Source organism: Talpa europaea (genome assembly GCF_964194135.1).
Source record: "Talpa europaea genome assembly, chromosome: 15".
NCBI classification, from domain to species: Eukaryota; Metazoa; Chordata; class Mammalia; order Eulipotyphla; family Talpidae; genus Talpa; species Talpa europaea.
The window spans coordinates 75,508,842-75,650,764 of record NC_140083.1 but is presented as its reverse complement, the minus strand read 5'-3'; the positions used below and the strand labels follow the sequence as shown (position 1 = coordinate 75,650,764).

At 50.2% G+C, this 141,923-nt stretch overlaps 4 protein-coding genes across 4 annotated transcripts; 3 read left to right on the top strand and 1 right to left on the bottom strand.

The window, feature by feature from the left end:
• Positions 1-28,756: 28,756 nt before the first annotated feature.
• Positions 28,757-53,108, top strand: ADA2 (adenosine deaminase 2). The gene is made up of 9 exons (XM_084255731.1): positions 28,757-29,264; positions 30,125-30,350; positions 30,894-31,104; positions 43,397-43,524; positions 45,253-45,343; positions 46,983-47,091; positions 49,994-50,151; positions 51,022-51,224; positions 52,964-53,108. The coding sequence occupies exons 1-9, from the start codon at positions 28,943-28,945 to the stop codon at positions 53,094-53,096; spliced, it is 1,581 nt and encodes a 526-aa protein (XP_084111857.1). The 5' UTR covers positions 28,757-28,942; the 3' UTR covers positions 53,097-53,108.
• Positions 53,109-67,568: 14,460 nt separating this feature from the next.
• Positions 67,569-82,842, top strand: HDHD5 (haloacid dehalogenase like hydrolase domain containing 5; the record flags this gene model as incomplete). The annotated part of the gene is made up of 8 exons (XM_084255045.1): positions 67,569-67,694; positions 75,253-75,456; positions 76,471-76,583; positions 77,459-77,552; positions 78,799-78,832; positions 80,113-80,287; positions 82,157-82,345; positions 82,524-82,842. 8 exons carry the CDS (start codon positions 67,569-67,571, stop codon positions 82,840-82,842), a joined length of 1,254 nt encoding a protein of 417 aa, XP_084111171.1.
• Positions 82,843-98,447: 15,605 nt separating this feature from the next.
• Positions 98,448-100,193, top strand: TMEM121B (transmembrane protein 121B; the record flags this gene model as incomplete). The annotated part of the gene is made up of 1 exon (XM_084255952.1): positions 98,448-100,193. The coding sequence occupies one exon, from the start codon at positions 98,448-98,450 to the stop codon at positions 100,191-100,193; it is 1,746 nt and encodes a 581-aa protein (XP_084112078.1).
• Positions 100,194-110,948: 10,755 nt separating this feature from the next.
• IL17RA (interleukin 17 receptor A) lies at positions 110,949-129,495 on the bottom strand (the record flags this gene model as incomplete). Its single annotated transcript, XM_084256113.1, is given in 12 exon segments — positions 110,949-112,451; positions 112,454-112,479; positions 115,766-115,867; positions 116,782-116,866; positions 117,209-117,292; positions 117,915-118,078; positions 118,198-118,245; positions 119,926-120,052; positions 121,354-121,469; positions 122,275-122,421; positions 123,135-123,159; positions 129,358-129,495. Coding segments are annotated over 12 exon segments (2,565 nt in total).
• Positions 129,496-141,923: the final 12,428 nt, after the last annotated feature.

The following is a 141,923-nucleotide window of genomic DNA, read 5'->3' as shown; positions in this document are numbered from 1 at the left end:
GTATAAACAAAACAAACAAACAAACAAACAAACAAACAAACAAACAAATAAAAAACCATGCCTCTATTAAAATGAATGAATGAATGAATGAATGAATGAATGAATGAATGAATGAATATTTTGCCCCTCTCTGGTGGAGCAAGGGGATGAAGAATTCAATCCCCAGCCAGGGAGCTACCCACATGATGTAGTACACCTCTCCTGTCTCACCTGCTGCTCTCCTCAGCAGTGTGTTTCAGTGGATCTGCCTGTTCTGCTCCCCACTCTGTCTCTGGTGAATCCTCTCACCACCTGTAACTCTGGCCTACACCCCAGTTGTTGTATGCATTTAAAAAAAAAAAACTTTAAAATAAATAAATAAATGGACCCATTTTAAAATATTTTAATTAAGGTGCATATATAGATTTTTGTTTTAGATATAATGTTACCATAGACTGCAGAAGAGTGTCAACATGACTTTTTTTTTTAAAGATTTATTTATTTATTTATGCATACAAGAGCTGGGGTACAGGCCCGAGGTGTGGGGGGGTGAGAGGATTCACCAGAGACAGAGCAGGGAACAGAACAGGCAGACTGACTGAAATATACTGCCGAGGGGAGCAGTGGGCGAGACGGGAGAGGTCTGCTTAGCTTGTGGGTTTCTCTCTGGCCAGCCAGGGATTGAACTGATACTGCAGAGGCTGCGTATTGCTTCATAGTGCGGTGCTTAACCCTTTGCGCCACCAGGGAGGCCCATCAACATGACTTTTATATGAACTGGGAAACCAAAATATTTGTGCAGCTCTCTTTATTGCATTATTTACTTTTGTGGTGATCTGAAACTGAACCCACAATATATCTGAGGAATGCCTGTATCAACTATCTAGATCCAACAGTGGTTATTTTACCCTGTTTGCTCACTCTGTCATCTCCTCTGTGGCTAGCTATCATTTGTAGATCTCTAAATTGTTTTTAAGTAAATTACATAATGACTTTTCTCCTTCACATGCATCTCCAGAAAGTAAGGATATTATCTCGTAAAAGCAAATCACCCTTGTCACACTGAACAAAATGAAAATAATTATCTAATATAATCAATTATCAAAGCTACATTTCTCTATTTGCCTCAAATATCTTTTGAAACTGCTTTCTTTAAACTGGGACCCATCAGAGAATCATGCATTGCATTTTGTTAATTCTTTCACATCTATTTTATTTTTTTTAAAGATTTATTTATTTATGCATACAAGGACTGGGATACAGGCCCGAGGTGTGGGGGGTGAGAGGATTCACCAGAGGCAGAGTGGGGAACAGAACAGGCAGATCCATTGACATACACTGCTGAGGGGAGCAGCGGGCGAGACAGGAGAGGTCTGTTGTGCCATGTGAGTTTCTCCCTGGCCGGCTGGGAATCGAACTCGTGTTGCAGAGGCTGTCAGGAGCTTCATAGGTTGCGTCTCTACCCCTTGCGCCACCAGGAAGGACCTCACATCTGTTTTAATCCAGAACAATCCCTTTTCTTTTGGTAATGACTTTGACATTTAAAGAAATAGATCAGGGCCTCCGTGGTGGCAGAGGGGTTAAAATCTCTGCAATCCCAAACTATTGCCAGCCACTGCAGCATGAGTTTGATTCCCTGCCAGGGAGCTGACCCACACGGTGCAGCAGACCTCTCCTGTTATGCCTGCTGCCCTCCTCAGCAATGTGTTTCAGTAGATCCACATTTTCTGCTCCCCACTCTGTCTCTGGTGAATCCTCTCACCAGCCCCCCCACACCTCTGGCCTGTATCCAGTTTTTGTATGCATAAATAAGTAAAAGTAAATCTTAAAAAAAGGAAATATATCAGTTATATCATATAATATTCCCTATTGTCAATTTGTCTAATTATTTCCCTATCATGTTATTTAAGTTGATCCTTTATTTACATAGTTTTTATAAATTAACTATTCTTCTACAAGATCTGATTAGATGCTCATTAAAACTCTGAACAGGGGGCCTCCCCGGTGGCTTAGCTGTTGAGTGCTGGCTTGCGAAGCTGCCCGCAGCCTCTGCAGCACTGGTTTAATCCCCGACCGCTGGGTGAGGGTCCCACACAGCGCGCAGACCTCTCCTGCCACCCGCTGCTCCCCACAGCAGTGTACTTTGTCACTCTGCCTGTTCTACTCTCTGCTCTGACTCCGGTGAATTCTCTCACCCTCTCGTGCCTCTGACTGTACCCAGTGCTTGTATAAATAAATAAATAAATCTTTAAAAAAAAAACAAAAACTCTTAACAGGGACCTCCCTGGTGGCACAAGGTGTTAAGACGCAACCTATGAAGCAATACCAGCCACTGCAGCAAGAGTTCGATCCCCCTCCAGGGAGCAATCCACATGGCGCAGCAGACCTCTCCTGTCTCGCCCCCTGCTCCCCTCAGCAGTGTGTTTCAGTCAGTCTGCCTGTTCTGTTCCGCTCTGTCTCTTGTGAATCCTCTCACCCCTCGCTCCTCTGACCTGTACCCCCGTTCTTGTATGCATAAAAAAATAAATCTTTAAATAAAATAAAATAAAACTCTGAACAGCACACATCCTGGGTGCCTCTGGTTCTGTCTTGATAATGGAGGCTGTTTTCAGGAGGTTGGTTCCAGGGTGGAGGAAGGCAGGAAGAAGACAGAATGTGTAAGGGGAGGAACCCAGCCATCCCTCGGCAGATCATTGACAGATCTTGGACTGCGTTCCAAGGCAGAAGTTCTCCCTTCACCAGCTGGGGGTCTCATGAGGGCGTGGGGCACTCGGGCTTAGCATTCTGGTACAAGAGCCCCACTGCAGAAAGCAGTTGTCCAGAGAGTGGTGAATTGAAACTTTCCCCAGCTTTATTCAGAAATAACTGACAAGACATCACTAAGTTTAAGGCTACAGCAGGACTCACGATTAGAATGTGAGACTCTAGGCTGGATGCTTTTGGTTTCATGTAACAGAAAGCATAAATAGAAGTGATCTAAACAATGTGAGCATGACTTTTCTCACATAACAAAGCTCAGAAGGTGATATCGGGATGAGTTGGCAGCTCCACAACATCAGGCTCTGTTTCATTTCCCCCATGACCCTCTTGGCTTTGCCCTCATGCTCACAAGATGGCCACTGTAGCACCAAGTATTATGTCGTGTTGTGTCAATGAACAGATAACAAAAGGGGAAATCTGCTCCAGAGATTTCTTTTTCTTTTTTTTTTTTTAAGATTTATTTTATTTATTTATTTATACAAGCACTGGGTACAGTCAGAAGCGTGGGAGGGTGAGAGAATTCACCAGAGCCAGAGCGGGGAGCAGAACAGGCAGAGTGACGAAGTACACTGCTGAGGGGAGCAGCGGGCGGCAGGAGAGGTCTGCGCGCCATGTTGCACCCTCGCCCGGCAGCCGGGGATCGAACTGGCGCTGCAGAGGCTGCGGGCAGCTTCGCAACCCAGCACTCAACTGCTGTACCACCGGGGAGGCCCTGCTCCAGAGATTTCTTTGCCCCTCTTGCCCCCTAGCCCTAACCGTCAATGTGTGTGTCATCGGATGTCTGACTAAAGCAGGTCATATGAGTGCTCCTAAACCAATCGCTGTCAAAGAGGCCTGGGGTCCCCAGTGTATTAAGATCAATCACAGTTTACTCCTTAGAGTTGACTCTACCTTCCCTGAAAATATTGTCACTCTGAACAAAAGAGGACCAAAGGAGGAATTTACTGAACAGCCGGCAATGTCTACCTTAGTAACAAAAGAGTCATCCTCTCATCAGTGCGGACAAGCCCTTCCTGAGAAACACGTCTGCCTTGAGCCCAGCAAAAGCAAACCAAACAGCAAGATCAGAGCAACACCATCTTTGTGTGCAGGGAGAGGTGGATTCTAAAGAGACAGCTCAGAAAGAAAGAAACCCTGAGCTTTCCTTTGCCACATCAGGTATGAACACTAATTACAAAGCTTCAAAACCAGACCTGTGGCTTTGTTTTCAGAGAAGGTTGCACAAGTCAAAAGAGCAGCCCCTTTTTGGTTAGGACCAAAAATTAACGCTGTAACAACAAAGCAGTCACAACTGCTCTGCCATCTGCCCAGAGCCCAGGAACCAGGTGTCTGGGGCTGTAGGGCAAACATTTGGGGCTGTGGTTCTGGGGCCCCCTCGTTGATTTCATGAGGAACTGGAGAGCACATGTTTGTCTGAAAGGGACAGCTACTAATTTTGCCTAATTGGACCCTGAAGCAGAGTTCAATTTTGCCCAATCTTCTGATTTTTCAAGAGGAGTTAACATTTTCATGGGAGATGGTCTCATTTTATAGCTAGCAAATAAAAAATATATTTTAAATAGGGTGGACCCAACACAATATCTGTGGGTCATATTTTGACCTGGGGTGACAGGGCATGAGGGATGTTATTGGGGTAATGAAAATGTTCCAAAAGGTACTCATGCTAATGGCTGTCTGACTTAACTTGGCATTGAGCTGTACACTTGAAATGGATGGAGTTACTTCTATGTGTCTCCATGATAAAGTATAAGACAATGTGGCCTCCTGCAGCCAGTGGACTAGAATATTATCCTTAAGGTCTTTCCACTCTGGTTTTGGTTCTGTAAAGGCACCACCTTTGCTGATAGTTGAGAATTGACAAAAATCAGTTTATGGGGGAGTGAAACCCAATGGTGATATGTGGGCCAGTGAGTCACAGGCCCCAATTACCAGCCTTGTGACCTCAAGCAGGTTGACTCATTAGCCTCTTAGGCTCAGTTTCCTCATCTCTCCAGTCATGATAAGAATATGATAAAAAGGGCCTCCCTGGTGGTGCAAGGTGTTAAGACGCAACCTATGAAGCTGTCCGCAGCCTCTGCAGCATGAGTTCGATCCCCCGACTGGCCAGAGAGCAACCCACATGGCGCAGCAGACCTCTCCTGATTCGCCAGCTGCTCCCCTCAGCGGTGTACTTCAGTCCTTCTGCCTGTTCTGTTCCCCACTCTGTCTCTGGTGAATCCTCTCACCCGCCCCCCCCCCCACAACTCTGGCCTGCACCCCAGTTCTTATATGCATAAATAAATAAAATAAATCTTTTAGAAAAAAGACTATTTGTCAATGAAAGTGAATTCTAATTTACTTGGTTCAGACAGGTCTTTTTTTTTTTTTAAGATTTATTTATTTATACAAGAACCGGGGTACAGGCCAGATGCGCGGGAGGGTGAGAGGATTCACCAGAGACAGAGTGGGGAACAGAACAGGTAGACTGACGAAATATACTGCTGAGGGGAGCAGCAGGCGAGACAGGAGAGGTCTGCTGCTCCATGTGGGACCCTCGCTGGCCGGTTGGGATCGAACCCACACTGCAGAGGCTGCAGACAGCTTCACGGCGCTGTGCTCAACCACCTGCGCCACCAGGGAGGCCCCAGACAGTTCTTAAAGACATCCCCAGCACAGCACCTGGAATGGAGGCACTTGGGCCATCCCTGGGCCTGGCTCGCTGCTCTTTGGGCTCATCTGCATGGGTGGGAGTGAGACCCCATTCAGGGAGCCCCCAGCACTCCTGAGAAACCTAGGATGAAGCCCCAAGTCATACAGGCAGCAACACAGAACTGGGGGTGAAAACCTGGCGCCTTTCAGAGAAGTGTGGGGGTGAGAAGTAGGAGAGCCTGCCAGCACGCCCAGGCTCACCCCTTCACCTCAGTTCTCTGTCCTCTCTTGTCTTTCTCCTCTTTCTCCTTTCTTCCCTCCCTGCCTGCATCCTGTCAACTGATGCCCTGTGCAGCTAATAAGTGGTCAGTGCCTCCTGAACAACAGGGTGCCTGTAGAGGGCAGAGAGAGGTCCCAGTGTGGTGGGGATGGGGTGTAGGTGCCAACTCCTTTGCCCTGCCCTGTTGAAATTGCCGTCAGGTGTGTGTGCTGAGGTGGGGGGAGGGAGGCCCCCTCTCATCCGCCCTCAGGGCAGAACGACAGCAGAGAGAGCTTTCAGTTCACCTCTGATGTTAGGTGGTGGGTGGGTCCCCGGGAGCAGAGCAAGACGGGAGTGTCTCGTGATTTTGGAAACTTGAAATGAAACTCCGGAGCTCTTGAGTTGTCCGTGTGATGGAGACTTTCTGCCCAGCGATGACTGTTTTGAACAGAAAAATCCGTAGCGTGAACACGCCGGGGCTAATGAATGCTTCAGTCTGGGTGATTTAGCTGTTGTGGACCCACCGCCTCATCGATCTTCCTCACTCTGAATTCCCAGAGCAATTGAAGTCTGTAGCGTACAATTTAGCACTTGGCTATATATCGCCTGGTGCTGTTCCCGCTGTTCTTGGAGTCTGTCTTGCCTCCCCAGCAAGAATTACAAGCTTCCTCAGGACTGGAATCGAGCAGGGGTGACACTTCTGTGGCCCCTGCCACTCAATAACTGCTCTCGATCCGATCTGACGGGGCCTGCCGTGCCTACGCCCGGCTTAGCTTTTCTGGCTTCACCTTCACAGGGCTTGGTGCTCGATAATGAGACACTCAATACGTGGTTTCTACATGAAAGAGGGATTTTTTTTCTTCTATTAACAAAGGCCAAGACAGACCTTTCTGAGAATGTGCTGGGGGGATTGGAGGGCTTCACTTTCAACTTCATCTGTGGGTTCTAATAAATCCCTGCCTGCTCCTCCAGTCACCTCCCCAGCGAGTGGCATGGATTGTGTCTATGTCCTTTCTGAGGCAGTGTTAGGGGCTGGGGTGAACTGGGGTGCACCCCCCAGTGCATGTAGTGAGGCTCTTACCTCCAGGACCAGAATGTGACTGTGTTTGGAGATGGGGCCTTTAAAGAAGTGGTCGAATTCAAATGAGGCTGCTTGGGAGGACCCCGTCCAATCTGACTGATGTCCCTGTAAGAAGAGAAAATTTGGGCAAGGGCACCAGGAGTGCACTTGCAGAGGAGAGGCCGCGTGAGGACATGAGGTGGCCATGGCTGAGCCTTGAGAAAGGCTTCAGAAGGGACCATGGCTTGGGCCTCCCTGGTGGTGCAAGGGGTTAAGACGCAGCACTATAAAGCCATCTGCAGCCACTGCAGCATGAGTTCGAACCCCAGCTGGCCAGGGAGCAACCCACATGGCGCAGCAGACCTCTCCTGTCTTGCCCGCTGCTCCCCTCAGCAGTGTATTTCAGTCAGTCTGCCTGTTCTGCTCCCCACTCTCTCTGGTGAATCCTCTCTCCCCCCACGCCTCTGGCCTGTACCCCAGTTCTTATATGCATAAATAAGTAAATCTTAAAAAAAAAAATAAAAGAAACCACTGCTTGACATTTTGGTCCCAGCCTCTTAGCTTCCAGAACACTGAGAAATGAAATGTCTGTTGTTTAAACCATCCATCCGGTCTGAGGTATTTGTTGTGTCAGCCCGAGCAGACTAAAACAGATAGAGAAGTTGAGACCCCCTGAGAGGGGAAGTATCTTTATCCAGATTGAGTGCTGGAGCTTTCTGGAAATCCCCCAGTGTCATGCATCCGCGCTTGTGGGAATTCCCAAAAGAGCTCTTGTCCAGCTCTGTCTTGGGTGTGCTCCTTCTGGTGCTCCCCACAAGCAAGCACAAGAGTCTCTGTCTTCATCCAGAACCTTCCCCCATCCAGTGCCTCCAGGTCCTTTCCCACACTCACACACTGCCCCCACTTTGGCGCACACACCAGGTGAAATGTGTCGCCTTGCTCTGCATTGTGGTTAAGGTGACTCCTAAGAATGTGCTCCTGGGGTCGGTTCCCTTTGCACAGGCAGACTGCAGGTACCAGGCAATCTTGGCTGTTTATACATTGGGTAGGTCAGGGCAGGAGGAGAGGCAGACAGAGGCCAAGGTCCCAGGCATCAGCCAAGAAGTTGCATCTGGGGTTGGGCATATGGGGACGCAAGTCTAAACGATTCATAGGGAAAGAGAGACAAGAGGTATGTGGGCAGAAGACCAAAAGGCAACTCATGGGAGGAGGCCTGGTCGGGCCATTTGGACAATTGCCTGTTTGTTTAAGAGATTCACAGAGAGGCCTGGGCCTCAGGGCCAGGGGGTGGCTGACTGCCCCCAGCAATTTAACCCCCAGAGATCTTTCTTGTCTGTGAGACTCTGTTCTTTGCTTCTCTCCTACAGGCCCCTAGAAAACCTCTCTTCTCCCCTGGGTTCCTGTCCCCCAAGGTCATCTGTGTCTCCTGCTCTGCCCAGCCACACAGCATCTGAACTGAGCATGCGAACTCCTTTCAGGTTTAAAAAAACATTTTGCAGGAGATCTCCTCCTAAGACCTCCCGCCTGTGTCTGTGCAGGCGTCCCTCAATAAACCTGCCCTTTCTAAACCCAGCTCTTGGTCTGCCTGTGTCTGTGCAGCCATCTCTTTTCCAAATAAACCTTCCCTTTTAAAATGCAAAAACAAACACGCAAACATTTTGCAGCTAATAATTGCAGATACTTCTTGCCTTATTTGTAACCTGGGATGGTGATTTCTGGATAGACCTTTCACTGACATACAACAGTGCCTTAGAGGATAGTATGGACTGCACACCAAACAGTGCCCACACTCTTGTGTGCCCCGCGGAGAGATGGGGCCTGTGTCTGTAGTGTTCACCCACTGTGAAAGGGCAGCGTGCCACTTCCCTTTAGCACCTGCCAGGTGCACCTAATCTTAGCAGCGCACGCCCCAGCTGCCGTGCTTCTCCCACACTGCAAATTCACCTAGAGACCTTGAGACATAGTGGCCACTTGAAGATCTGTTGGGACAAAGCTAGGGCCTCCTCATCATCTGAAATATCTCTGCTCACCCTGTCACTCATCCTAGACTTTTATTTTTTTTAAGATTTATTTATTTATGCATACAAGAACTGGGGTGCAGGCGAGAGGTACAGGGAAGGTACAGGTACAGTCCTCTCTAGTGAGAGGACTCACCAGGGACAGAGTAGGAAACAGAACAGGTGGATCTACTGAAATACACTGCTGAGGGGAGCAGTGGGGCGAGACAGGAGAGGTCTGCTGCGTCATGTGGGTCAGCTCCCTGGCTGGGGATCAAACTCATGCTGCTGTGGCTGCCATTGCTTCATGGTGCTGCGTCTTAACCCCTTGCACCACCAGGGGGTAAGGAAGACAGTGCTGTGAGGCCTGAGACAGGTACTGGCCGCCAATTCGAGTGGGCATCAGAGCCAACTGGAACTTGATAAAACACAACTGCTGGGCACCACCCCGAGTTCTAGTCTGCTCCTATAGTCACTCACATAGTTGGCTGGAGTCAGTTCCTTGAGGGTGTGGGACTGAGGTCCCTGTTTCCTCCTCACTGACCATCATCTGGGGGATGGTCTTTGCTATCAGGGTTCCCTTCTTTCCTGCAAATGTGGCCCCTCCAGTCACAGCAGCTCGAGTCCCTCGCACACTCCAAATCTCTCTGCCTCCTGCTGACTCTCTCTGACTCTAGCTAGAGAAAGCTCTCTGCTCGGAAGGGCTCTTGTGATCAGGTTGGACCCACCCAGATAATCCAGGAGAGTCCCCCATTTTAAGGTCTGTGACCTTGATGACATCTGCAAAATTCCCTCTGCTGTATAACACAGCACAGTCATGTGGGTCACAGACCAGGGCATGGGCATCTATTTGGAGACGTTCTCCCTGCCACAAATAAATAATACGGTTGTAAAAAAATCAGAATAGCATAAAAATATTTATAGCAAAAGTCTGACTCCCTCTCCTTGTCCTTTCCACCTCCCAGCTTTTCACTTTAATTCGCTTCTTGTGTATTCCCTCAGGGTTGCTTTTTGCAGACATAGTCGTGAATGTGTCTTCTCCTTTCTGCTCCCTACTTACGCTGAAGGTGCTGTTATGTACCTTGTTGCTGTTTTTTGTTAAAGATTTATTTGTTTATGCACACAGGAACTGGGGTATAGGCCAGAGGTGCGGATGGGGAGAAAATTCACCAGAGACAGAGTGGGGAGCAGAACAGGCAGACTGACTGAAATACACTGCTGAGGGGAGCAGCAGGCGAGACAGGAGAGGTCTGCCGCGCCATGTGGGTAGCTCCCTGGCTGGCTGGGGATCTAACTTGTGCTGCAGAGGCTGCGCCACAGAGGATAGCTTCACAGTGCTGTGCTTAACCCCTTGTGCCACCAGGGAGGCCCCTCGATTTGTTTTTTTTAACTTAAAGGTAGTTTGGAGATATTTTTTCATATAGTGTATAAAAGACATTCTTCATCTATTTTGGGGAAGCATAGTACCCCATAAGTGAATACACTAATTTGCTTAACCGCCCTTTCCAACATTCTGCCTCTCTATTGGCGACCAACTTCACACAAACATCGTTTCTTGGGCCTCCCCAGTGGCGCAGCGGTTGAGCGCTGGGTTGCGAAGCTGCCCGCAGCCTCTGCAGCGCCGGTTCGATCCCCGGCTGCTCCCCGGCCACCGGAGGAGGGTCCCACATGGTGCGCAGACCTCTCCTGCCGCCCGCTGCTCCCCTCAGCAGTGGACTTCGGTCCTTCTGCCTGCTCTGCTCCCCGCTCTGGCTCTGGTGAATTCTCTCACCCTCCCGCGCTTCTGACTGTACCCAGTGCTTGTATAAATAAATAAATAGATAGATAGATAGATAGATAGATAGATAGATAGATAGATAGATAGATAAAAATCTTAAAAAAAACACAAACAAAAAAACCCGAAAAACATCGTTTCTTGCCTGGGACTACTGATTTTTGTTCAATTCTAATGCTGCTAAGCTTCGCCACAAATTGGTGTGGTGACATTCTCTTCCAGGGAGCTGATCTGCGGGCAGTTTCCTGGGAGCCCAGGAAGTGGGGGCTTTGACTTGACTTTGTAAACCTGAATCTCTGCTGGACCTGGAGAGTCTCAGCTCCTCAGCATCTCTGCAGGGGCTCCCAGCACCCCATCCTTCCACTGGGTCACCAGACTGCACACCTCTAGGGGGTGCCATTTAACCTCAAGTTGATGTCAATGACACCCCAGAAATGGTGAACCCTTACCCTGTTCCCAACCCACTCTGCCCTGTCCTGATAGCCTGATTAGAAAGAATTCCCACTTCGGGTCCTCAATTATTATTTCTTTCTGACCTTGGATTTGGTATTTATGTTCTCCCCCAAAGAGGTCCCCTCCTTTGACCTTTGACACTTCTGGAGGTTCCTGGGAGGCTGGGCAGTCCCTCTTGTCATATTTCCTCTGAGTTTCTTCAGGTGTCTGGAGAAGACATAAGCTGATTCTTCTTCACCTAAGTTGCAAACTTTGGGCATTCAAGGCACACTCCACTGGCCTCTTATCTTCAACCAATTTCCTGTCTACCCCTCCCCCCACGCTCCTGAGCAGAAATCTCTGCCCCTTCTGATTTGGTTCTGCAGGGGCCTCAACTTTCAGCTTCATTATGAGACAGAAATGACTAGAGTCACCCAAATAGTCCCTCAGGTGACCTGCCCTGTTGTTTTCTTCAGAATGTCTGGTGACTCTCCCCTCCTACCCTGAAACTATCACCACTGCAGGTGTTTCCCAGGTGGAAGTGACCCACCCTCAGTGTCAGCAAGTATCGGTGCCAGTGCTGGAGGAGGGAGGAAGGTAGCTCCCCAAGCCAGGATCAGGTGATGGGGTAGGGGTGGGGGTAGGGGTATAGTGGCTGAGAACCAAAGATGGGATCTGGTTCTCTGGGACGATCAGAAAATGACAAGTAGTGAGAAGACTGCATATTGGTTTAAAATCCATTGACATAAACCTCCTTGTATTCTCTCAGTGTACCCCATGGGGCAGGGCTTCCAGATGCTTCCACATGCACTGTAACCTCTCAACATCCAATAACATTCTTTACTCACTTTCCTCTGCTGCCACCTCCACTCCATCTTTTTTTTTTTTTTTTTTTGCTTCCTTAAGATTTTGCATGTTTGCGCGTGTCTAGAATGTTTTTCTCCCTCTGGTTAACATCCACCCATTCTTCAGATCTCACATTAAATGAATTTCCTGGGAAACATCCTGTATCCTGCTTTGGGTGGGGTCTCCCTTTAGGCTGTCCCTATCCCTCTGTTTCCTGAATATAATTATTTTCATCTATAGAATTCATCCATCATTTATTAACGTGGTTTCTCATTGTAGATTGCAAAGTTCATGAGAACAGGGACCACTCCCATGGCATTATCAGGCAGGTAGCAGTTCTCAGTAAATATTAGTGAATGAATGAATGAGTACCAGGGAAACAGAGGCAAAGCATCACACGTTCCGTCAGCAGTGAGCAGTTAATAAATGCCAAAACTGGGAGTATCAAATTCAGCTCAACAGTCCCTGCAATCAGGAACTCCACAGTCGGGCCACTCTCGGGAAGGAATGCTGATGTGAGAGCGCGCGCGGGCAGAGAGGATGCCCAGGACCCCAAGACAGAGCACTCCCCACTCGTGTTGAGTTTCTGCCTTTGGTTTCTGAGCGAGTATGTCCCTGTGCTAGTTTTGTCCCGGATGGCCTGTTGCTCTTCTGGTGGTCTTCCTTGTGACCCTTAATTACTACACCCAGGAACCCAGTCCTTCCTCCTCCAAGTTGACTGGTCCCTAGAACTTTTGATCAACTCTCCCTGGATGTGACTCCCTTTTAGTTTTTTTCTCCTCTGCCCTGGTGAGTTTTATCATGCATGGAGCCCACCCAGGCAGCCTCCTTCCTTCTAGCTAGAGTCAGCTCATTCTCCCCCTCCCCGACAATTACTGCATTTAAAGATTCATTATTTTCATTTGCATATAAAAAGTAATCCTTGTGGTCCTGAGGCAACCTGTTTCTTGTATTACAACTTTAAAAATATTTACGACCCCAGCATTTACATTTAAACTCAGACCCCACCAGGTTCCTAGTTTGGAGGTGGAGTCACCCCAAATCTTGTCTTTTGTGTTGGGGATAAAGAAATGTTGTCTCCAAGGCTGCTCTGGCATATCTGAAGAATCAGCCAGGGTCAAACTGTTGTTCTTGGTTAGTTGGGGTGGTGAGAGGCGGGATACCTAAGTATGCACACCCCCAAGCCCTGACCTGGAGCCCCCAGGGACACATCTGATTAAGGTATTTTGGAAATGTTAGGGAGTCTTTGGGGTTGGTCTTAAAAAGCAAGTCATCCTTGCGCAGGTATACCCTAAACCCTTTGGGGACTGCTTTGCAGACAGAGAGGCCCATCTCCACCACTTAAACTGGTCTCTGGGGTGACTGAGTCTTAGCGGAACTGACCACAGATTGTTTTCCTTCTGTGCACCTCAGTTTCTCTCTAGAAAATGGAGCTGGAATATATTAAATGGAGCACATTTTCACTAGCATTTGGAGAGGGAAGCGGGAAAGAGGGGCTGAAGACAGATACCCACAGCACATTAGGGCAGTCCCTGGCCTCTCCTTAGGGGGAGCTGCGGTCCCTGGTGCTGTCCCTTCCACTTCTGTGCCCTGGGGCACAGGATCCAGACTGTGTCTCCTAAAGTGCAGCTCCAGGGGCCTCCCTGGTTGTGCAAGGGGTTGTCTCAGCACTATGACGCTATCAGCAGCCACTGCAGCATGTTCGATCCCTGGCCAGGGAGATACCCACATGGTGCAGCAGACCTCCCCTGTCTGGCCCATTGCTCCACTCAGCAGTGTATTTCAGTAGATCTGCCTCTTCTGTTCCTCACTCTGTCTCTGGTGAATCCTCTCACCCCCTCCCATCTGGCCTACACCCTACCTGGTTCTTGTATGCATAAATAAAAAATAAATAAATCTTTTAAATAAATAAAGTGCAGTCCCACATGGAGGTATGGTGTGGAGAGAAACATGGTGTGGCGGTTAGAGCTCAGGGATTCTTGGAGATGGCAGAGAAAATTTGATTCTATTTGAGGGAAGAGGATGGTGCCATGGGAGACAGGAGAGGGAGGCGTCTCTCTTTTCTCCAGTACATCACCCATCAGTTTCCTTTTAAATATGCCTCAAAATAAACATTAACACTTGGAACTCTACCAGGCTTGCTCTGCTGACCTCTGTCGCAGTCAGCTATCACTGGGGAAGAGAGGTGTCCGGGTTCAGTGTGGCTGGCTGTGGAGGAGCCAGGCCAGGCCTCAGGCCATCAAGTCGCAGACACAGGGACTCTGACTTACCCAGTCTGGAGTGAGGCCTGGATTTCAGTGGTTTGTAGTTGTCCAGGTGACTAGTGCGCAGGCTGAGGACATGAGGGCCAGGGGCTACACTCAGAGGGCTTTGGTGCATGAAGCCTTGACCAAAGTGTCCTTGGAAAACATGTGGCCTGAGGAATGTAGTGGCGAATGGGAAATCATGGGGGAGGGCAGCCAGACGTGTCCAGTAAGATAGCAGAGCACGTAGATGCATGCGTGTGCGCACATGCATGGGGGGGTGAAAGGGGTGGTCAGCTTGTTTGTTTTGTTTTATAGTCTTTTTTTTTTTTTTTAATAGAGGCATGTTTTATTTTATTTATTTGTTTGTTTGTTTGTTTGTTTTGTTTATACATGCACTGGGTACAGTCAGAAGCGCGGGAGGGTGAGAGAATTCACCAGAGCCAGAGCGGGGAGTAGAGCAGGCAGAAGGACCGAAGGACACTGCTGAGGGGAGCAGCGGGCGGCAGGAGAGGTCTGCGCGCCATGTGGGACCCTCCTCTGGTGGTCGGGGAGCAGCCGGGGATCGAACCGGCGCCGCAGAGGCTGCGGGCAGCTTCGCAACCCAGCGCTCAACCGCTGCGCCACCTGGGAGGCCCCAGCTTGTTTGTTTTGGAGAACAACAATGGAAGTACTTCTGGAGGAGACACACACACACACACACACACACACACACCGTGGCCTCTCTGCTCTCCTCAGTGAAGGGGGTTGATCTCCTGTGTAGCTCTTGCTGCAGAACTCCTGCTCTTTACAAACGGTCCTTTCTGAGCTGATTTATTTTGCACACACCTGTTTTCTCTCCCCTCGGAAGCTTTACAAAGAAGGACAGGTGTAGTGTGGCCTGGCTCGGCCACTTACTGTGAGCCCTGGATGGAGTTGATCACTTCTCAGAGCATCAGTTCCCCCATCTGTCGGGTGGGGATGAACCGCTGGCAGCCCCCCAGCGTGACTGCGCGAGATGTCCGCGAGTGTGGGGCAGTCTGTGTGGGGCTGTCTGTAAGACCCAACTGGCGGCAGTTCTCGCTGCTGTTTTTACCTCATCCCACCTCTTGGTAGCTGCAGAACTGACTGGTTATTGAACCCCTGGGGTCCTCAGATTCCACAACCTACTCAGCAGGAACAGTAAGGGCCCTTCACAGAATGGGAAGGTGGGGAAAGGCCAGAAACAATAGAGGCTCCCCCTTCCGGTCTCAGATGCCTTTCTATAGTCCCCCCCCATCTGCCTGTCGGCCCCCCAAGACGTCTATCCCCCTGCGCAGACTCCTCCCCTGATCCTTCTGAGTAGTCATAGATTGGAGGCTCTGGATGGAGCTCTTGGCGTGGGAGAGGAGGCAGGGAGAACAGGGAGAAGAACATTCCCTTCAGGGACAAAGCAGCTGCCTAAGTCAGGGAACAAAGACCTGTCCCCGGGCAGTTCTGGGTCCACAGCTCCCGGTGTTCCTGCCACTGAGGGAGCCTGAGAGGTCAGGAAAACTAAGCGGCTTCTTTCTCTCTCTCATTCACACACTGGAGGTGGTTAGAAAGTGCCAGACATGGTGCCTGGCGAGTAAGGTCCTCTCTCCCACTGAAGAAGACGTACCCTCAAGGCAGAAACATGCCCCTGGACCATTCAATATGGTGTGTTATGGGTTAAAGTCCGTGACTGAGCAAGAGAGGGTCCCTGGCCAGCACTTTACCTGGCGTTCGTCCTGGGGACGGGGAGGGTCAATGAAGCCAAGCAGTTAGGAGTCAGCCAGGTTCAAGGGGGGACGGAAATACCTCCAGGCTCAGCGAATCCATGACCTGTACAGAGGCCCACAGACTAACCTGGTTTATTTGTGTAACAGTGAAGAGTTTGATCTAACTGGGGATTGTGGGGGACCATGGGGGAACGTTGGGAGTGTTTTTTATTTTTTTAAAAGATTTATTTATTTATACATACAAGAACTGGGGTGTAAGCCAGAGGTGCAGGGGCTAAGAGGATTCACCAGAGACAGAGCGGGGAGCAGAACAGGGAGACTGACTAAAGTACACTGCTGAGGGGAGCAGCGGGCAAGACAGGAGAGGTCTGCTGCGCCATGTGGGTCACCTCCCTGGCTGGGGATCAAACTTGTGCTGCAGTGGCTGCCAATAGCTTCATAGTGCTGAGACTTAACCCCTTGAGCCATGGGAGGCCCTTTGGAAGTGTTTTTTACAAGTAACGATATGATTTTCTTTACTAAATTCTCTTCTCCAGAGAGGAGGAACTCTTAGAAGAACTTGTGCTTTCCAGGTTAGACAAAATTAATTCCTTGGCATATATGGTACCCAGTCGCAGATGTTTAGGTTTCAAAGACAGCTGACCTTTTTCCTCCCCAGCTGCCAGAGGAGGCTCTTCTCAAGAATAACACAGCAACCACCAGCTCAGGAAGTGCAGACAATCTTACTGTTTGCCCCACCAACAGATGGTAATGCAAGTCCTTCACCCCAGCCAGGCTAGAGTCTCCATGTCTGCAAGGGAGAAAATGCTGACCAAAATGTGCCCAGGAGAGTCATTTTCTGTCCTTCGATTCAGAACTCACTTTGGTTTGTTTGTTTTTTTTAAGATTTATTCATATACGCATGCAAGAATGGGGGTACAGGCCAGAGGTGTGGGGGTTGAGAGGATTCACCAGAGACAGAGTGGGGAGCAGAACAGGCAGATTGACTGAAATACACTGCTGAGGGGAGCAGAGGGCAAGTCAGGAGAGGTCTGCTGCGCCATGTGGGTACCTCCCTGGCCGGGTATTGAACTTGTGCTGCAGAGCCTGCAGTTAGCTTCATAGGTTGCATCTTAACCCCTTGTACCACCAGGGAGGCCTCCAGAACTCACTTTGAAGGTGGCAAGATGTGGGTGTTGTTAGCATAGCTGAAAAACTAAATATAACTAACAAGAAACCCAGACTTATGGATACGCCATTAGCATTTATCATTGCTCCCCAGGCAGCCATGTGCGATGGTGCAAGTTGAACACTGCACGATTCCAGGGAACTTCATCACACGCAAGGAGGCCATACACGTTTATGGCTAGACTGCCTGCTCTCATTTACTCTTCCCCATTTTACCAGGTTGAGAAGACCCAACTGTCTACTACCTGCACCAGGTACTCAGAATTTTCTATCTTCCACACTTTTATTCATTCATTCACGCATCCAACCACACCTGATGCAGACCGTCTTTTGAGCGTCTACACTGAGACAGGTAAACTAGGATCCAGAAAGCACTTAAGCAGCTTTCACTCTAATATGAAGATATACGGGGAAACAAACAGTCCTGGAAATAGATAAATACAGAAGAACAAATTGTGGTAGTGTTGTGGTAGAAAAAGAGATTATGAAGATCTTAACAGAGGGGCTAAATTTACACTGAAAGGTGTTCATTGAAAGCTTCCCTGAGGAGAAACATTCAGCTGGGAGCCTGGAGGGGTTGGCTTGCAAAGGAGGTGAAGCCCATCCAGGAAAAGGGAATAACGCTGCTGCAGGCTGTTAGAAGCAGATGGTTCAACCCCTGCGAGATACTAAAAGGGTGGACTGAAGGGAGCAGTGGGGAGCGAGGCGGAAAGATGATTGGAGGCCGGATAAGACACCACCCAAGAGACCAAAAACAACTTGACATTCTGGGTAGATTTTGAAACGTTTTCAGCAGGAAGGGACATGAGAGATGCTGGAATTTGTGCTTTTAGATCTGAAAAATAAATCAAAATGGGACAAAAGTGGAACCTATGAATAGAGCAGTTGTGAGATGCTGGGGCCTGTAGTGGGGTCGTGATGGTAGACCTGGAAGACACGGATGCTGGGGGCCGGTAGAGGGGACAGCAGGGACAGGGCAGGTTTGGTATGAGACATGGGACAGCAGCCTCCCAGCCCCTCATATTCTGCATAAGCAGCAGGTCTCTGGCTGAAGAATTGGGGGGTGAAGGTGCCACTTAAGAAGGGGATATTGAAAGAGGATCAGGTTTTGCAGGGAGGGCAGCTGGCGATGAGATCAGGGTTTGTGCAGCTAATGTCAAAAAATCCAGAGAGACATGAACTGAATGGCTTAAGGGCTTCTCTCTCTCACTAGGTGTCCCAACTGGCATCCCAACAAAAAGGATAAGGAAAACAAATATTTACTGAGCACTTACTAAGTGCCAGCACTGTGCAAGGTACTAGGAACTCAGCAGGTTATGAGATAACATGGAAGGAAGATGACTAAGTCCTGGGGATGTAATGTAGAGCAATATGACTATAGCTGACAATATTGCAGTGTTTACCTGAAAGCTGCTAAGAGAGTAATTAACTCTTAGGTGTTCTCGGGACTCCCTGGTGGCAAAAGGGATAAAGCACAGCAGTGTGAAGCTATCCGCAGCCTCTGCAACACCAGTTCGATCCCACCGGCCTTGGAGCAACCCACATGGCGAGCAGAGCTCTCCTGCTTCTCCCGCTGCTTCCCTCAGCAGTGTATTTCGTCAGTCTGCCTGTTCTGTTCCCGGCTCTGTCTCGGGTGAGTCCTCTCACCCTCCAGCGCATCTGGCCTGAGCCCAAACTTGTATAAATAAACTTTAAAAAAAAAAAATGTTAAAAAAAAAAAAAAAAAGAAGAGCTACTGCTTGCAACCAGAGACTGGGAAATTTGAGACACCCTTACCCCTCCCTTGGTTAAAACTGAGGTCACAACACTTGTTTCATTTAGCACCTGTTAATAACAGGCATAAACTCCTCAGGATAAGACTCTGTGTTGGGGGCCTCCCTCCCCGGTGGCGCATCGGTTGGGCACTGGGTTGCGAAGCTGCCCGCAGCCTCTGCAGCACTGGTTCGATCCCCGGCTGCTCCCCGGCCACCGGAGGAGGGTCCCACATGGCGCGCAGACCTCTCCTGCCGCCCGCTGCTCCCCTCAGCAGTGTACTTCGGTCCTTCTGCCTGCTCTGCTCCCCGCTCTGGCTCTGGTGAATTCTCTCGCCCTCCCGCGCTTCTGACTGTACCCAGTGCTTGTATAAATAATAAATAAATAAATCTTAAAAAAAAAAGACTCTGTGTTGGAAAAGAAACTCCCAGTTTTTATCCCAGTCTCAACTACAATCTATGCCAGCACTGCATCTAGTCCTCAAGCATAACCCAGAGGTAGAAGCTGACACAGATAATATGAGACACGTAGACCCAGGAGCTGACCCAGACGAGGGGATCAAAAAACAATGGGTGATATAAAACAGAAACAGAATAAAGACTTGAAAATATGAAGTACTTACAATCAGAACTAATGGATCTAAAGTATACCATAACTGAGTTAAAAAACACAATAGAGGGGAGCCTCCCCGGTGGCGCAGCGGTTGAGTGCTGGGTTGCGAAGCCACCTGCAGCCTCTGCAGCGCCGGTTCCATCCCCGGCTGCTCCCCGGCCACCGGAGGAGGGTCCCACATGGCGTGCAGACCTCTCCTGCCGCCCGCTGCTCCCCTCAGCAGTGTGCTTCGGTCCTTCTGCCTGCTCTGCTCCCCGCTCTGGCTCTGGTGAATTCTCTCGCCCTCCCGCGCTTCTGACTGTACCCAGTGCTTGTATAAATAAATTTAAAAAAAAAAACAAAAAAAAACCCAAAAACACAATAGAGGGCCTCCCCGGTGGCGGTGGCACAGCGGTTGAGGGCTGTGCTGTGGAGCGCTGGGCTGTGAAGCGCCGGTTTGGTGCGATCCCCGGCCCCTGGCTAGGGTCCCACATGACGGCACAGACCTCTCCAGCTGTGTCCGCTGCTCCCCTCAGCAGTGTACTTCGTCAGCCTGCCTGTTCTGTTCCCCACTCTGTCTCTGGTGAATTCTCTCACCCTTCCGCACTTCTGACTGTACCCAGTGCTTGTATAAATAAATAAATAGATAGATAGATAAATAAATAAATCTTTAAAAAAAACACACAATAGAAAGGACTCAATAGCAGACAAACACAAGCAATGGAGATAATGAGTGAAAGTAGAGCACTGGAGAACACACACATAGAGAATAAAGAATTAAAAAAAATGAAAACTGTGCAGAAGGAGAAGTGAAAGAGAAAGGCAGAGAAAAGGTATTTAAAGAATCACATGCTGAGAGCCGTCTCAACCCGGGAAACCAACCAGACATCACGATCCAAGAGGCCCAAACAACTCCAAACAAAATTATAGCAGACAGATGTACAGCAAGACACATTAACATAAAAGTGTCGAAAGCCAAAGACAAGAACCGAATATAAAAACTTAAAGAGGAAAAGGGCTGACCTATGAGGGAAAACCAGGCGGACTTTTCAGTAGAAACGCTGCAAGGGCATGGCAGGAGATAGTTAAAAATATTTCCAGCCTAGAATCCTTTACCTGCAAAATCAACATTCAAGACAGAAGGAAGGTTAAGAGTTTTACCGAAAAGCAAAAACTAAAAAAAAAAAAAAATTTATTGGGGGCCTCCCTGGTGGTGCAAGGGGTTAAAATGCAGCATTATGAAGCGATCTGCAGCCGCTGCAGCATGAGTTCAATCCCTGGCCAGGGAGCAAACCACATGGTACAGCAGACCTCTCCTGACTCGCCCGCTGCTCCCCTCAGCAGTGTGTTTCATTCAATCTACCTGTTCCGCTTCCCACTCTGTCTCTGGTGAGTCCTCTCACCCCCCCCACACCTCTGGCCTGTACCCCAGTTTTTGTATGCATAAATAATATAAATCTTTAAAATATATATATATATTGGTACCAAACTGCACAAGAAAGAAATGTAAAGGGGTTATTATAAAGCAACACAACAACAAAGACAGTGGTGAAAAAGAACTCTCTTCGCTGTCATTTTAGCAGGATTGGGGACGGGAAGTAAGGTTAATTTTAACTTTTTTTTTTTAAGTTTATTAAGGTTAATTCTGTATCTGAAAATCAGTCCATGTCCTTATGAATGTGCCCTGACTCATCACAAAATTGAAGAAGCTCTCGCTTAGAACTCACATTCCTTGCAAGTTTGGTTTTCTGGTTCCTCAGTCCAAGGACAAGAAGTAACACATTAGAAGGAAAAATTGCTAAACATAAGATCCACCAGAAGTCGCAAGTTAAATGCATGGGAAGGGACCGAAAAATCATATTTTTAAAATCATATTTAAAAGCAAAACCATTCAGAATAGGGTCAAACAGTGCTACACACGTCAGCAGCACTACTAAATGCAGTGATAATGCAGTAGCAATACAAAGCATGATATTAATGGGTCAATTATGTTCAGCACATGAACTCAACTATGTTCTCAACTATGAAGTGAGAAAAGAAAGGTTCCAGAGAAAAATCTGTGCAAGGAATATCACTCACACTGTATAGTTACTTTATAGTTCAACAATACTTTCACTTCATGCACACACACTAACCCAGTTGGTGAAAAATAAAAGCAAATTTAGTAAACTGGTGAGGGGCTGAAACCCAGCTCAGGTGCGGATTAGAGCCCCAGCTTCCAGGCACTTGTGTTCTCTGTGGAAATTTATTTATGCATACAAGAACTGGGGTGTAGGCCAGAGGTGTGTGTGGGGGGGGTGAGAGGATTCAGCAGAGACGGAGTGGGCAACAGAACAGGCGGATTGACTGAAATACACTGCTGAGGGGAGCAGCAGGTGAGACAGGAGAGGTCTGCTGCGCCATATGTGGGTCAGCTCCCTGGTGGGGGATCAAACTCATGCTGCAGTGGCTGCTGATAGCTTGATAGTGCTGAGACTTTAATCCCTGAGCTACCAGGGAGGTCCTCATTGTGTGATATTGATCCACTGGGACATATTTGGTGAAAGTTTTCCTAAACCAATGCAGAAGCCATCACTTCTGCACTGCACCATCACCTGTACCTGCACATGGTCCTCAAACCTGAACTCCAAGAACTTTTTTTTTTATAAAGATTTATTTATTTATGCATACAAGAGGCCAGAGGTGTGGAGGGTGAGAGGATTCACCAGAGACAGAGCAGGTAACAGAACAGGCAGACTGAATGAAGTACACTGCTAAGGGGAGCAGTGGGGGACTCAGGAGAGGTCTGCTGCGCCATGTGGGTAGCTCCCTGACCGGGGATCGAACTCGTGCTGCAGCGGAGCTTCATAGATTGTGTCTTAACCCCTTGTGCCACCAGTGAGGCCCCCAAGGACTTTTAGTGACTCGACTATGACCAGGATTTCCTGCTCAGTGCTCAGAAACCATCTCATCAAGCCATCTGAGAGATCCAGCAGGATTGGCAGATCTCCTTCTGGCTTAACACCCTTCAGTCACTCCTCACTGAGTGGTCCAGCTCTTCAGACCAGTGGTCCTGGTCTGACCCTGCCTGCTCCACACCCACCTGGCTTCCCCTCCCGTTGTCTGAGGCCCCAGCCTCACTCCCACCTCTGTCCTTGGAAATCCTGAGCGCCTGCCCCTTCCACGGCCTGCACCTCTGCTCCTCTTCTATTTTTTGGGAGGAAATGGGCTTCATCTGGGGACCATGCTGCCAGCATGCTTGCAGGCAACTTCGTGCATCTGCTAATATCAGGACACATCATCAGGCCACATCATCGAGGTAGGAATAGAACATTTTTACACATTTGTCATTTGAAAAATTTTGAAATTATGCAAATTTACAAATAGTCAAAACGAACCTCATACATGCACCATCTAACTTCAATCCTTATCAACAGAATTTTTTAATTCTTTTTAAATCTCCCACTTATCCTACTCTCTTGCTGCATATAATTTAAACAAATCCCAAACATCCTATCACTTCACTGGGATATTCTTTAATATATAATAAAATATCAGTGTCCCAAAACTCTTGCACAATAAAGCAATGGATTCAAAATACTGTCCAACAAAGCCCTATCAAGTTATCACCAGCCACTGCAACATGAGTTCGATCCCTGGCCAGGGAGCTGACCCACATGGCACAGCAGACCTCTCCTGTCTCGCCCGCTGCTCTCCTCAGCAGTGTATTTCAGTCAGTCTGCCTGTTCTGCTCCCCACTCTGTCTCTGGTGAGTCCTCTCACCCCCCATGCCTCTGGCCTGTACTCCAGTTCTTGTATGCATGGATGAATAAATCTTTAAAAAACAAAAAGCACAGCTCCCGGTATTTGGAAACCTTGCCCTGTACCTGCAAATGTTTATTCCTGTATCCTCTTGGCTACCTGTGCTCTCCTCCAGGGCTCTGTCCTCCTGTCTCTCAAGAGCTGCTCCAGGCAGGGACTCCTGCTGCTCTCAAGACCTTTGTCCTTGCCAGCAGGGAGGGTGGTAGGTGGAAGCTACCAGGGGCAAGTCCATACTCTACTGGTTACCAGCTGTGTGACCAGCAAGTCACCAACCCCCAGGTGCTTTATATGCTTACCTGTTAAGGAGGATAGCAATAATCCCTACCTTTTAAGATTACTGCAAGGGTTATTAAAAAGAGCAAATGCATATAATTTTCAAGCTCTTGCTATTATTATTTCCATTTTTTAAAACGCCAATGGTGAGCATTTTCTAAAAAAATGGACTATGCAGTCCTTTAAACTTTCAACCATAGTTGAAACCATAGTTGACTGTCCTTGAGGTCATGGATATTTATAAATTCACGGTATTAGTGGGGGAAATGATGTTTTAATGAAAGTAACTCTCAATATTTGCACAATCAGAGACCACCTTTATTTTTTATTTTATTTTATTTTTTTCAGAGACCACCTTTAATCCTCACACATTTTCTGTTTCCAATTTGGGGCCCAAATCTTGCCGGTCCTTTCTGACTTCTTTTCATTTATGTTCAGTTGTGTCGTCAGTAAAAGGTGCTTTGGCTCTTTCTTTGTCCTATAGATGTTCAGATTCTGAACACAAGCCCAGCTCTGCTCTGACACTCATCTTCAATAAAGCATGAACAGCAGAGCCTGGTTCTACATTCTATTGTCTCTGCATCTGGCAGAATGTTCTTCCAGAAAGGCCTCACCATTATACACTGTTGCTTGCTGTCCTCAGATGTCACACTTTTTCTGTTAGTCAATGACTACAGTCACACCCCAGGCTGATGGGTCCTTAGAAGTGACTTCAGGGGCTCCCTGTTGGTGCAAGGGGTTAAGCATAGCACTATGAAGCTATCTGCAGCCTCTGTAGCACAAGTTCGATCCCCGGCCAGGGAGCTACCCACATGACACAGCAGACCTCTCCTGTCTTGCCCGCTGCTCCCCTCAGCAGTGTATTTCAGTGGATCCGCCTGTTCTGCTCCCCACTCTGTCTCTGGTGAATCCTTTCACCCTCCCCTCTGCACCTCTGGCCTACACCCCGGCTCTTGTGTGCATAAATAAATAAATCTTTTAAAAAAATAGTGACTTCAGCCACAAAAGGGCAAGAAGTTGGCTCTGGACTAACAGCCCTGCCCAGGAGCTTTGCAAAGCCTGCTGTCAAACTCCTTGGTCATTGCTTCTGATCCTGTGCCAAAGGGTGGGTACCCAGCCATGCCTCTCTAGTCTCTGCCTCAGGGACTGGGTCTTCACTCCCCTCACCCAAGTGGATTCTGCCTAAAGCGGCTGCTCCTGTCACAAAACCCACAGACCTCAGCTGGCTTCACTGCACTCCCTGGCCAAGGCATGAGCTGGAGTGGCTGAGCCAACTTTTTTTTTTTTTAAATATTGATTCATTTGTGTATATAACAGTTGGGGTGCAGGCCAGAGGTGCGGTGTGTGTGTGTGTGTGTGTGTGTGTGTGATAGGATTCACCAGAGACAGAGTGGGGAGCAGAACAGGCAGATTGACTGAAATACACTGCTGAGGGGAGCAGCGGGTGAGTCAGGAGAGGTCTGCTGTGCCATGTGGGTAGCTCCCTGGCTGGGCATGGAACTCCTGCTGCAGTGGCTGAGGATTGCCTCACAGTGCTGAGACTCAATCCCTTGCGCCACCAGGGAAGCCCCTGAGCCAACTTTTTGAGATGTGAAAATCAGCGCCTACTTTTAACCAAAGCTTTGGGAAAGCAGAACTTCACTTCTGATCTGGCAGTTAAAAAAAAAAACCAAACCCTTCAAATAGTTCACATTAAAATCACAGGCGTGCCCTTCCTACCCTTCCCTATTAATTTCGTTTCTTTACTACTTGCTCGTTCCTTCTGATTCCTCTGACTTTCAAAACATTATCCTTGAGCTTCTGAAGAAGAAATTCCTAATTCCTTTGCATTGTCACTTTTGGATTCTGTGTTCAGTGCTCGGCTGACCAGGGGCCCAGAGGTTTCGGCCCCTGGGGAGCTGCAGAAGTGGAAGCAGGGTGGGCTGGTGGGTGTGTTTGAGGGCGGAAGGCCCTTCGAGTGAGACTGGGAAGAAGGGGTTCCCGGCCAGCCTGTAACCCGTGTGCACCACAGAAGCCACCGGCGCAGCCGTCAACGACAGCTTGCTGGGCCTGGGCCCTGCGTCTCACCAGTTCCTTCTGGTCATTGTAGTGGCCAATGCTTACTGCAGATGGACTTCGCAGCAGCCACCTGGAACACATTCTCCACTTAATTCCCACAGTGGACCCTATGCAGTAAGTGCTTTTCTATCTTTACTTTCAGATCAGGAAACTGAAGCACAGAGTTAAAGTAACATGATCAAGGCCAAATGGCTGTGATTGCTGAGTGGGGTGGGAAGCTCAGCTGGATTCCAGCATCCCGGCATCGAATCTGGCCCAGTCCACTCTCCCTCCGGGGGCCAGGCCTGCTGCCTGGCCTGACAGGCTTGCTGTCCCGCTGCCAGGCCTCCCATACCAGCCACACCTCACTCCTGCCTACCGCTCCACTGTTCTACACCGATCCCTGATGCCCCCTTCAAACACTCACCTTTTGTCATGTCACCCTTGTTAGTGAATATCCAGTAAGTTGCCCCCCAGCTCATAATCCCATTTTGAGGAGGGTATTCTTTCTAAGATTTTAGAGCATCTCTTTGTGGTACCTGTTGTCCAAACTATGCCCTGAACCCTATAAAGACACGCTGCACACAAACACACAGGTCCCCGCCCCCAATAAGCTTAACCCCCGCCCCCCGCCACACACAGACGCACACAAGCACCCAAACACACACAATTGTGGATAAATTCCCCCCAAAAAACATGAACATTCAAACATTCACAATACCTGCCCCCCACATAAACCCATAGAAACGTACAGGTAAGCCCCCAAACACACAAATGCACATACACAGCGCCCATGCACCCACGCAGTCCAGCCTCCTTGCTGCCTGGGCTGCAGGCCCATGTCCCTGCCTGTCTTCAGAGCCTGTGCAACACGAGGCTGGGAGGAAGTGAAACCTGCCCCAGTAGGAAGTGAGACAGGATGGGGAGCTTTTCTGGTTTTTCTGACACATCTGTAGGGGCCTAAGCAAGCAGTCTGCAGTTTCTGGAGCTGCCTGAGGTAAGTGGGATCCCCTGGGGTGGGGGTCTGGGTGGAGCGCTGGGCTGCGAAGTTGCAGCACGCACTTGCCATGTTGGGCGCTTTCCCCATTTACCTGGAGGCACCCCCAGTGCCACCGCCCCAGGGTCCTTGGGGAGGAAGAACGAAGCTTTTCTGCGGGACAGGCTTTTGAAATGGTGTGTGTCCAAGGAGATTTACTCAGAATTGCAGGTGCATGGTCTATTCCTTTGTTCTTGGTCTGGAAACATTTTTATAGAGTTTTCATATACCCCTTTTTTAAAGTAAAAGAAACATTTTGTGGGGAGAGGAAAGACGAGGTAGTCCCTCCAACAGCACATGTTGACAGGCTATTTTTCCCCTGATGCTGGACCAGATGGGTCCTGACCAGCACCAGATTCCTTTTGGTAGGACAGGCTGGCACAAGCCCCAGGGACTGGGCCACGGGCACAATCTTGAAGTCTTTGGGGTGGACAGAACTGGAGATTTTGGACCTTGGTAGGCTGTGTTATGAGTCACTGAGGAGAGAGGGGCGAGGACTGGGGCTGTTGTGTGGAGGATGCGGGGTGGAGTGGAGGGAACAGTGACACAGATGCCACGGCCCTCTTGCCCTAGAGTGAAGGACCTCCCTGCTGGCGCCAGGGGTTAAGACGTAACCTATGTAGCTGCCCGCGGCCACTGCAGCACAAGTTCAATCCCCAGCCGGCCAGGGGGCTACCCACAAGGCGCGGCAGACCTCTCCTGACTCGCCCGCTGCTCCCCTCAGCAGTGTATTTCAGTTAGTCCGCCTGTTCTGCTCCCCACTCTGTCTCTGATGAGTCCTCTCAACCCCCCACACCTCAGGCCTGTACCCCAGCTCTTGTATGCCTAAATAAATAAACCTTAAATAAACCTTAAAATTTGTCAGTAGAGCCCCTGCCGTATATGTGACACTAGTTCATCTAGTTCCTTCGTCAAATTTTCTCTTGTGGGCCTCCCTGGTGGCACAAGGGGTTAAGACTCAGCACTATGAGGCTATTGGCAGCCACTGCAGCACAAGTTTGATCCCTGGTCAGGGAGATAACCCACATGGCGCCAGCAGACCTCTCCTGTCTCTCCCGCTGCTCCCCACAGCAGTGTTTCAGTAGATCTGCCTGTTCTGCTCCCCACTCTGTCTCTGGTGAATCCTCTCACCCCCGCAGTTCTGGTTTACAACCCAGTACTTGTGTGCATGAATAAAACAAAAATAAATCTATTAAAAATACTTTGCTTAATATATTTCCTTAACATTCTATTTCTTTTCTGTCTGGTATAACACATGATATGTACAAGTATGCAGAAACAACCTTTAAATTCAAATAGACAACCCAGGGAAAAGACTAAACATAGTGTCTGGCATGAGGATACTCTTAATAAATACAAGTTTCTTTCCCATTTTCCTTAAACCTCTGCTCACTGTCAACCGCACCAACTGCTTTCTGGAAGCTTTTAGAATTTTTAAAAATGTTCATATCCTGAAATATCAAGGTGATGTATCTTGGTGTGATTATTGAGTAATTGTGCTGTACTGAGTACTTGGTGTGTCTTATCAATCTGGACACAGGTATTTGACTCTGGAGCCATTTCTTGTACTATTTTTTTGTAAGATATTTTTATTTATGCATGCAAGAACTGGGGTACAGACCAGAGGTGTGGAGGGTGAGAGGATTCACCAGAGACAGAGCAGGGAACAGAACAGGCAGACTGATGAAGTACACTGCTGAGGGGAGCAGCGGGTGAGTCAGGAGAGGTCTGCTGAGCCATGTGGGTAGCTCCCTGGCTGGGGTTCGAACTCATGCTGCAGAGGCTAGTGATAGCTTCATAGTGCTGAGACTTTAATCCCTGCACCACCAGGGAGGCCCAATTTCTTGTACTATTTATGCTTTTTCTCCACTCCGCCCATTTCTTCCTTTTCCTTTTGAAATGTCTGCTATTTGGATGTTGAATTTCCTGAACCCATAATCATCTCATGTTTTTCTTTGTCCTAATTTCTAAAATATTTCCTCTAATTCCATCTTTAAATATCGTTAGTACATTTTTTTGAATTTCATATTTTATATTTTTCATTTCTAAAAGTTCTTTTCATTCTGTTTTTTATAACCCCTATTCCTGTTTTCAATATCTTTTCTTATCTTTCTGAGAATATTAACTAAATTTCTTTTGAATTTTTCTTGTATTACCCACATTGCCTCTGTTTCCCTTTAATTCCTTCTAAATGTCTTTTTGCTTGCTTCTTTCTTTGTCACATTGGAAACTTTCTTTTTCTGCCTTGTGATCCTTTGCTGTCTGGGTATATTTAAAAGTGAAACACGACAAATCCGATTGCAGTGTCTTCCTCTGTGTGAACAGGGCTGGCTGACCCAGAAGCTCCCCAATAAAGAGGCCTCACGGGAACCCCTCCTTTGGCAAACCCCTTCTTGTCTGTACCTGGGGGTCTTTGGGGTCTGAGAGGAAATGAAGCAAAATATATTGCTTTCTGGTAATCTGCAAACAGTGCTGGAGAAGGAAAATCAGAGCCCAGTGTTTACATCTGTAGACACCTCTTTTTCTCCCTCCCCACCTCCTTAATGCCACTGGGTCTCATCCAAGCCTTTTCCTCTTGCAGGCATCCCAATGCTGGTGGGTGTCCCTCCCGGGCGGCCGGCCCTGCTATCCCTGCTGTGGGCAGTGGCGATGTCGTCTTCCTGCTTGGGCATACCTATAGATGAGGAGCGGAACCAGCTGCTAATGAGAGAGAAGATGATGCAGCTGGGGGGGCAGCTGGTGCTGAAGAAAGAAGAAGAGCTGGCCAATACGAAGCTAATGACCCTCAAAAAGGCAGAGCTGACGCAGGCCATGAAGACCCAGAATTTCCCACCCAGCATGCACTTTTTCCAGGCCAAGAGTCTCATTGAGAAAAGTGAGGTGTTTAATATCCTGAAGAAGATGCCAAAAGGTAGAGGTTTGGAGAGGTCGGTGTTGGGGTCCTGAAAAGATGCAGGGAAACCACACTTGGAGCTGTTAGTGTTCTAAAGGGGCCCCAGAGACTCCACACAGCGACTCTGAGCCTGTGAGTTTGGTAAAATAGTATCCCCAGTTGATGGAAAGCAGGGGGCCTAGAGGGTGACCCCAAGGTTCACACAGCCAAGACATAGGCTGATGTGGGGCCAGGGTCAAGTTTGGATGCTAAGATGAAGCAGGAGGAGTAGGGACAGAGTATGCTGTATTTTGAGGAGGCCAGTTTCAATATTTGTGTTAGATCCGAAGGACAAGCCCAGGGCCTCAAACCATAAAATCTGCAGAACAGAAGCTGCACAGACACAGGCAGGCGGCAGCATGGAATGAAGAGCCTGGGGTGGGGTGATGGTGAGCAGGATGAGCAGGTCAAGGTCAAGTATTCACATATGAGCAGGAGGGACTGTGCTGAGGCATATTCTCATTGCATCTCTGTGCAGTGTGGGTGGCAAGGCCTCACTGAAAGGCTTGCGTTCCCGATGGAGAGAACTAGAAGCTGATGGAAACTCAACTTAAACCTCAGCCTGCAGCTCCCAGCCTGTAGCTCCCCCATCCTACTATGCTGCCCTTCCTAATAAGACTACCCCGCTTTGACTAGTGAGGGAGGCAGCAGGGAAGCCCCATTCTTAAGCCAGACCCAAGAAGGCAGTGGTGACAGGGGGACTGACAATGACCTTCAATTCCATGGAACTTGACCAGATAGAATTCCTGGCCCATCCCATCTTTTCTGGGCCAATCTTCTCTGTCCTCAGAGATCCCTGCAATCTGGACTTCACCTCTGGCCCCTCCTTGCCTCTCCAGGGGCTGCCTTACACCTCCATGACTTCGGCATCCTGAGTATGGACTGGCTGGTGAAAAATGCCACATACAGGCCGCACTGCCACTTCTGTTTCACTCCACGCGGGGCCATGCAGTTCAAATTTGCTTACCCGACTCCTCCCACCCCTGCGCCAACAGAGTGTTCAGAGTGGATTCTGCTAGAGAAATATCGGAAGATGCTGCAAAATGTCACTGAATTTGATAACAGGTGTTGTTCACAGGACATGGGTCAATAGCCCGTCCCGGGTGGTGGGTGGGCTGCCCTTGTACAGACCTATGGACAAGAATCTGGCCTTAAAAATTATCCAGAGGTGGGGCCCCCTGATGTGTAGGAGTTAAATCTCAGCGCTATCTTGGACAGCCTGTGTTCCATCCCAAACAGCCTGTGTTCCTGAACTCTATCCCCAGCCAGGGAGCTGACCCACATGGCACAGCAGACCTCTCCTGTGTTGCCTGCTGCTCCCCTCAGCAGTGCATTTCAGCATATCTGCCTGTTCTGCTCCCTACTATGTCTCTGGTGAATCTTCTCACCCCCCAGCACCCCTGGCCTACACCCCAGTGCTGCAGTGGCTGCAGATAGCTTGAGAGTGCTGAGGCTTAACCCCTTGCGCCACCAGGAAGGCCCCCTCCCTTCATTGCTTTTATAGCCTGGTTTGCTTCTGAGTGAAGGAAACCAACAAGCGGAAGAAATCCTGCAGGTGCCCTGGCCTCACACAGGCCTCCTCAGCCTGTCCCTTTGTGTCCTGCACAGCCTGCTGAGAAATTTTACTATGATGACGGAAAACCCTGATGTAGCTTATGCAAACCAAAATGTGGTCTGGTCTAAGTTTGAAGCCATCTTTTTCACCATCGCGGGCCTCGTCCACTATGCACCGGTGTTCAGAGACTACATCTTCCAGGGCCTGCAGGAGTTCTATGAGGACAACGTGCTGTACCTGGAGCTCAGAGCCATGTTGTTCCCGGTGAGCCCATCCCGCCCCTTCTCTGCTTGGGCTTGACTTTCACATCATACACTGTCTGTCGTCACCGTTCCTACCCTGGTCCTCCCTACCCTCCTGATTTCAGCCCCGGTAAAATGTGAAACTTTTCAGGGGCCACCATGAGCAAGGAGACCTGAAATGCACTGGACTGGGGGTAGCAAAAGCGGTGAATCTCTTGTGGAGCATCCTGCCTTGTGCAGCCTGCTCCACGACGCCTGTGTCTTTGTCAGCCACTTGTTGCGTCAGGCAACAATCTCTTACCCCCTTCCACATGTCCACAGCCCAAGGGACACCCAGGGTTCCTGGTCTCTCACACTGAGCAGTGCCTCTTGCCTGGACCTTTTGCCCCCCCCCCTTTTCTTTTTTTAAAGAATTATTCCTTTATTGTAAGATTTTTATTTATTTTGCGTAGAAGAACTGGGGTGTAGATGAGAGATGCAGTGGGAGGATTCAACAGAAACAGAGTGGGGAGCAGAACAGGCGGATCCACCGAAATACACTGCTGAGGGGAGCAGTGGGCGAGACAGGAGAGGTCTGCTGCACCATGTGGGTAGCTCCCTGCCTGGGTCTTGAACTCAGTTTGTCTCAGTGGAACTTCAAGGTGGTAGGCCACCAGGGAGGCCCCATCTTTTTGTTATTGCAGTTGACTGACTGAGATAAAGTGAAAGAAGCAGTAAAAGTGCTAAGGAAAAATAGGGGATAAAACAAAGCAATTAAAGAATGAATGCATTATTTTCAATTTTGTTTATATAATTCTACCTATATGCAATGTTACTCTTTTTATGTTATTTTAGTCCCGGTGGTTTTCTTTTTTTTAAAGTGGAACACTCAAGGAACTATTTTTTTTTAAACAGAGGCACACGAATATTTGTTCCAAGTATTCTTTTATCAGATTGTTTAAAAGAGGCTTCCCTGGTGGCCCAGGCAGTTGAGTGCAATATGCTGTGAAGCTGTCCGCAGCCTCTGCAGCGCGGGTTCAATTCTGGCCGGCCGCGGAGATACCCACATGGTGCAGCAGACCTCTCCTGACTCACCTGGTACTCTCCTCAGCAGTGTATTTCAGTCAGTCTGCCTGTTTTGTTTCCTGCTCTGCCTCTGGTGAGTCCTCTCATCCTCCCGCACCTCTGGCCTGTACCCTGGTTCTTGTATGCATGAATAAAATAAGTTTTTTAAAAAAAAAATAAAAAGAATGTTTAAGAGACTTCCATAGGTAAAACTGAGTCCTGAAAATGTTATCCTATATCCTATCAACCTGCAAATAGGACTAGAGATTTTTACCATTACTTTTATTTTACTTTAACACCCTCCTCATCCTTTGTGTCCCCTTGTTCTGTTCTCTACACCCTCCCTCTTAACCTCAGAGGCCTCAGGATGTTTGCTAATGTGTCCAATAGTTTTGAAGTGTTTTACATTATCAAATTGTCTGCTATATATATGTTCAGTATTTATCTTTATTGTTCTGATGTTGCTGCACATAATTCTCTCAAATTCCCTTCATTTTTGTTGAAAATAACTGCATTGTATCCTTTCTTATGGCTGTATAATACTCAGTGGTATGTGCTGCTATGAACTGTTCTTTTTTTTAAGGATTTATTTATTTATGCATACAAGAACTGAGGTACAAGCCAGAGGTGTGGGGGATGAGAGGACTCACCAGAGACAGAATGGGAAGCAGAACAGGCAGATCCACTGAAATACACTGTTGAGGAGAGCAGCGGGAGACTCAGGAGAGGTCTGCTATGCCATGTGGGTAGCTCCTTGGCCAGGGATCGAACTTGTGCTGCAGATACTGCAGACAGCTTCATAGTGCTGTGCTTATCCCCTTGTGCCACACCAGGGAGGCCCTGAACTTTGTGGAACATATGAATTTTTTTGTTCATGGTTTCATATTCTGTGGATATATGCCTAACAGTAGATTGCTGGGTCATATAGTTTTCCATTTACTTCCATTCTTATTTTTATTATTTCTTTCATTCTACTAAATTTGGGTCTTGTTTGTTCCTCTTTTTCAAGTTGCTTTAAGTATGATTGTTTACTTGGGATTTTTCTGGCTTTTTTTTTTTTAAGAAAGATTTATTTATTTATGCATACAAGAGCTGGGGTACAGGCCAGAAGTGTGGGAGGGTGAGAGGATTCACCAGAGACAGAGTGGGGAACAGAACAGGCAGGTCGACGGAAATACACTGCTGAGGGGAGCAGCAGTGAGTCAGGAGAGATCTGCTGTGCCATGTGGTTTGCTCCCTGGCCAGGCCTTGAACTTGTGCTGCACTGGCTGCAGATAGCTTCATAGGTTGCATCTTAACCACTTGCGCCCCCAGGGAGGCCCTTTCTTGCTTTTTGATGTGAGCCTAATTATCTTTCCCCTAAGACTACTTTGGCTGTGTCCCATAGATTCTGGTAATTTGTATCATCAGTTTTGTTTGTCTTAGGTATTTAGGTATTTTAAATTTCTGCCTTGATTTCCTTTTAATTAATTGACAATTGACGATGTCCCAAAATATTGTCTGTTCTTGATAATGTTCTGTGTGCACTTGAAGAAAGTGCCATTGGGGGACCTCCCAGGTGGCGCCAGCCAAATTATAGCCAGAAAAGTGTTGGTGAAACAGAACTCTAATATGCCTCATCACTGAGCTCTGAGTTTCTGAGGGAGTCTCTTTCCCCAGGGGGGAAAAAGTCCTAGAATAATCTGACTATTGAAGAAGTGTTTTCATATGAATCCATATACATCTATAAAACATTTCTGGAAAAAAGTAAACACACAGTATGAAATTAATATTCAGAACCCTATTTGAATGGGGCAGGAAGACTAGAAAGAAGACCCACACTTGTCTAGTTGCAGTGGAAATTGAGGGCCTGGTCCTCCAGAGTTTATACAAGGGGTTGTGAGTCTGGGAGTCAAGGAAGTGGATAGCTTTCGCTGAGAATGTGTACTATCTGCCTACTCTTATACTGTTTTGTCCAAGTAAACACTGTACATGGTCTAAATAACTAACTGCTTACATTTGACATCTACAACATCTGCTCTGATATTTCTGCACACTAAAGAAAATTTTAAATTCTGATTAGGATTCCTAAACTGACTTTCAACCCCAGTTTGATTTAAAGGGTTCAAGAACCCTTTAAGAAAGGTTACACCTGCACCAAGAACCAGTAATTCAGGTTTGTGGGTCAGGACTTCCTTCCCCTTCTTCTGACACAAAGCTTCCTCCAGTCTCTTCTCCCTTCTCTTACCCCCCCCCCCAACCAATCACCCTTTTTTCTTAGATGTGTTAATGCCCTTTCTAGGTTAGCTCCCAGTTTAGCCCTGAAGAGGTGAATATCTCCACCTGCATTGGGTGTTTCATAGTTTAATTCTGAGAACAAATTTGTATTTGTATTTCTGACTTCTTGGGAAGTGGGGGGGGGGCTGTTATCTTTATAGAGCTTTCATCAGTTTTGTGAGCTGAGTCCATGAAACAAGGGCACAAATAATCCTCTTCAAAGAAAAGAGTGGGTCAGTTTACTTTCTATTAAGTCACCCAAAAAGATGAACTGGCACTGGGCCCGGACTATGTAGGTTGGAAATGTATTCCTGTGCATTGGCTTGGAAAATCCTCCTCCAAGCACAGGCTCTGCCCACTGCATCCCACCCAACCCACTCTCCTCTTGGTCTGACTTTTGCCCCATTTCCATGGTATGTCCATCAACCCCTCACCCCAGTGTCCAGGGACAATGATATATCTCTCTTGTCTTCCTGTAATGTTTACTTCCAAACTTGGGTGGACCTCTGGATACTTTGGCAGTGCTGTTTAAGATTCATGTTTTGACCCTGATCTCCTAATATTCCAGTTTTTGGGTAGGGCCAGGAAGCTGCAGAGTTAACTGTCACAGTGATGCTGGTGCAACTGGTCTGACCCAGCCAGCACTTGGCAATAGGGCCCTCTTCATCTTGACCTTGACACAGCATGCCGCCTGCCTTGCCTTCTATGAGCCTCACAATGACCCTGCATTGCAGATATGGAAACAGAGGCTCCATCGAAAAGCTTGACCAGGGTCATGTGGGTAGTAAAGAGTAACTGGGCAGAGGCCACATGTGGGCTTTCTGGGCGTTGTGGCCACCACACTTGTCTGAAAGGAGTCCCCTGAGAGGGTGTTCCAGCTCTTCTGCAGGGGGATGAGAGGCCCTGGCCTGGCCAAGCTGATGCTTTACCCAGAATGACGGACCCCTCCCAGGGGATGGCTTCCGGGTGGGCAAAATCTGGGAACTTCCTCAGTGTGGGGACTGGGGAAAGTGCCTAGGATGCCTTAGGGGAGGGGGAGAGGAAGAGGGAGGAAGGGAGAAAATCACAGAGATGCAGTTTGGCTCTCGGTTCTTTTGAAAGCTGTGACTTTCCTCTTGAGCTCCAGGTGCTAGTATTTGGGGGAAGCTGCTGAGAAATTAGTTCAGAGGATAAGAGGGAAAAGTTGGAGCAGTGGCTTCCTATTCCATCCCTCCCCCTTCTCTGCAGTTGGTATTTTCTCCTCACCAGAGCTGAACTCCAGAAGCATTTAACTTGGGGACTCCTCGCCCACTCTGCTCACCCCCTCTCTCCCCTAAGCAGCCTTTCTAGAAAGTGGAGGGCTGCTGGGATTTGGGATTCTGTGGAGGCTGAGGGGGATGGGATTTGACCATTTGTTCTGGTCTGACCCTGGAACAAAGGCCCCTTGCAATAGAGACTCGATGCCTTAATGCCCCCCATTAGCCAGAGTAGGGGGAGCCATCAACACATTAACAACTAAAAACCGTCTGCCCTGGAATTCTTTTGCTGAGCCGCACTACCTCCCCCTTCTTGCTAGTGGGGCTAATTCAGGGCCTGGGATGATGTTGATGGACTATCCTGGCCGCTCAGCCTCCTATTGTGTTACTAATGCTCAATAACAAAGGCTACTTGCCTTTAGCAACAGTTGCTAGGCGGGTCTAATCTCCAGGGCTCCGGTCCCTTCCCCCACGGCCAGAATCTGAGGCCCAGACTGGGTCCTGGCCAGTCTCTAGAGTGGAGATCTTAGAAGACCCAAGAGGATTATCTACTGGAGGTTGCCCTGCTGACACTGACGGGAACTCTTGCCGAGAGACAGGTTGGTGGTTCCCAGGATTTTCCTGGGTGCCATTGCTAGTGCAACAAGCGCTTCCTGCCTTCCTGCCCCCCACTCTGCAAGGCTGGTCCTGGATTCTTAGCACCTAGTTAGTTGCTGTAGTTGCTGATGTGACCACCAGTTCATATGCTTGATGCTGCTCTGCAAGAAGACAGCCTCTGCTTGGCGTCTACTATGTTCCAGGCACACGCCGAGTGATTTATATCATCATCTCATTTATTCCTCAAAATCGCAATAGTAAATAGATCACATTTACAGATGAGGATTTGAAAGTTAAGAAGTTCAGAATCTCAGTGGAAGTTAGGAGGCCCCCTGGATTGCCCCCCTTATTCTCTTATGCAGTGATTGTGTTGCTTACTTGTCCATCAATTTGACAAAAATAGTAGATCTTAATTCTAGTTGTATATTATGCAATAGAATCATCTGGGTAGGCTGAAAAAAAAGCGGGTTCTACCCTAGAAATTTTGATTGATAAGTCCAGGCTGGGATCCAGGCATTTTTTCCTTCTGGGAGATAATAATGTGCAGCTGGAGCTGAGACATTGAGACCCCCAACTGTCACTGAGTTTCAAGGTGAGGACAGGGGCTGCTCTGATGATAAGACAGGCAGCATTAGCAAGATTCTGTAACCTGGCAGAACCCCACCTTTCCCCCCACCCCCCAACAGTGGAGTACTACTGGGTTTGAACCTTTTTAACTTTCAAAATTCTCATCTGTAAATGAGACCTACTTAATAATGTAGTTTTGAGGATTAAATGAGATGATGATATAAATCACTCGGCATGTGCCTGGCACACAGTAGAAGCTCAACGAATGTGTGTAGAGTGAATGGTGCTCTAGTAGGAAAACCAAATTGCATTGGGAATCAGAAATCCTTGTTATAGGACAGGGAGAGGGGCAGCCCAAACCCCGCAAACCTGCCTATTCTAAATGGGTTCTGCCATCTGCCGCATCAACACAAAACATATGACACTTTAATGGGAAGGAACTTTAATAAAAACTAGGAAACAATACAGGTAAGGCAAAGAGTCTAGTTTCTAAATGAAGCACCCAAAGTTACCCGTCCCCTCGTGGGTAAACTCCATCCATATGGGATCGTCCCAGAGCAAGGCCCCAAAGCCTGCCACAAGTCTAAAGCATCTTCCAGTGGGGACCCACAGAAAAGAGTCAGAAACAACCAGACAAGCCCGGAAGGAAAAGAGCAAAATCAACATCAAGATAAAAGCTGCCATTGTCAGCTCCCCATGGGTCTCACCCACATCTGTGTCACCCCGTCCACGACCAAAAGACAAGCGCAGCTTCTTCATGTGTCTCTAGGTTCCATGTGCCTCCTCCAGGTCTCCTGGCTCCATCCTGCTTCCTTCCTCAGTCTCTTCTTCTGCTTCTCCTCTTCCTGCTCAGCTCCACCCTCCCTTGGGTGGGGCAGGGAACCTCCCCCTTTCCCGGGGACCACCCTGTTACATCCTGAGTCCTAGTGTCTGGTCTGATTCAAATCAGCTGTGTAACTTTGAACAACTCCTTGTACCTACTTTCCCTTTGGTTTCTTTAAGATCAAAATTCTATAATTCCGTGATATCATAGACCGTAAAACTTTGTACAATTGACCCTAGAACAGCATGGGTTTGGATTGTGTGGGTCCACTTCTTATCCAAGGTTTCCTCATTCACTGATTCGACTAACCAACTGTGTCTGTTGGTTGACCCCGCAGATAGGAGGATAGAGAAGAGGGCTGACTATGAATGACTATAAATTAAGTGAGGTGGAGAGGATTTTCCACCACTGGAGTTGGGAGGTTAAGTCCCTAACCTCCCCTTCCCATTGTTCAGGGTTAATGTAGTTTTATATTGGTTTATGTAAATAGCATGCATTTTTAATAACTTCCCCTTAAAAATTGACACACTCTAAATTGATTCCAGGGCCTCCCCGGTGGCGCAGCGGTTGAGCGCTGGGCTGCGAAGCTGCCCGCATCCTCTGTAGCACCGGTTCGATCCCCGGCCGCCGGGGAGTGTCCCACATGGCGCGCAGACCTCTCCTGCCGCCCGCTGCTCCCCTCAGCAGTGTACTTCGGTCCTTCTGCCTGCTCTGCTCCCCGCTCTGCCTCTGGTGAATTCTCTCACCCTCCTGCGCTTCTGACTGTACCCAGTGCTTGTATAAATAAATAAATAAATCTTAAAAAAAAAACAAAAAACAGTGGAAACATAAAATATTAAAAAAATAATAAATTGATTCCAGTAGTTTTTTTTTTAAAAAGATTTATTTTTATTATGCATAAAAGAACTGGGGTGTAGGCCAGACATATGGGGGTGGGGGGGTGAGAGGACTCACCAGAGACAGAGGTGGATCTAGTGAAATACACTGCTGAGGGGAGCAGTGGGCAAGAGAGGAGAGGTGTGCTGCACCATGTGGGTCAGCAACCTGGCCAGCGATCAAACTTGTGCTATAGTGGCTGCTGATAGCTTGATAGCACTGACTTGAACCCCTGCGCCACCAGGGAGGCCCAGAATCCAGTGTGTTTTTAATTGAATATAGCAGCTTTTAGATCAGTCATAGATGCATGAACAGCATTATCTATTTGTATTTGCAGATTGTTAAATTCTTAGATATCAACTCATCTTCTTCGGACAACTATAAATTTTGAGTTGTTTTTCTGTATCTGTTGATAGAGTGATAACAATATTATTATGAATAGTTGTTATTTCTAAGTGTTTTATAGCTATTGACAAATCTGAACCTTGCACCTTGAGGTATGATTGATATGGGACAGATTGTATCTGCACTGGAAGTCTGAATGCAGGTAGTGACCAGAAATCTCCCAACAACTGAGGCCTTTCCTCCAATGCCTGGCATCATAGCAATATTCTAACCATACTTATCGGAAGGCTGAGGAGTTGCAGGTCTCTCCCCCCCAAAAGGTCTCCTATTCTTTGAAGCGGAAACTACCCTTGAGCATTCAGATCCTGTCCAAGGAGCTTCTATCCAGCCTACAGTTTCTTTGCCTGAGGCCACAGCTGCAGGCACACTGGGCATGGGCTGCCTGGGTAGTGATTTACTGGGGCACCAGGAGACCAGGAAATTCTCTGAATGCCTCTTCAGCATCTGCGGCCCCAGGCGTCAGATTCCATCTTTATGGCTCTCTATGCTATGGGAACCAGCAGTGGGATTGGAACCCTGGGAGGCAGGGGTCCCAGCTTCTTCCTTGATAAGTACTGGAATGATAGAATTGATGACTTGGAACCACTGCCATATGCAAGCCCCCATCAGGCTTTTGGTTGTATCATTTGCATATCTGCATAATTAATTTGCCTGGGATCTTTTAGGCAGAATTATAATTTGTTGATTTTTTTTAAAAAGATTCTTTCTTTTGTCTCCCTTCTGTTCTGCTAATATTGCTCCATCAGCTACCCCTCCAACATTCATCTATTCACTCATTCCCCCAGACAAGCTGCCTGGGGCTTAGTACTTTTTAAACTCCAAGTAGACAGCACTCTTTTTAAATTAATACTATGGAACTCCTACTCTGGTGACATAGGAAGGGAGGGGAGGAAATAGAACTATGTGTGTCCTAGCCCCAGGGATTTAGAACCACTTGGTGTGTCTGGCACACAGACAGTCACACAGAGCAGGCTAAGGGCAGAATTCCCTTCCTCTCGGCTGCAGACCAGCTGGGTGGTGCAGTGTGACTTTAAGTAACAATTTCTGGATGAGTTTTTGTTTATGTAGAATGTACCTATTATATTCTATATAATATATACTGTATCAGAAATTAAAATAGAAGATTTTAAAACACAAGACTGAACAAGCACACAATTGATGATCTCAGAGTGAAATTTCACACGTGAGGCAGCTTCTGGAAATTTCTGTACATGTTCATGAGAGAATGAGAAGTGAAAAAGACAAAGAAGTTCTTAAAATTTTTATGAGGAAAATTTTGACTCTGCAGAATGCCTAAAAAAATCTCGGGGCCCCAAAGGTTCCTAGACCACACATTGAGAATTGCTGGGGAATAGCATATTGGCCTCCTCAGCATGAAAGATGTGAAGATTCTAAGAGTACCTAGAGGTTTGCTGAAGCTTTGATGGTTGGCAGGAAGGGCCTCTTTTAAAAAGACCCTTGGGGGGGGCCTTCCTGGTGGCGCAAGGGGTTAAATCTCAGCACTATGAAGCAATATGCAGCTCCTCTAGCATGAGTTCGATTCCCGGCCAGGGAGTTACCCACATGGTGCAGCAGACCTCTCCTGTCTCCCCTGCCGCTCCCCTCAGCAGTGTATTTCAGTAGATCCACCAGTTCTGCTCCCCACTCTGTCTCTGGTGAATCCTCTCACCCCCACACCTCTGGCCTATACCCCAGCTCTTGTATGCATAAATAAATAACATAAATCATTAAAGAAAAAAAGACCCTTGGTAATGTAGGAGAGGAAAAAAGTAACCTTTTTTTATCTTTTAAGGTCCTGTTCTTGGGGCCCTTGTATTAAATTGAAAAAAATCATATTAGCGGGAAAAAAAATGCATACAAATTTTGTTTGATGTTAAAAGTTTAATTTTGATGTGTTTGGAGGCCTTTATAGAAAAGAACAGACAACCCCAAAGTGGGTAGACCAGGTACTCTTATACCATTTTAACCAGTGGTAATAAATTGCAGGGGAGTGACAAGACAATGGAAAAGGAATTTGGGCTTCAAGGAGTGGTGATTAGAGGATGGTAAATATATGGGGAGACTCAGAGAAGATAAGGGTTCTGTTTAGTTAGTGCTGACTTTCTGTCTGCAGTGATAGAGTTGTCCTTCTGGAACAGGATTTGGAAGGGAGAACACTGTCACGAACGGAAAGGTATCTGCTATTTTTAGGAGGTAGGAGGAACACAAACAGCCCTGTTTGTCTTTGCTCTTTCTTAATTGCCTTCAGCCCAAAATAATCCCAGGGCAAAATGGTGTATTCTGATCCCCTTCATTAGATAATAGCAATAATGTTAGCGGGCAGAATGAGGGGCACCCCAAGACCCCCCAAACCTGCCTGCTCTAAATGGATTCTGCCATCAGCTGCACGGAGACAAAACATACTCTTAATGCATAAGATCTTCAATAGAAAAGAACTTTAACACAATCAGTGTGCAATAGTGAGGAGAGAAAAAATATAGTGAAAATAATTTGTAATTACATTTACCCATCCCCTCATGGGTAACTGCCCAACCAAACAGGGTTGGCCCAAAGCAGGGCTCCTGAGGCCTGAAATCTTGCCACAAATCTAAGGCACCTTCTGGCAGAAGGGACCAGGCAAGTCTGGAAGGAAAAGAGGAAAATCTAAATACAAGTCAAGATGCCATTGTCAGCCCCCACAACGGGTCTTTCAAGTGTCTCCTTCTGTGTCCCCCACATCCCTGGTTCAAGTCCAAGGCAGAGAAGCAAGCGCGGCTTCTTCGTGTCTCTCTGCTCCTTGTGCCTCCTCCAAGTCTTCTTCGCCTCCCTTCAGCCGTCTCTCCCAAGTACTTTTTAGCTACCCCAAGCTGCTTAGCTCCACTCTCCCTTCCGAGGGGCCGGGAAACTGGTACCTCCCCTTCCTGTGGGGATTGCACTTTACATTTATAATAATAACAATAAACGTAAAGTCCTGGAAGCATAAACACTCAGTAAACCTGAATGCCCACTCCCCCAGCAAGGAATCAGGGAAATTCTACCTGCACAGAGTGAGCCTGGGGGGCTGGCGTGAGCTTGACGGGCGTGCTGTGAACTGCCAGCCTTCATGGGACAGCAGCAGAGGAAATCACAGTGCAAAGGCCTATGCGCCAAGAGAAGGAGCAGGTAACAGCAGCTGCTCACCCCACACCCCCACCCAGGCAGCAGAGTGAGACCCACAGAGATTGAAGAGCAGAGTCTGTTCAACTGACCTGGGGGAGGAGTCCTGTGGGAGGCTGCAGAGGGCAGTGGTGTAGCCTGTGGGGGGTTGGGGAGGTGCCCTGGGCTGTGAAGAGTGAAGTGAGGTTGAGTCACCAGAGGGAAAGGAGAAGAGGCCCCGTGAGACCACATCACACGTCACAGCCCCTGTGATGCCAGGAAGACAAGAGCAGCCCCTCTTTATGCTAATGAGTGAGCTCTGGGCTCTGTTTGTCTCTGGCCCTGGCCACCGGCCTCTGGCCCAACGGCTTGGGCTTCTATTCTCTAGGCCAGGAGGAACAATCCTTCAGTCACAAGGAACCCCCGCGGGATGTTTGCAGAGCAGCCCCCCATTTCCTGCTTAGCACATGCTACTCACCTCTCAAGGCCCAGTTTCAGGAACATTCCCCCTCTGGAGCCTTCTCTGATCCCACCCAGTGAAAACAAGCTCCTTCTTCCTCAGAGGTCCTAGATGGCACCTCCATTTAGTACTTAATTCTTCCCACCTTATAATTAAAAAAACACGGGGAGGGCCTGTCTCTCCACTAAATAATAAATATCTTGAGGGCAGGCAGCTCATTCTAAGGACCCCCATTCTTTACACTGTCCGTGTGTCTGTGGTGATGAGCTCACGTCCATGGCAATCAGCTGGGCCCTGCTGATGATTTCTTCCCACCCCCACACCCCCACGCTGCCATCTGTAGACCCCCACATCTCGCCTGACCCTGAACTGCAACGCATACTACCACCCTGTGCAGGGGTGTGAGCTGGCCCATGGCGGGTCAACAGAGTGGGGGGGGGGGAGGGCAGGGGACCTGCCAGGCCCTACTCCCGTGTACTCAGCTCCTAGGGGACCTTTTCACACCCCTTCCCCATGATGCAGCTCTTCCCCACGGCCTCTTCCCTCTGTCTTACCTGTTGTCTACTCCTGGCTCTTCTCACTCATCATGCCGCTCGTGGGGTCCCTAGTGGCTGTGGCCACTTCAGGGAGCACTCTGCCTGGGGATGGCAGAGTGGGGGATGGAGCCCTTGGGTCATTCTTTCTGGTTGTGCCCAGTTCCTTGGTTCTTCCCTCAGTACACAAGTACCTTGCAGCACCTCCTATGCCAGGCTCTGTTCAAGGGACAGGAACCCAGACATGCCAGCCTGGATCCCGGACAGGCCAGGAGTTCTGAGTCGCGTCAGAGACACGTGTTGAACCATGAGACTGGTCCACGGTCTTCAGAGGTGACTGGTGGCTGGGGGTGGAGTTGCTGGCTGCCTCCCCTCTGATGTGGTTGGACTGTGCTTGCTCCCAGGTGTACGAATTGAACGGGACGTACCATGACCGAGAGTGGTCGGTGAGGACCTACAAGGAGGTGGCTTCCATGTTTATGAAAAAGCATCCTGAGTTTATTGGAATCAAAATCATTTATTCAGAGCACAGGTGAGAACAGGGCTAAAAGTCAAGTCTGAGTGAATGGGCTGAGGCAGCGCCACGGCTGGGAATGAGGGAGAGAGGCTTGAGAAGGGGAGCCAAGGGTCAAGACCCCTCGACGCCAAAGAATCATGGGCTTGGCACATACGTGTGTGCAAATATCTACCTGTGAAATCATTTCTAGTTCAAATCTTTACGACCTGATTAAAATGAAGAACTGTGGCAATTTTCCAGAAAATTCTAGGCTATGGCCCCACATTGGCCCAGGTGACCCCATGATGAGGGTATGTTTTTGCCCAGATGTTCAGATAATTGACCTATTTCTTTGTTTCAATTTGCACTGGGGTTCTGCCTAATAGTGTCACCGCATGCAGTGTGACTGTGCGCGAAGACTTGATTGGTGACAGGGCCCTGGGTGAGCCAGGGAGCATCTGTGTGGGGAGACCCCACCGCAGCACGTGTGACCTGGGGTTGTGGAGGTTCCAGTCTCCCCAAGCAAGTCCAGAAAGTTTTACTTTCCTGCTGATTTTACCAAAGTGCTCTCTGCTCCTGGGTCACAGCCTGAGGCTGATCAGGAGACACAGGCTCAGCACCCAGATGGGAGTGACACCAGCCAGGGAGCCCACCTTGGGGCTGAGCTCTGGGAGGCTGTCAGGCTTCCCATGAATCCCCTCCCCTTCTGAGGCCTGCACCCAAGTGCTAGCCAGACAGACAGAGATTCAGGCTGCCTCCTCCCTGAATCCTAATCCAGAGGCCCCCTGGGGGCCAGTGGCAGCAGCAGGGAGTGGGCTGAGCTGCCTGCTAGGAGAGAGCCCTGCAAGAGAGGATGTGGGCAGGTGTGGGGAGTGGGCAGGACTAATGTGGGCCCTGGGGATTGAGGACTGGGGCAGGTGAGCCACCTGTGGGTGGGGACCTTGGTCCTACTATGGAGCGAGCCTGGCTTTTTCTTCTGGTGGCTCCCTGCTTGCCTCGCTGCTGTCCTGGAGATAAGACTGAGAGGGTTCAGAGAAGGGGAGGGCCTCCCCGGTGGCGCAGCGGTTGAGCGCTGGGTTGGGAAGCTACCCGCGGCCTCTGCGGAGCCGGTTCAATCCCCGGCTGCTCCCCGGCCACCAGAGGAGGGTCCCACATAGCGCTGCAGACCTCTCCTGCCGCCCGCTGCTCCCCTCAGCAGTGTACTTTGGTCCTTCTGCCTGCTCTGCTCCCCACTCTGGCTCTGGTGAATTCTCTCACCCTCCCGCGCTTCAGAGAAGGGGAACATCTTAGGGAGATGGTTCTGGAGGGCCAGGCCCTGGCTGATTTTATCAGGGAAGAAGAGTCCCGTTGCAAGTCTGCCCTACAGGATCACAGCCGGAGACTGACCAGGAGTCTCTGAACTCAAGACTGCACCCACTTCTGGGAGCCGCCCTCTTAGGGAGGCAGGACAAGTTTTTACACAAGGCCACTCACTCCATCCAAGTGCAGACAGATAAGACTTGCCCTCACCCAGAGATGGTGGACCCCTCTGAGCCTGCCAGAGTCCTTAACAGAGAGGAATTTGGGTGAAATCCCTCTAGAGGCAGCCACTGAAAGGTCTTTCAATAGCATGGTAGGGCCTAGGCACTGAGGGCTTGGGAAGGGTTGTCTGGAACTCTGGACTAGGCCAGCCACAGGCCCCGAGGCAGGTGCTTGGGCTGCTCGGGCATACGGCGGCACCGCCTGACAGGCTGTCTCCCACGCTTCTCTCTGTCTCTCTTGCAGATTCAAAAACGTGTCCTTCATCATGGAATCCGTGCGAGCAGCCTTGGAGCTTCGAACTATGTTCCCCAGGACAGTGGCAGGGTTTGACCTGGTAATGGGCTCTGCAGAGCACAGCTATTCAGAGGGGGGCGCAGCGGGCAGATCTCCGGAAGGGCTGGGCAGCCCCAACTGAACCCCCCTGCAGGGGCTCAGGCTGCTGAGCACAGGCCCGGCAGAGTTCCGTACTGGCCCTTTCTCGGGAACTGTGGGGGATGACAGTCAGGAGAGAAGAGAGAGCCGCAAAGACCAGGTGGCTAAAGAGGGAAGTTCCAGAACAAGGCAGGGATTCGGGAGGCTGGACAACGGCGACGGGCTAGTTCCCTCTCCTGGCTGTTGTCCTGTTTCCAGCCCATGTTGTTCCCTTCATGGTGGTCAGGTCTGGAAGCAGAGATGGGCCTGGCACACTGTCAGAGATGGGAGTGGCCCCTTCCTCGCCACCCCATCTGCTTCTGCAGCCACACCCACAGGTGGTATCACTTACCCCCTGCCAAAGAGCCCTGGCCGGTCCTGACAGCAGGCCACACATCCCAGGTGACAAGGTGATCATGTCATGAAGGACGCTGAGTCCGTCTGGCCTGGCTGGTTAGGAGGCACCTGGCTTCCTGTCACAGAGGCTGCAGCTGCGCGCAGGCCTGTGCTTCAGCGTGTTCTTCAGACCAGCCCAAGCCCACAGAAGCGGGTCCCCAAGAATTGTTTTGACCAGACCCCTGGGATCCTTGGGGGCTGCTCTTCAGAAAAGGAGCAGAGGCCCCTCCCCTCCCCTTTTCCTGCTGTGTGCAGCTCTGGCAAAGGGCCTGAGGAGGAGAGCTTCTAGCACAGGTTTCGAAACAGTCCATGCAAGGACACTAAGAACAAGGCCTGTGGGAAGCCGGAGTCGGAGGAGGGATAGGTAGTCGTTCATAGGCGTCCACTCGCAAGCCTCGTTTCTTCAAGCCCACTTTCCCTCCCACTCCCTTGAAAGTCCCTGATTTTTTGTTATAAAAATGTGTCATTGTAAGTGGCTGCCCTCCCCCCTCCCCAGACCCCAAGTGAAAATTGCTCTTCTGAAAGAGACTCCTTGACTCCTGGCCCTACCTCCAAAGCCCTGAGGGTGCGTGTGGCTCAGTTTGAAAAGCGTGATTTTGGTGCAGCTGTTGTCTGAGCCGCTCTTCTGAGGAACCGCGTCAGAGGGAGCCACAGGCGCTGAGAGGCCAGGCTGCAGCTCCAGTCTCCTCCCGCGTGCTGGTCCAGGGCTCGGCCTCAGGCGCTCTCTTTTCCTTTTTGTCTCTTTCCCTCTGTCCCGGTCTCTCTGTCTGACCCTCTGCCTTTCTCAGTCTCCCTTGTGTCCATCTCAATCCCTGTTCTCTCTGTCTCTCTGAGTCTCTCTTGCCCCCTCTCAGCCTCTGGATCTCTCTGTCTCTTGCCTCCTCTCATCTTCTCTCCCCCTTGAGAAATTCAGGGCCAAAGTTAGGGGCTTGGGAAGTGACGTGAGAAGACAAAGGGCCTGGAAGAATACAGGGTATACCCCTGAATAAGGGGGGAGTATTTCTGGCATTAACTCACTCCCACTTGTGCCACTGGTTGTTCTTAAGAGACTGTGTCTCCAGTAGTCGAGGCAGGGCACAAAGAAGGGGTGCCCAGGCTGCAGGTGCCCATCAGCTGGGGAGGCGTGGACAGACAGACGCCGCCATGACCCGCCCTCTGCCCTGCAGGTGGGACGCGAGGACACTGGCTACTCCCTCTACGCCTACAAGGAGGCTTTGTTGATTCCGGTTTCCCGTGGCGTGAAACTGCCTTACTTTTTCCATGCTGGAGAGACAGGTGAGCCATGGGGAGACTGGCAGGGACAGTGGCGGTGCGGATGGCACGCTGGGGCAGCATGATGCTTGTGGATGGATAAGCTGGATGGCATTTTTCCGTTTAGTACATGGTATCTCAATTCATCCTGAAGCCGCCCTCTGGACAAGGAATGATAATAACAGTATCAGCACTTTACATGTGTTATTTCTAATTCTCACCCCAGTCCTGCCAGGAAGGTGTTTTTATACCTGTTATTTAGATGGAGACTCCAAGGCTCAACAGTGCAATGGAGTCAGATTGTGGGCCCTTTCTGATGGTCTCTATTTTATTTTTTAAAAATATTTATTTATGCATACAAGAACTGGAGTACAGGCCAGAGGTGCAGGGGGTGAGAGGATTCACCAGAGACAGAGTGGGGAGCAGAACAGGTGGATCTACTGAAATGCCCTGCTGAGGGGAGCAGCGGATGAGATCTTCTGTACCATGTGGGTCAGCTCCCTGACTGGGGATCAAACTCCTGCTACAGAGACTGCAGATACCTTCATAGTGCTGTGACTTAACCCCTTGTGCCACCAGGGAGGCCCCTGATGTCTATTTTTTGAGTGAACTGTGATTGCGAGGTGACCTCACCTATTCAACGTCTCACACCACACAAGGCAGTGGCGAAAGAGGGCCTCGAGTCAGACCTGGCCTGGAGAGGCTCTGTCCACACTCACCAGTGCTGAAGAGGAGATCCTGCCCTGCCCCACGAGCCTGGCTGCCATTATTTCTGGAGTGCCATCAGCCCAGCTATGTCTCTTTCCCAAAGCTCAATCCCTGGGCTCATTGGTCATCTCTCAGCCCCTCCCGCATTCTGGTCCTCAAAATGTGTAAATCCTAAGCAAAAGGAGACCAATTTTGGATCAAAATGAAGATCTGGGAGCTTAGACCTGAAGGAAAGCCATTGTTGCCTCCCACCTGGCATGCTCAGAAGACCAAAGAGATAAGGATAGACGGGTGGGCAGCTGGAACTGCACATCCAGGCTTAAACCGTGGTTTATGGCACCATCTCTCAGAGGAAGGATCTTGTGCATTAATCTCTTTCTCCTGACATTTCCAGTCAATTTAGATCCAATTTAGATCAAAGCTGTTCCAGGAGATTTAAAGAACTGTTTGTGGGGGAGGACTCGGAGGTGGTAACCTTGAAAAGCTTGTGGTGTAGTTGGGAAAGTCATACTTCTTGTGAAAAATCATTCAACAGGGGCTTCCCTGGTGGCACAAGGGGTTAAGCACCGCACTATGAAGCAATCTGCAGCCTCTGCAACATGAGTTCGATCCCCGGCCGACCAGGGAGAAACCCACATGGCGCAGCAGACCTCTCCTGTCTCGCCCACTGCTCCCCTCAGCAGTGTATTTCAGCAGATCCGCCTGTTCTGCTCCCCACTCTGTCTCTGGTGGATCCTCTCACCCCCCGCACCTCTGGCCTGTACCCTGGCTCTTGTATGCATAAATAAATACATCTTTTTTAAAAAAATCATTCAACAGTATGAAACCCAGAACCTAGGATCGCACCAAATTGCAAGATGTGTGATCCCAGGAGAGGATTTTGCCAGGACTTGAGTATTTAATACCAGCATCCTTATTTTTAAAAGTAAATTATTGAAAAGAAATAATACAGGGGAAATCAGTGAAAATCCACCTAAAACACATGCCCTCATTAGTCATGGGAATTCTTGAGTTTTGTTCCTAACAGGAAAGTGAAATTGAAATACTTTACGTGTACTTTTGTTATGAGGCTCTTGGCTGCTAAGAATGGGGTACGCACTTCCACTGAGCTTTACAATAAGGTCACAGATGAGCTCACATGATAAGCAACCTCCGCTGTCCTCATTGCATCCAGAATCTCATCCTGTTTGGTCATCGGACAGTGAAGCCACATTCAGATGTGACTACATCCCGTGAAGCAAGAGAGAACTTTCCTCCAGGGCATCTCCTTAATTAGGAAGGAAGCCCTGGCACCACCCCCACCCCCACCCCCAGGCCCTCACAGGCCAGCAAGAGGACTCTCCTAGTCGCAAGGAAAGTGGGGAGTCAGGCCCTGTCCTTTTCACCCTCCATGCAAGGAGATGTCTTGGGGTGGCTGGGGAGTCGGCAGCCACAGCTCTGCACCCCTTTGTCCGTTCATGCTGGCCATTGTGATCTTGTGACTAAATTGTCCCAAGAGTACTGTAAAGATGTAAATAAATGTAAGAACATATGAATAATTCTATCAATAGAGTCTGCAACCACTGTTGTAAAGATCATGAACAGAAAATAGTTCCGGAAACAAACCAAAAAAAAAAAAGGTGGGGGGCCTCCCTAGTGGTGCAAGGGGTTAAGTCTAAGCACTATGAAGCTGTCTACAATCACTGCAGCACAAGTTCAATCCCCAGCCAGGGAACTACCCACATGGTGCAGGCAGACCTCTCCTGTCTCGCCCACTGCTCCCCTCAGCAGTGTATTTCAGCAGATCCGCCTGTTCTGCTCCCCACTCTGTCTCTGGTGAATCCTCTCACCCCCTGCACCTCTGGCCTGTACCCCAGTTCTTGTATGCATAAATAAATAAATAAATCTTTTTTTAAAAAGGGGGGTGGAAAGAAAGTGGGCTATGAAGTCAGATTTGCAAGTTTGAAGCCAAGTTTTGTTACTACCTGGCTGAGTATCCACTTTCAGTGTATAAATCCTATGTAGGTGTCCATTTCCTCAGCACTTACATATGCAAATACATACATACACACACAAAATAAAAGCATGCCATACCTCTTTTAGTACCATTAAAAGGAAAATGTGTGTGTATTTGTGTTAATGCTCTTTTCTCTTTTTCTTGGTCATTCTGGGGCCTTTATCTGAGGCTGGTCTGTGAATCAGATTCAGTCTATTGAAGACCACTACCCTTTATCCCCAGACTGGCAGGGCACTTCCATAGACAGAAACCTTCTGGATGCCCTCATACTGAACTCTACCAGGATTGGGCATGGATTTGCTTTGAGTAAACACCCAGCAGTCTGGGCTGAAACCTGGAAGAAGGACATTCCCATAGAAGTCTGTCCTATCTCCAACCAGGTAAGCATGACTCGTGGGGCTAATCCAATATTATCTTCTCCCCAAACTCAATCTCTGCTCTGATTACCCACCTTCCTGCCTAGATTCTGTCCCCTTAACTCATTTATTTTCTATACTCCTCCACTCTGTAACTCTCATTGGTTAAGTTATTTATTTATTTTATAAATTTGCCTTTTTTTTTAAGATTTATTTATTTAATTTATACAAGCACTGGGTACAGTCAGAAGCGCAGGAGGGTGAGAGAATTCACCAGAGGCAGAGCGGGGAGCAGAGCAGGCAGACTGACCAAGAAATACACTGCTGAGGGGAGCAGCGGGCGGCAGGAGAGGTCTGTGCGCCATGTGGGACCCTCGCCGGTGGCCGGGGATTGAACCTGCGCTGCAGAGGCTGCGGGCAGCTTCGCAAGCCAGTGCTCAACCGCTGCGCCACCAGAGAAGGCCCGTTTGGTTAAGTTATTTAGAACAGCCTCTTGCTAAGCATAATAATGAGGCAGCAGTGAGGGTCCTCAAGAGGCAGATTTTGGGCAAAACCGTGGACAGAGCTGAAAGGACAAGGGTGTGTTCAGGGAGGTGCTGCTGCGTGGAGTCTGCTGCATGGAGTCCTCCGTGCACTTGCCTGTCTTGCTGTGTCAGGAAAGCTGCTTTGAGCAGGAACCAGGAGAGAAGCAGAGAGAACATCTGGAGTGATCCGGAAAGCTGGAGAAAATTAGGAAGAATATGAGGATGATGGACTCTTGTTGGGTCAAGATTTTGCCCAGAAGTCATCCCAGTATTCAGAATGGCGGTGGGTAGAAGGAAGGAGCTGGAAATGCTCACAGTCTTTGCTCTTTCATGACAAGTCTGTCTTTTTCCTTTGCCTTCTTTTGGGCAGGTTCTAAAATTGGTGTCAGACTTGAGAAACCACCCTGCAGCTGTTCTGATGGCCACTGGCTACCCCATGGTGGTCAGCTCTGATGACCCTGCTGTCTTTGGTGCCAAAGGCTTGTCCTATGACTTCTATGAAGCCTTCATGGGCATTGGGGGGATGACAGCCGATCTGAGGACACTCAAGCAACTGGCCATGAACTCTATCAAGTGAGTGTCCTCTGTCTTTCCCAAACCCCCTGCTCCCTCACCCACCCCACACCTTGTATTTTCCTCTCCTAGAGGTTTGAGGCAGAAGCCTGGAAGGCGTCTGTGGGTTTTCCCAACATTGACTATTTCATCACACTTAGACTGGGGGTGGGTATGCGTTTTTCAAGCATCTGGGACCCCCTCATACTCCCTGTTCGCTCCCCCTTCCCTGAGGCTGACCTGAGTTCCTCTTCTGCAGGTACAGTGCCCTGCTGCAGGGTGAAAAGAAAGCTGCCATGGAAACCTGGGAGGAGAGATGGGATAAGTTTGTAGCTGACGTGGCCAGGAGTCCACAGTGAGAAGACAGCCTTATCTTACCCAGTTCCTCTGCTTCCTGCTACAAGCTGTCTCCACCTACTCTCAGTCCTTCCTGAATCCACTCCAGTAGAGTCTTCCCTCCATTTCTTTATCAAAACTGACCTTGTGAATGTCGTCAGTGGCTTCCATATTGTTTGACCAAGCATCTCCTTTTGAACTATTATCTCTCAACCTCAGTGACATCAAGTCTCCTATCTCTGAGCATTGCTTCCTCGGTGTTTTTTCCAGATACTGATGAATTCTGCACTGGATTTCCTTTGTGCTCAATCCTATGCTCTGTTTTTTGTTCTTTTCTCCTCTTCTCTTTGCTTCTTACCTTATGCTCTCGTTTCTTATGGATTGTTATCTACTTCTTTGCTTTTAAATATCACTGTTTGCAGTTGACACCCAAGTATTTATTCACATGGATGACTCACAGGAATTTCAGAAACCTACTATGTGCAATTCTGAACTCTCAGACTCATCCCTCTCAAGCTTCTCTTAGTCCCTCCCATCTTGGTAAATAGCACCTTTATCTGGTCTACCCAGTTGCTCAGAGCAGACATTTTCAGCAATTTCCTTGATACCATCCTCTTTCCTGGCCCCTGTATCAAAAGCACCTTGAACCCACTTACGTCTCTGCCTCAGCTGCTGCTCGCTGACTCCAAGGTCTTGTCTGAGATATAATAACAGCCTCCTAACTGACCTCTCCTCTTTGTCTTCTCCAATTCATTCCTGACAGGGCAAATTGACTTTTAAAAATTAAATAAAATCAGGTTCCTCCATTGTTTACAACTCAATCACTTGGAATAAAGTCCAAGTTTCTCAACAGGACAGATAGCACCTGTTTCACCTGGATTCCTTCCAGCATCTTCTTACCCCCAAGCACTTACCTAGTGCACACTGGCCACACTGGTCCTCTGTCCTTAGATACCCCTAGCCCTATCCTGCATCAGGGCTTTTTCTCATTCTTTCTTTCTGGAATGTTCTTTTTGTTTCCTGGAATGTTTTTTCTTTCCACTGTTGTTTAACCAGCTTCTGTTCACCCTTCATGTTGCAGTTTTCGTTTTTTATTTTTGTCACTGACTTAGAAACCTGTTATGTCACCTTGCTCTTTTCCTTCATGATGCTTATTATCATATGCAATTATGTATTTATGTTTGTTTACAGTCTCCCCGCCAGACTGTAAGCTCCATGTGGGCAGCACTAATAATTGTTTCACGTACACCACAAACCCAGAGCCTAACTCCAAGCCTCAAACCTACTTAGAATTCACTAGAAGATGATTTCACATAACCTGCATCTTTGGAACTGTTTGCTGAGGAAGGAGGAATGTAGAAGTTTCGCCCTCAGCTAGAGACCATGTGTGATTAGATTCTGCCTCTTACCCTGGTCTTTGGGAGAAGGCAGGCTCGAAACCAGCCTTCTCTTCACTTGACTAAAGGGTGTGAAGGAGAATCAAGTAATTCCTGTGGGGCTGCAGGTGAATGCAAGTGTCTTCTCACCCACCGTCCCTCACTGTGTCTGAGTCCTTAGACAACAGCGCATCATCTCTCTCCATTTGTATTTTATCAGTGTTTGGTTCATGGTGCTGGTTAAAACCTCACCCACTAGGGATGCTCAGCCATAGGCTGGTAACCAGGCGTAACAAGATGACCCTCTAAGATCCTGCCTAATTCTGAGGGCCTGGGATTCATTGCCTTTACCCACCCCAGTGGATGCCGCTAGAGTCCCAACTCAGCTGAGTTACATTCAGTGGATGATGAAAATGGAACTTAGCCGGATGGGCTGCTGGAGCCAGTTGCCATGGCTACAGGAGTCTCCCGGGAGTGTAAGGTCTCTGGCCTGGATTCAGTGTGGTTTCTGATTTGGCAAAATAAACCAGCCGTAGTCTCGCCTTCACGCCTGGTTCAACAGGCTCAGTCCGAGCAGAGAATGAGGAAAGCAGCAAAACTATACTCAAGTTTGGAAGACCTGGGACACAGGTTGTAACCCCCTCGGACCTGAGTCATATTTCTGCCAGGGGTAGAAGATATAAAACAGAGTTCACGCCTTCCTCTTGTGGGACTTCCCACAGGGTGACTGGCATATACATCTCATGGAGAAATGTGTGTGTTGACTGAATTTCTGTAAATGAAATCACGTTGCACCAGGGTTGACTATTGAAATCTGCAGCAAAGTCTGTTAACAGAACATCCTTTTGTCATTTGGTAATCCAAATTACATTAAATGTATGCGTGTATTTATTTACTTCTTAGAGTGAGGGCAAATCTTTTCCTTCTTGGTCAGATGAATTTTCTGGGCTAGAAAAACTTAAAGCCCTGGAACACTGAGCGTCCCTGAGCCACCAGACTCACTGTTCATCCAGTCTCCACCTTCTGCCTGAGTTGGGAGCCCTCACCCCCCACCGTCTTCCTGGGGTCAGAGCCTTTGTGTACCTGTGTATAGCTTCCAGGGAAGGGCAGGGAGACTTCTGGAAATTCCAACCGAGGGAATATTGTTGGAGGTGCAGACCATCCAACCTCAGGGAAAGCCATGCAACATTTATCTTATTATTTTGAAATAAATTGAAACCTTTAGAAAAGTTGCAAGAATACAAAACACTCCAGGCTCCCCAATTATTAACATTGTACATTTGATGTATTGTTCTCTATTTATATCTTTTGCAACGTCTCTACTAGCCTACTTTTTTTTTTTGTTTGTTTGTTTTTTCTTAAAAGATTTATTTCTTTTTTTTTTTTAATAAATTTTATTGCCTACTTTTTTTCTAACCAACTGAGACTAAGTTGGAGGCCTGCCCTGTCACTCCTACACACTCCAGTGTGCATGTCCTAAAGACAGTGCCTTCTCTGTACCCACTGCCCAACTGTCCACATCAGATCAGCGCTGATAAGACACGCCCCCTCGCCCTGACCCTTCTGAACCCAGGAGGATCTCAGATTCTATTTGCTTAGATCTCTCTTGTCTCTTTCAGTCCCAAACAGTTCCCAAGTCTTCTTTTGTCTTTTGTGACCTTGACATTGTGAAAAGTACAGGCTAGTTATTTTGTAGGCTGCCCCTCATTTCCACTTTGTCTGTAGTTCCCTTATGAAGAGGTGCCGGGCATACATTTTTGGGAGGACACCTCAGATGTGATCACACCAGGGGCACATGGAAGAGAGCAGCTGGAGGTGGTCTGTGCCACTGGCAACAGTCAACGGGCAACATTTCAGCTGTTGCTTAAGCCATGGGAAGTCTGAACCTGGCTGCTGGGGGTTTTTAAACCACAGGAATGGCAAATGTTCCAAATCAGTGTCCCCTCCCCTCCAGCATACCAATGCCTATGTCAACTTTGATCATTTTGCTAAGGGGATGTCTGCCAGGATTCTCCATTTTAAAGTTTTCTCCTTTCTGATTAATAAATATTTAGTAGGGGATACTTTAATTCTATGTAAAAATTTTACTCCTCATCGAAACTTTAGTTTTTGCATCCATGGAAGACTGTTGTTTGAATCTGCTGTCGCAAAGATGGCTGTTGTTCTGTTACAGACATCTCCATGCAAGGAGGCGGGGGGACCATGTTCCCCACCCCCACTGAATGATGGGCAGAGCTGAGCAGCCTGGTGAAGCTACATGACATGGAAGGCAGGTGGGCTCTGGGGAAGAAGAAGGAGAAAAGAGAGGAAGGTTCCTGCTTCTGTGGCCCAACTTGCACCCTGGTACTGCTGGGAAGGAGACATGCAGAAGAGAGACACAGAGAGGCACTTGAAAGAGACACTTGGGGGGGCCTTCCTGGTGGCACAGGGGTCAAATCTCAGTGCTATCGCGCTATGACCACTGCAGCTTGATTTGGATCCCTGGCCAGGGAGGTGACCCACATGGCGCAGCAGACCTCTCCTGACTCGCCCGCTGCTTCCCTCAGCGGTGGATTTCAGTAGATCTGCCTGTTCTGCTCCCCACTCTGTCCATGAATTCTCTCATCGGGAGATTAGCGCTGATAAGACATTACCTCCCCAGTTCTTCTATGCATAAATAAATAAATAAAGCTTAAAAAAAAAAAAAGACATATGGAGAGGATGACATTGACAGCCACTTCCTTGACTGGTACTTTGATTTTGCTCCTTATCTCCCAGCTTTCTGGGACCTGCTTCAGAACCCCTTTGCTGTGGTTCCCTGCCAGAAGGTGCCTTAGAGTTGTGGCAAGCTTTGCAGGTTTCAGTGGCCTCACTTCAGGCTGACTCTGTTTGACTGGACGCTTACCCACAGGGGAGGGGTAATTTGGGTTTTTTTATTGGGACACTGATATCCTGTCTTCTCTCCCCTCTCTATGCATGTTAATTCTATTAAAGTTCTTTCACACTAAGAGTCTGCTTTGTCTTTGTGCACTCAGGTGGCTGGAACCCTTTAGAGCTTGCTAGTTTGGGTTTTCAACGGCCTCCTTGGTCCCTGTTAACAGTTCTAGTTATGTATTGCTGGGGAACAGATTATCCCAAAATGCAGTAGCTTAAAAAGCAATAAAAATGTATGATCTCGGGCCTCCCTGGTGGCACAAGGGGTTAAGCACGGCACTGTGAAGCTCTCCATAGCCTCTGCAGCATGAGTCTGATCCCCAGCCGGGGAGCCACCCACATGGCACAGCAGACCTCTCCTGTCTCACCCGCTGCTCCCCTCAGCAGTGCATTTCAGTAGATCTACCTGTTCTGCTCCCCACTCTGTCTCTGGTGAATCCTCTCACCGCCCCCCCCCCCCACCTCTGGCCTGTAGCCCAGCTCTTGTATGCATAAATAAATCAATCTAGAAGAACAAATGTATGATCTCTCACAGTTTCTGGGGATCAGGAATTTGGTGAGAGCCTGGGGGCAGTTCTAATCTGAGTCTCTTGAGGTTGCAGCCCCCCGGGCGGTGGGGCTGGAGCAGCTACTGCATCTCAGGACTCAGCAGGGGTGTGGGGGGGTGTTCCACCCAGGCTCCTGGGAACTTCCTCATGGCAGGCTGCCCCAGGCTCCAATATAAGTGTTCCAGGCGAGAAAGCAGAACGCTGTTGTGATTAAACCTAAAAGCCACATAGAGTCACTTCTATATACTATTGGCTATGTCTACACCCCCATCCCACTGGGGTGGGGAAGGACAGCAGGGACAGACTGTTGAGATTAAAGAATGTCAGAGGTGGGAGGGGCCTGACGTTCATTTTATCTAACCTCTTTGTGTTACAAAGGACTAAAGAAGGCCCAGAGAGGGTAACTGACTCTTCAGGGTCACACAGCAGGTGGCAGCGGTGCTCAGTGCTCTTCCTACATCACCGAGGGTTTCTCTCCTTGTCTGAAGCGCCTCTCCGGGGCCTCCTATCCCAGTGACAGGTTCCACAGACTCTCAGGTGGGCCCAGGTCCGTTGTGGGGCTCAGACGGTGGTCTGGGCCTCCTGGGTCTCAACTACCCTGGAACAATCACCTCCACCTTCCCCTTTGATGAGCCAGAAAGCCTTGGCCCTCCTGGGAGCCGCATCTCCCTCCAGGTATGGGCTGACGCCCTTCTGACCTCTGGCTCTCCTTTGGTCAGGTTCCTGTCCCAGAAATGGCCTCAATTTCCTGTCTCTCGCCTCCTCCCCACCCTTCCCAGTGGATTCTTGGAGTCCAGGATCTCAGCCCAGGAGCCTGCCTTTGTCCAGGGTCCTTGGGCAGCCACAGGGCCCGTCCCAGGAATTTCCTCCTGCCCCTCACCCCATCGCACAGCACCCCCAGCTTGCAAACAGCGGCAGGCCTCCAAGACCCCACTGTCTGCCATTTAGTGGGAAGTGGCCCGAGACAGAAGCATGTGGAAAGCAAATGGCGATTAGTGTGAGATGAGGCTGGTGGAAGGCCCGTCCCCGGCGGGGCCTCCTCGGGATCACCTGTGGATGGCGCCGCGCGGGCTGCGGGCCGCTACTGACCCCTGGCGGCCACTCGCGGTACCACAGGGATGCCGCCCGCACCCCGGCTTCGCGTCCTCTGCTGTCACCTCCTGTCCCTGTCGAGAGTAACACTTCAGTAATTTCGCATTGTCAACATGTCTGTGGTCGTAAATTTGAAAGCTTCAAAAAGTATGGATGAGGTGGGAGGGGGCCCCATGCACTGTGGTGAAGAATTGTGGGTGTTTTGGTGGTGGGGGTGGTAGTGTAACCTGCCTCTGAAGAAAATGAATCCCCCTCCTCAAGCATATGCCATGTTGGAAACCACTATCACCTCAATAAAAGCGAGACAATAAAAAGCAAGCGTAGGGGCCTCCCTGGTGGCCCAAGGGAGCACTTCTGCAGCATGAGTTCGATCCCCGGTTGGTCAGGGAGCAACCCACATGGCGCAGCAGACCTCTCCTGACTCACCCGCTGCTCCCCTCAGCAGTGTATTTCGTCAGTCTGCCTGTTCTGTTCCCCACTCTGTCTCTGGTGAATCCTCTCACCCCCAGCACCTCTGGCCTGTACCCCAGCTCTTGTTTGCATAAATAAATAAATTAAAAAAAAAAAAAGCAAGTGTAGATGAAACCAAAAAACACCCATAGTCCTACTGCTGTTCATATTTTGGTCCCTTTCCTTCCCACTGTAATTTGACCCTCGCTTCAACCTTGTCACCCCTAGAACTAACCTCACAGGCTTTGCTCCCGCTAAGTTGCTTCTCCCAGATAGAAAAACCTGCTCTTTTCTTAGGGCCTTCCTGTACTTTACACAAGTTTAGACTAGATAGTACAAGTTCAAATTTTGATTGTATTTAAAATTTGATTCTGGGGCCTACCTGGTGGTGCAAGGGGTTAAGCACAGCACTGTGAAGCAATCTACAGCCTCTGCAGTATGAGTTAGATCCCGGGCCAGGGAGCAATCCACATGGTACAACAGACCTTTCCTGACTCGCCAGCTGCTCCCCTCAGCAGTGTGTTTCATTCAATCTACCTGTTCCGCTTCCCACTCTGTCTCTGGTGAGTCCTCTCACCCCCCCACACCTCTGGCCTGTACCCCAGTTCCTGTATGCATAAATAAATAAATCTTTTGGGCCTCCCCTGGTGGCGCAGGTGGTTGAGCACAGTGCTATGAAGCTGTCCACAGCCTCGGCAGTGCCGGTTCAATCCCGGCCGGCCAGTGAGGGTCCCACATGGCGCGGCAGACCTTTCTTGTCTCACCTGCTGCTCCCCTCAGCAGGGTATTTCGTCATTCTACCTGTTCTGCTCCCCGCTCGGTCTCTGGTGAATCCTCTCACCCTCCTGCACATCTGGCCTGTACCCCTGTTTTTGTGTAAATAAATAAATAAATCTTTAAAAATAAATAAATAAACCTTTTTAAAAAATAAGATTTTACTCTGAATGGGTATACAAAAGTAACAAAAAATATGAAAGGGATATGTAGGAACATCTCAGGCCCATCTTTATTTGCCTCTGTCTTCCCCCTCCCCCTTTTTTCTGCAACGCTTTTATTAGTTTCTTGTATTTCTTTATGCAAAACAAACTAATACAAATATAAATATTGTTTCCTCCTTCTGATATGAAGGGCAACCTATTAACCCCTGTTTCCAACTTAGCTCTTTTTACATAACAATCTGCCCTGCAGATCTTTCCATTTTACTGCTTACAGAGTACTTCCTTTTTCTAACTCATGGTGTTTCACTGTGGGAACTGCCCACAGTTTGATAATGTCCCCGTAGGTTGGCAGCTAGATTGTTATCAAATATCTGTTGTTATAAATATTGTTTCAATATAAGAAGCATGTAGTGTATATTAAATGAATGAGTAAGAGGCCAGGTGACGAGGGCCCTGTGGGCCCTTCCCTGGGCTTACAGGCTTCTCTCTCTTGCCAGATTCCTCCCTGACGTCAGCTCTGGCAGGCCTGGAGAAGACGCCACATACTCACCTGTCAATTGGCTGACAGACAACAGGCCGAAGACCTGTTCCAGGCAAGTGAGAAGTAGAAATGGAAAAAAAGAAAAAGATAAGAGCAACATTTAGAAGGAAAAAGCAAGGAGCAGACACAGTTTTCTGCAGTGGACAAGGGCTCTGGCAGCACCGTCTGTTGTGAAAGGGTCTGTTGGGCCAGGAGGGCAGCCGTTTGTCTGAACTCTAGCCATGGCTGCTCCTGGACTTCCTCCGTCTTCACCTGCTGCAATCAGCCCCTGATGCTCGGAGCTGCATCTAGGACCCCAGTTCTCTTTCAGAAATCCCTGCCCTTCTTCACTTCTGACGAGCACGTCAAGATATGCTAGAACACTAAACAGACCAGAATGAAGGAAAGCAGTACTTGGGGCAATTTCCTAGGGTTCTTTCTGGCTTTGCCATTTTTTTTTTTTAAAGATTTATTTATTTATACAAGCACTGGGTACAGTCAGGAGCGCGGGAGGGTGAGAGAATTCACCAGAGCCAGAGCGGGGAACAGTACAGGCAGACTGGCGAAATACACTGCTGAGGGGAGCAGCGGGCGAGGCAGGAGAGGTCTGTCGCGCCATGTGGGACCCTCCCCAGCAGCCGGGGATCGAACCGGCACTGTGGAGGCTGCGGGCAGCTGGGCAGCTTCGCAGCCCAGCGCTCAATCACTGCGCCACCAGGGGAGGCCCTGGCTTTGCCATTTCTATGCCTTTTGTGTGTGTGTGTGCATTCAAGAACTGGGGTACAGGCCAGAGGTACATGGAGTGAGAGGATTCACCAGAGACAGAGTGGGGAGCAAAATAGGTGGATCTACTGAAACACACTGCTGAGAGGAGCAGCGGGCGAGACAGGAGAGGTCTGCTGCGCCATGTGGGTAGCTCCCTGGTTGGGGACTGAACTCATACTGCAGAGGCTGCAGATTGCTTCATAGTGCTGATGCTTAACTCCATGAGCCACCAGGGAGGCCCCTCATTTCTATGCTCTTAAGGAAGAGCTAATGCTACAGGGAGAAACCATGGTGTATGGGAAGGCAGTAGGAACAGTGGATGGAGGGTAGGGCGATGTCATCCTTTTGAATAAACATCAAACCTTAAGTTAATCTTAGAGGAGAAATCTCCTGTTGTGGACAAGTGGGCGGCCACGCCTGGTGGTCTGAGATGAGAGGTCCTGCTCCTTGTCTTATGCTCTGCTTCAGGAGAAATGTGGCAGAACCTGCTATTGTTATCTATATTTGTTACCCCCTTAACTTTAGAACTAGCACACTAATTCTTAGTTGGGCACATGGCCGCCTGGAATGAGGCTGTAATTCTCAGTGTCCTTTGTAGGTATGTGTGTTCATATGACTAGCTGTGATTAATGGTGAGTGAGTGGGAGTGTGTGTATAATTTCTGGGAAATGTCTTTAAAGAAACCAACTCTCTTCTACCCCCTCTGCCTAGGTGGAGGGTGGACATGATGGCTGGAGCTCAGGCAGCCATCCTAAGCCATGAAGTTGAAGCTCTATGTTGACGGTGTGTGTGGAGAAATCAGATTAAAGGAGACTGGATTGTGACACTGTCTCACCATTCCTGCCAGACTTTAGTCACACACGAGAGATATAAACTCTTATTTTGTTGAAGATTTTGTTCCTTTGGATTTTATGTTTCCACAACTGCACCCAATCTTAGCTGAAATGGAACATAGTATATGGATCATCTGGAAGTAGAGTATGGCTTGTGTAATAAGCTAAAATATGAGAATTTAGCTTTGTGGAAGCAGGCGGGGAGCAGGGCAATCAGGTATCATAGGCTGGAAAGCTACACTTTTTTCTTTTTAACCAAAATTTTCCAATTTGTTCACTTTTTTCAGTAAATATTCAATACTGTGTGATTTATCCTGGAAGGCAGAGTGGCACCATTCAGGGCTGCAACATTTTATGCAAAGGCAGGAGAAATCCAGAATATTGCTGTTTACTAGCTTCTTTTGGCAAGGTCAGTGGCCTTGGGGAGGCAGACAGCAAGCAGAGAAGAGCGGCAAGCAGGAGGCAGCTTTGCTGAGGAAGACGCTTTCCTCAGGACACCAGCCTTAGTTTAACTAGGTCAGATCGAAGATGCCAAGCTTCCGTATCTCACACTGGTCCCAGCTTTAGCAGGAGATAAAACCAGTGCCTGCTCCTTCAGAGGCAGAGGCTCCAGCAGACACAGATAGAGAGGGCTGTGGTTGGGTGTGGCCTTCCTGCCCAAGCCCTGCTTTTCCTCTGGCCTCAGCTCCCTGTGTGGGCAGCCTTTAACTTGCTGTAGAAGGGACTGGCAGAGCATAAAGGCCAGCAGGTAACTGCACAGAGTTGTGAAGATTAAAAAGGATAACTAGGCATGATCTTTGGCTTGGTGTTACTCTCAATGGAACGAACTAGATGCGTATTCATTTTTCGTGTTAATTATATTTTCCAAAGAAACCATAGCCATAGATGTTTGGGAACAAAATTATATGTATAATATATTTGTGTGCCCCCCACTCCTTACACAAAGGGTAGGAATACACATGTACATTGTATAGGATCTTGACTTTTTTTTTTTAAAGATTTATTTATTTATGCATACAAGAACTGGGGTACAGGCCAGAGGTGTGGGGGGTGAGAGGATTCACCAGAGATAGAGTGGGGAGCAGAACAGGCAGATTGACTGAAATACACTGGTAAGGGAGCAGCAGGCAAGTCAGGAGAGGTCTGCTGCTGCGCCATGTGGGTTGCTCACGGGCCGGCTGGGGGATTGAACTCGCTGCGGTGGCTGTGGACAGCTTCATAGGTTGTGTCCTAACCCCCTGCGCCACCAGGGAGACCCCAAAATAGAAAAACTTTATTTATTTATTTTTTTTTTAATAGAGGCATGTTTTATTTATTTATTTATTTGTTTGTTTGTTTGTCTACACATGCACTGGGCACAGCCAGAAGCGCGGGAGGGTGAGAGAATTCACCAGAGGCAGAGCGGGGAGCAGAGCAGGCAGAAGGACCGAAGTACACTGCTGAGGGGAGCAGCGGGCGGCAGGAGAGGTCTGCGCGCCATGCGGGACCCTCCCCCGGTGGCCAGGAAGCAGCCGGGGATCGAACCTGTGTCGCAGAGGCCGCGGGCAGCTTCGCAACCCAGCGCTCAACCGCTGCGCCACCGGGGAGGCCCAGAAAAACTTTAATAAAAATAGTGTGCAATAGAGAGAAGAGAAAGAATCTAGTTTCCAAATCAAACATCCAAAGTTACCCATCTTTCATGGGTAAATGCCCGGCCAAACAGGGTTGGCCCAAAGCAGGGCCACTGAGTCCTAAGAGCTGCCACAAGTCTAAGGCACCTTCTGGTGGGGACTCATAGGAAAGGGGCAGAAGGGGCCAGGCAAGTCTGGAAGGAAAAGAGCAAAATCAAAATCCAAGTCAAGAGAAAGGCTGCCATTAGCAGCTTCCCCACAGGTCTCTCACCCAGGAGCCTCTCCCAGGCGTCTCCTTCGATGTCCCCCAAGTCCCAGGCACTCTCTGCTCCAAGTGCCTCCTCCAGGTCTTCTCCCAAGTCTCTCCCCCAAGTCCTTGTTAACGTCCCCAAGTTGCTTTGCTCTGCCCTTCCTAAGGCGGATGGGGAACCCACACCCTCCCCTTTCTAGGGGGATAACACGTTACAATTCTACAATGAAAAACCTCCTGAATAAGTGAATTTGTATTTCTGCCAGTGTATCTTTGGGACAGAATCTCAGAATGGGATTGATGGGTCAAGGAGAATATACAGACGGGATTTTGTTAGATACTGACAAATTTTCCTCTGTAGGCCTTGTAGAGTCCAACAGTAGACAGGAGGGCCTGCTCCAGCCAGCGCTGCCCATGGAGTGTCATCAAGCTTCTTAATTTCTGACAAACTGATAACTGAGAAAAGGGATCTGAGTACATTATTGTGCTTCTCAGGAATCAAACGAACCATTTCTCAAATATTTAAAGGTCATTTAAAGGAACAGAAAGGAAGTATCCCTGCTCCTCTGGCTTCTCTCATGGTGCTTGAGTCACCAAATTAACATTGGAGGATTAGGAGGAGAAAAGAACTAATACATTTGTATGGAGAATCTACATGGAGCAATTCTAAAGGAATTGGGGCACAATGAGGAATATATCCTTCACTAAGGGGTGGGATGGGCCTGGGCTGCCAGGAGGGAGGAGCAGGACTCACCTGAGGAGGACCAGATGCTCTGTCGTGACATGTTGGCCCTGCCTTGGAGAGAGGATTCTCTGATGAGAGGTTATTTTTGGTAAATGTTCTAATTCTTTTTTTTTTTTTTTTTTTTTTTTTTAAGATTTATCTATGCATACAAGAGCTGGGGTACAAGCCAGAGGTGTGGGGTGGGAGGGGGGTGAGAGGATTCACCAGAGACAGAGTGGGGAACAGAACAGGCAGATTGACTGAAATACACTGCTGAGGGGAGCAGCAGGCGAGTCAGGAGAGGTCTGCTGCGCCATGTGGGTCACCTCCCTGGCCGGGGCTCGAACTTGTGCTGCAGTGGCTGCAGACAGCTTCATAGTGCTGTGTCATAACCCCTTGTACCACCAGGGAGGCCCAAGTTACCCTTTTGAATCTCAGAGCCCAGCCCAGGGGCTCTAGGGCATCTCCAGTTGCCAAGAGGCTTAGCACTCAGCTTCTCTTCACTCATCTCTTTGTTACATTTTCAAAACTTCCTTCATCAATCTTGTCTTATCGCTTTCCCCACTTTTTCCCTCACCATCTTCCCTTTTCTTTCTCAGAAATGAACCTGTGTTTATCATGGATGCACTAACTGGAGCAGCCGGCCTGGCAGGGAGAACCAGGCTGGGCATGCCAGGCCATGCTGCCAGCTCATTTCCTGAGTCTCTGAGGTCCTGCTGCCGGGCTTGGAGCACAAGCCAGCTCGGCCCTCGTCAGTGACTGTCCCGACTGCCCCGGCCACTCTTAGGCAGCAGTCCCCGAGCAGGTGGTAAGGGGGCAGAGAGAGCACCGGCACAGGAAGGGACCAGGGGACATGGCACAGGCAGGAAAACCGGCAGGTGTGGGGAGGCAAGAGCGCGGCTGTGGGGAGAGCTCATCAGTTCAGACAGGTGGCTCCCGAGTTCTTTGGGTCAAGATGGTCAAGATGTCTGAAACTACCCTTCTCTCCCCTCCACTGCTGGGGGTTGGGGGTGCAGAGGTCTGGGGGATGGGTTCCAAGACAAGCCTTTAGCCTGGAGGTTTACAGTTTCTCTAAAAATACTCCCGGGCCTCCCTGGTGGCGCAGCGGGTGGAACGCAGCCTGCGAATCTTTCTGCAGCCTCTGCAGTGCCTGTTCGGTTCCCGGCCGGCCAGGGAGATGCCCACATGGCACTGCAGACCTCTCCTGTCTTGCCTGTTCTGCTCCCCGCTCTGTCTCTGGTGGATTCTCTCACCCCCCCCCCATGCCTCTGGCCTGTACCCCAGTGCTTGTATAAATAAATAAATCTTAAAAAAAAATAAAAATAAAAATAGGGCCTCCCTGGTGGCGCAGCGGTTGAGCGCTGGGTTGCGAAGCTGCCCGCAGCCTCTGTGGCGCCGGTTCGATCCCCGGCTGCTCCCCGGCCACCGGAGGAGGGTCCCACATGGCGCGCAGACCTCTCCTGCCGCCCGCTGCTCCCCTCAGCAGTGTACTTCGGTCCTTCTGCCTGCTCTGCTCCCCACTCTGGCTCTGGTGAATTCTCTCACCCTCCCGTGCTTCTGACTGTACCCAGTGCTTGTATAAATAAATAAAATAAATCTAAAAAAAATTTTAAAAAATAAATAAAAATACCCCCGGCTACAAATCAGGGTCACATGACCCACCTGAGCTGGGTGAAAACCCTAGCTCACTGGCCACAGCTCTCGCTGGACCTGGACAGACCTCACGCCTCTAATCTACGGTCTCCAGACAGTTCCGGACTGCAGGGAAGTCTGGACCTCAGCCCTGGGTTAACGTGCACACGTGGACTCCTGGCTTTCCAAGAAGGGGGACAGATGAGTTCGAGCACATGCAGGGGTGAACTTGTGCAGGAAGCCCCATGGAGGACCCTCAGCTCCCCCAATGTGCCTCAGCTATGCCCTGTCATTGGTGCCACTAGCTCTCCCCCACTGCACACTTGCTTTCAGGATGGAAGTGCACATCAGTTATTCACTCCTTTTTTCTTTTTTAAAAAGATTTATTTATTTATGCATACAAGAACTGGGGTACAGACCAGAGGTGTGTGGGTGGAGGTGAGAAGATTCACCAGAGACAGTAGGGAACAGAACAGGTGGATCCACTGAAATACGCTGCTGAGGGGAGCAGCGGGTGAGACAGGAGAGGTCTGCTGTGCCATGTAGTTGCTCCCTGGCCGGGGATAGAACTCATGCTGCAGAGGCTGCAGATAGCTTCTTCGTAGGTTGCATCTTAACCCCTTGTGCCACCAGGGAGGCCCCTCACTTCTTGAGGGAATTACTTCAACTTCCTCTGTCCCTTTTCTCCCTGGCTTCAGTCCAAGTTCTAATCTTGCTTGACAGATGTGTCTCCCTGCCTCCAGAGAGGCTGGCAGGGTGTGGGAGCTGAGCTGGGCCCCTGGAATCTCACTACCACACAGCCGGGCAATCATTTCACTCATGGGCAGGGGTTAGGAAGCTCACTAGTCTGGGGCCAGAGTAGAAGGAGGAAGCTGTTGGGGTTTTAAGGGTAAGTCAATAAATCACACCCTTGCTTTCCTGCTTAAAGATTTTTTTTTATTTGGGCGTGCCTCATGGCGCAAGGGGTTAAGCACAGCACTATGACGCTATCTGCAGCCTCTGCAGCAAGAGTTCGATCCCCAGCCAGGGAGCAACCCACATGGCACAACAGACCTCTCCTGTCTCGCCCGCTGCTCCCCTCAGCAGAGTATTTCAGTAGATCCTGTTCTGCTGCCCGCTCTGTCTCTGGTGAATCCTCTCACCCCCTGCACCTCTGGCCTACACCCCATTCTTGTATGTATGCATAAATAAATAAATCTTTTTTTTTAAAAAAGCGTGAGTTTGGGGGTATTATTTATGTAGGTATTCTTTCTAGGCATTAGCGGAGAGCTCCCTGGGGGAAGGGGAGACTAGAATGAACATTATTGAAAGAAAACAAGGATGAATAATTGGCACCGGAAGAGCATTCCTTGATGACTGGGTGGGACTCAGGACACTTGAACTTTAAAAGAAAGGGTTGCTCTCCCAAGCCCTTCTGCTGCGTGGGGCAACACCACACTGATAAAGACTTGGGAGTCATGGAGCAGGCTGCACAGAGCAGGATGCTGCAAGATCCCGGCAGTTTTTTATTGCTAGAATAACCATAGACCATCAGCTACGTGTGTTAGGAGGACAAGGAGAAAAGGATGGTGAAACTCAGGAATGTTATCTAGGGCTTGGGGGGACACGAGTCAGCTTGACGACCAAGTGTTGTCATGGAAATTAGACCCCAGACCCCCCCCCCCCCCCCCCGCCACGGTCCTAGTCTTATCAACAAGGCATTCCACTGATCAGCTTCTGGGGTCCCTTGTCATACATCGGTCCTCGGCCCCCCGGGCGTTCCCGGTCATACCTCATGATGCATGAGCCTGGAGTAAGTTTATGCATCCATCCTCAGCACCCCTGGCTGTTCCCGGCCATACCTCTCGATGCACACCCTTCCCAGAGTGATCAAGCTTTCTGCTCTTGATTGACATGAAAGGCACCTTGTACGGTTTGGCTCCTATGCCTGTGACTGGACAGTTCTGACCTTTGCATAGGAATGCAGACCTGCAGGTGACCACAGCGGTGGCTGAACAGGCTGCTTAAGCCCAGCAGACGCACACCCCACTTTCAGTCACGTTCCTAGATGCCTCCACATCCTTTCTCTTCTCCCTGAAAGTCGCCGGGGGTTGAGAGAGCCGGGACTTGGGCCTGAAACGCAGGTCGCAGGAAGTACGCAGCAGCACCGGCGAGCAGTCACCGCCCGCCCCAAATCGGGGTGTGCCCAGCGGCTAGACTTTGCGCCTCCCGGCCCCTCCCGGCCCCGCCCGCTGCCCGGCCCGGCCGCGCGCGGGGACTACAACTCCCGACATGCCCCGCGCCCCGCCCTGCCCTGCCGGGCGCCGGGCGGCCACTGGCCGGGGTGGGGGGGGACAGGCGGCGGGGCCAGTCTGCACGTGCGCACGGCGGGCGGCCGGATGGCTGCGATCCGCTGCATCGCCGCCCTTCGCGGGGCGCCGGGCCTCTGGCGGCGGGCGCCGGGGGCCGCCGGGGGGCTCCAGGGCCCGCGCCCCGGGAGGGGCTACGCTGCGAGCCCCGCACAGGTGAGCGCGCCCGGCCCGTCGAGCAGGTGCCCGGGCAGGTGCGGGGCGGCGGGCGGGGGCGGCCGGCGGGCCGGGGTGGCCCGAACTGGGCAGCTGACCTCGAGGGCACCTCGCTCCCGCCTCGGGCGCGCAGGCCTCCCCCAGACTCGGGCCTGGAAGCTAGAGGTCACTGAGCGGAGAGAGTGAGCAAAACAAGCCCGCAGCGCGCACCCCGATTGTTTGTGGGGCTCTCCCTGCCTTTCGACCTCAAGAGACAGGGCAGTTTCCGTCCGGGTCCCAGTTTTTCCGGTCAGGGTATGACTCCTGCGCATCCTTTGATTTGCACCGTAGGGGATTTTGGTTTTTGACTAGTTTAGAGAGACATTTGGGGACTGGCGATGGAGTCGCCTCTAGGAGCCGCGCTGAAAGTTGGACAGCCCGGGAAAGAATGTGGATTTTCTGCGGGCTGTGTGCCTTGATCCCATTCACTTGCGGATGCCGGACTGGTAATGAGCAGCTGCTGCATGCAGAGTAATGGGGGAAAGATGTAGGGAGAATTAGCATAAGATCGCCAATTTGTGGCAGGCTCTTCTTTGGTCATCTAATACTGTCAGCAACTTTGGCGGTAGGTATGACCCTGGTGGTGTGTTAGCGGGCAGGGACCGCCCCCCCCTTTTTAAAAAGATTTATTTTATTTATGCATGCAAGAGCTGGGGTGCAGGCCAGAGGTGGTGGGGATAGGGGTGGTGGGGGGTGAGAGGATTCCCCAGAGGCAGAGTGGGGAGCAGAACAGGTGGATCTACTGAAATACACTGCTGAGGGGAGCAGCAGGTGATTCAGGAGAGGTCTGCTGCGCCATGTGGGTAGCTCCCTGGCCGGGCATGGAATTTGTGCTGCAGTGGCTGCGGACAGCTTCATAGTGCTGAGACTTGACCCCTTGGGCCACCAGGGAGGCCCGGGAACCTCACCTTTCTATGGGTCATTTGTCTTTTCTTTAAAGAAAGACAAAAATTTGTCTTCCAAATCCATCATTTCACAACTTTGTCTTCTAAATTCACATTTCTAAATGATAATGGTATTATTTTATATCTGTATAATCCTGTCACAGAAACCCTTTGATGTAATTTTACTTAAACCACTTAGATTTACTTTGTCTTAGGCACTATTTTAAGAAATTCCAATTATTAAGTCATATAACCTTCATCACAACTTTGTGAAGTATGAGGTATTATTCCTGTTTCACAGCTGGAGGGATGAGGCACAGAGAGGTTAAGTAGCATGAACAAGCACACAGCTGCTTAGTGGCAGAATCTGAAACACAGGGCAGTCTGGGCTGTCTGGTGCCAGAGTCCTCGTTTGTTTTTTTTTTTTAATATTTATTTGTGCATACAAGAACTGGGGTACAGGCCAGAGGTGTAGGGGGTGAGAGGACTCACCAGAGACAGTGGGGAGCAGAACAGGCAGATCCACTGAAATACACTGCTGAGGGGAGCAGCAGGCAAGTCAGGAGAGGTCTGCTGTGCCATGTAGGTGACCTCCCTGGTCAGGGATCAAATTTGTGCTGCAGTGGCTGCGAACAGCTTCATAGGTTGCGTCTTAATCCCTTGAGCCACCAGAGAGGCCTGGAGTCCTAGTTGTTAACCACTGTGATACCTACCTTTGCTATCATTTTGCATATAAACAGCTAAGAGTCCAAGAAGTTAAGTGATGTGACCAGTGTCACAGAGCAAGATGTGACCACACCGGAAGTATGGAATGAGAATGTGTTGATAAAAGGACTTTGTAAAAAGTGATCCAATAAATATAGCTCTGCAATCGTGTATAACTACTGTATTGAGTCTAGTGTCTTTGCAGGTCTTGAGATGTCTGAATGACTTTTCTGACAGAGAGAGCAAAAGGGAAGAACAGGATGAGGCATAGTACAGAATTTGAAAGTAGTAGTTTCAGAATTAAACACTGCCCATACAGTTTACTTACTGACTGCTGACTTAAGGCATATGACTTAGCTTTCTAAGCTCCAGTTTCTCCATCTGTGTGACAAGTATATGAGCCATGCACTGTCCATGCACTCTTTGTGAGAATGTAGGTAGGATACTTTGCATAGTGACCCATGGTTCTCCCAAATGTGGAACTGGTTGGAGTAGATAGTGGAGTGATGAAAGCTGTCATGCTGTTGTTGAAAACATGGAGCAATTCCAGGTAAGAAACAAAAACACAAAGGAACATCATAGGGGTCCCTTCATTTCAAACTAGTCTTAAAAATCACGTATCTTGTCACTGCTACGAGCATGGACTTTAATTAGAGGATCTGGTGTAATACCCTGTACTAGTTAAAAAAATAAATCAAATGAAGAAAAAACAGAATAGAGAAGAAAATAAAAAGAAAATCAAATGAAATTAAAAAGAATGACAAGAAAAAGTTGATCCCTCCCTGCTTTTCTCTGGGTACCTTCATTTTACAAAAAAAAAAAAAAACAATTAATGGACTTTATTTATTTATTTTAAGATTTATTTATTTATGCATACAGGCCAGAGATGTGGGGGCGGGGGTGAGAGGATTTACCAGAGACAGTGGGGAGCAGAACAGGCAGACTGACTGAAATACACTGCTGAGGGGAGCAGTGGGTGAGACAGGAGAGATCTGCTTTGTCATATGGTTTCTCCCTGGCTGGCCGGGGATCGAACTCATGCTGCAGAGGCTGGGGATTGCTTCATAGTGTGAAGCACTATGCACCACCAGGGAGGCCTGGACTTTATTTTTTAGGGCAAGTTTAGATTTAAAGAAAAATCGACCAGGGAGTATAGAGAAGACCTATATACACACCCCTCCCTCCACATCCCCCAGTTATTAACATTTTGCATTAGTGCGACTTATCATTTGGTGTTCTGTGTTGCTGGTACCTGGTTCTCTGTACCTTCACCTGAAGATTTGAGGTGTGTGATCATTCACTATATAGTTATAGATGAAGGAACCTTAAGGTTATTGCTGAATAGTCCTAAAAACCTTCCTGTTTTGAGTGCAGGGACTGTGGATTCTTATGTCTTAAGAGAGCCAATCTTGTGAGGAGCATATAGTCACTAAGACCATGAAGACTGTATTGTTAGATTTTGGAGCCTTCAGCACGAATTAGCTATTTTGTTTTTTTAAATATGTAAGTTTTCAAATATCTGAAAACAGAACACTAATATGAAGCCCATATTCTCATCTCCTATTCAATAATTATTAACATTTTGCCACAATTGCTTTGCTCTTATCTCCCTACTGTGTCTTTTTTTTTTTACAAGTGCAAGATTTTCAAAATGAAACTGTGACCTTGACACCTCAATGCACATCTCTTCAGTGTGTACCTCTAAGAAAACAAGGGCATTTTGCACATAACCACATGTCATTAAACTTTACAATATTAGTAGTTGTTAATATCACTTAAAATCCAATCTTTGTTACTGTTTCCCCGATTGTCCAAAACGATGGGCAAGAGAGTTTTACATGTAAGTTTTCACAACACGGTGTGCGTGTCCGTCCAGTGCAAGAAGCTGCAGACCGTGCTGGGCGGACACTGTCCTCACTTCCAGGGACTTGCTTTCCAGGAGTCACTGACTTCCTTGGGTAGGAGGTGCCCCCCTAAACTTTGCATCATTCAACACCTGCGAGTGTGTAAGCACCTGTGAGTGTCTGAGCACCGGGCCAGGTTTGGGGGGGTAAGTTTAAGGGCAGCTCATACTCCTCTTTGCTTCAGACCTGTGCAGTCAGTCTCTGAGAAGAAATGATGAAATCTGGGCGAGCCATGACTCCTTTCCCCAAGGAAAAAGCACACAGTTTGAAGGGAGTTTATGGCCACCCAAGATCTACCCAGCGCCCCGTGGGTAGGGGTCAGGATCCCCTTCTAGTGAGATTTGTGGAAGAAGAGGGAGGCACCGTGGCCAGTGGGAACAGGAGCAGGGTGAGGACAAAGGAGAAGTGAACTTTGCGGGGTGCTGGCTGCAGGTGAGAGAAGCAGTGTTCTCACATAGTCAGCCCTCCCAACCCCTTCCTCGCCTCTGGGTGCTGCCTGAGAGGCTGCCTGGAGAGCTTGGGCTTCGTGTGCACGCAGTTTGAGGCTGAACTCTGATTCTGACACTTGTAAACTGGGTCACCTTTGCCTTGTTATTCTCTCTGAATCTGGTTTCTTATCCACCCAGTCAGATTAGCCATTAAATCCGTGTTGAGTGCCATGTTCTACCAGACGCCTTTTGCTGGGCGATGTTGACTGGAGGTGATAACCCCAACCCCCACCCCCACCCCAGGGTGCTGGTTAAGGATTACATAAAAATACCTTTGTTATCAGCTAGCCCAGTGCCAGCACAATGCGCGTCTGGGGCTGCAATAGGATCTGCCCCTGGAGCCGAGAGTTAGCGACTGTTTGCTGGGTGTTTCCGCGCAGTGCTCAGTGCGCTGGTGTCAGAGTGATGTCTTCTTGGTTTAAGTTGCTTTTCTTCTGTTTTCTCAGTCTTCTCACCTCCCTGCTGGCGCTGAAGCTGCTGTTGTCTGAGGCCAGGGGCTCTGTGCACAAGCGGAAGGAGCAGGAAGAGGCCTCCCTGGGCAGCTTCTTCAGTGGAGGGGAGGTGGGATCATTACTACGTAGTCTTTCCTTGGCCTTTTTTTTTTTTAAATAAGTAATTTATTTATTTAATAGAGGCATGTTTTGTTTATTTGTTTGTTTGTTTGCTTGTTTTGTTTATACATGCACTGGGTACAGTCAGAAGCGCGGGAGGGTGAGAGAATTCACCAGAGCCACAGCGGGGAGCAGAGCAGGCAGAAGGACCAAAATCCACTGCTGAGGGGAGCAGCGGGCAGCAGGAGAGGTCTGCGCACCATGCGGGACCCTCCTCCGGTGGCCGGGGAGCAGCCGGGGATCGAACCGGTGCCGCAGAGGCCGTGGGCATCTTTGCAACCCAGCGCTCAACTGCTGCGCCACCGGGGAGGCCCTTTCCTTGGCCTCTTTCACTTGTACCAGAAACCCACTCCTTGCTTCCTGCTGTCCTGGCCCCACGGCCATGCCTCGCTCCTTTACTGCTGACTCTGTGCCTCCTTCCTGGTGAGCCTCACGCCTGCTCTCACGCCTGTTTCATCTCTCTTCAGAACAGACACCTTCCGGATTTTCATTTCCAGGACCTTCTGTGCACTGTGGATGTCTGTGCTTGCCTGTCCTCCACATCTGAAAGCACGACCTGTGTGGGCCACTGAAGGAGCTCAGTGTAGGACTGTCACCTGCCCCTCCCCACCCCCTGTCTGCTGCTACCAGTGCATGAGACCAGCATCCATCCTTCTGGTTCCCAAGCCTGAAAAGAAAAAGCCTGGGGGTCCCTGAGGCCCCGTCTGTCAGTCCCTGCATCTAATGGGTCCCAGGTCCTGGCTCTTTTGCCCTCACGTCCACCATCTCTGTCTCGGACTGCAGTTGGCCTCCACGGGTCTCCAGCCTACCTCTTGAACCCATCCAAGATTTTTCTGCAGCACTGGTCTGCTGCTGCCACTTTCCTGTGACATTAGGCTCCTTCGGTGACCTAGGACCCTGTGATGGCCAATCCTCTCCACGTGCTAGAGGTTAGGGACCCCTGATGCAGACTCTCAGAGCCCCTTACTCCCTGTCATGGCTTCATGTGGCACTCAGTGTAGATGGTCCTGTGGTTGCTTATTCAGTTGTCGTCTTTTATTTTTATTTTATTATTTTTTAAAGAGTTATTTATTTATGCACACAAGAACTGGGGTACAGGCCAGCGATGCAGGAGGTGAGAGGATGCACCAGAGACAGAGTGGGGAACAGAACAGGCAGACTGAAATACACTGCTGAGGGGGAGCAGCGGGCGAGACAGGAGAGGTCTTCTGCGCCATGTGGGTTGCTCCCTGGTCAGCCGGGGATCGAACTCGTGCTGCAGAGGTTGTGGACTGCTTCATAGTGCGGTGCTTAACCCCTTGTGCCACCAGGGAGGTCCTCAGTTGTCATCTTGATTGAACTGTGTAGACAGAAGTCACTTCTGCCAGGTTGTCGAGGTGCTTGTCTGGTGCCAATCGGACTATCAATAGATCCTTGTTAAATCAATGTATGGATTTAATTCTTTCATTGGCTGGCTGAAATTCCCTTCTAAGAAACTACCTCTATTTAATTTTTGTTTATTTACTCAGAACTTAAATCCTCAGAATTGATTTGCACTTGGGGAAATGCTGTCATTTTAGTGGACTTGAGTGTTTCCCAGACTGGTTGCTTGTTCTTCACTCTGGCTAAGGAATAAGGGGCTGGAAGGTGGTTTGCCTGCTCTTTGTCTGTATCTTGGGTTATTCCTCACAGCCAAAGAGGTTTGTGCAGTAAAAATGGCCTGAACTTAATCAACAAAAGGAGAGTAACACACGGGTTCTGTTGAACAACTTTGACACTTGAAAAACATGTCAGCAGACAGTTCATAAAATAATAAATGGAATGGACTTTTTTAAAAAAGAACAGTGTTCAACATTTAAAATCTAAGTGCTGCTTGAGATGTGATACTTTTTTTTTAATTGACAGGACATTTGATAATTAAAGTCTTTGATACATGTGAAAATCAGTGTTGGTGAAGGTGAACTGCATTACCAGTGGCCATGTAAATTGAGACATGTTGAAAAAAAATTTGTCAGTGGATGTTACATCATTAAAATGTTTGTATGTTTTTGAATTATTACTCCTAGTTTTAAGAATACAGCCGAAGAAAAACCCTATCATGTGAAAAAACCAATAAGTAAAAAGAGTTTCCTGTGTCCTTATGATTGCAAAACTGTGGAAAAACCTACATGAGCAAAATAGAGGAAACATATTAGTGACTTGTTCGCTCAGAGTGTTACATAGCCAGAAATGAGTTTCAGAGGTAGAGCTGTATGGAAAGGTAGCTGAGAGATAGTAGCTGAAAACAGGTAAGCTGGAAATGAAAGGATAACATAACACCAATTTTGTGTTAGGAGAGAAGAAATTGATATAGTATATACCTTTAAAAAGTTTCTGGAAAATAAGCAAGATGGAGAATAGCATTGGGTAGAAGGAGGTAAGAAACTTTAAAAACATTTTTATATCATTTGTTGGAAATTAAGGTCTTACTTTTAACTCATGTGTGTTATAAAACAAAAATTTAAAAAGCGGTTATGAAGGCTCTTGAAACAGATAAAAATGCTTTTAGGTCAGGCAGAAAGAACAGATTGCGTAGTCGTAGCTAGATGGCAAACAAAAGGGTAGAAAAGTAAAGATGAAAGGAAGTATTGATGGGTCATGTTAAAGTGCAGGGATTATGGTTTTTAAATTTCCCCGTTCACCAATTAAAAATTCACTTAACGTTAATTATGCAAAAATAATCTAAACCTGATAGTGTATACTTACAAATAACATGAAAAAAAGACTAAGTCTTTGTGATCAATGGAATTGCAGGAGATCCTCTGACCCTGTTTTTGTTCTTTCTGATGTTGTTTTTTTAAGGACCCTGGGCAACCTGGATAATGATGTCAAGCCCTTCTATGTAATGTCTATTCCTCCCTCCTCTTGGCTCCTTGACTCAGTGAAGGTTTTCTTCCCCCTCTGTGCAGAGCTCACCCACCTTTGGGTTCTTACTGGACATTGATGGAGTGTTGGTGCGGGGCCACAAAGTGATCCCTTCGGCTCTGGAAGCCTTCCGCAGGCTGGTGAACTCCCAGGGCCAGCTGCAGGTGCCTGTGGTCTTTGTCACGAATGCTGGCAACATCTTACAAGATGGCAAAGCCCAGGAGCTCACAGCCCTGCTGGGGGTCAAGGTAAGGAGACAGCCAAAGGCATGGAAGCCCCAGGACCTGGTTCCCATGGAATCTCCACTCTAGCGCTCACTAAGCCTCCTTTGAACACTGCTGGAAAATAAGTTCAGGTTCGAGCCCAGCCTCATGAGTAGCAGCTCACCAGCAGGGTCATTTATATACATGTGTATGTTGAACACGGAAGTTCTGCCCACATGTTTGTCAACTGCACACTCCTGTCTTTGCAGCTGTTTCTTCTGGGCATCAGGATTGTGTCTTTTGGATTGTCACCCCCTGGAGAGCAGGGTCTCATTTGCTTAAACTTCATATACTAGTTGGACTCTAAAATAATATCCCTCTTTCTCTGTCAATATGACGTGCCCAACTGGAGGAACCTGTCCCCCAAAAGCACCCACGTGCAATTTCATGTTGTGCCCCCAGACTGACACATTCTTCTTTGTTAAGGGCGGCTTTAGTTTTGGGAAACAGTTCTTTGGAACCAAGACAGTAAATTAAATGGCTGTTTGAGTGGGTGACCCTGCTTGAGGTGAATGCAGAGAGTAGAGGAATAAATCTGCTTCCCTCCGTGGCTTCCAGAGAGGATTCCAAATTATTTTGTTGGAATTAATACAAATGCTAAGTCAACAGTTAAGTCTTTAAGTAGAACTGAAAACAAAGTCAGAGGCAGAGTTCCATGGCCGTGACAAAGAACATGCATGCAAACCCTGAGGTTCCAAAGGGGGCTTGAAATCCAGGGGGTGAACTGAGCACAGCAGGCCGGGTGTGCATTCAGAACCCACACCCACAGTGCTTCCTGCTTGCTTGCTTTGTTGTACTCAGAGCCAAAGGAGATGGGTTTCCTCACACCTGTTCAGGTAGTTCTAGCAGTGTTGGGTGTCAGAGAGGACTCCCCCCGCCCTGCTTTTTCTGGGAGGTTTCTTTTTCTTCCTGGGTGAAAGAAACTGGCACCTATTTCACATTATTCTCCCTCAACTCTTGCATCTCCCTTTGCCCTCCTGTCTCTGGCTGTCCCCGCAGGTGGATCCAGACCAAGTCATTCTCTCTCACAGCCCCTTGAAGCTCTTCTCCAAGTACCACGGGAAGCGAATGCTAGTGTCTGGGCAGGGGCCTGTGGTGGAAAATGCCCGGTTGTATCCTTTTGATGCTTCTTGCTCTGACTGAGGAGGGGGCCAGGCCTAAACTTGGCAACCATGGGTGTTGAGGGGAAGGGACACCCCTGGGTCAGGAGTTCCTGTGGCTTAGTGGCTTGGCTGTGCCACAGGAGATGCTTGAGGTTCCCCATGTAGGGGATGAAGCTGAAGAGGCAGCAAAGATAGGGATGGGGCAGGGCCCCTGGAGCAGGAGGTTGGGTTAGGCTAAGGTGGGGCTGGAGAGCAACGCGGGTGAGGCTCACCTTACCAACAAGTGAACTTGTATGAGGGCAGTGCGGAATCAGTGCAGTTTGGGGAGTTTATTATTTGAGAATAATCTGAAACTGTGGCCCCTTACAATTGCAAGTGGGAATTGAGGATAGGCAAGTGGAGGCAGGTTTTCGAGAGAGCAGGCTGGAGCTGGCCTCCCTCCCCATGGCCTCCCTTCCTGGCGGAATCCAGTTCATCTTTCAGATTCAGTTCAGTTCTAACTTCTCAAGATCTTTGCCCAGCTCAGCAGGAGTCTCCTCGTGTGAACTCCTCAGCCCTCCGTGGCACCCGGTTCAGAGCGCAGGTGTGGATGGGCTCTGGCAGGTACTCTGCCTGAGGACAGAGCTTCTTGTATGCCCGGGTACCCCTCTTAACGCCTAAGTGGGGCCCGGCAGCAGGAGTCGCCCGATAACTGTGGATGCACCCCCTTCTTCCTGTGCAGTCCCGGCCTGCTGCCAGCACCTTCAGGATCAGCACTGGCCTGGCTGGTGCTGTGCGGCTCTCACTGGTTTCAAGGCTTGGTTGGTCCTCAGTCGTGACTTGATGCATAAGAGTGACACCGTTGCCCAGAACTGTCCAGCTTTGCTTCCCTGACCTCACTCTAGACTGGGCTTTGAGAATGTGATCACTGTGGACAAGCTGCGGATGGCCTTTCCTGTGCTTGACATGGTGGATCTGGAGCGGCGGCCGAAGAGCACGGTAATCAGGAGCACACCCCAGGGTCTCCGTGTCCAGTGCTGGCCGCCTGCTTCCTGTGCTGCCCGCCCCCCTCACCTTGCCACCCTTCTGCTCACGGCTGCATCTTGTCCATGAATCCCATAGCTGCCTCCTTGGAGAAGCGTTTTGTTCCACAGATCTGGCCAGGGGTTTTGTTCCACAGATCTGCACCGATGAGGCAGTCGGCTCCTAAGGCCTTTCTTTCCTGCAGTTTGAAATTAACTGAGAACCCCTCTCCCTACCCCAGCATGTCCTCCAATTTGTAGTTATAATTTTACCGGCCGGCTTTCCCAGTGTTGCTTGGGAGAACCATTAACCTTTGCTAAATTTGCCACTGCTACCACTTGGCCCTGAAGCGCACCAGAGAGTGGGCCTGCTTGCCATGTGCTTGGCGACTCTGTGACTGCGCAGCCTCTTAGATTTGGCTCCTATTTGACACGCCGATTTGATCTCTCCTCTCTTCTGCGCCGCAGCCACAGAGCCTCCGTGGGCCCTCTCGAGCGTGGCCGCCCGTCTCCGTGGGGCCCTCTTCTTCCTCGCGGGACCTTTGTATATGTCACAAAGCCTGTATTTTAAGTCAGACCATTGTCAGATTGGACTGAAAGCAGCTAAAAGCAGACGACCCAGAGCTCCCCGACGAGCCCCAGTGCTTGCCCCTGTGCCGAGCTCCTGCTGCCGCGCCCTGTGTGGAGACGGTGCCAGAGCTGGAGCTGATCTCAGGACAGCTCGGAGACCGGCTCCACGTGGGGCGCGCCCTCCCCGGGGTTCCGTGGCCGGTTGGTGGCAGAGCCCACACTGCAGTAGCCTGGGGAGGGGTGGGCCCCAAAATGCTGGTACAGTGACAGCTTCTGCTTCCTAATCTGACATCAAAAGCTGTGGTCCCTCAGGCCCTGATGGCCGCCTTTTCCTCCCTAGGCTCACCGCGTCCTCAGCTGCGTGATTCTAGACGCTTGCCCCGCCTAGCCTCGTTGGGCCTGCCGGCCAGCCCCTCCTCCCAGCTGACCTTCCTCCGTGGTCTCCTTCAGCCTGTTCCGTGACTAACCCGATCCCTCTCGCTGACCCTCCCTCCCCCGTTCTGTCTGGCTTTTCCTTGGCTTTGGCGGGGCTGCGGGGTCGTCGAAACCTCCCCGGCTTGTCTTTCCTTCCACCCACTCTGGAAACCGGCGTGTGATTCCCTGCCAGTGGGAAGGGACTGTGGCATTCATGGGTCTGTTCTTGTCTCCCGCAGCCCCTTCCCAGGACAGACTTCCCTGCCATTGAAGGTAACCGAGGCCTCTTTGGGGTGTGTCTGCCTTGTCCTCTCTGCTCTCAGGTCCTGGAGGCTGTTTGAGGGTGATTGTTTCCTTGTGGATGGATGACATGGCGGGAGTGTTGGACAGAGGTCATCTGGGCTCTGGTCTTGGCTCTGCCATTCGTACCTCAAATATTCATTGTCAGGCTTTCCTTCCCCATATCACATGCCTTATTATTTTAATGAAGTAGAAATTGCCATGAAAGTTAGAGCTACAAGTGCAGACCGATGTGCATTTAGATAAAGGTGTGTTTTATTGGTTCATTGGTGGATAAATTTTATTTATTCAGAAATTAGGAACAGCGTTGTCACTAGTGAAGTGAGTTTCCAAAATATGAAACAACTCTTAGTAAAGTTTTGAAACTACAAAGTACTCATATCACTTGACTTATGTGATAGTTGCATTTTAAAAAAAATCAGTGTTCATTAAGACTATACCAAAACTATTTTGTGTTTACGCATAGAAAGGAATTAGAGTCTAGGCTCAAGTAATTATAAACAGGTTTTCTCCCTTTGTGAGAATCAGCTGGGGCACTTGAATGTTAATAGGATCTGGGGTGGGTTTTGATTGGGAGCCTCTGCCCTGAGCATGTGGCATCCTGCCGCCCTTCCAGGCTTCGCCCTCTGTCAGTCACTGTGACCATGAAAATACGTCCTCTGGTTTCTAGAAGATCTCTTTGAGTCCACTAGTCCTATAACCTGAGACCTGCAGCTTCCACCTGCTGAGTGCTGTGTGTTCAGCAGAGCTAAGTGCTTTATTAGGTCTATTTAATCTTCATAACAATAGTAGGTGTTGTTAAGGAAGCAGAGGCCTGGAGAAGGTAAACAACCTGTCCACATTCATGGAGGCCAGTGGGCAGAGTTGTTGAAATTCAGGTTCTGTCACTCTGGGTCGCCCTCCCCAAGCCCTGTGGTTGACTAGCCCCGGGGTTCAGAGAGAATTGGCTGAGGAATTGATCCTTTTGCCCAGAACCTGCAGGGCGAGAGGTGGGGAGCACATCAGCCTGCAGAAGGAAGCAGGTCGCTGAGCTTCTCTGAAGTCCCTGTGGACACAAGTGAGATGGCAGCCTTGAGGAAGCTCCTTCCTGGGCCCTGGTGTGGTCAGCTTGGAGGGGGGTGTTGAGTGGCTCCTTCAGGGCTGGCCCAGGCAGCTGCACCCTGGCGGGGTGATGGCACAGCCTAGCCTCCCGCCGGCCACAAAAGGCAGGGCCAGTGCCCTGCAGCCCTCACCCATGTCTTTGTTCTCTAAAGGAGTGCTCCTCCTGGGGGAGCCAGTCCGCTGGGAAACAAGCCTGCAGCTGATCATGGATGTGCTTCTCAGCAACGGGAATCCTGGGACTGGACTGGCGACGGCTCCTTATCCCCACCTCCCTGTCTTGGCCAGCAACATGGATCTCCTTTGGATGGCTGAAGCCAAGATGCCCAGGTGAGGACAGTGTCCGGCCTACTTCCAGCTGCTGCCCGGGCAGTGCTACTGCAGTTTCCCACTGTCATTCTGCTCCCCCGGGGAGGTCAGAGCCCTTCCTGGGTAGACCTGTGGTTGCCATGGTAACGTGGCCTTCTGGGAGGGGTTTCAAGAATTACTTCACATACTGATGATTAAACCAAAACTACAGTTTACTGCATACAGAAGATACAGAGAGTGGATCTTAACAGAACATGCTTTTTTTGACTAGCAGAACCCAAATGATGCACAGCTTCTGGCGTGTGTCCAAGCAAATTATTCAACTCTTCCTTTCTACACTTCACCCCATAGCACTGGTTCGATCACTTGTTTCCTTTTCCCTTTAAGACATGGGGCCAGGGGAGAGCGAGAATTGTTCAGAGCAAAGAGAGCCAGTGGGTATGTGATCTTCTCAAAGGCATGTGGGTACTGGCAGGCCCATATTCCCTGCTCAGCTGTGCGAATGTCACCTGTCCTGTCCTGAGGCCAAGCACTGTAGAGCAGTCCTTCTTCTGGCCCAAGAGGTGCCTTCCTGGGAGAGCAGCTGTGGGCTGCCATGCACTGCTTGGCTGTATCTGCAAGGTCACAGTTTACCCCTGCACTGGCTGTCTGGAGCCTTGGGCCTGGGCTGTCACCAGGGGGCGGCAGGGCCACCCCTGCTGCTGGTCCTGCCACCTACTAGCCTCAGAGAGGTGGAGGTCCTGGGGTTTGCCCTCGTTACTTTTGAAGTGTATCTCTGCGGCATGGGGTTCGGCACTTCCTCTTAAGAATTTCTTCCAAGAGTTGGGGTATGCTGACAATCGGTGAGGGGGTGTTGCTTATGTAGGCTGTGAACTGAGGAGCAAGGGGGCAAGTTTTAATTTATAAACCATTCTTGAGGTTAATTTTTCACTCAATACTTTAACATTCAAAAAATAGAATTTATTATGTAAGGCACACTGAAGTGTAAATTTTAATATATTGTTCCGCATCAGGATTTGGTGAGGCAGTAAGGGATGAAAACCAAAACAACAGTGTCTGGAGCAAACAGCACGTTTCTCACATAACAGAAGTGGGGTAGGCAGCCAGGGCTTGTACGGGAGCCCCGCTGGTCTGAGCCCAGGCCCCTCCTGATTTCCTGCCCTGCAGTACTTCACCGCATAATCCAGAATGGCTGCCTGGGCGCCAGTCATCATAGCAGCGCCCCAGGCAGAGGGAGGAGTCGGGGAGGTTAGAGAAGAGCTCCGCCAGCTTTAAGGATGCTTTGGAGAAATCAGCAGCACTTCTGACTTCTTCGGCTGGTAGTGACCTAGTCCCAGGGTTGCACACCAGCGGCAGCAATGGTGGGGGCATGTCATTTTCCTCACCTCAGAGCAATTCGTGTAGCTGCGAATCGGCCCCGAGAAAGCAGGGGAGAGTGGTCAGCAGGCCTCGCTGCAAGTGTAAGCGGAACTTCACCCTCTGTTCCTGGTGCCTGAGTGCCCGGGTTGTGACCGTGCCTCCGCCACCGAGCGGGTCACAAATCGTTTTATCGTCTTGGTTTCCTCACTTGGAAGACGTGGATAACCATAGCGCTCTCACAGGGTTTCTCAAGTTAAATCTGATCTTTTGTCTCTATCTGATCAGTTAAATCTGATCAGTTAAATCTGATCAGTTAAATCTGATCTGTTTACTGGGCCGGAGCAGTGCCCAGTAAATGTTTTTAGATAAGCGCGGGTCTTAAACTTTGTAGGTCATGTATGTAATCACTTCTCAGGAGAAGTGATTCCACTTCGACCTGCTGCGTGGGCCCCTGGATGGAACCCCTGGTGTGCAGGATGGAGCTTAGACAGAGCCGGGGCGGGGGCTGAGCTGCTGCCTCTCCTCCGGCAGGTTTGGCCATGGCACCTTTCTGCTGTGCCTGGAAGCCATTTACCGGAAAGTGACGGGCAAAGAGCTGCGATATGAGGGCCTGATGGGCAAACCCAGCGTCCTCACGTACCAGTACGCGGAGGATCTGATCCAGCAGCAGGCAGAGAGGCGGGGCTGGGCTGCCCCCATCCAGAAGCTCTATGCAGTCGGGTGAGCTGTGCCCCATCTCCTCCACCCTTCCATGACTCTCCTTGCTCCTCCTACTCACCCCTACCTGTCTCCCTGTATCTGGTGCACACCTCCAGCCCCACCCTCGTCGTTGCTCTCTCCTTCCAACACTGACCTGGGTTTTCTCCTCTTTCCTCTTCTGGTGTGGCTGTCCCTGCAGTGATAACCCCATGTCTGATGTCTACGGTGCCAACCTGTTCCACCAGCACCTGCAGATGGCGAAGCGTGACGGGCCTGGGGACCTGCAGAAGCAGCGGCCCTCCGCCACGCAGAGCTGTACCTCCATCTTGGTTTGCACTGGTGTGTACAGTCCCCAGGTCCCGGGGGCCACACAGCCTGCCCCGGGCGGGGAGGAGGCTCCATTCCACGGGCACCGGGACTTCGGCTTCAACCCAGGGCTCATGCAGGCGTCCCATGTTGTGCGCGACGTGGACGAGGCTGTGCAGCTCGTTCTCCACAAGGAAGGCTGGACTTTGTAGCAGGGGCCATGCGTGGGGGCAGGACAGCCTGGAGCTCCAGGGAGTCCTGCTTGTGGCCTTCTGCTTGGGTCGCTGGCAGGCGGCCACTCAGGGCCTGCTTCCTGCCGCAGCCCGGCTGGGAGGGGGGGCACTCACTGGCTTTCTCCCCTGCAGGGCAGCAGCCACAGAATCTTACCCTGGGAACACTGGGGGTAGAACTCTCGGGATATTGTGGGCACAGTTCCTGTCTGCCACCCTTGGCAGTCTGACCTCAGGCCAGTCTCTTTACCTCTGTGCCTCAGTTTCCTCTTCGTTTGATTAGGGCCTGCTGAAAAAAAGGGAGGCGGTGTGGAGTTATGTGGTAATTTCTGCAAGGCCCTTGCCTACGTCGAAGGAACCGCTGCATGCCAGCCAACTGAGTAACTAACACTCAGAGACTACTTTTTATGGCATTTTAGCTAATTGCCCAGGGACTTTTGGGCTTATTTTTTTTAATTAAAATGATCATAATAAATATTCATCATGCTGCCTCTTGTGAAGCTCTCTCTGGAATGTACTGAAAAGTCCTGTGGGGGAAGGATAGTGGGTGAGTGAGGCAGAGATGGGTGGCATTTCACTCCCATGAGGTGCTGATGTCTCCCTTCCCGCGTCTGTTCTCCCTCCCACCCCCGGCCCACCCCCAGTCTGGACCGCACAGCCCGAGTCTGTCTAGGAATGAGTTCTGCCCAGGCAGTGGGCATATTCTTAGCAGCTCCCCTGATGTATGTAGAAAAGAAGGGTTTTGTTTATGGTTTGTCTAAAAGGAGGAGCTTTTCCTACAGTGCTTCTAGAAAGTGTTCTATTCCTCCCTCAGGGATAATCCAGCCCATTTCTGCACCGCCTGTGTCACCCATGATCTCGGCATTTGCCACCTCCTCCTGCTCCGTCCTTGTCCTCATCTTACTCCAGCGGTCGGTCGTGTGCTTGTGACGACCTGACTACTCCTCCCCGTTTCTTGAAGCACGCTTTTTTAAATGATGATATAACTGACAGAACATCGTGTTAGTGTCAAGTGCACGACATAATGATTCCAGTGTCTGTAAAACACTTTACTTGGCTACCTCCGACCTCCTTGATGCCTCTGCTTGGATACCTGGTGGCTGTTTCATGGGGAGGGAGCAGAGGCCGATCGGGAGAGTGAAGTGAGTGGAGGGGCCCAGAGTGGTGTCCTGGGAGCAGAATGAAGAATGTGCTTTGTCAGGGAGGGGGGAGGAGCTGCAGTTCCTAAGTCTCAGAGCTTCTAAGTCTCAGCTTCGCCATGTCCAGGACCAAGCACAGCCCGCCCCAGCCCTCTGGCCGTCCGTCCTCTCGCCCTGGACAGTGGCAGCGCTGAAGGCTTGGAGGCTTGGACTCGTTCTCCCCCCTCCTCAGAGCCCTCCTGTGACTCCCCATCTTAGAGGAATAGTCAGAGCCCTTATCATAGCACCTTGTCTCCAGCCTGTCTCACTGCTGCCCCTTGGCCCTCACTTGCCACTCCTGCCCATTATTTCTTGGCCAGCTGTGCTGGCTCCTGCCGCTCCACCACACATCTGCCCTCGCCTGGCTTCAGTGCCCACATAGCTCGTTCCTTTTTTCCTTTCCATTACGAGAGGTCCAGTGAATACATCACCTCCGCTTCCTACAAAATACAGTACTCTCTCTCCCTCTTACCTGGCCTAATTTTTCCTGTGGTTCTTCCCATGACCGCCATTACTTCCTTGTTCTGTGTCTTCTACTAAAATGTAAACGTGGGCACTTTGTTCATAGGGATTTCCAGCTGTGTCCCCACACCTGTGTGGCTGGCACTTGGTAGCTCTGCAGACCCTTAAGTTCTAGGATCCTTCCAGACAAATAGGATGTTTCCTTCTCCCTTGGCAAATATGGTGAAAGTAGAGAGACTGAGGGTCTTTGCAGCAGAGCTGGACTCAACCCCCAGCCCTGTCCTGTTTAGCCATATGGCCTTGGGGAGCCTCCTTCCCTTCTTTCTGCTTTTCTGTCTGTAAAATTGACATTGATACTGTGTGTTTTATACACATTGCTGTAGCATTTTTTTCAAGATTTATTTATGCATACAAGAGCTGGGGTACAGGCCGTGGGGGGTGAGAGGATTCACCAGAGACAGAGCGGGGAACAGAACAGGCAGACTGACTGAAATACACTGCTCAGTGGAGCATTGGGCGAGACAGGAAGGTCTGCTGCGCCATGTGGGTTGCTCCATGGCCGAGCAACTTGTGCTGCAGATGCTGTGGATTGCTTCATAGTGCAGTGCTTAACCCCTTGCGCCACCAGGGAGGACCCATGCTAGTAGCTTTTAGGATTTTGTTCAGCTGCTTGTTACAGAAATCTGACTTCAATGGCTTCACCAAAATTTTAGTTGTTTTTCTAAGGAGGAAGTTCAGAGGCTGGCATTTCAGCCTGTGGAAGCAGGTTGAGGGTGTCAGTAAGGACTGGGGTGCCCCATCCACCACCATCCTCTGTGTGTGTGTGTGTGAGATGGCGCTGTTACATCTTCAGAAGTCTCACCCACCTCCCAGGGAAGAAGGAGGAAAGGGTGAGCAAAGAGCAAATGGAGCTGGACTTACAGTTTAGTAAGTGCTCGCCCAGGTCCCACCAGGACTGGCAGTTCTGTCTGCAGTTGGGTCACAGGGACACTGGGAGCTGCTGGGGTGGGGGAACAGGGCCATGGCCACTCAGTGTTCATAAGGAAGGCTGGTAGAATGGATTTGGGTAGCAAATCTCATACAGCTCTGAGGCCTGGGACCCAGAAGGCATTTGACTATGATTATTTCTTCCAGTGCTTCCTGTCCTCTGAGCTCCTGGGCACTGCAGTCTTGCTATGTACATTTGCATGTCACCTTTTCCAAAGTGTTTAAAACAGACATCACTCATTCATGCTTGACCAGAGCTTCACAAAGCCCCTAATAGAGGGAGAGAATTCTTATCTGCCCCAATTTATAAATGAGGACACCAAAGCAGAGACCATTTATTGATTCTTTCATTTCAGAAACTTCTATCCAAGATCTACCAGGTGCCAAGACCTGATCAGGGCACACAGTGCCCAGTCCTGCCCTTGTGGAGTCACCTTTGAGTGACCATGGGTACAAAGTCACCCAGCAAATGGAGGGCCTCATTCCAGTAACAAGAGCCCAGTGTCCTCCCCACAATATGCACCAAAGTCCCTCCCCACCTATGGTCAGGCCTCTGCTCTTCCTCCACTCAGTGTTTTATGTCCTGAAGCACCTGCTACTGTGGCAACAACCTCAGTGCACTCTCCTTGGGTCAAAGAGGTGGAGTCTGCCAATGTCAGGTGAGTGCAGAAGTGAGGTGGAAAATAACCATGTGGTTCTGTGGGGAGCAGTCTTGCCAGAGTTGAGAATCCTTAGTGCCAGACTGAAGTGACAGATGACAGCATGTGTCTGCCTCTGGCTCTGTCCCTTTGGCTAGCTATCATTCCAGCTCTGTGACCATCTATCCCCCCTCCTTTTTTTTTTTTTTAATGATTTATTTATTTATTTATACACACACTGGGTACAGTCAGAAGCGCGGGAGGGTGAGAGAATTCACCAGAGCCAGAGGGGAACAGAACAGGCAGACTGACGAAGTACACTGCTGAGGGGAGCAGCGGGCGGCAGGAGAGGACTCTGCGCCATGTGGGACCCTTGCCGGTGGTTGGGGATCAAACCAGCGCTGTAGAGGCTGCGGGCAGCTTTGCAACCTAGTGCTCAACCACTGCGCCACTGGGGAGGCCCCCTCCTTTACTGATTTGGGCATCCTGGGGGCATTGGCAAGCTAGTGCAGAAGACATGTATCCTGCAGCACTAACCAAAGCCGTGTCCGAGGGCAGGGCCAGCCACTCATCTCCAGTTCCAGTCTAGGCCTTTAGAGACTTTGTGAAAATGGCGAAACCAAAACTCACAACCAGCTGCTTCATTTGCTCAGCCTCAAACTGAATAAAAACGTTACCCTTCTGTGTCTCAGTGGAGCCAAATGAATACAAAACAAAAAATAAGTTACTTTGACAGGAAGTAAGCCCATGTCTTAACAAAATTATTAGCCTGGAGCAAGACTGTACCATCAGGTGCTGGCACTGGGCAGATAAAGTCATCTTGGGTCACCAGTCGTTACCTTGGAGTCAGAACACAGGGTCCCCTCCTCCGGGTTCCCCTTGGTGGCAGCAGCTTGGGGCCTGGTGGCAGCAGCTTGGGGCCTCCTGAGGACACCTCTTGCTGCCCCACTCGGGTTTGGTGAGCAAGTTGGTAATCAGGATTCCAGCAGAGCTTGAGTTGCTGTAGCAACCGGATGCTGCCTTGAGGGCGGAATTTTAAAATATCTCAGCTATAATAGTTTTTTTTTTTTTCAGTCCGCTCTGTCACTTCCCCAGTGCTGCCTGGTGCTGCCGAGGCTGGGCCCTGCTGGGACGCCTGTTTCTCTGCCTGGGGCTCTTGGCAGCTTCTGGGGGTTGGAGGTGGGAGGATAGACTCAGGGTGTGAACTGCTGGGAAGCTGAAAGAGCTTTAGCTTTTGCATCCATCCAGGCTCCTCCCACTCTTGGTTCTAAGAGCCTTCTGTCATTTTCTCTTTTGGGGGAGGCACAGATTAGGGTCTAGTTTGCAACTCTCCCCCTCCTACTCAAGCCTGAGCCTTCAGGCCAGCACCCCTTCCAGAGCAGCCTTTGTAATCCAGGGGCCTGTCCTTGGGGGAGGGAGAGGGAGGGAGATCCTTGCTGTTTTTTTTCTTTGCTCTTTCTAATTTCCTCACTGGGCTTAATTTATTCACTCAACAGACGTCTGTTGAGATCTGCTAAGCCCAGGGGTAAGAAATAAGAAACTACCTTTGTCACTGTCTTGACCTGGGACTTGGCTCTATTAGATTTCAAACATTTTTATGAAGTTACAGTAACCGTCTTCTGTTGGCAAAGGGAGGGATACAAACCAATGGGCTAAACCAGCACCCAGAAATGCATCGTGTAGGAAATATAGGAAAATGTGGTTTGACAAATATTTATTTCATACTCTGGTGGGAGTTGGGTGGCTGCTCACAGCCTTGCCCCTCCAGGTGGTGATCAGGGCTCCAGAACCTTCCATTCTGTGGTGCTGTCGACCTCAACGCGTGGTTTCCAAGGTCTCTGGAAGAGGGAGAGAGAATAGACATCATGAATGATTATGGCCGGACCTGGTAGTGGTTGGTTCACACACTTCTGCCCACTGGCCAGGCGTGTAGCTTCAACTGCAGCTATAAAGAGGACAGGGAATGTGGCCTTCTTCTGCGCCTACAGATAGGATCTGGGGTCCTTAGCATCAAGCCCCTTTCTTGCCATTTTTCTTTTTTACTAGGCTGGAGATGTAGTGTTTTGCTAAGTTGTTTAGATTCATGAATAAATGTTGAACGTTTTTTTTCTCCTGAATTGATCATAAAAGCTTTAATCCTTTAATCTGGTAAATTACATTAACAGATTTTTTCCCCTTTAGAGCGCTTCCTCTTGTGCCAGTGATAAACTCTAATTGGTTATGTTGTATTTTGCTGCTGCCACTAGCTAGTAATTTGTGTAGGCGCTCTTTGTCTATGTTCATAAATGACATTATGTTTCAACTTTTTTCTCATGTCTTTGTCTGGCCTGATATCTGTTGTTAGTCTTAGGAAAATAAATAGTAGCCTATACCACTTTTTCCTATTTAAATTGGGACGATCAGTTTGTTTAAATTGGAACGATCAGTTTCTTGACTATTGGTGGAACACACAAAACCATCTAGATCTGGTAAATTTGTGGGGGAGACTTTAGTTACTGATTCAATTTTTTAAATAACTTTAAATGTATATTCATATTGCCCTACTATCAGTTTAGGAAAGTCACATTTTTCAAGGTAATTTCCATTTTTCTTTTAAGTTTTCAAGTACAACAGTATAACAGTGTTTATATTTTTATTGTTAAAAATCTGTTTCTGTAGTTAAAGCTTCTTTTTCATCCCTACAATTGCTTCTGGTGCTTTCTAACTTATTTTCCCTTAATAAATCACTGTCAGATATTTGTGCATTTAAATGTTCATTTTTATTATTTTTCTTATATTTTTTTCTTCATATTTTCACTGCATTTACTCTGTTATTTCTCTAACTTATTAAGAGATTTAACTTATTTTTAGTCTTTCTGCTAAGTAACATAAGTATTTGAAGCTATACATTTTCCTCTAAGTTTGACTTTGGCAGTATCCCATTCATTTTTACAGGTTGTGTATCCACTATTATTTAGTTCTAAATATTTTATTTTTTTTTCATGAATTATTTGGAAGTGTTTTTTTTTTTAATTTAAAATGTATAAGGTGTGGTTGGTTATTTTTTTATTACTGTGTTCTAATATATCTCTGAGGTCAAGAAATGTGGTCTGTACATGATCAGGTTCTATCCATGTTGCAAATATATTTGTAAACAATGTGTAGTATCTACTATTTTGGGTACAGAGTTCTGTATTCAACCATTAGAACAAGCTTGTTAATGATGGTTCAGCTTCTATATATCTTTTTTTAAGATTTATTTATTTATGCATATAAGAACTGGGGTACAGGCCAGAGTTGGGGGGGAGGTGAGAGGATTCACCAGAGACAGAGTGGGGAACAGAACAGGCAGATTGACTGAAATACACTGCTGAGGGGAGCAGCGGGCGAGACAGGAGAGGTCTGCTGCATTATGTGGCTAGCTCCCTGGCCAGCCGGGAATCAAACTTGTGCTGCAGGGCCGCTGATAGCTTCACAGTGCTGTACTTAACCCCTTGCGCCACCAGGGAGGCCCAGCTTCTATCTATCTTTACCAATGTTTTAATCTGTTTGATCTATGGATGACTAAGAGATATGTTTATATTCCCCACTATAATTAGCCAGTGACTCACTATAATAGGCATTTTTGCTTTATTTATTTTAGGTCCATATAAGTTCAGAATTATGTCTTTCTGGAACTTTGTCCTTTCATAACAACAAATACTTATATAGCACTATGTGCAGGCATGTTCTAAGTGCTCTTAATATAACAACTCATTTACCCCTCATACAACTTTATGAGATAGATAATACTATTATTTCCCCCATTTTACAAATGAGAAAACTGAGGTCAGAGAGACTGAGTAACTTGCCCAAGGTCACCCAGCTTCTAAGTGGTGGAATGGGGATTTGAAGGCAGCTAATTTCTCTCTATAGTGTGTGCCAGATGTTCTATGTACTGACACTCACTTAACTACTTTGCTGGCCTGCGAGTCAGAGGTCCTCAGGTTGCCCCCCACCCGTCCTCAGAGGGAACCATAGCCCTGTCCACTGCCTCCTGGCAAGGCAGGGCTCTGGTCCAGTCTGCAGGTTGCCCTGGCAACTTGGGCTCCTGGGAAGTGCACTGGGTATGCACAATGCAACAACTGAACTGGCCTGAGCTAGTCTTCTCTGGAACCCTGGCATCACCCCAGACACAGAAGCCCCTTCTGCCAACCTCACTGATGGCTGGACAGAGTCAGTCACTGAGACCGACTCCCCTACTTTTAAATTAGTTTCAACTCTGTAGTCTAGGCCAAGAGGCAGGCCCAGGTCCAGGCTCAGGTCAGGCAGGCAGAATTGATGCCAAGAACCACAAACCCCCAAGGCTGACTAGCCCTTCTGTGCTCCACTCAGGGCATCTGTTTGCTGGTACTGGAGCAGCTGGGTCTGGGAGCCTTCTGGACCTGCCAGCAGAGGTTTTCTGACTGCCTCCCACTGGCCTCAGGGGGACTCAAGCATTGCCCACTGCCCCCAGGCTAGGTCGGCCTTCCCCATTTTTTTCTAAAATTATTAATATAGCCATGCCAGCTTTCTGTTCATTACTATTCACTTGGGCTTTTACATAAATGCATGAAAGATATATATGTACATATATTTTCTTCACCCTTTTGCTTTCATTCTTTCTTTGTTTTAAGGATATTTATTATAAAAGCACATAGTTGGGGCCTCCCTGGTGGCGCTGCGGTTGAGCGCTGGGTTGCGAAGCTGCCTGCGGCCTCTGTGGCGCCAGTTCTATCCCCGGCTGCTCCCCGGCCACTGGAGGAGGGTCCCACATGGCGCGCAGACCTCTCCTGCCGCCCGCTGCTCCCCTCAGCAGTGTACTTCGGTCCTTCTGTCTGCTCTGCTCCCCACTCTGGCTCTGGTGAATTCTCTCACCCTCCCGCGCTTCTGACTGTACCAGGTGCATGTATAAACAAAAACAAACAAACAAACAAATAAATAAATAAAAACATGCCTCTATATATAAAAAAAAAAAAAGCACATAGTTGAACATTTTAAGAATCCCAATCTGATATTTACTATGATTACTGATATATTTGCTTTTTTTGTCATTTTGTTTTTGTTTTTTTTAAATTTTTTAAAGATTTATTTATTTATACAAGCACTGGGTACAGTCAGAAGTGCAGGATGGTGAGAGAATTCACCAGAGCCAGAGCAGGGAACAGAACAGGCAGAGTGACGAAATACACTGCTGAGGGGAGCAGCAAGCGAGACAGGAGAGGACTGTTGCACCATGTGGGACCCTCGCTGGAGGCCGGGAATCGAATTGGCTCTGCAGAGGCTGTGGGCAGCTTTGCAGCCCAGCGCTCAACCGCTGCGCCACCAGGGGAGGCCCTTGTTTTTGTTTTAAAGATTTATTTATTTATGCATACAAAAGCTGGGGTGTAGGCCAGAGGTGCAGGGGGTGAGAGCATTCACCAGAGACAGAGTGGGGAGCAGAGCAGGCAGACTGACTGAAATACACTGCTGAGAGGAGCAGCAGGTGAGACAGGAGAGGTCTACTGTCCCATGTGGGTAGCTCCTTGGCTGGGGATTGAACTCGTGCTGCAGTGGCTGCCCATAGTTTCACAGTGCTGAGACTTCACCCCTTGCGCCACCAGGGAGGACCTTTTTTGGTCATTATGGTCTTCTGGCTTCAATTATTTCCAAAGAGAAGTCTGTTGTCATCCACCTGTTGGTCTTTGTAAGTAATTTTCCTTTTTTTTTTTCTCCCCCTGTCTAGCTTCTCTCAAGCACTTTTGCTGTCTAGATGTCCTGTAGTTTCAGCTCCGAGCCTCTGGGAGTGTGTTTATTTTTATTCTATCTTTTTAGGATTCATTGTGATTCCTAAATCTATTATAGATCAATGAAGTTCTTTCACTCATTTTGGAAAGTTCTCAGCCAAAATTTCTTTATTGTTGTTATCTCTCATTCTATGTTTCCCTTTCTGGAACTTCTATTCCACATACTTTGGATCCTTGCATTTCATTCACCATGTTCTTTGAGATCTCTTTTACATAGATTCCAATCTCTAGCACTCCATACTGGATTCTAGAGAATTTCTTCAGCTATATTATTACATTTACTAGTGCTCTTCAGTTGTGCCTATTTGATGTTTAATCTATCTATTAAATCTTTTCAATGACGATCTATTTGAAAACTGAAATTCTTTTTTTAGGCTTCCTTTTATTTTTGGTATTAAGTGACTTTTCCTAGTGTAACATTTAGTTCTCTTAATGATTTTTAAACTATTTTTTGAGTTATTTTATTAGTGGCTGCACTAGAACTTATAAATACACAGCCTAGCTAATCAGAATATACTTCAAATTTATACCAACTTAATTTCAGTGAAATATAGAAACTTCTATATATTTTGATTCCATTTTCCCCTTTTTAGTACTATTCTGGTATATTTTGTATATGTTACATACCCAATAAAACATTGTTAAAATTATGACTCTATAAATTTATGTACATTAAAGAAGCTGAGAGTAGAAGTAGATTTACAGGATTTGTCACATTAACCTTGGTTACCATTTCTGTTTCTTTTCATTTCTTTCTGTGGAGTCAAGTTAACCATCTGGTATCATATCCTTTTTTTAATACAGCTTTGCTCCCACCCACTTCCTTTGTGCTGTTATTGTCAAATATATTTCTATATGTTAAAGGCACAATAATACAGTTGACTTTATGCAATTTTTTTAAAGATTTCATTTATTATTATTATTTTTTAAAGATTTATTTATTTATGCATATAAGAACTGGGGTACAGGCCAGAAGCATGGCGGGTGAAAGGAGTCACCAGAGACAGAGTGGGGAACAGAACAGGAAGATTGACTGAAATACACTGCTGAGGGGAGTAGTGAGCGAGACAGGAGAGGTCTGCTGCGCCATGTGGGTAGCTCCCTGGCTGGCCAGGGATCGAACTCGTGCTGCAGAGGCTGTGAATTGTCTATAGTGTGGTGCTTAACCCCTTGCACCACCAGGGAGGCCCTGAGTTGCTTATTTTTTTATCGTTGCATTTTAAAAGTTCTTTTCATATTTTGTGTAATTGTCCTTTATCAGATGTTTCTTTCAAATATTTTTTCCAGTCTGTGACTCGCCTTTTCATTCTTCTGATAGTATCTTTTGCAGGGCAGAAATTTTACATTTTAATGAAGTTTCACATATCCTTTCTTTTGAGGGTTATTCCCTTGGTGTTGTACTTAAAGAGTCATTGCCAAATTCAAGGTCATCCAGATTTTCTCCCATGTTATCTTCTAGGAGTTTTCTGGTTTTGTGTTTTACATTTAGGTCTCAAGGCCACTTTGAGTTCATATTTGTGACGTGTGTAAGTCTGTGTCTAGATTCACTTTTTTGTATGTGGACATCCAGTTCAATACCATTTGTTATTTTTTAAAATCAATTAGAATAAAGGAGAAGAAATATGCTTTTAAGCACTTGAAAGGGGGCCACTGAGATGGAGGAATTGAATTCTAAATTTAATTTATTTCAATTAATATTAGACAGCTGCTCGTAGTTAGTCCCCACCATGGTAGACAATTTGGCTTACTGAGATGGACTATATACCTGAGGTCACTTACAGCATCATTTCTTTTACTTGCCATTCTGACCTCTTGATTGATGGCCCCAGGTTTTTCTCTTACTTTGTTAATTATGAATTTAAAAGGATCTTACATTTTATCTAGTTTTTTTAAAGATTTATTTATTTATGCATACAAGAGCTGGGGTGCAGGCCAGAGATGCGGGGGGTAAGAGGACCCACCAGAGACAGAGTGGGGAGCAGAATAGGCAGATTGACTGAAATACACTGCTGAGGGGAGCCACAGGCAAGACAGGAGAGGTCTGCTGTGCCATGTGGGTTGCTTCCTGGCCGGGGATCAAACTCATGCTGCAGTGCTACGGATAGCTTCATAGGTTGTGTCTTAATCCCTTGTGCCACCAGGAGGCCCTATCTAGTTTTTTTTTTTTTTTTTAAGTGGCGAGTTTTCATATTCTCTAGTCCACAATATTGACAGAATTGGAACATAGTCTCTGCTTCCATTTTTCTTCCCTCCACTACAAAGCAATTTTAAAAAATGCAAGTCTGTTCATGTTATATTTCATGAGTTTATTTCATGATTATGTGTTATATTTCATGATTTCAAGAGTTGCCTATTTCCTGAGAATGCAGCCAGTCCAGGTCTCCTGGCACATGAGGTCCTCTGTAACCTAGCCCCTGCCTATTTCTCCAGCCTTTTGCCTTTCATGCATCTTCTTGCAACCCAATATTTGTGATTCCTAAAAGGCACCCTGCTATTTCATACCTTGGGTTCTTTGTTCGTCCAGCTCCCTTCCACCGGGCCTGCTCTGCTGCCCTGACTCTGCCTTCTATCTGCTGACCAACATCTGCTTATCTTTCATGAGGACACTCCTGTCCCCGCCCCTATGCAGGCTGAACTGATTTCTGTTTCGTACCTCTTCTCCACCTTGTCCAGAATTTGCTCACACTGCTCATGATACTGTGTTGTGCTGTGTTTACATGTCTATTTCCTTCTCATCTGATAGCGGACTTGCTTTTTTTTTAAAAAATCTCTGAACCCCAGCACTTAGTCCAGGGACTGCCATAGGGAGACGTAGGAGCTGGGATGTCTTCTTTAATCAAGAGGGTGGTGGCATCAGTCAAAGACATCCCTGGAGCAGCTTAGGGCAGACCTAGCTTCCAGAGTCCAGGTATAGCTGCTCGGAGCCAGGGTACATGGAGTGTCTATATTCAGAGAACTCTCAGAGTAGTTTCCAATAAGCTGAAGCTTCACAGGCTCTGCCAGCCTCAGCCCTAGTTCCCTGCCAGCTTCCCTTTCATTTTCTGAGAGTCAGGGTGTGGGGACTGCGCAGCTGAGAACTAAAGGGCCCTGCTTGTGTCTTTTCACAGGGAGCATCTGTGAAGCTCCACACACCCTGGGGCAGTTCCCTTTGAATCTATTCTTTATTCTTGCTGTGAAGGTGAAAGAGGGCAGCAGTGTTGAACAGAGTGTGGGTTGTCAAAGAGTGGGGCCTTGGTTCAGTACTAGGAAGGCCTGGCCCTGCCCCACTGAGATTCTCTTTGCTGTGGATCAGGAGGGACAGCTCTCCCTCCTCGTCCAGCTTCTGCGGCTGCAGGGGTGTGAGCACTGAGTTTCCATTCAAGCAGGACAAGAAGAGTAGGTCCCCATATGGACCTCATCAAGGGCACAGAGCACTTGAGTGCTCAGGTAAATACAGTTTGTTTTGGAACCTGCTTAGTTTGCCCCCATCTCCCAGGAGGTCTGTGAGCTGCTGCCATCCTGGGCTTGTGAGAAGGGGAGTGTAGCCAGGTGGGAGCACTGGGCCGAGGGCTGTGTGACTTGGAGTGAGTTGCTTTATATTTCTGACAATTTCCAGGTATTGTATGCAGACTATTTAGTGTAAACCCTTGGTGTTTTTTTTTTTTACAGATTTATTTATTTATGCATACAAGAGCTGGGGTACAGGCCAGAGATGTGGAGGGTGAGACTGCAGCACGAGTTCAAACTCTTGGTTCTTATATGCTTGGTGACTGTGTCTTCCCTTTTCTAGATCTTGTGGGATATTTGTACTTATATGAGAAAGTCTTTTCTGTCTTCCTGCTTCTCATCCCTGGTACATCTTTGTCATGGCTAAAGCAAGGGCTGTGTGTGTGTGTGTGTGTGTGTGTGTGTACACAGAAGACTGGGGAAATCCACTGCAAAAAGAAGCTCCTATTATTCAGACCACTGACTTATTCTGTTGGGTACCCTGATTTCTCGTTAATTTGTGGTCTCAGACTGGAAAGAAATTAAGCTAAAATATCTTATACAGAGGGTCTTCCTGGTGGCCTAGGGCTTAAGTCTCAATGCTACTACTACGAAGACCCACTGCGATGGCCTGAGTTTGATCCCTGGCCAGGGAGCTGACCCATATGGTGCAGCAGACCTCTCCTGTCTCTCCTGTTCCCCTCAGCAGTGTATTTCATTAGATCCACTTGTTCTGCTCCCCACTCTGTCTCTGATGTCCCCTCTCACCCCCTGCACCTCTGGCCCCCAATTTTTCTATGCAAAATAAATTTAAAAAATCTTACAATAGGGGCCTCCCTGGTTGCACAAGGGGTTAAGACGCAACCTATGAAGCTAACCGTAGCCACTGCAGCACGAATTCAATCCCTGGCCAGGGAGCAACCCACATGGCACAGCAGACCTCTCCTGACTCACCAGCTGCTCCCCTCAGCAGTGTATTTCAGTCAGTCTGCCTGTTCTGTTCCCCACTCTGTCTCTGGTGAATCCTCTCACCCCCCTCCCACCCCACACCTCTGGCTTGTACCCCAGCTCTTGTATGCATAAAAATAAAATAAATCTTAAAAAAACCTTACAATAAAGGAATAATTCTTTCAAAAAATCTTATACAGAAAATTAATCTGCTCATTTTACATCACATTTCCCAGAAATAAAAGGGTAACGTGAAGGGACTGTTACTCTCCACATTTACGGGGAAGGAGACCTGTTCTTCCCACCTGTGGGAGGTGGGGTAGAACTGACAGGTAAGTCTGCGAGGAGGAGGGGGGGAATGTGAGTGAACCTGGCCCACCTGTGGTGGTGGAGAGTGGGACCAGATTCGTCACTGTTCTCTCAGGAGCCCGGTTCTTTGCCTTCATCTTCTGTTTCTTGAACTGCTTCATTAACTTGAGCAGAAGTCTCAGGCCAGCTTTCAGGTTGGCTGTTGGCTGGTGTTTCCCCTGAGGGAGCACAGGGAGACCGGCTATAATCACTCCCATTAGCAATTGGCAGCTCCCCAATTCACTCCCCACCTGGACCGGCTCAGCTCTGACATCTGCCGGACCCTTGTGACACTCACACACCCATGCAGGCCGCATCCGCTGTTTATTCCCCACCTTGCCCATGTGGGTGGGCCTGGCACCAGCTGGCATAGCTGAATCTCTCAACACTGCACCTAATGAGAGCAGCTTTGCTCCCTGGCATTTCCCAAAGTGCAGAGCTGTGGGGGAGCAGAACTCTGAATGTGGCCTCAGGAAGGAAGCCAGCCCAGAAAACCGTCACGAGCGGCCTGTGCTATGAGTAAATGCTGCCTGGGAGGTTAACATGCGAGTTAAGTGGCATCTGATGATAACACCAGCTGCCTTTAACTGAGTACTTACTCCACGCCACTGGGCACTTTGAATCATGACCTCCCTTAGATCTCACAAGAGCGTACTGAGGTAGATATGGGTCCTTTTACAGCTGGGTAATCTGAGATGCAAAGAGGTGAGAGAGCGTGACTGAGGTCACATCAGCTGAGCGGCAGAGCTGAGACCACCGGCCCCAAAGCTCACATGCTGCCACCATAGCCTGCTTGGCACAGGACTGCCGGATGCAGAGAACCGCACTCCTGCGAGGACAGTGAAGACTGTCCCCACTCTCCGCCACCACGGCCGGCTACCTTGGCCCCCTATAATCCCCCTTTCAAATATTGTGTGAGTCTAAGGGGCCTTCCTGGTGGCGCAAGGGGTTAAGACGCAACCTATGAAGCTGTCCGCAAACTTTGCAGCACGAGTTCGATCCCCAGCCGGCCAGGGAGCAACCCACATGGCGCAGCAGCCCTCTCCTGTCTCGCCCGCTGCTCCCCTCAGCAGTGTGTTTCAGTCAGTCTGCCTGTTCTGCTCCCCACTCTGTCTCTGGCGGATCCTCTTACTCCCCGTATCTCTGGCCTGTACCCCATCTCTTGCGTGCATAAATAAATAAATCTTAAAAAACTAATGTGTGAGTCTAAACCCCACGTCTGCCTTGGATTAGATACATAGACCTTCAAAGAGGAGAGGAGAGAGTAGATTTGATTTAAAAAGAATCCATATTCACAAGGCAGATTCAGGGGCCAGGCCGACTCCCCACCCCACCCCCGCCTGCCTCCTCTCCCCTTCCCACCCTCGGGGCTCCCCCAAACCAACTCTCGGCCTGGCCTCGGCGCTCTCCGGCCCCCTTTCTTCCCGCGGATCCGGCGAGCCGGGCTTTCCCCGCCTCTGGTCGCCTCCTCCGCCCCTCGAATCCAGTCCTGGTTTCCCCGCCGCCAGCCGCCCGCCCCTCCCGGCGGGGCCGCTCCGCGCCCGCCCCGCCCGCCCGCCGTCCCCGCGGAGGCTCCGCGCCGCGCCCGCCCCCGCGCGCAGCCGCCGGGCTCGCCTCGCCCGGCCCCGGGCTCCAGTCCGGCTCTCGCGGCGGCCCGGCCGGGACGCGCCCCCGCTGCCGGGGAGAGGCGGCTGCCGGCCCGGCTCCCCTCGGCCGCCTCGCCCGCCGGGGCCGGCGGGGCGCGAGCAGCCGGGCGCCCCCGGAGCCCGCGGAGGACAATGCGCCCGGCGCTCGGCCACCCCCGCGCGGTCTCGTCCTCGGCCGGCCCCTTCCCGCCGCCCCCCGCCGCCGCGCGGCTGCAGCCGCTCTTCCTCCGGGGGGGCGCCCCCCGCGGCCGGCGGGGCTCGGGCGACAGCAGCACCAGCACCAGCCCCAGCCGGGGGGGCGGCGGCCGGCGCGGCGGGGGCGGCTCCCCCAGCAGCAGCACCGGCGCGGAGCGCGAGGACGACGACGAGAGCGCGAGCATCAGCAAGCCGCTGGTGCCGGCCGCCGCCGCCGCGCCCCCGGGGCCCCCGGCGCAGGGGGGCGCCCCGGGCCCCGGCCCCGCGCCGGCCGCCTTCTCCTCGTCGGCGCCCACCTCCTCCGGCAGCTCCACGCCCACCTCCTGCAGCATGACGGCCGTGGACTTCGGGGGCGCGCCCGCGGCCGGGGCCGTCGGGGGCGCCGGGGGGCGCGCGGCCGGGGGCGCGGGCGGCGCGGGCGCGGGGGGCGGCTCGCCCTGCTGCGCCTGCTGCTGCTGCTGCTGCCGCCCGGCGCGGCCCGGCCGCCGGGGCCGGCGTCGCGGCTGCGCGCCCGGCCCGGGGTGCCGCTGGGGCTACCAGGCGCTGTCCGTGGTGCTGCTGCTGGCGCAGGGCGGGCTGCTGGACCTGTACCTCATCGCCGTCACCGACCTGTACTGGTGCTCCTGGATCGCCACCGACCTGGTGGTGGTGGTGGGCTGGGCCATCTTCTTCGCCAAGAACAGTCGGGGCCGTCGGGGCGGCGCGGCGAGCGGCGCGCACAGCCACCACCAGCACCACCACCACGCCGCGCCGCCCCTGCACCTGCCCGCGGCCTCCGCCGCCTCGGCGGGGGCGGCCGCGGGGGCCAAGGCGCGCGGCGGCCGCGGGGGCGCGGGCGGCCCCGGGGGCGGCCTGGGCGCGGCCGGCGCGGCGGGCGAGTTCGCCTTCGCCTACCTGGCCTGGCTCATCTACTCCATCGCCTTCACGCCCAAGGTGGTGCTCATCCTGGGCACGTCCATCCTGGACCTCATCGAGCTGCGCGCGCCCTTCGGCACCACGGGCTTCCGACTCACCATGGCGCTGTCGGTGCCCCTGCTCTACAGCCTGGTGCGAGCCATCAGCGAGGCGGGCGCCCCCCCTGGCTCCGCGGGACCCCTGCTCCTGCAGCCCCAGCAGCACCGCGCCGCCGGCTGCTTCCTGGGCACGTGTCTGGACCTGCTGGACAGCTTCACCCTGGTGGAGCTGATGCTGGAGGGCCGCGTGCCTCTCCCGGCACACCTGCGCTACCTGCTCATCGCGGTCTACTTCCTCACCCTCGCCTCGCCGGTGCTCTGGCTCTATGAGCTCAACGTCGCCGCCGTCACTTCGTCCTGGAGCCAGGCTTCGGGGCCCGGCAGCTGCAGCCGCCTCCTGCGCCTGCTGGGCGGCTGCTTGGTGGACGTGCCCTTGCTGGCGCTCCGCTGCCTCCTGGTGGTGAGCTATCAGCAGCCCCTCTCCATCTTCATGCTCAAGAACCTCTTCTTCCTGGGCTGCCGGGGCCTGGAAGCCCTGGAGGGCTGCTGGGACCAGGGGAGTCGGGCCTCCCCCAGCCGGCTCCGAGGAAGCTATGGCGCGCCACCCTCTGCACCGCCACCACCGCCACCAGCACCTCAGGGAGGCTCCCAGCTGGGCCACTGCATCCCGGAGAACGAGGGGGGTGCCCATGGTTATGTCAACACGCTGGCTGTCGCCTCCCAGAATTGAGAGGAATAAGGAGGGGGCCTTCCTTTAGGGTTGAGAAGCCCTGGCTCCCTTGGCCTCTTGTCTCTCACCCAGATTTGCTCTGGCCGCTTGGGAGAGGTAACTGTTTGCAGGGCCGTGGGCCAGCGTGTCCTTCTGCATTTCTCGGATCAAGACTGTGAGGAGAGAGACCAGCAGTTCATGGTGGGGGAGGAAGGTCCACTTACCCTGTTTTTTTCTTCCCCATGCCCTACGCTAAACCTAGCTCCAGGGGAGTGGTCCCTCTGCTTCTGAATTTTTCCACCTCCCACCCTAAATCCAACCCATTGTGGAAGAAAATGGAGGGAAGGGGTGTGCTCAGACGGGAGGCGCGGGGCCTCGGGCCATTCCCCTAGCTTGGAAGTGCCAGCTTCTTTTAGGCCTTGAAACTGACCCAGAATCCACTGTTTCCCTCATGTGTCTATTGGATTTCTTCCAGATGGTCGATGCAAAGTCTATGTCTGTGTGTGTCTCTGTGTGTGTGTGTAGTGTGTGTGTGCAGTGTTGTTTTCTTGTGTCCACCAGATGTAGGGAGGCCCTGCCCTTCCCACCACACATACCACTACTCTCCTTGTGAATTTGTGGCCATGAATTCCCAGAAGAGCTGGGCTCCTGGGTGCTGCCCACTTGGTCTCCTCCAGGGGACAAGCTTGCCCAGGATCCTTCTTCCTGCTCCTCTCTTCACAGCTTGGGGGAGGAGAGGGTCCATAGTCTAAGGACCAAACTACACCCTTTCTTGGGTGAGTGAGCATTTCTACCTCCGTGCATTCAACTTTCCTTGCATCGTGCACTGATGCTGCTTGCAAAAAATGAAGACAAAATACTCAGAAGTTGATTCCATGTGGCCACAATCCAGCTGGGGTTTGGGGCCCACGGTTCATACAGGGTCTGTGGAGTATCAGCCATTGGCCTGACCTCCCTCTGTCCCTGCCTCTGCACCCAGAACTCTTATTCTTCCTGAGGTCTGTTGCTGGCTGGGTCAGATCTTGTCTCAGAATAACAGCTTTGGTGGGATTCCTGGAAGTTGGGGCTCCCATGGGCCCACAGAGGGAAAAAACCCCAGTTCCCCACCTGTCCTTCCTCTTGGGAGCTTAGTGTAGATCGACAAGGGTGTCGATGTCTGCTCTTGTTAAGAGGTTCTCTGGGGAGAAGGCAGGCTGCCGGGGTAGGCGTGTGTAGCCTCCCTGCGGGTATTTCTCTTGCTGAGAGTGATGACCAGGGAAATCCACCTGGTATCGTCTGCCTCTAGGCTGGATGTGGGACATCACTCTTGGGATCTTTGAGGCGGGTAAGTGTTTTTAGGGGAGGTAAGGTACATGACAATTGGGAGCAAGGCCAGGAAATACTCACTTTCCTTCACCCCGAAATAAGATGGGGTAAGGACAAAATTGTAAGAATTTTTTTTCACCCTTTTCTCATGCGTCTTATGTGGTGTAATGAACCTGGCTAAAGGGCCAGAAGTCCCGGGCTGTGGTTTAGCTCAGTAACCAGCTTTGAGTGACACTTCACTTTTACCTTTGGGGCCTCAGTTTTTCCCTTGGGTCCCCTCTTTCCATAATTTTTTGGGGCTTGTTGACAGACACCAGAGAGGCTGGTGGCTTGAGCTGGGTTCTCCTGAGCCTTCCCTTACTCTCACGGTGGCGAGAATGGGGGGGGGGGGAATGTTTACACTCAATCGGTATCTGTGCTCCCAGCCCCTGACCCTGTGAAGTCCCACATTATCTAATTGAATTTCACAATTAATTGTTTTGCTTTTTCCTTTTCTTCTTCCCCCACCCTGGTTCATCTTCTCTCCCTTTGAATCCATGTGTTTGAAGTTCTGGGGTGCAGACCCTGGGCGGGGGGACCATTTGCTCTCCCCTCTGCTCCCATGTCCTCTCGCCAGCTTTGCTCTGTTTCTCTGCTACCTAATCTCAGTGACTCTGAAAGGACTTTGTGTCTGAGCCATGGCCAGCTCCTGGCTGGCCCCCGCCTCACCTTCTTTCTGCTGTTTGGATGGCGGTCTCCCTGCTGAGTGACTGAAGTCTCCGAGTGCCGAGTGCCGTTGGTTTTCTCGTGGGAGGCTGTGGGATGTCGCAGTGAGCTGTCACTTCCCTAGCTACATCGACTGATGGCAACCTGGCAGGCCTGCAGATGCCAGGCTTGTCCAGCCCCGTCTGCCAGCCCCCACTCAGCCCAGACAGCCTCTTTCACATATTTGGTGAAAGCTCTTTGCGCTCAGGGGGTCAGTCCCTTCTTTCTGCTGTGTTTTTCTTGGGTCCTTTTTCTTACTTCCTTTGCCCCATTCACAAAAAGAAATGACCCCTAACACTTCATTTTTTCCTGACTTTCTAGGGCACCTGTAGTGCAGGGGTCAGACTGGAGATGTCCCCCATGGCTCTAATAACCAGGTGCTGCTCTGTCCCTGAAGCTGATGCCAGCAGTCGAGTTCATAGAGAAGGGCCCAGGCTTCAGAACACAAGCCACCCACCCCTAGTCTCTCACCTTGATCTTCACTCTGACTCATTTGTTTTAAAAGGGGCTTGGACTGGCCCTCTTCAAAGACCCTTTGAGCTGGCCTGCCCTGGTGCTGAGCCCATGTGTTTTGGGGAAAAGAGCGAGCTGGCAGCGAGAGCCTGGAATAAGGCAAGTGGCACCTCACTAGCATTTATCACGTTTTTTTCCCTCTTTCTCTTTTTAAAAATAAAACCAGACTCTGTTCTGAAAATAAAAAACTTGAGACTTGTGACAAGCTTCCTGTGTGGTTTGTTAAGATCTTCCCTGTCCTGATTTCCTTACTAAATTCTTAAATGTCATTGTGACATTTGTCATCATTTTACAGGTTTGCGGGAACATTCTGGATCCACGTTGGCTCTTCCCCTTGAGGCAGGGGGCATGGTGTTCAGGGAGCCAGGGTGGCCTTGACCTGGGGGGTGTTTAGCAGGCTCTGCCAGTGCAGAACTAACCCAGGTGTGCGCTCAGCTGAAGAGGGGTGGTTCCCCAGCCCCTGGGGCTTTCCCACCCCCTTGTTTCTGAGCAAAGTTACTAAAAGGAGAAACACTGATAAACTTTTAATACTCTGCCCTCCCTATTACTCTCACCTCAGAAACATGAATTCTTAAGTGTGAATAAGAAGAACAAAGCCATGTTTTTTGTTAGTTTTTAAGATAGAGCCTTAGGTCTGCACAAACATGAAGTTAGAGTTTTTGTTTTTAGCGTAGAGATATGCAGAAGCAGTCGAATTGCTCCGCCATTGCCCTATGATGTGCCTGGCCATTAAGATGACTACATGCCATATGACCCAGCACTTTCACTCCTAGGAATTCACCAAAGGGCACAAAAACATTAATTCAAAAGGAAACCTGCCCTCCTAGGTTTATTGCAGCACTACTTACAATAGCTAAGAAATGGAAACAACCTAAATGCCCCAAAACAGATGGAGCAGGAAGATGTGGTATAGATACACAATGGAATATTACTCACTGATCAAAAAGGATAAACTCATGCCTTTACACCATCATGGATGGAGCTGGAAGGAATGATGCTCAGTGAAATAAGTCAGAAGGAAAAAGAAAAATATCAATTGGTTTCACTTAAAGGAAACTGTAAAAAGGGCCAGCAAAAAAGACAAAACTAGCAGGCAAATTATAGATAGGAGACATACAGCAGGAGAGGGCGATATAGGGTGTTATAACAGGGGAGGGAAGAGCAAAGGGACTATGGTGACAGTTTATGGGGTGATGGGGTGGTGGGAGATTTATGGGGATTATAATATTTGAGAAATCAAATATTGTACAAAAATAAACAATGATGTAAGAAAAAAAGAAAAGAAAATCACACAATAGTTTCCTGTACAGGGTGAAGGAGGAAAACAAGGCATAGGACCTGCTGGATGCTGGGCCCAGCTTGGGTCCTCACCTGACCTTTGGAAATGTCTTCATCACCTATCAAACAGGAGCAGTATTCCATACCTCACCATGCTATGGTAGGAATGAAATGAGATGACATCTGCAAAAATGGTCCTTGTCCTTCAGACATTTAAAGTCATAACAGGACCAAATTTACACGTCAAATTATTAAACAAATAAGACCATGTCTTCATTGCTTCCTAAATCTAGAGGTAAACTAAGCTGATTAATTTGAATAAACATATTATAAATATTTATATGTCTTCTAGCTAAATGAGGTCACTTTCACCGATTGGGTTGGTTGCATGTATCTGAAGGTGCATTGTCCAAGGTGCAGAGGGGTGTGGGGGTGCGCTATGCGTGAGGGTCAACAAGGGCCACATTTGGCCTTGCCTGAGGCTGCATCTGACTACGCAGCTGAAGTTCTGGCCCCAGGGCAGAACACGGAATTATCCTGATGGATTGCCTGAGGCCCTTGGTGCTCATTAGCTCATTTCATTACAGCCACCTCCAAGGCAGCTGAGACCAGTAGGATGGAGTCGTTGCTGAATGCCACAGTCCAGTCAGAAGGCAATTCGGGTTTGAACCCAGGTCTGTCCACTTCCAAAATCCACAGGACCCCAGGCAGCCTTCAAACTTGAGCAGTAAGCTGGGTTTCGCTTCTGCATGAAAGCTGTATGATTCTGGGTAACAAGCTGTTTTTCATTTTTGCATGCATTCACGGGAGAGGCATTGAACAAAAGTCTACCCACAGGATACCCATTTGGGGTGCAGGTAAAAGCAGGGGGTTCATTGATCATGTCTTTTCTTCTACTTACTCAAGAAGGAGCCAGTAAAGGAATTGACACTAGATTATTAATAACCTAAGGGGCTATTCCTTGAGGGAAGGAATCAGGGTACCAGGGCAGGAGGAGGCATGCTGGAAAGGCTTCTCAGCATCCTTCAAAATCACGAGGGGACTCCAAGCGCTGCTAACAGGCAAATCTGACTCAACAGGTGACCCACCTGTTTTAACCAACTTAAATGGACAAGAGTGTGCACCCAGTGCCACCTCCTGGAGGGCAGAGGGGCATGGAGAGCTGGTGAGAGGCCAAAACAAGGGGACAGACATGGAAGCATTTAGAAGTGATGGGGGGAGCTGTGAGTGGGAAGCAGGCATCCAGCAAAGGTTCTGTCCTGGCAGAAAACAAGAGGGCACCCCAACTCACACCCTAAAGCTCTGGGCTGGGGCAGTCACTTTATCTTCTATAATATAGCACCTATAGATGATATCGCTTCCACCTCCCCACAGTGATCTCTCAGTCAACACATTTATTGGCTCTCACTATATGTATTAGATCTCATATTACTTTTTTTTTTAAAGATTTATTTATTTATACAAGCACTGGGTACAGTCAGAGACACGGGAGGGTGAGAGAATTCAGCAGGGCGGAGAGTAGAACAGGCAGAGTGACGAGGTACACTGCTGAGGGGAGCAGCGGGCGGCAGGAGAGGTCTGCGCGCCATGTGGCACTCTCACCCGGCAGCCCAGGATCCAACTGGTGCTGCAGAGGCTGCAGGCAGCTTTGCAACCCAGCGCTCAACCGCTGCGCCACCGAGGAGGCCCTCATATTACTTTTGTAACATAAATATCTCCATGGAAAGGGGAGGTTTCATGTTCCCGGCCCGACAAAGTGATGGGGTGGAAATGAGTGGCCAGGTGAAGCTACTTAACATGGAAGGCAGATAAACTCAAGAGAGAACACTTGGAGAGACATGAAAGGAATCACAGGGAGCAGAGAGACATATGAGGCTTGCTTCTTGGCTTTGGACTTGCACCAGGTGTTAGTGGGCGGAATGAAGGGTCCCCTGAGGCCCCAAAACCCGCATGCTCTAAATGGGTTCTGCCATCTGCTGCACAAAGACAAAGCATACTCTTACTTACGTGTAAGTCTTTCAATGGAAAGGAATTTTAATACAATTAGTGTGCAACAGAAAGAAGAGAAAGAATATGGTTAAAATAGTTTGCAATTAAACAACCACAGTTACCCACCCCTTCATGGGTAACTGCCCAGCCAAACAGGGTTGGCCCAGAGCAGGGCCACGGAGGCCCAAAAGCTGCCACAAGTCTAAGGCACCTTCTGGTGGGACCCCTAGGGAGCAGCAAGTTTGGAAGGAAAAGAGCAAAATCAAAACACAAGTCAAGATGCCAGTGTCAGCCTCCCCACGGGCCCCTCGCCCATGTCTCTGTCTCTCCCACGTCTCTGTCTCTTCCACGTCCCCAAGTCCCGGGTGCAAGTCCAAGGCCGAGAAGCAAGCACAGCTTCACACGTCTCTGCTCCAGGTGCCTCCCCAATTCTTCTCCCAATCTTCTTCCCAAGATCCTTCAGCTTCTCCCTGCTGCTCCGCTCCACCCTTCCTTCGGAGGGGCAGGGAACCTGGACTCTCCGCTTTCTGGGGGGATAACGCTGTTCCACAGAGGACTTGGGGGACTTGGAGGAGAGACCTGGAGAGACACTTGAAAGAGTCTCACTGGGGAGAGGCCCCGGGGAGCCTGGCCCTCCCAGGCTTTATCTTCACTTTGATTTTGCTCCTTTTGTCCCAGACTTGCCGGTTCCTTTCCCCTGGGGCCCCACCAGAAGCTGCCTCAGCCTTGCGGCAGGCTCTCGGGCTTCAGGGGTGCAGGGTGAGGTAAAAGCATCAGGCTTTTCTGCCCTCCCGCCATCAGGATAGATGACGGATCTGCGGCCCTGAATGCATGCCTGAGGGTGGCACCTGGAGTGGGGTGTGGGCATAGGTAGATGGGATTCACCTGGGCTGAGACTGGGCTTGTAAGGGCGGCATCAGGGGGACGCCAGCAGAAGCAGAACGAATGGAAGAGCAGAGAGCCCAGAGTGAAGACTTGCTGGGGGCTGGGAGGCCTGCCAGCCTCCCGGCCCCCCAGGACCCCTGCCTGCCGTGTACCTGGTAACTCCCAATAAAAGCCTGAAAAGCCACCGCGGGCTCCAGGACTCTCTCCTCCTTCACCCCGTCTGCTCGGGTCATAGAGAACCTGCCCTGTGTCCCTTCGGGCCCTTACATTTGGCGTAAGTCGGCAGGATGATCCATGCAGACGGGTATGGAGCCCCCGAACACCGCTGGAGGGACTGAGGAGTCGCGGACTGTGTGTGCCTGTGACGACGCTGGAGGTGTCATGGCGGCACAGGAGATGGACAAGGTTCGGGAGCTGCGGGACGAGAGCTCGCGTGGAGGAGACGCCCGGGAGGACCAGCCAACGACCCCCGAGGCAGCAAGAATCGTCGGGGAAGAGAGGACCCCGGTTCAGAGCTCGCCAGTGTGGACAAAGGGAAAAGCCGATGAACTTGGACTAATGGACTAATGGACTAACAATCCTGCCAGAAGGCGGAAGACCTTGGCAAGTTTGGTATGTTTTGGGGACCCTGGGGGTGGATGGTATCCTTTATTTTATTCATTTATTTTTTTAAAGATTTATTTGTTTATACAAGCACTGGGTACATTCAGAAGCGCGGGAGGGTGAGAGAATTCACCAGAGCCAGAGCGGGGAGCAGAGCAGGCAGAAGGACCGAAGGACACTGCTGAGGGGAGCAGCGGGCGGCAGGAGAGGTCTGCGCGCCATGTGGGACCCTCCTCTGGTGGCCGGGGAGCAGCCGGGGATCGAACCGGTGCTGCAGAGGCTGCGGGCAGTTTCGCAACCCAGCGCTCAACCGCTGCGCCACCGGGGAGGCCCAGGATGGTATCCTTTAAAATCAAGGCACGGCCAGTGGGCCTTGGTAGAAGAGCCCACAGTTGGCTGAGGGAGGAAGCCCTCACCAAGTTCTCTGCAGCCAGGCAGAGAAAAAGTCAACTGAGCAAGCAAAAGCCGGTACTGAGATTGAGAAGCCCTGAGCGGCTGTTGAGCACTAAGTAAGCTAAAGAAGGCCAGTGAGTCTCTTAAAATCACCTGTGGGTGATGCCCTGCTCACAGTTGAGTGAGGGTGAGGAGCTGGGGAACCTGTCCATGGGGGATGGGTGGGGAACGTGGCTTGTGGTGGAGCCCACAGCCAAAGAGGGGACCCAAGAGAGGCCGCATGTGGAGCTTGCATCCACGGATCCCTGACCCGTGTGCATGTGCAGTGGGTTGGCCTGAGTGCAGGGCTCTGCGAGTCGCATGGGTGGCTGTGAAAGCCGAGTGTTGGAGCGACCGCAGACAGAAACCCTGAGGGTTGGCGATTACCCCCAACAGTAGAATAGAATCGCCAGCCCGAGTGCGTGCATTCTGGGGGTGGATGCGGTGTGTGGCTTGTGGCTTACACTACAGCCGGAGAAGGCCAGGAAGCCTGACGGCTCCTGGTGTGTGACGGCAGATGTCGTGAGTGGTTCCCCCCTTGTATGAGCAGAGCCTTCGACAGCAGATTTGGTGGATCATCGGCTGATGCCAATAATCTTGTCTTTTGCCATTAGATTGGTGCCCTGCCTGGACTTATTTGTGTTCTGTTGTATTTTGTTATATTGTGATGTATTTCATTTGCTTCTGTGGGCCACGGCTGCAGTGTTCTATTGCCAAGAGAAACACATATGACTTGTATAGACTGGCAGAAAACCCTGAGGGGGTGGACTGTAGGGTAAGGTAAAAGCATCAGGCTTTTCTGCCCTTCCGCCATCAGGACAGATGCTGGAACCCCACAGCCCTGAATGCATGCCCAATGGCAGGTACCCGGAGTGGGGTGTGGGCATAGGTAGATGGGATTCACCTGGGCTAGGACTGTGCTTGTAAGGGCGGCGTCAAGGGGACGCCTACAGAAGCAGAACAAATGGAAGAGCAGAGAGCCCAGAGTGAAGACTTGCTGGGGGCTGGGAGGCCTGCTAGCCTCCCGGGCCCCCAGGACCCCTGCCTGCCGTGTACCTGGTAACTCCCAATAAAAGCCTGCAAAAGCCACGGCGGGCTCCAGGACTTTCTCCTCCTTTACCCCGTCTGCTCGGGTCATAGAGAACCTGCACTGTGTCCCTTCCGTTATAGGTGGCCCCCCTATAGGGCAACACTCTTCGGCCAGGCATTTACCCACGAGGGCTTGGGTGACTTTGGGAGTTTCCTTGAAAGACTATCTCCTTTCTCTTCTGCCCTCTGAGCATGGTCACCCCATTAAAGACACATTGAGCATTGCTTTGTTTCTCTGCAGTGGGGGCAGAATTCCATTAGAGCATGCACGCTTGAGGGTTCCAGGGTCCCCTCTCAATCTGCCTGCTAACACTTTTTTTTAAAAAGATTTATTTATTTATACAAGCACTGGGTACAGTCAGAAGCATGGGAGGGTGAGAGAATTCACTAGAGCCAGAGAGGAGAACAGAACAGGCAGACTGACGAAATACACTGCTGAGGGGAGCAGCGGGCGGCAGGAGAGGTCTGCGCACCATGTGGGACCCTCGCCGGTGGCCGGGGATCAAACTGGCGCTGCAGAGGCTGTGGGCAACTTCGCAGCCCAGCGTTCAACCGCTGCGCCACCAGGGGAGGCCCTACCTGCTAACACTTTTTTTTTTGAAGATTTATTTACGCATACAAGAACTGGGGTACAGGCCACAGGTGTGGGGCATGAGAGGATTCACCAGAGTGGGGAGCAGAACAGGCAGATTGACTGAAATACACTGCTGAGGGGAGCAGCAGGTGAGTCACGAGAGGTCTGCTGCGCCATGTGGGTAGCTCCCTGGCCAGGGATCGAACTTGCACTGCAGAGGCTGTAGACAGCTTAACAGGTTGTGTCTTAACCTCTTGCACCACCAGGGAGGCCCCTGCTAACACTTTTATAATCTGAAGATGGAAACACTGGAGGGAGGAAGCAGTAACAACAGGCAGGGAGGCGAGATAAACAGTGCCTGGCTTCCCATCGCGTCCTGACCCGGGATCAGGTGTGAGCGCTTCTCTTGAACAGATTTAGCCAGCCTGGGAGGCTCACCCGCCAGAAGTGGTGGGGTTGCCATGCCTGTACCCTGTGATGGTGTCCACGTGGGGAGTACTCCTTGGGTGTGACGCCACCCAAGTCTCCGCAAGCAAGCTCATCCTCACAAGACTCCATTTTGGAAGGATGCAACCTGAGCCCAAGGAAGTTGACTTCTGGGTATATTTGGCCCTCAGCCTCCTCCTCTAAAGGGTGACAGTGCATCAGATAAAGCCCCAGGCCTTCAAGCTGCTGTGTCAGCTCCCAGCGGCCCTGAAGGCTCCCCGGCCTGGGCTCTGGCTACCTCCCTTCCCTGCCTCACCCTTGGTCACCTCCCTTCTTCCACTCCAGGCTCAGCTTGCTGATGGCCTCACTCTGGCCCTTCCCCACAGCCTGCTCCCTGTCTTGGGACTCCCACCTTCTCCAGCCACAGTCTCGTGGCCCAGAAAACTAGTTTCTTCTTTGGCTCATATGTCACCTCCTCCAGGAATCTCTCCCCAGGCCAGGTGCCCTTTCTGTTTTCCCAGCCCTGGGCAGGCCTCTAGTCGCCATGAGACCTTCGCAGGACCATCCTCTGCTTGCTAACCTATTGCTCACACTGGAGGGTGAGCGCCGAGAGGGTTAGAGCCACACTGGGTGTAACTCATCTTTGTTTCTCAGATGCCTGCATGGAGGAGGGGCAGAGCAGATGCAGGATGACTGGATGGAGACTCCCAGACACGCTGCTTTTGTCTCTGGGGAACAGGATATGGATTCTTGTGAGGAAGGAAGATAACCACATTGTCAAAGAAAGAAAAGGTAAGGACACACTGGGATCAGAATCAAATGTTTACATTTTGAAGGTGCATTTCACACACCTACACCCAAGAGCGTGCACACACACACACACACACACAGGCACACACACATGCCCCTTTGCTCAATGCTCAGGGTCTGAGAGGCCCCTACGAGTTTGGCCTCTCCAGTTCCACACTGTCCCAGTCAGAGTTTTTCTGAAGCTCCTGGAAGAAGAGCTGTCGCTGGAGACTTCGTAGACGCGCCAGGTCCTCAGGGGACAGGGGTTTAGCTGACTGAGCCACGTCCTGCTCTTCTTCCTCTTCCCCCATCTCTGTGAGTCCATCGGGGGGCTGAGGGGAGCTCCTAGAGATATAGCCCTGGTCAGACTGCTCTTCCTCGAAGGGGGTATGCAGGTCTTTGAGGCCCACCGCCGGCCTCTCCCACTCTGCTTGGGTTTGGCAGCTCAGACTCTGCTGGAAGAGGGAGAGCATCAAGCCTTCCAGCTGTCCCCTGCAGCCGTCCAGGAAGCCAGACGAGGCTGCCGGGGTGCTGCAGAGCGGTGGGTCCTGTGAGGCCTCCGGGAGGAAGAGGACACTGTTCCGCTGAGGGCCACTGCCCTCCAGCAGTGGACAGGCCTCACCTGGCTCCACTACGGCCAGTTGGCCGGCTGTACTGTCTCCCACTGCCCCAGGGATGGGCTTCACGGCCTGAGCTGGAGGGACTGTCTCCACTGGGAACACAGCGGTTTGGAGGGCTTGGGCTGCCGGCACCCCCTGGGGCTGAAGTTGAGGGTCCAGCTTTGATGCCCCTTTTCCTTCCTCACTGACAATCAGATCCACCACCAGACAGTCCTCGGAGGCAGGTTCCCGCACCAGTGGTTCCTGCCTGACGATGCCGCCTGCCGGGGGCAGCAGTGGCTCAAACACCTCTTCGTCCAGGGACGGGAAGTCCTGGTCATCCGCTGGGCAGAGGTTCTCACGCTCAAACCAGTCGGGGCACCGAATCTGCCACTCCCGAAATCTCTCCACGGCCGTCTTGAGCTGCCAGCCGCTGGGGCTCTGCAGGTAGTTCTCACCGGTGAGCTCCCCAACGCGGTGCATCCGGCCGGGCTCAAACATCTCCAGGTCCTGGATCCGGAAGTAGACCTCCTCAAATTTGTCCATGAGCGGGTACCGGGAAGTGATGTGGAAGAGGTCAGGGATGTCGCTCTCGCTGCTGATGTCACTGAAGTAGCAGACGATGTAGGTGCCGAAGCAGGCTGGCTTCTTGAAGTCCGGGAGGATCGTGTTCATGGCCGCCGTGAAAAGGTCGCCCGCGGGCTTCCAGCGGTCACAGCGGAGCTGCACGGCCGAGGCCTCCCAGCCGAGGATGGCCTGCCACTTGGCCCGGGTGCCTCGGGAGCACAGGATGATGATCTTGGAGTCGCTCTCTACCATCTCCTGCTTCTGGCGGCTCACCCAGGTCATGACCCCCACCTCTGAGATCACCTGCTCCTCCAGCAGGTCGAGGGCCACCTCCGTGCCGCAGACAGTGAGCAGGAACTGAGCGAACTTTAGCACCACGTCCACGTAGAGGGGGTGGTCGGCGGAGTAGACAATCCAGACCTTCCTCGGCTTCAGGGGTGACGGGGTCAGGGCATCGGTGGGCAGGACATCTGAGGGAGAACAGGGAAGCCAAGCCCACAGGCCCAGTGAGTGTCTGTGCTGACCCCACAGCACAGGCCAGGGCAGCGCCCCCAGCTGGCCGGCCCGGGAAGGGCCTGGACCACACGTAGCTCGGCTCCCTCACCTGAGTCTTAGAAGCAGCAAGTGTTGCTGCTTCACCTATTTTGGCTGCCTGAGAAAAATCAGTCTGGTGCCTTCTGGGAAAGAGACTCTCTCTCACATTCCTATCTCATCTCCAGCCTGTACTTCTGTTTATTTATTTATTTTTAAAGATTTATTTATTTACACAAGAACCGGGGTACAGGCCAGAGATGTGGGAGGGTGAGAGGATTCACCAGAGACAGAGCGGGGAGCAGAACAGGCAGACTGACCGAAATTCACTACTGAGGGGAGCAGCGGGTGATACAGGTCTGCCGCACCATATGGAGATCTCCTTGGCCGGCTGGGAATCGACCTGGGGCTGCAGAGGCTGCAGACAGCTTCACAGCACTGCGCTCAACCTGCTGCACCACCAGGGAGGCCCTACTTTTATTATTTTAATTGAGAAACAAAAAGGCACAGAAAGGATTGCCAATAGAGCAAAATATCTGCTGTTGGGAGACTCTCTTTCCACAAAATTTGGTGCCCTTATCTCCCTTTCCTTGGCCAAATGATTTAAAAAAACCCAATCCCAGCCTTGTCATTTGAGGTCCCGCCCACGTGGGGTGCTATTAGGCGAGTCCTCTGAAGGTGAGGTCTCGGGAGTTAAACCACAGAAAGCGACTCACCCATGTATCGCAAGAGAACCCACCACCACACCTTTAAAACGGCCGCCCAGACCGCAGAAGACTGACCTGTGTGCTTGGTGTTGACATCATATTTCTCACGACGTGCACCTGAAAGGAAAAGAGAAATAGGGACCAGTTTATGGAGATCTGAGGGGAGCACCACTGTGCTGTTGGCACGGACCAGGTGACAAGAAAGGGCAGCCTGGACAGTGGTCAGGGGTGTCACGGCCCCTTGGGGGACCGGCTAAGGGCCACTTGGGGGTAATCCTGGGCCCACCACTGCCGGCTGTGTGGTCTGGAAGACTCACTTTCTCTGTGAGATGTGTCTGTGGGCTGAGGGGTGGGGGTGGGACTTCATGAGATCTGTGTGTGTGTCCCAGCCGTGTGTGTGAGGCGTCGGCACATCGTACATTTGCTCAGCTAAATCATAAGTGTTCTGTAGCCCCGACCCAGGAGGATCACCCAGAATGTGATGGGGTTTCACCCCAGTCTCTAGTGACTGAACCAATTCCCTTGTACTCCCGACAGCATGGCCACCCCCAAGCAGACTCCCACTTGAGGGAAAGCCTCCTTTTCCCCAGCACAGTCCTTGCAGGAGGGAATTTCTTACAACACGTCTCCAGAAGCTGCCCCATGGGGTACCCATATTACCTTTTGGTATTTGTGTGGTGAGGAGAGGAAACCAACATAAGTAATTGCTCCCTTCAGAGAGGAAATGAAAGAGTGCAGCAGAGTCAGCTCCATAGTGTCACAGTCCCATGAACGGCCATGGGCGACCAAGGAAGCCTCCAGAACATTAATTTCAATTCCCACCTATTGGGTCTTGGCCCAGACTGTCAAAAGACAGTGATATAGGGAGTGAGGTTTCTTTCCTGTCCTTCCCTTTGGCTGTGGTGTGGGCCACCGCAGGGGAGGTCAGAGGGGCGACAGAGATGACGATGGTTTATACAGTGCTCGGAGACATTCTCTCATGCGACCCAGCAATCCTCTGGGGAAGGACTCTCGCAATGGACTTTTTGGGTTCTTTCCACTGCACAGCAGTAGTTAATGATTAATACTACTTCTGACCAGCCCTGTAGGTATGGGCTGGCCTCCCAGATCACTGAGAAAACAGCCTACTGCTGTGCAGGCGGAGGGACAAGCTGAGGTCCCAACCTGGACATGGTGTTCTCTCCTACTTAGAATTTGGTCAGCTGGGGTGAGGGCTGGGGAGAGGGGCTGCAGTGGGAGAGGGAACTGATACTTGTCATCCACCAGCAAACACCTTCCTTGGCTCATTTCATCCTCACCTCAGCCCTGAGAGGGAGGTGTTATCCTATTTTCCAGAAAGAAAATTGAATCTAGGGTTTGCTAAGCAATCTTGCCTATGCCTGCAAACCAAAGAGGCAGAGCTGGGCTCCACAACCCTGTGTACTGGGTCCACCCTGAGTACTTTCTACGAAAGCATGTCCCTTTCACTACTCTCCCTGATCTCATATATACAAGGTGGGCTGCAGGATGGGGTTGCTCAGGTTGCTCCACCTGCTTGGCTGATCATTTTGGATGAAGGGACCCTCTTGAGCTCCTTCCAACCTATTGATTTTTTAAAAAATATTTATACAAGAACCAGGGTACAGGCCAGATGTGCGGGAGGGTGAGAGCATTCACCAGAGAAGAGCGGGGAACAGAACAGGCAGACTGACCGAAATACACTGCTGAGGGGAGCAGTGGGCAAGACAGGAGAGGTTTGCCATGCCATGTGGGCATCTCCCCGGCAGGCCGGTTTCGAACCCGCACTGTAGAGGCTGCAGACAGCTCCACAGCACTGCACTCAACTGCCTGCACCACCAGGGAGGTCCCCGACCTATTGATTTTAATAATATTAATACCAATTAATATCAAGGTGAGGGCCTCCCCTGGTGGCACAGGCAGTTGAGCGCAGCGCTGTGAAGCTGTCCGCAGCCTCCACAGTGCTGGTTTGATCCCGGCGGGCCGGAGAGGGTCCCACATGGCGTGGCAGACCTCTCCTGCCTCGCCTGCTGCTCCCCTCAGCAGTGTATTTCGTCAGTCTGCCTGTTCTGTTTCCCGCTCTGTCTCTGGTAAATTCTCTCACCCTCCCATGAATCTGGTCTGTACCCCAGTTCTCGTATAAATAAATAAATCTTAAAAAAATCAAGGCAGCTAACATATATTGAGCCAAAAGTGTGTGGTGGGTTCTATGCTGAGAATTCATACGCATTGTTTCATGTAATCTGTACAGTGGCTTTTTGGTGTGGGTACCAATATAATTTCCATTTTACACGAGGAATCTGAGCTTCAGAGAGGCGAGCAGCCTGCCCACGTAGTAAGCCGTGGTGCTGGGAGGTGGGCCCAGCTCAGCTGGACTCCAGGCTTGGAGTTCTGACAACTAAGATATGGCCAAAGAGAGGTAACATGTGTTCTTAATTTGAGGTAGAAGGGTGCCCCCTGACAGCCTTACAGAGACTAGGTGGGAAGTAGGGGGCCTTGGGGAGAAAGAAAGAGAGGTGCAAAAGGGAAAGCCCCAGGACCAGGCCCGCAGCCTCTGCTCCTTACCCGCCAGCCGCCAGGTCATGCAGAGGATCAGCAGGATGACGGAGGCCACCAACAGGACCGCGACGGCCATGATGAGCCCATACACCCACAGGGGGACATGCTCTGTGGTGAGTGGAACAGTGTGAGTGAGGGGGCAGGGAAGGCCTTGACGCAAGCCCTGGGGTTCCCCAGCTCCACTGTAGGCCTGGTGCTGGCCTTTGGCTGGTACCTTACCCACTGGGGACCTCACCCCCTACCCTCACCCCATGCTGGCCTCTTGGTTCAGCCTTGTCCGCCTAGCTCCATCCAAGGCCAAGTCAGGGCCTTCTCCTGTGGCCCCAGGGGAACATGCCCTGAGGGGTCTTACCTGAGGCTTAGGAGTCAGGGGGATGGGCTTACCTGCTATCAAATCTGCAAGGAGAACAAAGGGCAAATGGTATAATTATTAGCAGTAGTCACATCCCCTGAGGCCCTGGATGGAGTGGTCCTCCCACCCAGGCTGGTTCTCATCCCAGCCAGTGCCCTATCTGCTGCTTTCTGATTAGTATGCAGATGTAGCCACAAGTTAGGCTGCAGAGAGTTTTGAAAGAAAAGGGGGAGGGGGTTGATTCTCACAGGCTCAAGTCAGAGCCAAGTCATGGCACTTTCTGGGCCTTCTGGGCCGGTGATCTTAGATAAGGGATATGACAGCTTTGTGGTGCAGTTTCCTCACCCACGACCTGGAAGGCAGCGTGCACTTCCACGTGGCCCAAATTTGTGAGAATTAAAGACAGATGGTAAGTCAAGGCACTGTGTTCAGTACATGGCATACAAGTAACTCTACGACAATGAACGGCTCTCATTCTTCCAGTCAGAGTGGAGGATCAGAAAGGTTAAGGACGCGGGCTGAGGCTACACAGCACACAAAAGGCAATCAGAAGACCAACCAGGAGAGCATCTCTCTAAAGCCCCACCTGCAGGCCGGGATCCCTCTGCCCCACACTTAGGGCCTGGTCAGGACGCCTGACCCCAAAGTCACCCTGCTGTGTGCTCCCTACCTGGAGAGTCTAGGTTCTTGGGACAGGGAACAGTCACGGAGTGTCTGAGGCAATCATTCAGACAGCTGCTGAAGAAGGGCTGGATCTGTGAGAGCAGAGAGGGCAGGAGAGAGAGGACATGATGAGGAGTCATGGGGACCCACAGGTGCTTTCTGGCCAGCAGAGGATATTTGGTGCACTACTCAGGACTCCATCTGGCTGCCAGGTCAGACCACCCATCACTGAGAGATTGGAGGATCAAAGGATCCCAGGCCAGGTGAGGCTGGAGAAGGGGGCTGGAGACACAGTGCAGAGACACTCCCTCATCAGCCAGGGAATCCCAGAGGGTAGCAGTACAAGGAGCACCCCGAGCTCCTGCCCACCGCCCCCGCCTATCTAAAAGAATCACCTGTGTGCTCCTGCACCTGTCTACGCTGCAATCACCCACCTGTACTTGGTGGCGGCAGCACCCACTGAAGTTCGACAGGCTGAGTGTGACGTTGGTCCGCCGGTGGAAGTCCTCTGGGGTGGGCTGGAGAGAGAAGGTGCATAGGTTACTGGATAAGAACTTGGGGTCTGGCTGTAGGAAGCTGTGGGGAGCATCAGGCACCTTAGGGGGGGCCACAGGGAGGAAGACTTTTCAGGTTTCTGTCCCAGGAAAAATGACATTCCCCTAGGGCAACTGTTTGCTGTTAAGTCAAGGAAACATCCTGTAACTGGGATTTCCCTCCTTGCGCTGGGGACTGCGGAACAGATCTGTGTTCTCACCCAGCAGGCTGATACACTCTTTCTCCTGCACGTGGTCCTACCCCGGCTTCACCTTACTTCCTCATCTTTATTTCTCTTTTGTCTTGATTTCCACCTTTTTGTGGAAATCCTTTTTGGCCTAAGTGGAGTAAGGCGAAACAAAAAGAGAATAGAGGAAGATGGACATGGGGGAGGAAGAACAAAAAAGGTGGGCAGGGTAGACATCAACTCTATTTCTAACAACTCTAAGATCAAAAAGGGAAGATCCACGAGAGTCAACTGCATGTCCACCGCAGATGGGGTCGGCAGTGATGGAGCACAGCGCTGAGTGCTGAGCCTCGGGCCACAGAGGGGAAGCAAAACTGGTGCTTCCAGGCATGTTAAGGGGCTAAGAAGGTGGCAGTTACCGCAGGCACATCCAGGATTCTTGTGAAGCAGCTCTGGGTCTCCTTGTTGGGGAAGCTGCTCAGCAGGATCTGGTAACGGGTGGATTCCTCCCAAAAGGTGAAGCTCACCCGCAGTTGCCGGGCCTCGATGGTCTCTGTGGTGATGTTGGGATCCCACAGGCTGCCTGCCCAGGGCACAGACAAGGGGCGGGTGTGAGGAAAGGGTGTGCGTGCACATAAGCATGTGTGCATGAGCCCGCCGGCACTGAATGAAGGCCCCTGGCCAGGCCGCCAGCGCAGTTACCTGAGTTCACACACGGTGTGGTTACCTTCATCTGGGGGTGCCTGCAGCCTGTCGATGAGAATAAAGTGAAACTGTTAAGTCTTTGCCTTCGAAAGCTTGCTCTTCCTGATTCCTCACAGCAGGGATAATAACCTTTTCCTTTGTGGGAGACTGTTCAAACACGCCTCCTTCAAAGCCAGCCCAGGACTAGACTGTGGCCATTGGCCAGAGGTTCCAGAGAATTATGGGCTGACCTGGAGGGCCTCATCCCTCTCAACCTTCCAGATTCAAGGTTGCTTTGGGTAGCCAAGGAGTCTTAGTCCATTCAGTCCCTGCTCTCCTGCCTGCAACTTCCTCTCCAGGTGGCCTCTGACTGTATACAGAGGGAGAAGCGCTTTGTTTCTTGAACTTCTGCATCTCAGTCATTTCATTCCGGAGCCAGTAAGTCGGGGGTGGGTTCTGAAAACTTGCATTTCTAACACTATCCCAGGGAATTTGACCCGGGGCCCCAGACCCTTGAGAACCACTGCCTCTACACGTAACTTCTCGAGCCCCTCCCCAACTCTCCTTCACTGTACTGTTTGGACTTTGGTCTAAGGAGACACATGACGGGCATGAAATGCCTTGGGACTGAGTCAGTGTCCTACCCCCACTCACCCCAGGACTGCAGACACCCTTGCTGCCGCAATAAAAGAATCTGTGCAGATGACACGGACTCCAACACCCATTCTAGTCACCCTGGCAGAGGAAGGTGGGGTCCTTTGTGCCTGAGTAGCTCTAGGCACCAGGTCCTCACTCTTCACACTTATTCAATTAATATTTCCTGAGCACTCAATATGTTCCAGGCCCTGTGCTAAGCACTGGAGATACAGTAGGGAACAAAATCTCCACCCTTCCGAGAGTACATTCCAACAGAACAGACCAGTAAAACAAAAGCCAGCATAATATAATCTCATAATTATAATATGACAATGTAATATCAAGGAGTAACATTATATTAATCAGGGTGGCAGGTAGTGTGTGTGTGCGTGTGTGTGCATGTAGGTGGGGGGGGCTCCAGGGATGATGAAGGCCATCACCATCCTTAACAAGCATTTCTGGACCACCCATTACATGCAGGGCAGTCAGTGAGGGTCTGACGATTGAATGAACGGGTGCAAAGCTCAGACCCCCCCCTCAAGGGGGATTTGGGGTTTCAGATGAGCTGGCTTGGAACACTGGGTAACGAAGGTTATGGCTGACATTGTGGGGGAAGGAGCACACACATCAGATGATGCTTTAGAAGAGAATCTGGCGGTCCTCGAAGGTGGGACAGGTGAGTGGTGGGAGGAGGGGTGGTGTTGCCTGTGGGGTGGTGCAGGGAAGGTGTGGGGCACAGAGGGAAGAACAGGTGGTGAGAGCTGAGACTAGGCTGGAGGCAGCTGTCCCAGCTCTCCCGAGTGGCTTGTCTTCCTGAGACTTCCTGGGCCGGTGTGCGCTTCTCCAGAGGGAAGGAATTTGGTTCCCATAAAACCCTGGGGCCTTGGGCCAACAGCCACTGTGTGCACAGGGAACGGGCCTTGCCTTCAGGGGCGGAGGCTGCAACCATCTGCCAAATAGCCCTTGGCCCCTGGTAGCTGTTTGTTCTTTGGGAACTACATGTGACAATGGCAGCAAGTGTCCAGCTGGGCAGGGAGGCCCTGAGCTGCCTGCAGGTGGTCGTCCCAGACAGCCTAGGGGTGAGGCAATGGCGTGGGAGGGCAATCTTACCAGGCACGGATAAGTTCTGAGACTCGTGATTTGGGTCCCCACCAGGGGCAGGCTGGGGCAGGTGGTGGACAGTCACCTCATACTGCTGGCCAGGTTCGACCACAAAGTGGCTGAAGTTAAAATGCCACTAAAGAGAAGGGACAAAGGAGGTTAATAGGTCACACACACAGATCTCTGACCATCGTTGTCCAAAGAGCCCTCCCCTGCCTGCTCCCAAAAAATCAGTCAAAAATAAGAAAGCAGAGGCCTCCCTGGTGGTACAAGGGATTAAGCCTCAGCACTATGAAGCTATCCACAGCCACTATAGCACGAGTTCAATCCCCGGCCAGGGAGCTACCCCCATGGTGCAGCAGACCTCTCCTGTCTCGCCCGCTGCTCCCCTCAGCAGTGTATTTCAGTAGATCTGTCTGTTCTGTTCCCCACTCTGTCTCTGATGAATCCTCTCACCTCCCTCCACGCACCTCTGGCCTGTACCCCAGTTCTTGTATGCATAAATAAATAAATCTTTTTTTTTTTTTTTAAATATGAAAGCAAAAATCAGAACAAAACCCAAGATGGGAGGCACTGGTATCTTTGTTTCTTGTTTCCTCCTATCTTTTCTGCCTATTTTACAAAACCTAGATCTGGCCTTGTGAGTAGAACAGTGTCACTGGGGAGGCCAGAATAGTCCTCCATCTGCCCAGCGCTCAGAGCAATGTTGGGTCAGTACCGGCGGGGCTGTTAGGAGAGCTGGCATACAGAGGCAGTTAAAAACTATTGTTAACTTTGACTCTTCCTCCTTAAATGTGAACTCCATGATCTCTTAAGAATTCTGGAGCACACGAGTGCAGAGGGTGGGCTAAGGAGACCCCCACTCACCCCAGGCCTGCAGACATCCTTGCTGCCACAATAACAGAATCTGTGCAGATGACACAGACTCCAACACCCATTCTAGTCACCCTGGCAGAGGAAAGTGGGGTCCTTTGTGCCTGAGTAGCTCTAGGCACCGGGTCCTCACCCTTCACAGAGCAGCCAGTCTGAGAGGCCTGGTTAAACAAGGGAGAGGGGATTTATCTTTGTATTTAAACAAGGGAGAGGGGTATCTTCAAATGGCCACTTTTTGCAGATTTAAACAAGCGGTTTTCAAAGTGGAGCCTGCATCAGAAGCACAGGGTAGGCCTGTTAAGCACCAGCCATGCACAGAGTTTCAGATTTAGGAGGGCTGGCGTGGGGTGCTCCTGGGACACGCCAGTGCTGCTGGTCCCAGGGCCATGCCTTGAGAACCATGGGCTGTCACAGTCATCTTCCCATGCTTCCTACTTTAGAATGAACAGCTCAATAGGGTTGGAAGAAAAAGCAGGGGTGGGCATGTCAGGGACGTTTGCAAAAATGGGTTCTGCCCCCCCATTATCATCAGAGGAACACAGCTCATCTGGAGCTGATTCTTACCCGCTGACCAAACCGATGCTCCAGCTGGGACAGAAACTTGAACTTGACACATAAAAGCTCGTTGGTATTCAGGTGCAGGACAGACACCTCTGCACCCCTCAGGAACAGGATGCTGGCTGGAGGGTGGAGGGAGGAGAGGATACAGATGCAGATCAAGACAAGCTGCTGGCGTGTCCCTTCCGTGGCTCACACTTGCTTAGTCTTAGATGAAGATCTGACCCAGCCCTCCCCTTCCTGTGCTTCCAGCTCGCGCTTGCGCCTGACTTGGCCTGCTGCCTTGCAGACACATCCCAGCTGCAGGGGCCACTTGACATTGGCCTAGCGGCAAAGGTTTTGCAAATTTGTGGCACAGGTGCTGGCAAGGTGGTGTGGGTGTCACAGGCAGCCATGCCCCCCATCCTTGAAGAGGCTGCAGCAGTCAGGGGGAGTTGGGACCCTCAAAAAGAACATTCCCCCAGGCTCCTGTTCACAAATGTGGGGGTGGCTCTTGTTCATAACCACCTTCCCTGCACTGTGATACAACTCTACCTCTGAAGAGGTTTGGGGGATGTTGATTTAAGTGCCAGCTCTTAGCAGGCTGGCAAGTGTGTTATCATTTTTCTGGAGTTTGGGGTACAAATATTTGGGATACAGTAGTCAGAGAAGTAACCATCTGATATTCCCACCTCCCACCTCTCTACCTGCAGGGAGAGAAAAGATTTTAGACTAAAGGAAGGCCTTTTGTGAAGGAGGTGGGATGAGAAGATCATTGTGGGCTAATATAAAACACCGAGGAGGTCCCCACTTGACAAGATGGGCCCTTTCATGGGCCTTCCTGTCTGAGCACAGTACTGGGAGCTCAGCTCTGAGGCTGGTGGAAGAGCTGGATGGCCAATTCTGAGGGTCTCCTGGATTGGGGGCCCAGCTGATGTTCCCCCTCACCATCTGTCTTCAGGGTCCAGGTGATGTGAACCACAGGGAGTAGGTCTCCATCCTGGGTATGAATAAAATGCAGCCGGGCCTGGACGTCTTTGGGAGACGAAGGGGTCAGGTTTTGCGGGCGGATCCAGCTGTCATCCAGGCAGGTACCTGGTAGCCAGGAAAAGCAGCAGTCAGAAACTCCCATGCGCTGCAAGACACTGAAGAAACTGCCCGAAACTGCATCCTGGCCCAGCAGTAGGGCGAGGTTGCTAGATCTTAAACAGCCAGGGGCCTGTGACCTCGCTGGACTCTCAGCTTCCCTGCCCTGCTCCCTCTTTTCTAGTGCATGCCTGTGTCACTGCAAAGCTCTGAAGTCTAAAGAGCATTTTAGGTGAGAAGACAAAACACACACTGGTTTTGAGATGAAGCCAAGCCTAGAAAAGGGGGTACAGGTGCCAGGGGGTAGTAATAACAGTCACTTTACTTTTTATATGCCAGGGGTCCCAATTATCGTGGGGTGCTCCTTGAAATATGTGTCTCCTTCTTGAATTAAAATACAAAGCAAAATCAGCATCGCAGCTGTCTCTCACTTTACAGCGACAAGCTCTGGCAAATCAAATCACATTACAAACTAGGCAGCACCCCAGAGAAGACTTTCAAGATCCAAATGGCAATTCTAGTTCTCACTTCCTGAGTTGGGCATAAGGAATCGTCGTGATAGGAAGCGCAGGTGCACACACCCATGATGCTCAGCGCCCCCCTGTGCTGCATGTGACCCGAATCCTAAACAGAAGCAAACTGGCAGCACTTCTATCAGAGATCAGCACGAGGTTAGCACTTTATTAGCAAAGCAACAACAAGAACAGAAAAAGATGACTTACTCTTCTCGATGGTGCAGTTCAGGCCCTGAGGAAGGAAAGAGGAGATAATTACAGCTGTGAAAGGACTTGAATTCACCAGTCAGGCTCTGGGCACCTTCTCCTGGCTCATTCTCAAGAATGAAATAAACACAGGCTTCCTTTCTCACTTTGAGGACTATTCTTGGGATGGGGGGACATCTTATCCGCACCTGTCTCATCTTGCCTAACTGAGGTCAGCCTGGATGAGAAGTGATAGAGCAGAGGGCATAATGGGACTGGCAGTGTCTGAGTAACTGTTGTGAGCTAGAACTTGCCAACTTTCAAAGACATTGAGAGGTTCCCTTGGGGCGCGCTGGTGAAAAGGCCTCTAAATCTCTCGAGACTTCACCCCTTTGGTCTGGATAACGAGGTAGCACAGGGCTGCGAGGGGGTGAAAACTACAGTCCCTGTTACAGAAAACTCACTGGGTTGCGAAGCTGCCCGCGGCCTCTGCGGCGCCGGTTCGATCCCCGGCTGCTCCCCGGCCACCAGAGGAGGGTCCCACATGGCGCGCAGACCTCTCCTGCCGCCCGCTGCTCCCCTCAGCAGTGTACTTCGGTCCTTCTGCCTGCTCTGCTCCCCGCTCTGGCTCTGGTGAATTCTCTCACCCTCCCGCGCCTCTGACTGTACCCAGTGCTTGTATAAATAAATAAATAAATCTTAAAAAAAAAAAAAAAAAACAAAAAACACCTCACCAAGGCCGTACAAACTCCCTGGGTGATTTATATATAGGGTCTCTCATCCTCATAACACACTTATGTGTAATCTCCTTACTCCCATTTTATAGATGAGGAACTGGAAGCACAAATATAACATTGTTGTTGAGAATTCAATGATACAAAACTATAAAAAAATCTTGGGGAAGAGAGAGGGCTGATGTGAGTGGAGGGAGCCTTTCACTTTTAACATATCCAGATTATACACGAAACTTTAAACAATGAGAATGGATTCATGTATCAGTCATGCAACTACATGAAGTAACACAAGGCTCGGGCACTGTTAAATGTCTCTCTGGGAGCCCGAGAGCATCAATGTGAGGAATTTTGTTGGCTGGAGAGCCTGCTAATACGTGTGCAGTTTCAGGCATGTGATGGCTGTTCTTTAATAACTGGTGCCACTTCCTGGAGGTTGGCACGGATAGGTGCTGGATGAATGGAAGCCAATATTACATTATTACATACTCGGATTTGACAGAGGGGAAAAGGAGGGCCAGGTAGAACTCAGACTCGGGGCCTCCCTGGTGGTGCAAGGGGTTAAGCACTGCACTGTGAAGCTGTCCACAGCCTCTGCAGCATGAGTTCAATCCCTGGCCAGGGAGCTACCCACACGGTGCAGCAGACCTCTCCTGTCTCGCCTGCTGCTCCCCTCAGCAGTGTATTTCAGTCAGTCTCCCTGTTCTGCTCCCCACTCTGTCTCTGGTGAATCCTCTCACCACCCCACCGCTCACTGCATCTCTGGCCTGTACCCCAGTTCTTGTATGCATAAATAAATACATCTTAAAAAAAAAAAAAGAACTCAGACTTAATGTCTCCAGCAGGGAGGGAGAGCGGGGCTGAAAGTCAGAGGTTGAAGCTGGCCAGAAATACAATTTTAAGGATGACAGAGCGGTTTGGTGTCTGTGTGTGATAAGACAGCGGGGTCGGCACCTGCATCGTCTGCAGGCAGAGCAGAGGCAGGCTAAGGAACAGGAGGGAGTGGACGCTGTGCCCCGGGGTTCACTCACCAAGTGGGTGAGGGGATAATATCCTTAAGCATGCCCCAGGATCAATTCTCAGGGTGCTGTTCATCTACAGCCTACCTTTCTAGGACACCAATGCTTAAGTTCCTGGGGTCTAGACTTTTCGTGTCCCATTTAGCTCCTGGTGATTGGGGTCATCACAGCTCTGCCATCAAGCGTTCAACAACAAAACTCATCTAGCTGCCTCTGCTCACCCGAAGGAGCATCACTTCAGATCCTGAAAGGGCAAGAGCTTCATTCCCATGAACCTGCTCATTCTTCTCCTACTTAAAACTTCCAGGACTGGGTCATGGTGTCCTTGAGGTGGGGACTCTTCCAGAAGAGGCAAACAGATACCTGTTTTGGGTGACTCCCTATTGGCCACTGGTAGGTACTCAAAAGCCATTGCAAGATGATGCAAGAAGACACCTGTCTTCATGCAGACCAAGAGAAAGATGCAAGGGTTTGAAAATGCAATCAGGTGATGAACATGACGCTGGCGGGTAGTTCCTCTAATTCCTGTGGTTGATGGAAATAGCTTGGTGGCTTAACTAGGCTGCTGGCCTACGTTTTTGATTGTCATCGTACCTAAGAATTTTCTTTCTAGGGCCATCCTGGTGGCCTAGGGGTTAAGTCTCAGAGCTATCACCATTAAGGCCTGAGTTCGATCCCCAACCAGGGAGCTACCCATATGGCGCAGCAGACCTCTCCTGCCGCGCCCGCTGCTCCCCACAGCAGTGTATTTCAGTAGACCTGCCTGTTCTGTTCCTCACTCTGTCTCCTGGTGAATCCTCTCATCCCATCCACTCCACCCCCACCCACCTCTGGCCTATACCCTAGCTCTTCTAAGCAAAAATAAATAAAATCGTTAAATTTTTTTCTTTTTAGTACTACCTCTCCAGCATTTATTAACATAACTTTGTAGATTTTCTCCTTTATTGGTGTAATAAATTATGTTGATGATTTGCTGATGATGGACCAATGGTATATTATTTTTTCCTACTATTCTATATCAATTTGTTTGATATAGTGAGATTGGTTCATATACAGAGTATATGTGATTTATCAAATTTTAGAATTAAGCTTATTTCCTTTAGAACATGGGTAACATTTCCTCTTTTTCTGTGGTACTGAATGCCCATTAATAGGGAATGGCTAAGTAAATTGAGATCCAGTTTAAATCTCAATGTCCATCAAAACAGAAAAGGTTGAAGAGAACGCTATTTACTATGGAACATTAGGCAGGCATTAATTAGGGAATTGGTTGCATAAAAATCTATTGACCAGGAGTAATGGTCAAGAGAGGGGCTGAAAGTGGGAGGGGTTTCGTGCCTACAGGTGGACAGCTGAGCACTCGGCTGAGGGAGAAGCCGGGGCTCCTGTTTGGTGGATGCTGTTTGATGTTAAGGAAGCCTTGCTTGCCAAAAGCAGTGGGCGAGGGCATGAGGCATCAGATTTGTGGCCAAGGAATTCATTATTAACTTTGCAGCTCTGTGATGCACAGTGACCCCCACCCTGCCTGCCCAAATGCCTGTGCCAGGCGAGGATATTGTGCAACCCCAAAAATGGCATGGCTGAAAACAGCCTCTAGCAACTAGAAGATAAGGGTTAAACCAAACAGGTTGCCGACCACAAGTCAAAACCACAAGTGCACAAGAGGAGAAAGAATGGGTAAGGTGAGGCACATCCTGACTAGAAAACTGTGTGTTAACACTAACGCTGGTTAACTCTTAGCCGGTGCCTTTGCTGACACGCTTTCCGGTGCGCTGGCTGTCGCGGCAAAGCAGTGCGCAGCCCTGGCCAGGGAAGGGCCAGGCGGAAGACTGCCCAGGGCCCTGCAATTATGTACAGATTCTCCACTATCAATTTCTATAGGCAACTGGGTCATCTGGGTTTTGAGGCGCTAAATCCAAGCACCTCAGAGTCTCAGTGCTATGTCTGGTGTCAGTTTATCATTGCTCAGATATTTCCAAGCAATTGCTTTCCACTCCTTCAAACACTCACTCACTCCTTAAATCTTCGCTCCACAAATCTTTGTCGAGCCCCCACATCCTGAGCTTGCAGCCCTGGGCCAGAGGCAGGTCAGGTCTGCAGGTGGAAGGCTCTTCTCTGTCTTAGAGTCAGTGGGAGTGACTCCAGTGGGACTTTGGATAGACATTTAGATTCTGGAAAGTGCTACAGGTCCACCTTGAGGGCTCCCTCCAGCCCTTTCACTTGGGAATGAGGACACCTAGGCACAGGCAGCCTGCACCGCACAGGCGGCAGATTGTGAATGGTGGAGTCGGGACACAAATCGGGGCCTGTAGGCCAAGTGCAAGTCCTCTCCCTCAGCGCTGCACTTGCTAAAATATCAGTGGAGGGAGGGAAATTTGAGGGTGTGGCTTCCTGTTAAAGGGACAAGTCAATGAAGCAGGGAAGCTGTTGGTCCATGGGGCTAAGCTGTCTGGGACCAGTTGTACGTAGATAAGGGGGAGGAAGGAAGCTTGTGGGAGAGCAGGGAAAGCAGGGGAGGGCAGACTACTGTGGCTAGCCAGCTCCCTCTCCATCCTCATCAGAGCCACACCACAGCCCTGCCCTGACTTCTCCATAGTTTCCCACCAAGCAACTGAAGTCAAAAACTTTCAGGCCAGCTTCCCCGGTGGCGCAGCGGTTGCGAAGCTGCCCGCGGCCTCTGCAGCGCCGGTTCGATCCCCGGCTGCTCTCCGGCCACCGGAGGAGGGTCCCACATGGTGCGCAGACCTCTCCTGCCGCCCGCTGCCCCCTCAGCAGTGGACTTCGGTCCTTCTGCCTGCTCTGCTCCCCGCTCTGGTGAATTCTCTCACCCTCCCACTGTACCCAGTGCTTGTATAAACAAAAGAAACAAATAAACAAACAAATAAATAAACATGCTTCTATAAAAAAAAAAAAACAAAACTTTCAGGCCAGCTTTCATGCCTTGGTGGCCTCTTGCCTCCCTTTTAGCTTCTTTTTTCACTTTCCTGGCAGGCAGACCTTCCACTCTAGACTCACTCTTACCCTCCCTGCAAGGCCTCAGCCCTCACCACCACCTGGAATGCTCTGCCAGCCTCTGCCTTCAAGGTTCTCACAAACTTTCTGGGCAGCCCAAATGTCTTCTTACCCTACCCCCCTCCTAGATGATTCAAGCCTCTGGACACCAGGTCTCAGGAGTTAAATCTTTTGAGTTTCAGCTCTGAGCAACAGTACCCCGGATTTTGCAGGCAGCTGGCATATCGCTGTCAGAAAAATGAGCAGTGACTCCCAAGGGAAGAAGACTTCCAGGCCGAGTCTGCAGGAAGGCGCTGCAGAGCACGTGGGCCCTAGCGGGAATCACAGGGCATTTCCCAACACCACTCACTCACTTGAAGAAAACAACCCTGCTGCTACTCACTCACTCTCCACCCTCTTTTGGTAAATCTGTCACAAAATGAGCTGAAGGAGCTCTCTTCTTAGGCTGTTTCATATCCTCTGACTCAGATGCTCAGCGCTATCCTTCAGGCTCTCGGGTGGTGTGAGGAGGGCCGAGAATCTGGGAGCTCCAAGGGAGGGCAGGGGAGGCCAGCAGCCCTTTGCTGTTCCTTCCCGGCTCCCCCCAAGACAGCCCTTCCCAGGCCTCTAGGGGAGGGTGGGTGTGCGCAGCTGGGGGGGGTCACACCCCACAGATTAAAAAACCTGCGATTATCCCAGCCCCAGAGTGCTGGGGGAGTTGGAGGGGCCCCGTTTTCATCTTAGGCTTTGCCCCCCCACCCCGGGGAGGTGTCTCCGAGCTGCTGGACACCACCCAACTGAAACTGGGGGATCACAGGGCGTGTTTCCCGCTGCAGCCCCTCGGCCCCGCAGGCCACCCCACTCAGGAGCACAGCCCCACAGCCGCGGGGGCCCGGGGGCAGGTGGGGGGCGGGAGAGGGGGCTGATACCCGTCCCGGCCCCCACCTTTCTCACAGCGGCCCTCCAGCCCGGCTGCGGCGGATTTGGGGGACTCCTTCGAGGGGAAGCTTCTGGGGTCTGGACCAGCCTCCGCAGCGCCTGCCTGGCCCGGCGGGACACAGCAGGGGTTTGCGGGGCGCACCGGGTAGAGGCTGGTCGGGTCTGGTGGCGAGTCTGCCGAAGCCTCCCTCCCACCCGCCCCCCAACCACACGCTTCTAAGCAGCCTCACCCCGCCCCCGCCGGCCGCGCGCGGCGTCCTCCTCCCCGTGGGGCGCGCCGAGGTGTCACCCCGGCCTCGCGCCCGCCCAGGACGCCAGCTCCGGTTGTGCAAGGCGCGCCCCGCGATCCTTTCCCCAGACGCCCTCTCCTCCCCGGCTCCCGCCGCGCTCCCGGCGCCCCGGGGTCTCCAGCCTCCTGCGCCGCCTGCCCCAGTCGCGGAGCCCCCCTGAGCCCCCCAACTTGCCCAGCGCGGGGCATCTACTCTCCCGGCGCCGCGCCCGCGCCCGCCCCCGGCCGGCCCCGGCCCCGGCCCCGCAGCATCCTCGGGGCCCGTCGGGTCTCACCGGCTGGGCGCAGACGGGCGCCGGGTGGTCCAGGAGCCGCAGGGAGCCGCGGGCCAGGGGCGGCTCCCTCAGGAGCAGCAGCAGCAGCACCAGCCGCGCCCCGCGGGCAGCCGGAGGCCCGCGGCACGGGGCCCCCATGGTCGCGGCACCGTCGCCGACGGCTCCGGCCGGGGCTGGGGCGCAGCGAGGGACGCCCGGGGCCTCCCCTCCGCGCGCCGGCCCAGGTCGCTCCCGCGCCGGCTTCCGGCTTCCAGCCCGGCGGGAGGCGGGTCCGGGGCGGGCTCCGCGGGGCGCGGCCTCCCCCCGGCCCGCCCCGCCCCCGCCCGCGCGCCCAGGTGCGGCCGCGCCCCCCGGCGCCTCGCAACCCCCCGCGCCCCGCGCGCGCCCCCCCGGGGCCTCCCGCCCGGCCCGCCCGAGCCGCGGGGCGCGCTGCCCGCCGCCTCTCCAGCCCCGCGGGGGCAGAGGCCTCTCCCCGCGGACGGTCACACCGCGCAGCTGGAGTTTATTCCTTCCCTGTTCGCGCTGAGACGCTCCTGTTCCCACTTTTCTTCTTCTTGTCGCTCAGTGGAGTTCAGATCTCAACCCGAGCCTGAGGTGCGCCTCCTAGGCGCGGGCCCCTTTGAGCCGCTTCCCCCTTTTCACTCCGGGTCGTGCTCTGCTCCCTCCGCCCCCCTCCCCTCTCCCGCTGCACCCCCTCCCCATGCACCCCCTCTCCCGTAGCACCCACCTCCCCCGCGGCACCCACCTTCCCCGCGGCACCCCCTCCCCCTCTGCACCCCCTCCCCCCTTGCACCCCCTCTCCCGCTGCACCCCCTTCCCCTTCGCACCCCCCTCCCCCTCTGCACCCCCCTCTGTACCCCCTTCCCCTCTGTTCCCCTTCCCCTTTGCACCCCCTCTGCACCCCCTCCCCCCGCTCCCCTTCCCCCTCTGCACCCCCTCCCCCGCTGCACCCCCGTTCCCCCCCCCCCAGTTTGCTTTTCCCTGTTTTTCTTTCTTTCTTGAGACTGGGACATTCGGGGCTCTCAGCATTTCTTTGTGGGGTTCGGGGTGGGAGGAAGAAGTGGGAGCAGCCATTTCCCACTTATCTGAAGGAGACTGAACTCCGGGGGGGCAGACACGTGATCTTGTACCATTCGGTTTCCCCGCAGCGTCCAAGGCTGCCGTTTTTCCCGAGAGACCTGGGAAAGTCCGCGCCTGCCGTCACGAGGGAATTACAGCGAGTTAGTCTCCCGTGCTGGCCGCTCAGCCTCGGGAACGCGCTGTCCGCATCCTCTCCTCTGGCGACGTTCCCAGCTGGCCGCGCCCTCCTGGCCTGGGTCCTGGTTTCGACCCTCCGCCCTCCCCTGTATCACCCTGCATGCTCCCGACACAGGCCTTTCTCCATCCTCTTCATCCTAAACCCAACATCGTCTGCATTTCCTGGGTCCCTATCGAGTCTAAATGCCTCTGCTTGACCTTTGGCTCCATGGAAATCTCGACAACCTTCACTTTTGCAGCCGTTTTCTGCCCACCTCCCTCAGAGCTCCCAATTTGGGCTGTGGGTCTCCTCATGGTCCCAGGCACCTGCAGCCCTTTCCTCGCTGCTGCCAGATCTCTGGTGACCATCTCCGTGAACCCCTGCTGCCTTTTTTTAAAATAAAGATTTATTTATTTATGCATACAAGAGCTGGGGTGCAGGCCAGAGGCGTGGGGAAGTGAGAGGATTCACCCGAGACAGAGTGGGGAGCAGAACAGGCAGACTGACTGAAGTACACTGCTGAGGGGAGCAGCGGGCGAGACAGGAGAGGTCTGCTGCGCCATGTGGTTTCTCCCTGGCCGGGGATAGAACTCGTGCTGCAGAGGCTGCGGATTGCTCCATAGTGTGGTGCTTAACCCCTTGCACCACCAGGGAGGACCCCCCCCCACCTTTAGACCTAGCTAAATTGAAAGCCTCGTAGTGGCCTTCAAACATTTTTGCTTGTTTCTAAAAGATTTTGGAAAACTCATGTATTTTTAAGATGCCATCTGAAATTTGTCATTTCAAATTTAAGCAGATGTAGGAGGATATAAGCGTTACTAAAATTTGACACTAGTCATGAGTATCGTCTAAGAGGGCACCCCAAGATGGCACCCCACCAGCACACCTCCTGATCGTCACTTCCTTTTGTACGAGAAGGGATTCAAGGAACTGAGTAACATGGTTGTACTAAAACTAGTGTCCGCCTCTTGCGTGTGGGTTGGGCCCAGTGACTCACTTGCAACAATAAAAATGAATAGAACAAGCCAAAAGTGATGGGATGTTACTTGTAAGATTAGGCACCCCAAATTTCTTCCCTCTGTTCAGCCTCCTGCTGGGCTGCTGTGAACTGCCTCGGGGAGTGTCCTAACTAATCAGGAACTGAGAAGGGCCTCTGGCCAGCAGCCAGTAAGAAATCAGGTTCCTCCTTTCATAAGTCCAATTATTAGTACATGATTGATGGAAACAATGGAAAGTAATACAAGTTTTTAATAAGTAACTGGTAAACTCACCTCTTAATGGAAATGAATTATTTTGTTTCTCCTGATCAGTTTCTGTGTCTGGGGCAAATGCCGTTTAGCTATCGAATGAGACTGCAGTCAGGATTTTAAAATATTTTAGATGTAGCCTTAAAAAACCTTATTTACACAAATAATAATGGCACTAGTTTTATCATAACTACGTCACTCAATTTCTTAGACCAAATATTTTTTTTTAAACATTTTTTTTTAAAGATTTATTTATTTATTTTATTTTGTACAAGCACTGGGTACAGTCAGAAGCGCGGGAAGGTGAGAGAATTCACCAGAGCCAGAGCGGGGAGCAGAGCAGGCAGAAGGACCGAAGCACACTGCTGAGGGGAGCAGCGGGTGGCAGGAGAGGTCTGCGCGCCATGTGGGACCCTCCTCTGGTGGCCGGGGAGCAGCCGGGGATCGAACCGGCACTGCAGAGGCTGCGGGTAGCTTCGCAACCCAGCGCTCAACCGCTGCGCCACCGGGAAGGCCCCTAGACCAAATATTTTTAATGATGTGGGAGTTGAACACTTGATTGGGTCCTCCTTCAGTTTTGGCAAGGCAGTATGTGGAACTCACCTGAGTTGGAAAGGAAAATGTTAGCCTCTCATCAGAACCCTGCTCACACTAACCAGTATTGGGGCCTGTTCCTTCGTCTAGTGCCCTGCAGGTTTTTATACCCTTGGGGCTGGTGCGAGGCCTCCCTTCCTTCTGAAAGTGGGAGAAGGGCCATTGTGACAGGAGGTGGCAAAGAAGGTCGTCTAGCACACTCGAGCCCCTGACAGCTGGAACCTTCCAGCAGGTATATTTTTGGAAGAGGACCCCGGTATATTGAGCTCCCCAAAATTCATTCCCTTTGAACTGGGATCAACAGATCTTTTCTGTAAAGTTCCAGGTAGCAAATATTTTCTGCTTATGTACATAAGAGCTGGCCTCCGTGCCAGCTATCTAACTCTGCCCTTGAAGCACAAAATCCACTATCGACAGAATGTAAGCAAAGGAGCTGTGTTCCAGTGAAACTTTATTGTTTTAAAAAAGATTTATTTATGCATGCATGCATGCATGCATGCAAAAGCTGGGATGTAGGCCAGAGATGCGTGGTGGGGGGTGGGCTGTGAGAGGATTCACCAGAGACAGCGTGGGGAGCAGAACAGGCAGATCTACTGAAATACACTACTGAGGGAGTACACCATGTGGGTCAGCAGCCCGGCCGGGCATGGAACTCAGGTCTCAGTGGATGGAGATAGCCTGATAGCACTGAGACTTCAACCCCTGTGCCATGAGAGGCCCTGAAACTTTATTGATGGGCGCTTACATTAGAATTTTATATAATTTTCACTTAATATTATTATTATTCATTTCATATAATAGTCACAAACTATTATTCCTCTTTTGATATTTTCCACAAACCACTTAAAAACATAACAGCCATCTTCACTCCTGGGCTGGTAAAAGTGGGCAGCACAGGCACGGTGCTTGGAAAATCTTCATAGAGGGCCTCCATGGTGGTAAAAGGGGTTGAGAGCAGCACTTTGAAGCTGCCCGCAGCCGGCCAGGGAGATACCCACATGGTGCTGCAGACCTCTCCTGTCTCGCCTGCTGCTCCCTTCAGCGGTGTTTTCAGTCGGTCTGCCTGTTCTGCTCCCCACTCTGTCTCAGGTGAATCCTCTTACCCTCCCGCGCCTCTGGCCTGTACCCCAGTTCCTATATGTATAAATAAATAAATCTTTATTTATTTATTTTTATTTATTTATTTATTTATTTTTTAATACAAGAACTGGGCTACAGGCCAGAGGTGTGGGGTGTGAGAGGATTCACCAGAGACAGAGTGGGGAACAGAACAGGCAGATTGAAGTACACTGCTGCGGGGACCAGCAGGTGAGGCAGGAGAGGTCTGCTGTACCATGTGGGTTGCCCCATGACAGGCCGGGGATCGAACTCCTGCTGCAGTGGTTGTGGATAGCTTCATAGGTTGCGTCTTAACCCCTTGTCCCACCAGGAAGGCCTAATAATTTTTTTTTTTTTTTTAAGAAAACCTTCATATAAACGTAGGGGAACGCATGCTTCACTTCCACGTGGCCCCTGGCTCTCCATCCTGGGTACACATGAGAATTACGTGCAGTGCTTTAAAAAAATACCAACACTCAGCCCTGCCTTCTCCACCCTGATTCAGTCGCCAGTTTCCCCAGTGATTCTGCCTGTGCCGCTGACTTTGGGCTTGCCTTGTGTAATGGCAGCCTTGTAAGAAGCACCTTCTTGCATGTTCTCTAGGTCCTTGCTTTTACCCTTTTCTTCTGCCCTGACAGAGCCTCATCCTGAGGAAACAGTTGATGCCCAATCAACATTTGTGGAACCTGTGACCGCTCATGAAACGAGCAGCTGACCCAGGAATTGCAGGCAGGTAGAAATTGGAGAACTTGACTGCGTCTGGCTTTGCAAAGGGGAAAATGGCCGCTGGGTTATTCCTGGACAGTGAGTGTCCAGAGTGTGAGCAGAGGAAGGTGGGGTTAGAGTCCAGAGATAAGGAAATATCTCTCATTGACTGGTATTTGTCTCCGTTATCTGAAAGCACCTGGCTTGTTTGACTTTCGCCCCTGCTAGTGTATGGTCTCAATGGAGGAAGGAGCTGGGAGTTATTTTCCACTATATTGCTAGTGCTAGAGAGCACCTGTTTCCTAGCAGACCATCACTGAATATATTTTGAATGAATGATTGAATAATATGTCAAGTGAAACATTAAAGCCTGAGAGAGGTTTTTTTTTGTATGGAAAAAATTATTTGCAATACTTGAGCTATAATACTTACAAAACAATCATTGAATATCAATTGTAAATTGATATTTACCTTAATTATTTATAATAATGGGCTATTTATAATAATTTACTTACTTTGAGTTGCGAAATTTAAATTCTAGCTGTTCTCAGGGTTTTAGCTTTAACATACAAATCTTGCTTGACTATTTTTTAAAAAATTTTTTTGACTATTTTATTTTGTTATGTAGAACTGGGGTATAGGCCACAGGTGCGGGGGTGGTAAGATATTCACCAGAGACAGAGTGGGGGAGCAAAACAGGCAGATTTTACTGAAATATACTGCTGAGGGGAGCAGCGGGAAGACAGGAGAGGTCTGCTGTGCCATAAATGGGTTAGCTCACTGGTTGGGGATCTAACTCGGGCATAGCAATGATAGTGCTGAGACTTAACCCTTAGGCCACCAGGAAGGCCTAACTATTTTTTATCTGGTAACATTTATCAAAATAAGAATACTTCGGTGTAGTTAATATATTGATGTTAGTCTATACTGGTGTATACAATGTTAATTTATAAAGATGTACAACTGAAACCTCTGTGTTATAATGCAGTGTTACTTGGATAAAAATTATTTTTAAAAGGAGAACAGAAATCAAGCTAACAAAAGGGAACACTTTACTTGTTCTTTGATTTATGTGCAGAAATTTAAGACTCAATTGCTTTAAACATTTAATACTACTTAAAACTTGATTAATTCAATTTCCTTAGACATTTCAAACACATCACAAATTTTATGTCTGCTTTCTCTCAAACATTTCAAATGCTGATGAGGAGATGAGAGGACAGGAAACAAGGGCATTGTAGGCATCTTGAAAAAAGCAGAGTTTCTTCAGGGAATGCAGGTAGTCAAATGTGACAGCATCATGTAGGAAATATCGGATAGGCAGCCTGTTTGAATCATTTAAGTGTGCAAGGTAGGCCAGAGAAGTGGGGCATGAATGCTAGAAAGACCTGTTTAGTCCTTCATCTACTTTTAGTTGGTCCACTCACCCATGCACACACACATCCATCCATCATCCATCCATCCATCCATCTGTCCATCTGTCCATCAGCCGCATCATCCATCCATCCATCCATCCATCAGTCCATCATCCATCCACCCATCCATCATCCATCCACTCATCCATTTATCCATCATCCATCCATCCATCCACCCATTCTATTCTAGCATTTTAATCATGAAGTTGAAAATTTAATGAAACTAAACACGTATAGCCATTACCTCGATTCGATAATTGTTAACACTTCATTATATTTATTTCATTTATATCTATGTATGAAAGTGTGTGTTTCAGAAATATTTGAAAATTGTAGACTTGACCCCAAAATATTTCAACAAGTGACTCCTAAGAGTAAGGAAACCTTACTACATAAATGTCTTTATTATAGCAAAGAAAATGAAAAATAGCTTCTGAATTTTCAGTTCATATTCACATTTCCCCAATATGTTCCTGAATGTTTTTACAATTTCTTTTGTTATGCAAGGAGACATTCAAGTTTCAGGTATCACCTGGGGTTGTTATGTCTTCCTTTTTTAAAGATTTATTTTATTTATGCACACAAGAACTGGGGTACAGGCAAGAGGTGCGGGGGGGTGACAGGATTCACCAGAGACAGAGTGGGGAACAGAACAGGCAGGCTGACTGAAATACCCTGCTGAGGGGAGCAGCGGGTGAGTCAGGAGAGGTCTGCTGCGCCATGTGGGTAGCTTCCTGGCTGGGGCTAGAACTCGTGCTGCGGTGGCTGCGGATTGCTTTATAGGTTGCGTCTTAACCCCTTGCACCACCAGGGAGGCCCTGGGATTGTTATGTCTTTAAATCTAGAGCAGTTCCCTCAGTTTTTAAATGACATTGGCTATTCCACATTTATATTTGTCTGACATTTTCCTTGTCATGTGCCTTAGCATGCTTTTTAAATTCCCCATACCTCTTGTAAATGGGAATTGAGGTCTAGGGTCACAATTTGGGTTGAACATTTTTGGCAAGAGTACCTCCCAGGAAATGCTGTATATTTCACATGACCCCCAGGAGAAACTGGGTGCTGGGCAATGGGACACCCGCAGACAGACTTGCTGTATGAGACCCTACAAACAGCAGGAAAGTCAGTGCTGGTGGCTTGGAAGGACAGTGGAGCACCCCTCAGGCAGCCCGGCCCTTCCCTCTACCTCCGCATAGCTGTGTTCTTGGACTGCTCATCCATCTAGCTCCCCACTGCACTCTGGGTTTGTGCAGAGCAGCTCCAGAAAACTGAAGTCCAGGGAAGGGGGCAGGAGGAAACCAGCATTCACGGAGTACCGACCAAGTGGGCCTCATCCAGGTGATCTGTTTAATCTTTACAGCCGCCCTGTGAGGGGGGTATTTTATAGACGAGCAAACAAGTCTGGAGAGATTAAGTCATCTATCCAAGGCTTCAGGATGGCGGTTTTGTGTGCACAAGAATTAACCTTACACATCAGCTTTGAGGCAGCTGGTGAGTTCCTCCTGCTCTCCCACTGGCCCTGTTCCTTGGCCACCTAGAGGCCTCCTGCCCTTGGACTCCTCCATACCCTCCTGCCTCTCAGCTCCTTGGACTCTGTTCCTTTCCTGCTCAGTCTGGATTAGGTTTGGCCACGTGGACTGCACCCACCCCACAAGGAATTCCTCTATGAGCCCACCCTGCGCCTCCGAGGCGTCTGCACAGTCTGTCATTCCCACTGGGTAGGGATTTCTGTAGGTTCCTGTTGTGTTCTGTAGACATGATTTCCTTGTGGTCCCTGCTTCAGAAGCCTCTGGCTTATTGTCTGGGTCCTTCATTTTTCGGAGTATATACTCTGATCGTAGTTCTGGGACTTGGTGATCTGCTGTCTTCCTGGGACAATATGTGACACGATGTTATTTAATTCTAGTGGGTCACTGTGAAATTATATCATCTTACTTACCTTTCTTGGCCAAAGTGGGTTATAATTTACTTACTGATTCAGCTTTTCTAGGCATTGGAGTGCTGTGCAGAAGGAAACAAAGGCCTATGTGACAAGGTGTTACATACACCTGCTTCTTTTGTCTTTGATGAGGTGGTTTGACACCTCTCACGGGTGGGGCAACTTGAGGTTTCTAGGTTGCTATCCTCCCCACTTATAGGGTGTGCCTCCATTCTGACACTGCAAACAGGAACTACCTACCCTACCGCCCCAGAGTGGCCACCTCTGTCGCTTTTAGCCTGGCCTGCTTCTATGGCATCACATCTCACTTTGCTCAGGCTCATTGCTGGCTTCTGGGTGAGCGAGGCAGGAGGTGACCCACCTCCTAATCAAAGACCGGTTCTTGAGTTGATGGAAGTCTCCTGAAATGCCTGAATTCTCATGCCCAGAGCCCATGGGACATTGCTTTCCCCTCTCAGCCCACTTACTTGGACATGGGCTTCTATCTCCTGGAGGTCTGAGGTCAGGGCCTGACCCCTGGAGTGCACATTTTTTTTTTAAGATTTATTTATTTATGCATACAAGAACTGGGGTACAGGCAAGAGGTTGGGGGTGTGTGTGAGAGAACTTACCAGAGCCAGAGTGGGGAACAGAACAGGCAGATTGACTGAAATACACTGCTGAGGGGAGCAGTGGGTGAGTCAGGAGAGGTCTCTGCACCATGTGGGTAGCTCCCTGGCCAGGGATAGAACTCTTGCAGCAGAGGCTGCAGACAACTTCACAGTGCTGTGCTTAACCCCTTGCGCCACCACAGAGGCCCCTCTTGTCTCTTCTTATCAGGACACTGGTCCTGTCAGATCAGGACATAATCCCTCATCTCTGGTAAAGGGAAGGATAATATGGTTTTTTTTTTTTTTTTTTTTTTTTGTGGGCAGGTAGATAATGTCAATAAGAAAAGACTAAATACTCTGGGGATATGACTGGGATATACAGAGGAATAATGATATATTATTGGTTAATTGGTAAAGTCACTTGGGACTCTTCGATATCAAGAAGATCTATCTAAGATCAGGAGTTTCAGTTATAAATATGTGCTCATCTTATTCATAGTAATACTGGGGTTGACCCTTCAATAATCTTAGTATATACCTGAAGTAAATCAAAGGAAGAAATGGAATGAAGGTGGAACTTGCTAGGTGGGGCTAGTATGCTCGCGAAAACGAGCCACCCGCTCCCACCCCCCCATTCCTAAACAGTGCTAGCGGTTTAGTGGTGAGATTTCAGTGCTGAGATTAGAGTTGCCCACCGCTTGACAAGGTCAGCAATATGATTCATAGGTGCAAACCAGGGCATTCTGGAAAGGGCGAACCACTAACCTGGGGCAGGCACCCCAGCGGCTCAGCGAGGCTGCCCTTGCAACACCGCACGTGCCTCTTCCTAGAAACACGAATGGTTCTTGAGAATGCGCTTGGTTCACTGGATGTGGTCATCTTCCTCCCTCAGCGGTGTCGAAAGATGGAATCTCACCGTTAGATTTGGAAATCTCCAAGTGCAGGACTTTAAAAGCTGCACGTGTTTTCTTCTTTTAGGAAATACCGGAAAATCTGATGGAGGACTTGAGCTAAAATTTGCAGAAATTGAGATGCTTTATGGGAAAATAGGTGATTGCGCAAACTGCTGGGACTCTGGGAAACTGAGAGATGTCAGCATCAAAATACCGCATTAGTCAACTTAGACTTTATTTCTCCCTCTCCTACCTGGTTGAGGGGGAAAAAAAAGGACACCATCACTGTGCCTCCCATCTGGGCGATGTTTGCAAACATCTCACCTGGAAGGTGAGGTCTTTTCCCTTTCCTCGAGTTGGAGATTGTGTGATTTCCCAGACTGGCCCCTGGAAACAGATGAGTTTCTGCTTTTATGCTTTCTGGGGCACCCTGTTGCCATGCAGTTAGGAAACTTGGGATAAAATCGTGAGTAATGAGGTAGCTCATGCAGCGGGAGAGGCCATGTGGAGGAGCTGAGCACGTGACATGTGAGCAGTGTCTTCCTGGGCCTTCCAGTTCAGCTGCCATCTGACTGCAGTTCCAAGAGACACCCCAGCCGACCCCAGCGGGAACAGAAGAACCAGCCAACTGGAACAAAAATTAGAAATGCCACAGCTGGTTTAAGCCATTGTTTTTAGATGGTTCTATTCACAGCTGTGCATGATCAGAACCACATCTCTCCCAAATTATCCACTAGGATGTGTAATCGCATATGGAAAATTCTAGGGCAACCCCCTGCTCCAGCTTTTATTTGTTTTAGTAATATTAAAATGAATGAAAAAAAGAAATCCATTTGCAACTCTACCATTTCATAACTTCACTTATTTTCACGCTATATACACTTTTCTAGAAGTTGATGGTAGGTATATAGTGAAGTAATATGTTTATTGGGCTCATGAAAATTTGTAATTTTTACCCCTCTTAGCATTGGGTGCATTATATCTTCATGCATCCATTCAACAAGCATTTATTGTGATCACTTCATGCCAGGCATTGAGAATTTAGAGCTAAAGGATTTCATGCCACTATTTCACATTTTGACCATAATTTCCATAATCATTCTTTTGAAATTGCTCTTTGAATTAACCACAAATTGATCTAGATGGCTCTTTTCTTGTCTATTTATAAATTATAGCTCCAAAAAATTGATGGTAGCTTAGAATACAATATATGGTAACAAACCATAAAATTAAAATTAAAAAATATCAAGAAAGGAAAATAAATATAGCATGAACCTAATCTAATAGAATTACTGTAATTGGACATGTAACTGCGGTTTCAGGCAAGGCAAAAAGAAACGGTAAATTGGTCATTCTTGTTGCTTGACTTAAAAAAGAAAAAAATCACATAATTCTCATAGAGATGGAGATTCTGACCTCCCCATAGGGGAGGGGTTGAAAATGAACCAGAGAAGAGAAGGTGGAGACAGCAACACTAGCTAGCTCTTTCAAGCTTGGCTGTGAGGAAGAACAGACAGAGTGTGTTGAGGCCTGGTGGGGGCCATGGGCTGCTGATGGGGAGAATCTATAGTGAGGCAGAAGTTGAGGATCCAGGACCTCCTGGTGGCGCAGCGGTTGAGCGCTGGGTTGAGAAGCTGCCCGCGGCCTCTGCGGCGCCGGTTCGATCCCCAGCTGCTCCCCGGCCACCGGAGGAGGGTCCCACATGGCGCGCAGACCTCTCCTGCCGCCCGCTGCTCCCCTCAGCAGTGTACTTCGGTCCTTCTGCCTGCTCTGCTCCCTGCTCTGGCTCTGGGGAATTCTCTTACCCTCCCGCGCTTCTGACTGTACCCATAAATAAAATAAATCTTAAAAAAAAAAAAGAAAGAACCATTGCTCTTAATAAAGTCTTAAAAAAAAAATGTTGAGGATCCAGGGGAGAGAGGAGCTGACTAATGGCGCAGGGTCCCTATAAGTTCTGGGGCTGGAATCTGGAACTCAGGTAGAAATGTAGGGAGTCCTGGCTGGCAATTTCTTTTCTGGCTGGCAATTTCTTTTCTTTTTGTTTTCTTTTTGGTTTAAATAAGATGAGAGTATAGGAGAGAGGGGTTGGAAGTTTGAAAAGAAGGGGAAAGGTGCTAGATACTCCTTGTGGATTCAGCTGCTAGTCTGTTCCAGGTATGGACTCTTGGGGAGTCCAAATACAGGATAGACAGAAGGAAAGGGATAGACGCTGGCCTGGGCATTACCAGGCCCTGGCTCTGTCTTCAGAACAGGCTCCTGATCCACAGACCCCTCCCTTCCCTATGGGAGGCCTGGTCACACCTGCTCTTCTGGAGTGATGATTCGCAGAGACCATCAAGATGGGCAGGTGACGTGTCGAATCGGGCAGCTGTCTGGCTGGAAGATTCTAAGAATTGAGCAGTTGGTGAGGAGGGAGAAGTGTCCCCTGAAGCAAGAAGGCTCAGGAAAGGAGAGAAAAAGCGTGACTTCAGAGCCTTGGAAAGAGGAGCAGGGACATGGGCAGTGCAGGTGGGAGCCATTCCTGGAGGAGCGACCCTGCTGTGTGAGAACCCCCTTCGGCTGCCTTTCAACGTGCTGCTGGAGAGTCGGCTCTTGGAGTCCACTGGGATTTGGCCACAGAGCTGTCGCCTAAGGAAGGAAAACGAAGAGTTGTGGGCCTAGACACCAAAGATTTTATCTTCCGGGAGAGGTGGCAGGTGAGAATGGAGAAGCAAGAAGCCTGTCCCTCTCTTCCCTGTCACCTGGGGCCATGCCAGGGGCCAGGGCCAGGGAGCAGGAGTCCGGAGCTCAGCTGCTGAGTCAGATGTTGTGGTTTCCAGTCCTGGTGCCCCCTGTTCCCCGGCTGTGT

Coding starts and splice junctions, on each gene's coding strand:
- ADA2 (XM_084255731.1), top strand. CDS start 28,943: ATGCTGGTGGGTGTCCCTCCCGGGCGGCCGGCCCTGCTATCCCTGCTG. Junction 29,265..30,124: donor CCTGAAGAAGATGCCAAAAG/GTAGAGGTTTGG, acceptor TTGCCTCTCCAG/GGGCTGCCTTACACCTCCAT. Junction 45,344..46,982: donor CAGTGGCAGGGTTTGACCTG/GTAATGGGCTCT, acceptor TCTGCCCTGCAG/GTGGGACGCGAGGACACTGG.